The following is a 122636-nucleotide window of genomic DNA, read 5'->3' on the forward strand; positions in this document are numbered from 1 at the left end:
ACTACGTATACGTTGGGCTGAGAAGCGTTATTTTGAGTTTTCTTAGGAAAATCTACTTGATCTTTTCTTGTAGTAACTTTCATAATTGATTTGTTAGTGTTGATGTTTTTTTTTTGTTGATGTTTTCTGCTACATGATCATTCCTCGTAAGATATTCCACTGTAAAATCGTATTCCTCTTGGTGAAAGATCTTGATGCATATTTGTGTTCCATTATGATATTGTGTTAGAAGTGCTTCACATGCTTGTTTACTTACATCTGATTTTATTGTATACAAAATTGCTTCACAAAATCGGGATACTGTAATAACGTTGGTTTCATTAACTGATCTTTCCATTCGTATTTTACATTCCTTTTACATAATCTTGCTATGTGGCGTGAATAATAGGAAAATTTTATTATGAATCTTCGGTAATGCAAAATGCAATTCTAGCGCTGTCTGTGTCTGTTGGGACTGGGTATTTTTCTATGACATCATACTTCTTATTGTTTGGTAAAATATCTTTATCAGTACACTTGTGTCCCAGAAAGGTAACTTCGTGTCTGAAGAATGAGCACTATTCTGGGTGCAACTTAAGATTGTTCTTTCTACATAAGTCAAAAACATTTGTAGGGTTTTGGATCATGTGTTTTTCTGAACATCCAATGACAATTAGGTCATCCATATACAAGAATGCCTGGGAAGGTTCGATACCTGAAAATGCAGTTGTCATCATTCTTTGAAAAGGACTTGGCGCTATTTTTAAACCGTATGGAAACGCGTGAAGTGTTAAAAGCCATGGCTGGTTGAAAAAGACGTTGTTTCTGGAATTTTCTTCGAGTTCTATTTGACGAAACCCTGACATTAAATCTAAACAAGAGAAGTTTTAGCTCTTCCTAATTAGTCAAGAATAATGAAAATATATCGGAAAAGATATTATTATTGATTTGACGATAGTCAATTACTAACCGCCATCTTTTATCAGTACAATTTGATAAATATATTCAGAGACGGATTGTTATATTTTTTTGTCTATTATCAATTTGCTTACTAGTTGTGTACTTCTTCTTTTTGACTATGTGGGATTCGGTTGTTTTTTATATATTACATTATCCTTTTATTCATATTTTGTGTTCGGTTTCAATTCCGAATATATCTAAGTTAAGTGAATTAACCGGACCGATCGTCCGCCCAGAAGCTCCGGTCAAATTGCTGACCAAGCATTTGGCCGGAAGCCCTCGCATAGCCGGCAAAAGCTCTGCACATTTGCAGAGGCCGGTATAAAGCTTTTTATATGTTAGCTTTAAGTCAGTTTAAAGACAGCACTTCATGAATAAAGATCACTGCTACGGCACTTGCCGTTAAATATATTTGTTTAACTTAACAATCTCGCTGAGCCTCAGGCCAGCGATCGACAAAGGCTAAGTCACGCCCTCCACCATAACCTTCAATTGGATATACCACCCTCTGCCTCTGTGCGCGGAATAACACCGGGCATTCCTAGTGATTCGTCCACCAGCCAACCGGCTAATTTACCAGTGACTGCAGCGAGGAACCCCCTGCAGCCCACACCTTTTAATTAATTTCTACGTACTTTGTGTATATTTCGTTCACAATTCCTTCGAATTGTGTTGAAAAATTCTTGTTTAGTTTATTTCAAATTTCCATATGACTTACTTGTTTTTTAGTTTTAATTATTTCGTAATCTTCTAACGGTTTAAATTTTTATCTAATTTAAGTCGATGAATACTTTTTTATTTCTTGTGTTAAGAATTCGGACGAAAGTATTTTTGGAATGTACATTACATTAGGCTTCACCCCGGTTGTTTTCTCTGAAATTTCCATGAACTCCATTGTAGTTATTGTTCTGGTTATTACTTCTGTAGTATCTACTTTTTTGTGAGTAGCCGTTGTTTTAGTAGTTACTACCATTGTTTCCTCTGTCACGATAATTACTTCGATAGTTCTTACCGCGATAGGGCTGACCTCTCCTGGTATAAAGTATTTACTAGGCATTTCTTGTCATTTCATTTCTACGTTGTATACATATATTATGAGACAGCTCATAATTGTTCACAATTTTTAATCATGTGTCAACGTTAATGTCTTCCTTTGTACTGATTTTGTCAGAACGATGCTTTAAGTCGCTATCTTAAGTTTTCTATCTCAGACTGAAGTTTCTCTGCTGATTTTCCTTTTTGAGTTTTTTTTGCTAATTTTTCTTTTATCACGTCTGATGTCTCTACAACGACGACAATTGACCAGTCCTAGTGCAGTAACATTTTGATAATTATTGATTTGATGATATATTTTAAATTAAAACAGCTGGTTTTTTATGGTTATTTAAATCCTATTCCTCTATTTCAGAATTTTCAGTATCAGATCCATTTTCCAGATCAGATCCATGTTATCAAATTTGATTAAAGTCGGATAAAAAGGTTGATACCTTAGACCAATGGGCTTTTCCTTAATTATCTCGCTGCTCATATATACATATGTGTTCTTGCGTTGTTGAAACTGTCTACTAATATTCGGGAATGCTTATTTATGGTGCTCTGTTGAATCTTTCTATTCTGGCTGAGACATTTAAACGACTTGTAAAATGTCGTTTTAGTCTCCTTAAGCTCTTTTATAACGCTCCAATAAGGGCCAATAGGATTGTTGTTTCTCCGAGATAAATATTATCCTCAGTGATTTCTATATTAGTCACGTCAGGTAATATGGACAAGTATATATAGCTTTATTCCGGTTTCGGAAAATGGAGTAGAGGGCTTCTCAGGGTATCGAACTTGTCGAAACATGCTCCTTAAAATTCTTTCACGCTTATAGACGTACAAAACTGGGTGAGTACTTGTATTGCTCTCTCTATCTAACGTTTCCTCAATTATCTTTGACATCATATGAGAGTTAAATTCGGTATCATAAATTTGATTTATAACCCTCATTATTCCCATTACTCGTATAGTGAAAGGGTGTATACATACTCGTTGAAAAGTATGTAACAGGCAAAAGGTAGAGTCCGACCATATAAAGTATATATATTCTTGATCAGAATTAATAGCCGAGTCGATCTATCCATGTCTGTCTTCCCGTCTAACCGTCTGTCCGTATGAACGTCGAGATCTCAGGAACGCCCTAAAATCGCCCAAAACTACCACACCCACATTTTTGAACCATTTTTCGATATTTTTTATTATTTTATTAGTCTTGTAAATTTCTATCGTTTAAAACAATTTTTAAATTTTATCTCATTTTATTCCCTAATATCTGTCGATATCCCAGAAAAATGATGGAATTTCTGGTTTATATTCACACTAGCTGAGTAGCGGGTATCTGCTAATCGGGGAACTCGACTATAGCGTTCTCTCTTGGTTTTAATTCCATCTGCTTCTGTTGAAGAAGCTGCAACTGATTTCTGTTTCATAGTACTTCAACATATCAAGCAAGATTCGAATATTTTAAAAAGAAAACCCGTAGTACTTTTTCTGTCTGTCTCACATCCAGTAACAATATTTTCATAATTCATGTTTTTGACAAAACTCAACTTTAAATTAATAGTACTTCTTAAATACCTTAGACCTCTTTAAAGGCATTGCCATAGTTCTTTATTATTATTCGTTCACTTCTTCTAATTTCTTTATTCTCTATTTCTGAATTTTGTAGTTTGTCTTATGACCATTCCGGCGGTGTGTATTCAAGACAAGAATACACTTAATCGATTTCTCATGGAATTTGCGTTTCCTCACTTTATTCCGTACATAGTCTGTTGATCCGAATATCTTTAGATATTTCAAAACTGGATTCTTGTCATGCTACATTTCATACGACATTTTCTTTATATTTTGCAATGCTCTCCACTTGGGCATCTGTTTATCAAATAAGTTGCTGTTAAAACAGCTTCACCCAAAGAACTTTTATTCAATTTTGCCCCTGTAAGCATTTTACAAGCTTTCTCAGTTGTCGTTCTAATCATACGCTCAGAAACGCTATTCAATTGTGTGGTGTGAGGAACAGTTAAATGATAGCTGATGTCCTTAGCTGCATTTCATTTGATAAATATTCCCTACCATTATCTATGTAAAGATAAAGATATGAGCTTTGCCTTTGGCAACGAAATCTAAATACGTTACACAGTAATTACACAGTTTTCAGTCAATGGAAACAACATAGTAATTTTTATCATCAATTGTTTATGGTTTAATTTGACCACAGATATCTGAATGTACTCCAAATAATGGTATTTTAATAAAGTCTTTAATTTAATTGAAATTTAATAATTCAATCCACCATCGTGGAAACACCTGTAAAGATTTCAGTTGTCAAGCGTAATGAATGACCTGCTACAGGAGTAGTACATTTCAGCAGCTCTGGAAATCAAATTACATTAAAGGATGTGCTCTTCAGCAAGGACATACCTCACAATCTCTTGTCAATGATCAATGATTTTAATTCAGGAGGTGTCACCAAAAATGGTCGTTTGGTATTTGACGGTCAAATAACTGAGTCAACATATGAAAAATATTTTCCTTCTAGTTTCGTACCGCTTGGTAAATAGCCTCATAATTAACATTAACATTAATAACATTAACATAACATTATAGCATTATAACATTAATCTACTGATCTAATCTGATCTACACTACTCGCCAATTTTTCAACTTCGGTTTGGTCAGCATATGCTGGTCTATACGCGATCTTATATTGTATTATCAAGAACATAATTTGTTCGTAATGATCCTTTTTAAAGTAGTCATGATCGACTACTCTAATCTTCATTAAATTCGTATCATCAAATTGTTTCATAAACTAATGTGTTAAGCACGAAAGTTCTTCCAATGCCTTACTCGTTGTTTTTATATTTACCGCCCCTTTTATTAGGGCGATATTTTTATTAGACATTTTGATTTATATATGTCGAAGAGTCATCAGGATGCCCTTCTTCCTCTTCACTACTCTCGTTATGGTTCGCGCGACGTTTTCTGGCGCTTGAGCGAGGCATGTCTGTTATGCGTAACGATCGAAAACTGACTGACTGATCTCTTCTTCACAAAATCACGTTCACGTTCACAAAAATACGTTCGGCAGAAACTCTAACGGCTGTCTGCCGCGCATCAGAAAAATAAAAAGAGGCGTCTGCATGGCGCGTGCCAAGCAGAAACACGAAATTTCGTTTCATTTAAATGATCTGCGACATATACAATATACATATATAAGAACTAATTTATCTAAAATTTTAACTTATATGATGACCCAGATGAAGTAGCGTTTGGACCCTCTTAAATTTGATAGATAGATTGGTTTACAGTTGTTGTTCTTGCTAGCTGCACTCGATTTTTAACATTTTATTTTTAAGAGCCATCGTTGTATTTTTTAGAACTTTTCTTTATTTTTTTCAATGGTCACAATATGTATTTTGTTTTCACTTTTTCGATGTTAAGGCCTCGTATACGCACAATTTTTATTTTGTTTTTCATTAGAGTACTCCTTTTTTTGATTTTCTTAACATAAACATTTTTTTTTGTTGATTACACAATTTAAATTTCACAATATTATTTATTTTGGATCACTGAAATGTTTAATTTTTTAAACAAAAAAGATTCTTTTGTATCTTTATGCTAAAAAATTATAATCTGATCCTTACCTTTGGTAGGGGAAAAAAAGAATTTCTTGTTTTGCAGCCTGTAAATTTTTAGAAACGAGAGAGAATGGGCGTTTTTATAGGTGAAAGAAATTGACGATACAATCAATAAAAGAAAGAAAAATCAAAACATCTTTCAGAAGTGCGGGTGTAGCAGTTTTGGGCGGGCCTGGCAAAAAGTGTTTTTGCAAATCGATAGAAATTTACCAGACCCATAAATATCAAAACATTTTCTGGGAGGTTTGTGGTCGTTTCGTTAGTGTGGGCATGTCAAAATGCGCTGCAGTCGCGATCGAACACTCGACGAGTGCAGACGTGCCTGCGGATCGACAGCAAATTGTTCACAGTTTTAAGTCCCGTTACTTGTGCCCAGCCACTTCGCGTCGCGTGATCTTGTCGCGCGTTTTGATTGGCCCAGCCAACGTACCTAACGGTAGTTCGCACTAACACCATCGCACACCCGAGTGTGCGTGTTATCAGCGCAAAAAACCCAGTGCTCGAAGCAGCGGTAAATTTGCAAAGCAGCAGCCACGTGCTGCCTGGCTCACCGGCTTACGGTGCCCAGCTTCCCCCCCCTCCTCACTCCTTATCAACTTTGGAGAAGATGGACTGGCAGACCCCCCCGCGCACCCACAAGCTTGGAACAACACCACGCAAAAAGGCCCTGAGAACACGCAAGAGCAGCTCCAGCAGCGAGGAAAGCACCTCGCATACAGAGCCGAGCGAGATAAAGCGAAAACCGGCAAAGAAAGCACAGGGAGAGGAGCTGGAAGAGAAGCCAAGCACTAGCGCAGCTCTGCGCAAGAAGCTCGCCAACAACGCCTTCGCTTTACTCTCGAGCGAAGAAGACGAGGACGACCAAGAGAGCTCTGATGACGAACCCGGACCTAAAGACGATTCCAAGCCCAAGACCCCCGAGAAACCAAAGCCCACCCCGAAGACCATCAAGCCACCTCCGATTTTTATCCCCGATGTGACCAACATCTCGGCACTCGTCAAGATGATCACGACTCTTGTAGGCCCGAAGAACAATTTTACCTACAAGACCGTGAATGGCAACAACGTACGTGTCATGATGCCGGACAAAGAGTCCTATACAGCTCTGCGTCTCCAACTTGTGGCCCAAAACAAGAGGCATCGGACTTTCCAGCCGAAAGATGAACGTGCATACAAGGTTGTCATCAAAGGACTCCACCACTCCACCGATCGTGAGGAAATCATTGAAGACCTTCGCAGACAAGGGCACGCTGTTAGAGATCTGCACAATCCCATTGGCAGAAGAACTAAAGAACCGCTGGGAATATTCTTCGCCAACCTGGAGCCTTCCAGCAACAACAAAGACGTCTACCAAGTCAAGCGGATCTGCAGGTCGGTAGTAACCATTGAACCGCCGCAGAAGTTCAACGACGTGCCTCAATGCTTCAGGTGCCAAGGATTCGGTCATACACAGCGTTACTGCTTCCTGGAATACCGATGTGTAAAGTGTGGAGGCCCTCACGAATCGAGGGCATGTGAGAAGAGGGAGGACGACAAAGCGTGCTGCTTCCACTGCCAGGCGGACCATCCTGCGTCTTTCAAGGGATGCCCTGCATACAAAAGGGCCAAAGCACTCGCTGCTCCGAAAACAAGGCCCGTCGCTAATGCTAACAAGGCGCCGCCCGTGGCATCACCAAACGTCACCTCTGGCAGGAGCTACCGAGACGCCCTCAACGGAGTGCACGCAGCACCGCAGAATCCCACAACCCCAGTCCAAACCCAAACTGAAACCCCACACTCCGGTCAGATAGAAGCGATGTTCGCTCGCATGGAAGGAATGATGGAAAGGATGATGGAGCGCATGTTCACCCAGATGACACAGCTGGTGGCCACCATTCTCAACAGCAAGTCATGCAATTAAAGCTCCACCTAGTCGTCTGGAATGCGAACGGAGACACCCTCTCGATCTTCCACAACAATAGACAACACATATAAAACCCGCCACAAATACATGTACAATAGTATCCCTTAAGCTAATGTTCCCCCGCAAAACCATTTAATTATTGTCCACTAGGACAGATTTTAAATAAATAAACGCACGCAAAAAAAAAAAAAAAAAAAAAAAAAATGCGCTGCGTCTGTGTCTCTTAAATCTGCCTTATCTCAACCTTCTACTTTTTATAGTTCCTGAAATATCGACGGTCATATCTTTTTAAATGGTCAAAGCGAACGGTCGTGTTTTTATTTTGTGTTTGTCTTCTTTAATTATCATATATTGTAAACATAATTTTTAAAGATCCGTTCGCTTCGCGAGCGATTCTTTTGTGATTTGTGCAGTAGTTTAAACAAATATACAAAGTATTTTGCATTTTTCGTCTTTGTGTTTTGTTTACTCTCCCTTTTGTGCGTTGTTTGCAGGGCTGTTTGGTGTTGTTTTTTGCGTGCACATAAACTGCATTTTTCGCTCTCAACTTTTTGTTTCTTTCGCTCTCCCACACAAAATCTAAATTTCTCAGCGTGCAGACTGCTCTCGTGCGGTTCTTTTAACAGCTCGCTTGAAAGTTTTGATCTTGTGTTTTCGTGCACAGTGGTCTGATGTCAGATAAACATGGAAACCGTTTATGTTGTCTGCTTTTATAAAAATTGTTGCCAGGTTATAAAACCTGAGCAGCCAAAAATGACTTGTTGGCTATGTGATAAAATGGTGCGTACTAAGTGCGCTGGTTTTAATGGCCGAACAAGTGATGACCTAGCAAAGGGTAAAAATCTAAATTACTTTTGTGATGCTTGCCTTGTGGTTGCGAACGAGATGAAATCGTTTATGCGCCAAACTAAAGGTCGCTTGAAAGAACTGATCAACAATTTTGGCGTAGCTAGAGATAGTTTTCGTCGAGCAGATGATCTTCTTTCCGCGCTTAATTCACAGTTTAATGGCCTTAAGCTATTAGATCAATCTCCAAAGCGCAAATAAGCCGCTGGTGGTAGGCTGTAAAGGCCCCGCAACCACGGGCAAAAGATCAACAGGACTCCCAAAAGGATCAGCTGTCAATCGCAGCACAGCCGTATATGTTTCTTAGATCGGCAGCTAAAAAAGATTCGGAGCAATCCGACCAATCCGCTGTGGAGGGACCCCACCCTGTGATTGCTAAAAATTCCGAATTTTCTGCACTGGTTTCTCAACCAGTGATTCCACCTGTCTTGATTAGTTTACCACCACAAGGGAACATTGAGTCCGGACTACCGGCACAAGTTGGCACTTCAGAAATACAATCTGCAGGGCCAAAACCCCTCGCGGTGGTTCCACTAAAGAAACAAATTTTCGTTTCTCGGCTTTCCCCTGATCAAACATCGTCTGATGCATTGTCTTATATACAAGACAAAACAAAAGCCGATAATATAAAAGTGGAAAAATTTTACTTCTCTTACGCTAGGGACATATCATCTTTCAAGATACCTGTCCCTTATGAGCTTTTTTCGACCATATGTTCGGGTGATTTTTGGCCGGATATGGTGGTAAAAGAGTTGGACGCTAAGATCAAAAATAGGAAAAGGGGGCCCGTGGGAATTAAACTTCCCTCACGTGGCCAGACCACTGCGCCATCTGCCTCTTCATCTTATTCCTCTTCAAAAAACTTACAACGAATCTTACTATCTCCTATCAAAATGTTAGAGGCTTGCGTACCAAATTAAGCAAATTGTATTGTGATAGTTTTTCATTTGCATCCCATATAATAGTGCTCACAGAGACTTGGTTAAAGCCGGAGATACTTCCGAAGTCTTCCCAGGTATGTACACTATATATAGGTTTGACCGTCCCTCCAGACGGGGAGGTGGAGTCTTAATTGCGGTTAGATCTACCCTCGCGTCGGAGGAGTTACATTTGGAAGAATCCCGTAACATGGAATTCTTATGTGTAAAGCTGTATTTTTCCGACAGATCAGTTTATATTACGTGCTCTTATATTCCGCCATCTTCTGAATTCCCAGAATATCAGAATCATCTGTCCGCTGTCCAGTCCATCTTGCTCGACTTATCGTTGTCGCAAGTTAATTATATTCGAAACTCTCTTGGTCGACTGTTGGATCTATGTTTTGTAACAAGTCCAGAAAGTGTGTTTCTGTCCAGGGTAGCACCTCTTACTCAACCTGAAGATCCATATCATCCTACTTTCGAGGTGGCAATCGACATAGGTACTGTATTAAAAGTAAATTCAGAGAAGTCAACAAAGCGAATTCCCTGTTTTCGCAAGGCAAATTTTCGAAGGCTAAACAATTTTATAGCTGGCTATAATTGGTCCGATCCTTACTCCTGCAACATAATGGCGGATGCGATTAATATGTTTTATACCGTAATTAAATCATTTTTTGACTCTTGTGTTCCGATGTACTATCCGTCAATCTCTAAACCCCCTTGGTTTAATAAAGAGTTGACACACCTTAGAAATGTAAAGTCCAGACTCTATATAAAATTCAAAAATACCGGTTCTCAGTCCATCCTTTGTAAATATTTAAGCGCTCGGTTAAACTTTACCGTGCTTAACGCTCAGTGCTACAAAAATTATTTAAACTGTTGTAAGTTCCAGTTTGCACAGGATCCGAAACAGTTTTAATTTCGTTGGCACTAAGCGAAAAACAAGTTCTTACCCTTCCTCGCTGTTTTTTTGAAAACACTACGGTAACATGGGATCAGGCAATAGCCGATCTATTCGCCAAGTTTTTTCAAACAACATATTTACCTTTACCTCATTCCGAACAGCCATACTCTTATGCGGCATCTAAGTCGAATCTAATATTTTGCCCCACTATAAACGAAAGCTCACTGCTTAACGATCTTCAGCGTGTTAAACCGGTCTATTCGCCAGGTCCCGATGGAATCCCTGGCTGTGTGCTCAGATTCTGTGCGGAAGCCTTGTGCAAGCATCTACTGAAACTGCTCACCTTATCTCTGGAATCTTCACAATTCCCTCATATATGGAAGGATTCCTTTGTGATTCCTCTTCATAAAAAAGGTAGCAAACTGGATGCAAGCAATTACAGAGGAATCTCTAAATTGTCGGCTATCCCAAAACCTTTTTGAAAATGTTATCAGTCCTCATTTGCAGCACCTTTGTAGATCAATCATATCACCGTGTCAACACGGTTTTATGAAACGCAGATCAACAACCACTAACCTCTTGGAGCTAACTTCTTTCGTAATACAGGGTTTCAAAAATAATCTTCAAACAGATGTCATCTACACTGATTTTAATAAAGCATTTGACTCTGTCAATCATTACCTACTAATAAGACAACTTCATCTTTTAGGTTTCCCTGTTAATCTTCTAAATTTCAAGCTGTCTGAATGGCAGGACACAACAAGTCCTCTTTAAAAATTCTTTATCTCGTATTCTCCGAGTCACATCCGGTGTCCCACAAGGTAGCCATCTTGGTCCGCTTCGTTTTACCTTATTCAATAACGACCTCCCCTTAATAATAAAACATTCACGTGTACTTATGTACGCAGACGATGTTAAATTATGCCGCCCAGCACAAGGACATATCTCGCCATTTGGGTGTTACAATTCTTGTCCGACTTAAAGTGGGCGTTAAAGACGGGTGGCAACATGGGTCACTTGCAATATGCGCTGCGTCGTTGTCCCTAGAATCTGTATAATGAATCTGAACATTCTAGCGTTTAAAGTTCCTGAGATCCCGACGTTCATACCGACAGGCGAACTTTGCCAGAACTTGTACTCTAGAAGTAATGGGAGTAATTAACAAACATGTGCTTACATCTATTTATTTAATAATCATTAACAACACATGAACATTTAATTGTTGCACTACGTTCCAATGTTCATGTGTACTGGGAGCATCGACTTGGATTCCTCCAACATAATGGTATAATCAGCGCTGGTCAAGTGCTGACTATTAACACTCCTCCTCGTATCTCTATGCGATTTCTATTGTCCGGCTCGATGTGCTTTCAAGAGTTCGTAGTTGAGTGAGCCAAAAAAAGAATGTGGCTGAAGTCACTGTGTTTAGTTGGAGTTAAAATTGTTAAAAAAAAACTGAGATATACGTAGACAGGTGAAAGACGCCATATTTCACTCCGATGCAAGTGACCGCAAATGAGGGGCCGACCGCGACATGTGGGACACTTATCATATTTCATGATGGATACGGTTGTGCCAGTATCCTGACGTACGTCAGGACTAGTTTGTACGAATGTGCTAGCTAGTAGTAGTTACTAGAACCTGCATACTAGATCATGACTATAAGTCAAACCAGATGGTTATGACCAGATCGACTCGCCTAGTGATCACGATCAAGATAATACTTTATATGTTACATACATACCTAATATTGTATATAGTACCTTATAATATGCGAGGTATGTTGAGCTAATAACCCTTTTTATTAGCTGTTTTAGCTTTATTGGTTTAACAAACAGGAATTAAATCTATCCGATATGTGCAATGATACGAAAGTGAATGGTAATAAGCGACTGAATTTCAGAGAGAGAGAGTACAAGAGAAAGAGCGAGAGAACAGATGTTCACGCAGCTGATCTGCATAGATAACGATGATAGCTGAGTGCAGTAAAGTTGAACTGAGTCTCCAAAGTTAGCATGTAAGCAAATAACAATATAAGCAATTTCTGGAGTCTGCGTGAGCTGACAAGGTATAACTAATTTAATTTTGGTTTTAATTGATCAAACCAACTACAGTTTTTTGCCAGCATATAATAATACGAGTTACTCGGTAAGGGTAACAGGCAGAAGGAAGCATTTCGGAACATATAAAGTGTACATATATTATCCATCCTCTCGCCACTTACCCTTCACGCCACTCTATAAAGCGCTGACCACGGACTTTACATACCCCGTCCCCTGGCTTGTCGATCGCACACCGTCAGCGAACGACAGCCCCGCGCTCTGCAAATGCCACGACAGCCGGACGTTGCGCAAGCGACGAACTAGAGTTGCCTACTCGGCGCAATGGGCAAAACAGCAGATATCGTATTTTATAGATTCTTTATCAGGGAAGGAAGCGTTTTCGCCCATATAAAGTAAATATATCCTTGATCAGGATCAATAGTCGAGTCGAGCTGGCCCTGTCCGACTGTCCGTCCGAATGAACGTCAAAAATCAAATATGAATTAATGTGCATTCATTTAATGGCTGATGTGTTGTGAATGAAACAATAATATACATACATATGTAAATTTACCTTCCCCACCCGCAGCTTAGAAAAAAGTGTGTGAGTGCTTTTGAAATGGAATAAAACCGCCGAACTTCCAGTTTATGTTTTCCCAACGATAAAAAGCCGAATAGAATTTTTTAAATAACAGAACTGCGATATAAAGACCCTTTCAATGGGTTTTTTGTTGCCGCTTAAATTAGATGTTTAAATATGTTAATTAATTAAATAATAATAAAATAAATTAAATAAAATACAAGATGCATTTGACGTTCTTATAACATATGCTTCGCGCATGCGATTAGATTTAATGGGAATTCTCAATTTATATATATAATGAATGCAGAAACTCAGAACTTTTAATTTTTTATAAGTCATATATAAGCTCTTTAGAATTATATTTATTGCCTAATTCTAAAAACAATCCATGTATTTTTTATATATATGTATGTATGTATGTTGCCTAACAGTAAGTTGAAAGACGGCAATTCACTACTGAGAGAAACGCACTCATCTGGCATGCCTTAGATGAATTTATTCAAGTGCAAACCATTTTTTTTGTTGCAATGTTTGTAATTGTTTTGGCATGCCTTCCTAATAGTGAAATATAACAACACAAATAAATCAATAACTTATGTGCTATACACAAAATACTTTTGTATTTACAAAATATTTGGTGGAGGAAATAAAGTTCCAGAGAGAAGAGAGCGAAAATCTTCCATGGGGCTGGAACGGAATGGGGAGGATTCCAAGTGTTCCTTTATCTAGTTTCAACCGACAATTCAATGGTTTGATAATCAATTCGCGACTCCATGACAAAATTCTATATTTAATGATGTAACAATTACACGTTTCTGTGTATAAATAATTAAATTGTATGTTGCTTATCCTGAGTATTGTGCAATGCGGACGGTACATTTAATAATTCGCTTACGTGATAAATAAGTGGCATGAAAAATATTTGCAAGCAATAATACATTGCCATTTTAGGCTTAGTCCGCTACCTAACTGAAAGTGTTATTGACCAAAATAAGAATAGGAATACATAGTTCTAAAAAGGCACTTCGTATATTAAAAATTATACATTCTTCACAAACTATTGGTCGCTAAAGGTCTGTATGCTACAAAAGTAATGGAATATTTTTAAATGCAAAGAACATATGTATATGTATTAGAGGGTATTGTTGTTTTTTATTTGCAGCGTTAATCGGACTAATAATATACCGTTAAAAGTGTTCAGTGCTCTTGATTAGTGATACCTATTTAGTATACATAAAAAGAAACGCTAAAGGCATGTGAACTCTTACTAAATAAACTAGGTATAGATGGCGCTATTTTTAATGTAATGCACCTCTATTGCCTAACTATTAGATTTTGAAACAACCATCCAACTGTAAGACTTTTCGGCATACCTACAGGTATTAAAAAAAATGTAATGACGGTTTGTTTCCAAAGTCGAGTCGATCTGACCCTGTCCGTCTGTATGAACGTCGAGAGCACAAGAACTATAAAATCGACAAGGTTGAGATTACGCCCTAAAGCCGCACAATACTGCCACCCCCACATTTTCCAATTTTTTTACGATATTATTTCATATTTTTATTAGTTTTGTAAGTTTCTATCGATTTACCAAAAAACTTTTTCCCACGCTCTCTCAAAACTGCCACGTCCACACTTTTGAAAAATTTTTAAATTATTATCGAGTTCGCATTTACACCAGCTGAGTAACGGGTAACTATTGTAATAATCGGGGAAATTGACTGTAGCATTCTCTCTTGGTTTTACTATTAATGCTCTTCGCTACAAACAAAATTTTCAATAAAAGTTTATATTATGTAATGTTGCCCAACCAAGAAGACAGGGTTTCAGATTAAATTAGCTTTATTATGAGACCACTCTAGAATGGACTCCTACAGTCCCCGACGTCTGCTGCGAGGACTTGCTCCTTCATAGTCCATCCTTTGTTGCCCCGCATCGTCCTTGACAGCGGACCCTGTGCCGGCTAGAATGGCACTTAGGATGTTATGGTGGCGGAGCCGCAAGGTGTATCGTCCGTTAGATTAAGCCAAAGCCTTTCCCAGAACCACCTTTGTCGACCAAAGGCCTTGTCGTTGAAAAATTTTAAAATGTTCGCTTTATTGTTTGTATTGTATTGTAATTTTTAAAGGTATACCAAAAACACTGTGCCACGTACCACCCTGATGATCTTAGTGATCTAATAGACCCAAAACTACTACCAAATTTTCAGGTCAGGCGTGTAGGTAGTCTGTCCGATTCCTGAGTATGGATCACATCTGTTTGGAGTCCTCAATACGTAGTAGGTTTAATACGCAGAAGATCGCTAAGCAGTGAGCTTTCGTTTATAGTGTGGCCAAATATTAGATTCGACTTAAATACAGCATAAGAGTATGGGTATTCGGAATGAGGTAAAGTAGAATATGTTGCTTGAACAAAATTGGCTATAGATCGGCTATGGCCTGATCCGATGTTACCGTAGTATTTTCAAAAAAGCGAGGAAGGGTAAGAAATTGTTTTTCGCTTAGTGTTAACGAAATTACAAAACTGTTTCGGATCCTGTGCGAACTGAAACTTACAAAGGTTTAAATAATTCCTGAAGCACTGAGCATTAAGCACGGTAAAGTTTAACCGAGCGCTTAAATATTTAGTAAGGATGGACTGAGAACCAGTATTTTTAAATTTTGTATAAAGTCTGGACTTTATATTTGTTAGGTTTGTCAACTCTTTATTAGAGATTGACGGATAGTACATCGAAACACAAGAGGCGGATGGTACAGTGGTCTGGCCACGTGAGGGAAGTTTAATTCCTATTTTAAATCTTTGCTTCGAACTTTTTACCACCATATTATCCGGCCAAAAATCACCCGAACATATGGTCGAAAAAAGCTCATTAGGGACAGGTATCTTGAAAGGTTATATGTCCCTTGAGAAACCAGTGCAGACAATTTGGAATTTTAAGCAATCCCAGGGTGGGCTCCCTCCACAGGGGATTGATCGGATTGCCCCGAATCTTTTTTAGCTGCCGATCTTCGCAACATTTGCGGATTTGCTGCGATTTACACCTGATCAGTTGTGGAGTCCTGTTGATCACTTACCCGTGGTTGCGGGGCGTACGCCTTAGGCAGCCAACCACCATCGGCAAGCATCACAAAAGTAATTTAGATTTTTACCCTTTGCTAGGTCATCACTTGTTCGGCCACTAAAACCAGCGTACTTTGTATGCACCATTCTATCAAAGAATATTCTAGGGCCTTTGGTGATAGCGTGTACATCAACATAGCTAATTATTCAATCAGTGATTGCAATTACTAGTGCCTAGACTCTGGAACAACGTTACACATGTGCTCACAGCAGAATATGTTCGAGATCCTGGAGCCTGCAGAAGTTTTGAGCGGTTTGAGAGCTTAATCGTGATGATGGAAAAAAGCATTTTGATAGAAATGCTATACAAATTAACAAGAGTAATACAAATATGATAAGATATCAAAACATATTGAAAAAGTGTGAGCGTGGCAGTTGCGGGCGGTTTGTGGTCGCAAGAGTTGGCGGGCAAAAAGTTTTTGACAGATCGATAGAAATTTGCAAGCTTAATAAAAATATGTAAAAATATCACAATATTTTGCAAAAGTGTTGGCGTGGTAGTTTAGAGCGGTTTAGAGGCCTGAGAGTGCTTTGCAAGAATCGATAGAAATTTTAAATACCAAAAAAAAAATATAAAAAAATACCATGTGCGTTTTTTCATAGCGATGATATTTACAAGACTATTAATAATTCCGGAAAATATAAAAATACTTTTCAAAAGTTTTGGGTGGTTTGTGGGCGTTAGAGTGGGTGTGGCAAGATGGGACAACAAACTTGCGCTGGTCTATATCTCTAGATTCTGTATGCTTAATTTCAACCTTCGACTCAGATCCACTCAACGATTGATCCTGATCAAGAATATATATATTTTATATGGTCGGAAACGCTTCATTCTGCCTGTTACATACTTCTCAACTAATCTAGTCTACCTTTTTATTCTATTAGGTTGCCCAAAAAATAATTGCGGATTTTTTAAAGGAAAGTTAATGCATTTTTAATAAAACAGAATCAAATCGAATTAGGATTGAATTCATTGCGTTTCAGGTTGATTCGGTGTGTTAAATGAATTTCTTTCAATACATGTGGTACCCAAATATCAAGCTTTTTCACCAGTTCAAGACTTTTTATCTGATAATGAACGGTTGATTTTGGTATATTTAACTTCTCTCCTATCTCACGCTCAGTTACATGACGATCCAATTCGATCAATGCTTTGATTTGGTCATCATCAACTTCATTTGGCCGACCTGAACGTGGCTCATCTTTAAGTGAAAAATTTCCAAAACGGAATTTGCGAAACCAATTTTGACACTGTCTTCCTTTTAAGGCTTCATCACCATACACATCTCGTAACTTTTTAGCAACCCGCTCCGCGTTTTTTCCTTTACGGAAATAATAAAGTAAAATATGACGAAAATGCTCCTTTGTGGGCTCAATATTAAAATTGACGCCAAACAAACAAATGTTACCAAAGCATGCTAAAAGTAACAGCTGATAACTGACAGAAAAAAGAATGCAATTACAATGTCACAAGCAGTTAAAAAAATTTGTTAACGCCGACTATATGAAAAATCCGCAATTTCTTTTTGGGCAACCCAATAGTAACGGGTATAAAAATGGCCACATCCACTTAAAAGCTTGAATATTACAATTACAATTACAACAATTGTAACCAACACAAGGTTGCGCTATTGAAAATGTCTTTCACACTAGCTGAGAAACGGGAATCTAGTTTTTCAAAATATATTGTTTGATATAATAAAATAAATTAACGTTAATTAAGATTTCGATTTTCTACAATAAAACTGGTTATTAAATTAATATTTGGCTTATTTCTGTTTTTAGGACATCCTAAATAAGACGATAAACTATACGTATTTTAAGCAAGGAATTAAAGTTGGAGACCACAGCACAATGAAGTTTTTATTTGAAATATTAAGACTTTTTATTAAAAAGCCGTCTTCGGGCGGAACCCTCAGAGCTTGGATACTTTCCGCACTCATGGTACATGGAGCAGTGGCTGGAAACCCGGACGCAAAACGGTTATATGATGATCTTTTAAGCAACTACAACAAATTAGTTAGACCTGTTGTTAATACGACAGATGTTCTAAAAGTTTGCATTAAATTAAAACTTTCACAGCTTATAGATGTGGTAAGTAAAAATATTAGCACGAACCTTAAAAGTAAAGACTATTAAATGATTTTTTTAAATTATTATTTAATAATTGAAGAATCCGTACATCATAATATTGTATCTTAACATCACAGGGTGGAGAAATATTCTTAGGAATTACCAAACACTATATTGAAATAAGTGAAGTAGGAACATGAGTGAAGAGTTTTTACTGTTGCCCAATTGTCTTGGCGAAGCCTTGCCGTTTGAATCGTCTCAGAGGTCGAGCGGGGATAAGACGTCTTGCAAGAAGACTGATATGGCTAAGTAATCTGTCACTATATCGACTTGTATGTCTCCCAATTTGTGTCTCAACTGTGTGTATATTGAGGTCTTTATGGAGTGTGGAGTTACGTACATATCAGGGACAGTTGGTTATTTGTCGTAGTGCGCGATTTTGCATCACCTGGATAAGTTTATAATTAGATTTGGCTGCAATTCCCCAAATCTGGATCCCGTATAACCACATCGGTACGATACAGTGCGCATACACAGCTCTTTTGCACCTCAGCGAAAGAGTGCTCCTTCTCTCATGAGCCATCTCAACTGTTGTGATCTGTGACCACATTTCTTTACTGTGTTTTTGAGATGCGGCCCAAAAGTGAGCCGTTTATCCAGGGTGATACCTAGATATGTTGCTTGCAGCGGCTGATTCATCCTTCTAGCCGTATTTGAGGGGTGTTCAGGAGAAGCATTTTTAATGTGAAGCATGGATTTGTTGTTTTCAGTGGGTTTATTTTTAGGTTTCACCGTTTACACCAGGCTGCCAGAGCATTAATATATTCTTGTAGTCCGTTTGCTGCCTCTCCGCTGTCCCTAGAGTTATATACAACTGCGATGTCATCTGCATAGGTTGCAATAAGAGTCCTGTTCGGTGCTTCCATGTGTTCGAAACTCGGGCAAGGGATATCAGTGTGTACAAGGAATAAGTAGCGGTCCGAGAACACTGCCCTGTGGGACTCCAGCTCTCATTGGGTACATAGAGGAGTAGCTATTTCTCACCGTGATTTTAAATTGTCGTTCTTTCAGATATGACTTTAAAATACAGAAGTAGGGTGCAGGTAGAAGGGTTTTTATCTTGCATAATAATCCAACATGCCATACTTTGTCGAAGGCTTGCATATCTATAAAGACAGCGTTGGAGTACTCGCAGTCGTCAAAAGCCTGTAATATGTGTTTCACCAGTCTGTGGACCTGTTCAATAGTTTCGTGTCCCTTTCGAAATCCAAATTGATGATCCGGCACGATATTGCCTTGTCTTATAATGTCGTTGATCAGATTGGCAAAAAGTCTCTTCCATAATTTAGAAAGGGAGGGTAAGAGGCTTATAGGCCGATACGACTCAGGATCATCTTCTGGTTTTCCAGGCTTGTGGATCATCAAAATAACAGCCATTTTCCACTGTCTTGGGAACACTTGGATCCTTAAAATAGCATTAAAGATTAGTGCTATATAGATTATCGCTTAATCCAATTATTTCAGATCTAAATCATTTCAGACATTTCTTCTATCCTTATTGGCTTAATAGGACAAGACATCTGTGGTCGAATTCCTGACATCGTATGCATTGAGCAATTTCCGATGATTTACGCATTCTTTCTATTCGCACTTTCTGTCGGCATAGTATGTTAATATCGTATATGTCATTAATTTAATTTATCATGTGTGTCATTTTAATTAATTGCACATGTCTTTATATTAATGAAGAATATATTAAGTTTTTCTTCTCTTCTGTTAAATTTTCTAGGCTAGTGACCTCCGTAATAAGCTCAAAGAGATCATTAAGGTTGGTAAGGCTCAGTACTATTTGCGGTGGTTTTAATTGTTTATCTGTATACTGTCATCACACAGTCATCATTAGGAATATTCGGAGCGGCCGATGCACACAAGGTGGCAGCGGCATCATTACAAACTTGTGGAGTTTCTATACCATCACTGGTTTCGTCCAATTCCATGTCTAGCATGGCAAACCTATTGTTTGACTTTGCCTTACTATTTGTTGCTGAATATGGCTCCAGCTTCTCGTTTCTGACAGCTCGTTTAGACCTATGGTTGAGTATGAATTCTGTCTTCCTCTTCCTCTCTTTCGTCAGAAGTATTTGCGCATCAGACAATCTAGCAGCAGATTTTTCTCTAGAGCTCGGCCTACTGATTGCTGCAGTTGTTGTAGATGTAGTATTGCAAGTAGTACTTGTAAATGTTATCGTCGTATTTATTGTGCTTAGGTTAACAGATTCAGTGCATAAAAGGCGTTGATTCAATAACTGCATCCTGATATACAGTGGAGATTTACCAGCTACTTGCCGCATTTCTTCATAATCAATCGACTTGTTTCTAAGCTGAGAGTTAGAAGTTTCGCTGTTCGTATCCATTTTACAATTACTAATCCGGTCTTTTTTCTTATTCGGAAAAGCCTGTTGCTTGTTGCCTCCCTTGTGCGGCTGCCACGTAGTGAGGGGCCCAATAGGCACAGAATGCAAGCTTATCGATCCTTATCCACTGTTGTTTGTTGTTGTCCATGTGCCGACTCTGCAAGGCAGAGTCCAAAGTTTAGAATGCGTGCTGTTTTGCACAGCAACGAATGCGGGTTTGCGAAGTAAAATTCACGGACAAATACTATAAACAACCGCGCAGTGTGACGAGCTCTCGTTTTTTTTTTTTTTTTTATGTAAGAACAGTTTTAATTAGAGCGGGACTCCTGAATTAAAATATAATAAATTTTCAAATGTTTTGAAAATAAATTTTTAGCCTTTTTACATTAAGAGTTTATTTTATAAGCTGCCAAATATCAAAATGACAATTGATCAGCTGGAGAAAATTGAATCCCAACTTTAATCCAAATTTTATTTCTCCATTCCCACTAGCTGAGTAACGGGGAACTCGACTATAGCATTCTCGCTTGTTTTGCTTTATTGATAATGTTTTTTGGAGCTGAGTGAGTGGTGGTATTGGTATTTATTTATTTGATTTGTAAGATTTATAAGATAGTCGAGCTCAGTTTGCAATTTTTGGACGGTCGACCATGCTAGCGCTGGAGTTTTAGTGAGTGTTCTCTTTTTTGCTTTATTCCTTACTCGTCATCGTTTTTTGCCCTTGCAGACACTCTACTCACTCAGTTATTGTTGCCTTATTTTTCGGAAGTTATCGTTGCATTATGTTTCGATGTGACGATCGCCATATAGTGGTAAACGTCGCTTTTGTGTTGTCGGGAGGATTGGACGTCAGTCCACGTCATCTATTCTATGTTCAATGAAAATAGCTTACATTTCTAAGGGTTATCAAGCTATGCGGAGTAGCCGCCAGAGCTTAAATAAATGTACATACATGCATAAATCGCTTGAACGGCGGATCGGCATTCTTGCCTGATCGTATTTCGTTTCCCATAAGCGTTGCAACAAAGTGTTAAAAGTGTTTAAAAAAAAAGGTTCAGTGAATCTTCTCTAGTAGTTCAAAATGCAACGAATCGTTTAGCTTCGTAATCTGGTCATCTGGTAGTACACCTCTATCAGTACATTTGTGACCTAAATTAGTAACGTCTTTCAGATAGAATCTACAGTAGTTTAGTGCTGTCTACAATTATGTATATTTCTTTCTCATTTTGTCCAATTCCATTTGATGGAATCCAGACATCTGCTAGGACAAATATTTTGCTCATCCTAATGGATCAACAATATCTTCTATTCTTGGAAGAGGGATTTTACCTGCTAGCAGTTTCTTGTTGATTTGGCAATAGTCAACTACTATTATTTCTTATTATTTATATAATTTCTTGCTTTGGACTTGCAGTTCTCCCTGTGGATCTTAATGAATGCATGCAGGTGACCTTCATCCTTGTTCACTGATATCCATCTAGCTTTTGTTCGATCTAAAATATGGCCTGGGAGGCTAATGACCTCGGGAACCATTATCGGCATGGATGTCGTATGCTTTTCCGTCATGAATCGTTGGAGTCGTTACATGTTTTTTACATTGCAGAAGACAGCGGCGAGTACAATGTTCTAAGGCGCTTATAAATGTGTGCCACTGGTATTTTTGAGAGCTCCAAACTCGCTTTTTCGAGCTCGACTTCTGCTATGTTGTTTTGGTCAAGAAGTTTCCTGCAATTTGAGGCGGTACCAGCTGGTCTTCCGTTTCATTGCGGGTGGGAATCTACAGTTTGACTTGACTTGTGCGGCTGAACCATGCGTTAAATTGTCTACCCCAATAGTATTGTTGCACGGAGTATGCTCGCCAGAAGGGCAATCTCAACCCTTTACATTTTTATCGCTATCCACATGTACACATCCAAAGTGGTACCAAGTCTTACATGTATCACATTGTACCCAAATAATGTCTGTATCGGTGCGATCTTATTGTAGTCTCGGGAAAACATCTTTGTTTCATATATATTTTGTCGATTTTATTGTTATAAATTGGCTGCGTTTTTTGTAGCAACGCGCTAACTAATACTCGGATGAGTTTTCAGAATAACTGTTTCATTGTTATGGTATGTCTGATTATGTTGGATGGCTTGACTTCGCGTAGCAATGTAGTGTATTTAAGAACAAGGTTTTTTTTACGGCTGTGTGCCGGAGTGAGCTGTGGTTTATTGAGCAGCTTTGTAAGAACTAAAAGTACAGACAATATTCTTTGCTTAGTTTACCCTACGCGACAATGCATCGCGCCACCAACACATCGCGCCACCGGCTCAGCATTCCTTGTGGCGCAGCGCAACACTCCATATATATATTTTTTTTTTATAACGAATCGACTATATGATTTTACTAAACGCCTAACGAGTATCATTGCCTTGAAAACTAACATCAGCATTTTTGATTCATATATATATATTAAGTTATAATTTCTGTACATTAATGCTTACCTTTCTTAAATTTTTTTTAGAACCTAAAAAATCAAATTATGACCACCAATCTTTGGGTCGAGCAGGTACGTAATTACACATTGTAAAATGTTTAACAAATAATAATGGCATAATTTATTGATAGACATAAGTAGAAATTGTACTAAGGCAAAGATGTCTGCTTAAATAAAATGAATAAAAACTAAAAAATTGTTCAAAAGTGTGCGCGTGACCGGGTTGGGCGTTTTGTAGATGAAAGGAGTGGCATGCCCTCAGTGTTTCTGGTATACAGAAAAAGCTAAAAATTTTTCAAAGGTTTGGACTTGGCAGCTTGGGATGTTTTGTGAGCGTGGCAAAAAGTTTTTGAGAAATTTAGAGGACTAATACAAATAAGGAAAAATATCAATACATTTTGCAAAAATGTGGGCGTGGCAATATGGGTCAGCAAACTTGCACTGCGCCTATGTCTATAGAATCTGCAGGCTTAGTCTTAACCGCTTTTAAAGTTCCTGAGATCTCGACGTTCAGACGCACAGGGTCATGTGACTCGGCTACTGATCCTGATCAAGATTATAAATTAAGCTTAAAGCTTGGTAGTAAGAGCGGCATCGAATGAGTTGATGATTGGAAAGCCTCGGTTCTTCCTTCTAATTATCGATTGGGCTTGGTATACAATATCAACGATTTTACTTTAAGACCCGTTACTCAGCTAGTAAAAATGTAAAATTTCATAATTTACAAGGTGTGTGGGCGTGAGAGTGGGCGTGGCAAGAGTTTTTTGCCAGAACATTTTAAAAAGGTCTGGGCGTGGCAGTTTTGGGCTGTTTGTGTTCGTTAGAATGGGCGTGGCTACGTGAATCAATAAACTTGTGCTGCGTCTATGTCTACTACCCGACGTCGGCTGAGGCTCAAGATGCTGGCCACAAGATGCTAATGCTCACGTGCGCTTGTTTGCAAGCAACGCAATCGCTTTTAAATTAATAAAAAAGGGAACAAAGAAAAGTTTTTATTAAACTGTTATTGAGTGTTGTAAATAGCGCTTTTAGGTGTATTAGCTAAAACAAAAACTTATGTTTCATTGCAATGATAATGACTAGACATTAAAAGGTAGTCCATCAATATAATGTACCTCATGTTGTAGCTTATTTAATTATTGTTTAAATATTTATACTTACAAAATGCAATTTTTGCGATTTTGGGAGAAATTTTAGTTTTTTGGACCTAACCTTTTCAACCATTTAGAGTATTTTCAGCTAAAAGTGAAACAAACAAGGCTGTTGCTAAATTGTTTTATTAATTTTTTATTACTTTTGTGGTTATTATTTGTAAAATAATTTCATTTGCAATCACTATCACGAAATCAGTTGTTTCTTGCTTGGACTAGAAAAAATTTGGGGAAATCCCTATATGATAATTAGTTAATTAAAAAATATAATGTTGTTAAAGATATGTTCTAGTGTTTATCAATGCATAAAAAGAAAATTCTTTTCTCCGTTTTCAATTTAAAAACTAAAAAAAATTTAAGGGGAGATGCCACTCCCACAATTTCTGGTATTATAAAAGATAAGGGCCCAATACAAAAAACACTAACTAAGTATCTCTCTTCGTTGTGAAGCTATTAATTTGGCCACAAAAAAGTATCTTGCAGCCTCACTCTTGTAGCCAGGGGTATTTGGTCGGTGTTAACTTATATATATTTACTCTATATGTTTGGAAACGCTTCCTTCTACCTTTTAAATAGTTTTCAACGATAATATATAGTTAATATTAATATTTGTAGTCTTGCGGCTTTCTAATTAAAGCATAAGTTTTCATTGCTGGAAATCACTAACCCATGATTGATTTTTGAGTATGAATCGAATCTGGCATCCTAATTACGGGTTCCTATTGGGCTGCGCACGGCAGAGGTAATGTTGCTATGAACAGAGAACATTAATTGTGAATGAATTTTGAATGAATTTTCAATTTCGGACTCAGACTCTCCTAGTTTCAATTTTATCTTTATATACTAGTAGAGTGTCTAACTGTTTTTAGACCGATTGCCTGCTAGGAGTCCACGACCGAGGGTGGTTCAGAGCACAAACGCTCAATAAGTTGTGAGCTAGCATAATCGAATTCGATGGCCTCTCGTTAGTTTATGGCGCGTTTTTTGTGGTCAACCGAACATTAACCGTCTTTTCGGGGTTAGGACAAAAAGGTCGAAGCATCATTCTCCGTAAGCTCTGAGTGAACCGCCAGACTCGCACTGAGAAACTGACAGCGCCCGTCCTTTTGATTTATCTTTCGCTAGGGCAATTCAAGCTCTCCGTCGTTGCTTTTGTTCATATTCTTGCTCTCTTTTTCCTGTATTCGGGTACCGAATAGAGGCGTTAGAGACGTAGACGCGGCGCAAGTTTGTTGACCCATTTTGTCACGCTCAAACGCCCACAAGCCGCACAAAACTGTCAAAAAATTTTAAAATTGTTATGATCTTGTTATGGTTGGGGAGTTAGCGTTGATTAGGACTTTTGTATAGATTCTTCCAGAGAATCTACATGTGCTTCCTGTAGGTATTTTCGGCTGGAGTTGTTCTGAAAGCACCAAAAGCGATCCTGATCATTAATTTTAGCTTTCTTAGTGTTGATTTTACCGAAAAACCATAGATGATAACCGCCGTTGCTTTTGCGATGATAACGATAACGAGTGTGGAGGTATTGCTATTAAATTTTGGGCTAGGAAGGCATTTTATTATGGTAATTATTTTTTTCAGCACATGCTTATCATGTTGTCACGCCCACTCTAACGTTAAAACTGCCACGCCCACACTTTGGAAAAATGTTTAGATTTTACTTCGTTTTATTGTTTGTTTTTATCGATATAAAGCACTGTGTCCACGCTCCTCCTTTCACCTAGAAAACGCTAAGAACGGTAACACCAACACTTATAAGCAATTTTTCTTATTTTATTTCCCAATACTATCGATATCCTAGAAAGATGATGAAATTTCACAATTCCCACTAGCTGAGTATCGGGTATCTGATAGTCGGGAACTAGAGTATAGCATTCTCTCTTGCTTTACTCTCAATTTGCCATTCCAACTAATGAGAGGAAAAATTAATAGCTGATGCCATGTATTAAGGGCATTAAGACTTTTGCTCCACCGCACAGGTTATTTTTTAGTGTCTATTCAAGTAACTCTTTTTGATTAGTGGGGTAGGTTTTAGTGAGAAAACGTTCTGAAGCAGAACGAAATGGATCTGTCATCATGCCATATTATTGAGGCTTATTTTTACGTTTCGTCAGAATCCCGCGTAGGCCCCTCTGTGCTAACACTTCATATTTTTCAGAGGTGGAATCATTTGTAAGGTTTGCGAAAATCGATGAACATCATATATTTTTATTGACATTCTTCCTTTTTATTGGCATTGAGGTATTCTTATAATTAGCATTGTGCAAAGACATAAGAATGTGCAGAGTGGCAAAAACCACACAATCCACATCAACTCATTGTATACAATCAATATTTCTAGAGAGCGATCTCGCTCCCGAAATTATATAAACGAATGGGCGCAATAAGTGACATATTCACTTATTCAGCACGTTCGGAAGAATTACAGAGTGGCAAATTTCACGCAATGCATACAATCCACATCCGCTAGCTGTAACATTTGTCACTAACATTTAGTCTTCAGCATAGATCAAAAAAATAAAGACGTGAAAGCTATTTCTCCAATCATTTTTATTCTTAGCGTTGTTCTTAGTCAACTGACGGGACATTAGTTCGACTCAATAAAATACAAAGAATTTACCATATATGTGAAGAAGCTGGGCACACTGGAACAGCGCTGTTGAGCTGTTGAGCTTAAAGCTCCAACTATCCCAAGGTTCTAGTCAGGACCCTGGTGATTTGATGCATACTTCCAGGCTTAATCTAAAATCGAAAGATAGAGACAGTTTTTTTTTTTTAATTAATTTATTTATTAAGACATACGGGGAAATCTTGGAGCCCCTTTGTGTCCTTCGTTTCTATTATTTCTGCCCCTTTGGGTGCGCCGGCTAACTATAGTTAGCTTTTTCTAGTTTACAATAATAATACAGTACATAACAAACACATATAACAAATAGGTTTTTTGATAAGCGTCAGCTTCTGCTGACCCTTGTCAAAGGAGATCGGGAAATGAGATCCCTCGGTTGCCTTCTGTTGAGCCTCCTTGGTGGGCGAGATCTGTTAGGATTGGCGAGGCGCTTAGAAAAGCCGTCAATCAACCTGTGGCGATGAACGGCGCAGCCGAGACTACCGCGACTGCGACTCCGTCTACTGGCCCATTTTCGAACGCCAATGGATCCAGAGCTGGGCTTCACACCCGCAACCTAAGCTCTGCTTCAGGCGAAGCAGTAGTGCAGCTCTTCCAGACTGTAAAGCGCAAGATAATACCAGGCGCTTCTCCAAATCTTGAGAGGAAGAAACTAAACCCTGGCAAGAAGGATGATATCTCCCAAGCTAGCTACAATGGCCGATCTAATCCTTTTGGGCTCCTCGCGGACACGCCAGCTAACATGGAATCTGTACTTGGAAGTGACGAGCAGCCCAGCACTAGCCGCCAAGCTGCTATAGCTGCGCAGGAGAGGGCGGCTACTGGCAAAACACAACCAAAGCCACCACCAATTGTGCTTGAAGGCGTCAACAACGACAACTTGCTGATGTTGGGAATAAAAAGAGAGGCTGATATTAGCAAGGTCGAAGCTAGAGTATCACTGGGTGGTGTCATGCGACTTTACGCTGCTGATGCAAGCACGTTTCAAAGAATCGGCAGCTGGCTTGAGGACTAGCAATAGAGTTTCATTGCTACCAGCTGAAGGAAGACAGACCGTATAGAGTCTGCGTAAAAGGTCTGCACCACAGCATGCTGTCCAGCCAGATCAAGGAGGAGATTGAAAAAGCTGGTCACAAGGTACTTGATGTACATACGCCCCTAAAGCGAAGCGAGCCTGGCACTCCCACATCAAAGCCAGTCAATATATTCTTTATCAATATTGCCGCTGCGGCCAATAACAATAACAAGTCGCAAGCGCACTGCTGTCGTGCAATGTCACCGATGCCAGCAGTTTGGTCAGACGGCCAAATACTGCCGCAAAGCTCACATATGTGTGAAGTGCGGTGGAGAGCATCCTGCCAATGAGTGCACTCGACCACGTAATGAGGAATGTACTCGCTACAGCACCCAGCCAACTATTCGGGCTTCACTAAGTACCAGGAGTATCTGCAACGCTCGATGCCGAAGAGTGGACTTGGAAGCAAAACCGAAGGTACGGGTAGAAGTTTGCCACGCTACACCACCGGAAGTAGGGCAACTGCTACCCTTCAAGGCGGAGCCCCATAATGATCCTAGTGTGGAACGTCGACGGCGTATCCACGAAGTTGCCCGAAGTGGAGTGCTTCGTGCGACGTCACGAAATCGATGTGTTACTGCTCAGTGAAACACACTGCAAGGGGACAGAGACGCCTAAGCTATTCGACTTTGTAGCTTACACTGCTAATGATCCGAGTGGTGGCAACGCCAAAGGCGGGCAGCTATATTGATCAAATCTAGCCTTGCCCACTACCCGCTAACACCAATAGCCACTGACAAGGTGCAACTTGCGCCGGCGGCTATTGAAACGGCACTTGGTCCTATAAGTTTTGGAGCGGTATACTGCCCACCGAGATTTGCATGGACTACGGATGAGTTTAAGGACATTTTGGAAGAGTTCCAGACGAAATTCATCGTTGCGGGCGATTGGAACGCGTCCCACTGGCTCTGGGGTGCGGGAAGGAGCAACCAAAGAGGTATTGCACTAGCAATCGTCCTAAACTCGGAGGTGGACTCGCTAGCAACAGGAGGACCAACAAGATACCCGTACGGCAGTAGAGGCTCACCAGGGTACATTGATTTTGCACTGACAAAGGGTGTGCTGGGCATCCACGCTAACATAAGTGCGGTTGTTGAGCTTAGCTCCGACCACCTGCCTCTGGTAATTACGCTGGATGCGGGGGCAATATGCTACCCTAAGATGGAGCGGCTGATCACTAGGCGTACTAACTTGGAGGTATTTCAATCGCAACTGGAGTCCACACTGCCCATCAACACTGCCTTAAACTCTGGGCAGGACGTTGATGATGCTATTAAACTGCTCACCAACAATATCAAGTCAGCAGCTAGATTGGCAATTCGCAGCATATCTCGGCAGCCCGCGGCTGATCGAATCCCAATAACCAGGGAGATCCTGCTGCTTATAGCTGAGAAGAGGCGCTTACGTACTAGGTGGATGAGATCTCGTCACCCGCTGGACAAGACGGAATGGAATCGAGCGCTGAGTAGGCTCCGATGCGCGTTGGTGCTGCACAAATCCGCATGGTTCGAAGAAAGGCTTGCCAATACTAGAGTCGAAAGCGAAGCGACGCATTCGCTGTGGAGGGCCACGCGCGCAATCAAAAGGCGTTGCACGAGGAAGGCGCCCTTAGTCGATAGCAACGGGACATGGTGTCGGACCGACTTGGGACAAGCGGAGGTTTTCGCTGTGCACCTCGCCGAGCGATTTCAACCATTCAAGCTTGCCAGCCTGCAACAGGTTGAAGAAACTCAGGACCAGTTGAACCAAGCGCTTCAAATGGATCTACCAATCACGCCGTTTGAACCCTGCGAGGTAGCCGAAGTCATTGTGCGACAGAGTAGCAACAAAGCACCAGGACATGACGTCATCTGCAACGCCACATTGAAGGCCCTGCCCAGTCAAGCGATCCTCTACATAACGTTGGTTTTCAACGCTATTGTGGGGTTGCAATACTTCCCTTATCAGTGGAAGCTCGGGATAATCTCCATGATGCACAAACCTGGCAAGCCGGAAAGGGAGCCCGCCTCCTACCGGCCGATCAGTCTCCTCCCTTCAATTTCGAAGGTGTTTGAGAGACTGATTCCTGTCCGGATTGTAAGGATTATGGAAGCCCAGGGGATTACCCCTGAGCACCAGTTCGGTTTTCGTGCTGGCCACTGTACTGTCGAGCAGCTCCATCGGGTCGTCGAGCAAATTCTGACTGCCTACGACAATAAGGAATATTGTAACAGCCTCTTCTTGGACATTCGAGAAGCGTTTGATCGAGTGTGGCACATTGGACTTCATGTAAAAATCAAGCAGACGCTGCCTGCTCCATATTTTGGGTTGCTAAAATCGTACCTGGAAGGAAGGAGGTTCGCTGTGCGCTTTCATTCAGCAATTTCCACTGAGCACAATGTGGCAGCTGGTGTTCCACAAGGTAGTGTCCTCGGCCCCCTGCTCTACTGCCTGTATAGCCACGACATGCCGCAGCCGGATGTAAGCCTTTACGAGAAATCAATGCTGGCCACATTTGCCGATGACGTGTGCGTCACCTACAGTTCTCGATGCGAGCATGACGCAGCCGATGGTATCCAGGACTTTGCAGATCGGTTCTCGGAATGGGCAAGACGTTGGAATATTGGCATCAATAGCAGTAAATCCAACAACGTCTGCTATACTTTAAAGCGGAGAACGCCACCGCCCGTCTACATCGAGGAAGCCCCCGTACCACAGCCGAACGCAGCAAAGTACCTTCTGGATCGCAGACTCACATTTGCCAAGCATGTGACTGACATCAGAAGCACGCCTACGTGCTAAGGTGGCGAAGCACTACTGGCTACTTTGTTCGCGCAGTAAATTGTCGCTATCCAACAAGCTGACAATTTACAAACAGATATAAGCACCAAACTGGAAGTATGGGTGCCAAATCAGGGACTTGGCATGCGACAGCCAAATAAAAAGGATCCAGGCTATTCAAAATAAGGTAGCAAGACTCATCACCGGCTGCGAGTGGTTTGTGCGAAACACCACCCTGCACAAAGACCTAAAACTCGCAACGGTATTTGACGAGATAAACCAGCACTCGAGCAGGTACCATGACAGGCTGGAGCGCCACAGAAATCGGCTGGCCAGCGCTCTTAACAGATCTCGCCCACCAAGGAGGCTCAACAGAAGGCAACCGAGGGATCTCATTTCCCGATCTCCTTTGACAAGGGTCAGCAGAAGCTGACGCTTATCAAAAAACCTATTTGTTATATGTGTTTGTTATGTACTGTATTATTATTGTAAACTAGAAAAAGCTAACTATAGTTAGCCGGCGCGCCCAAATGGGCAGTAATAATAGAAAAGAAGGACACAAAGGGGCTCCAAGATTTCCCCGTATGCCTTAATAAATAAATAAATAAAAAAAATAAATAAAAAAAAAACTATATATGTATGTATGATCTGACTAAGTGAAAGCTTGGTTCAAAATATAAGCCAATAGGATTGTTGGCTTGATAGCATTGGTCTTCAGTTTCAAATATACCCCAGTTCATAAAAGGTGTGGTTTTGCTGCGATCGGACGAGGTGGAGAAAATCGTCGTGGATGGCGGTTTTTAATGGATATTTGTGGCTCCATCTGTGCCACTAATTCCAAGAGCTGCATTACGCTTGATTACAAAAGTTGGGTTGATTAAACATTTTTCGTGGAGGATAAAGCGGTTAGATGGTATTTTGAAAAAAATACCACAGGTCTAGAAACATATCACTGAAAATTTCGTACTCTGACTTACCCTTACTCTGTGTCTTTGGTAGGAGTTTATAAGGCAAAGGTACGACTAAATGTTTTGATAAAAATCTTATACACTAGTTTTGGTTCAGTTGAGGATAATCTCTCTCCTTATCGAACGATTTTGATTTGAGATTTTTCGATCCCGAAATATACCCAAGATAGAATTGGCTCAGATCGAACCATTCTCAGGTTGCAAATGATTATCGATATTTTGATGGATTTTGAGAACCCGTTATTGAGAGGACCGGATCTCAGTTAAGAAAAGATCCGAGCTCAGTATTAAGAAAAACCAATCTCGCTGTTAAGGAGAACCGAGCTTTTATTGGTCTGCTCAATACGAGATATGTGCGGCTAGCTCAGAAGATTTCGTGTATTGGTACCACCAAATTTATATAATTTAAACTTTAGTTCGATTCTCTGTCCCGCCAGCGGACCCGCCAGCGTCAATTCAGTTCCTACAGACGCATGACGCCTAAAGAAAGACGGACGTTCCACCCTAACCCTTTTCTCAAGCTGGTGCGGACTAACCTGAACGAACTTGCTGTCCTGCCGCTCTCGTTATCCTGTACAATGCGTGGTACGCTGCTGGGTGTTAGATAATTGGGCTGGAAATCGCTTTCGTACGCGGACTCACGATAGCCAACGACTGCTCTTCCAAGCTATCGCCAGGCGAAACGACAACGCGTCAACCCCACGCCTGCTCAGTTCTTTAGCACGCCCCAAGCGACCGCCTGGTTTACGTTGCGCGATCACGGAAACAGTCAAACGGGTCTTCACCACAATTCCGCCACGCACGCGGGTCTTTGCTAGGATTGCGACCGCCTGCCCAAGCACCAACGGACTCGCCTGGCCAACGCCAGGGTCTTGTCTGGATTTGTGGTGCAGCAAGGCGACTCAACCTAGCCGTGCTTGTTCCTTGTCCCAAACGTTTCGATGTAGCGATATTGCTTCCTGTAGTTTCCTTGCTGTTTCGTAGCTTTGCGTTGTTGACTCGTATTTTCGTTCTCCTTGACTCTCGGCCTGCTTATATAGTCCTCCCTAAACCGTTATTTGATATATCAGTCTCCAGAACCAAAGTCCACGGTTTTACCATTAGTCTAGTCGAAAGTCCATAAAACTTAATCGTTTAAAATCAATTCATATAAATCCACTTTTAATTTCTAATAGATAATACATATAACCAAGAGAGAATGCTATAACCGAGTTCACGACTATCAGATACCCGTTACTCAGCTAATGTGAATGCAAACTCGAAATTTCATCATTATTCTGGGATTTCGTTAGATATTGAAGAATAAAATGAAACAAATTTAAAAATGTGTGGGCGTGACCGTTTTGGCGGCTTTGAGGCCTTAGAGTGGAGTGTGCGTGGCAGAAAGCTTTTTGGCAAATATAGAAATTTACGTGGCGTGGCAGTTTTTGGCGGCTTTAGGGCGTTACAGTGGGCGTGGCAAAAAATTTATCTTCTAAATCTATAGAAATTAACAAGACAAGAGATTCTGAAAATATCGAAAAATGGTTCAAAAATGTGCTCGTGGCAGTTTTCGGCGGTTTTGGACGCCAGAGTAAGCGTGGCAAAAAATGAATGGTCAATAGAAATTTACAAGGCTAATAAAAATGTATAAGATATCAATGCATTTCTAAAGTGTGGCCGCGGCAGTTTTGTGCGGTTTGTAGGCGATAGAGTGGACGTGGCTACATGGGTCAACAAGCTTGCGCTACGTCTATGCTTCTGGAATCTGTATGCTGAATCTCAACCTTCTAGCTTTTACCGTTAATAAGATCTCGACGTTCATACGGACAGTCGGACATGGCTGTATCGACTCGGCTATTGATCCTAATTAAGAATATACATACTTTATATGGTTGGAAACGCTTCCTTCTGCCTGTTGCATACTTTTCAACGAATAAAGTATACCCTTTTACTTCACGAAGAACGGGTATAAAACGCTTATTAGCTTAATAAATGTTTTATATAATTTTTATTGTTTAATACATCTAACTAACATTTAACTAATACTGAATACTCTGTACGAAAAAAGCTTTGCTCTCATTTGTCTCTCTCTCTCGATATCGATCCATATTGGGGAATAATCTGAGGAAAAATGTATAAATTGCTTAAAAGTGTGGGCAAGACAGTTTTTTCGGCGTTTTGTTGTTGAACGAACAAAAGGGCGTGTCAGTTTTATGCGGTTTTAGCGTTAGAGGTCTTAGAGTGGGCGTGGCAAAAAGTTGCATGCAAGTCGATAGAAATTTACAAGACTAATCATATTATGATAACAAACAAGCATTTTTCTAAAATGTGGCAGTTTTGTGCAGTATTAAGCGTCAGAGTGGGCGAGGCAAAAAATTGTTTGGCAAATCAATAGAAATTTACAAAACTAATAAAAATATGAAAAAATATCAAAAAATGTGCCATCTTGGATGGGGTTGGTGGGCGTGGCAACATGGGTCAACAAACTTGCGCTGCGTCTGTGTCTCTGGAAACAGTATACTTAATCTTAACTCTCTAGCTTCTTTAGTCTCGGAGACCTCGACATCCATTCGCACGGACGGACGAACATGGCCAGATCGTTTTAGATACTTTATATAATCCTTCTGCCTGTTACATACCTTTCAACGTACATAGTATACCCTTTTACTTTACGAGTAATGAGTATAATTAGACATAGAGATAGTGTTTGTCTCGAAATCAATAAGGTTTCGTCTCATTGGAATGATTCATGTCACTGAGCTTGTTTTACAAAAACCTATTTTCCCCGCTACATAATCTAGAAATAATTTGCGTGCTTTGTAATTTCTTTTTGACAGTCGTGGTATGATTACAAACTTCGTTGGGAACCTAAAGAATATGGTGGAGTTCATATGCTGCATGTTCCTTCAGATCATATATGGAGACCGGATATTGTCCTTTATAATAAGTGAGTAACTGAATACCTTTTTAAAATTAAAATATTTTGAATAAGTCTCATTACGTCTCAAAATGATCAGAGTTGTAAGTCAGGTTAATAATTTATAATAGCTTATTACTAGTCTTAAACTGAATACAAATAGATCTTAAGATTGGTTATTATAACAATACATGAACATCTTTTGTTAAATTCTTAAAATGTATTTAAGAGTAACACTGAAATTCCTAAATTAAAACTAGTTTTTTTTTGTGTTAAAGAAAAAATTGGAGGATTGAGGCTTAAAAATGTTTGAGCAAACATCACGTTCTTGTATATGTAGTAGTATAAAATTGTTTTCAAGCCAATATCCAAAATAAAGCGCCAAGCAATCGCACACGATAGTAGAAAGCAAATAGTCATTTCCGCCAGGAGCAGAGCATAAAGTAAATTGCGATCATTACATTTTACAAAATATAACTCAGCCTCGTCAATCTATAAACATTTTAGAATAAGATTCCAAAAAAAATTTCCTGTATTTCAATTCATTTAATGTTTTATTTTGTAGAGAAGGGGGGTATCTCAGACAAATCCATGAAAAAAATATGACTCTTACTGATATTACGGGCTATTGGCCTAACTTTACATTCACGTTACCTCAACCTCATGCAATCTCAAAACTTTGAACTAGTATTTTTCTTCCGCCAACTGCACGAAAAGGTATTAAAAGTGCACTGATTAACCGCTTTCCATTTTGCATGAACAAACCAAGTTTCAAGCTGGGTCTTGTACATATTACTAACATCATACCTATATTTATCTAGCAAAACAGAGGTATTGATGATACCCGTTGCTCGAAGTCTGAAAGGGTATACTAGATACGCCTGAAGTATAAGTGTACAGAGTTTTATATTCTTGATCAGAATCATTATCCGAAAAGACTGATCATGTCCGTTTACCCGTATACTTGGGAGCTACAATAATTATAAAATGAAGATTAGGATATAGCACACTTAAACTTCCGATTTTTCGAGTAAACCTATACCATGAGTTCAAACAGGTCAGCAACGCTATTCATACCCAAAAATGTTTAATATCCAGCTGAAATCAGCAGTCTCAAACAATAACTTGACTTGTATAAATACAATGATTGCTACATAAAATTCGTTCGCACAGCCGTTGGTAGACATTATTACTAAGGGAAGATATAATATGACGGTCGAAGTGAAATGTTTGGTAAATATGTAATACTTCAAATAAGACAGTCTTAAAGCAAACTAACTGCTCCAAGCCTTGAATAAAAGGTTCAAAGTAGTGTCCAAAGAAACAGAAAAACTCGTTGTTAAGCCCATAAGCGAGAGTACAAGAGAAGGAGCTCGCGAGAGAGGGAATGAAAGATAATGTCAGCTGTGCCATTATCTTTCCTTTCCTCGCTCGCGGTGCCTCTCAATTGTGACTCCAATGTTAGCATGTCAACAAATAACAATACTAGGAATTGCTGGTGGCTGCGCGGCCCAACATACTCCCTCGTTGGAATCGTGGGTTTCTACAGAAGGCCGACACACAGCAGTTCGTAAAAGATACTGGCGCCAATCAGTAAATCAATGCGTTGAGAAAGATAATGTTCCAGCTGCAAATGCTAATATTCAAGGACGTATGACTTTTAATTATATTGGAGACCCTAACAGCAGTGATGTTGGTCGAGAATTAAGTCGTTCGAGATCGCATTGAAATGTTTACTGACAAAACAACTGTCTCAAAATTAGAATCTCCTATTCCGGTGCCACAAGCTGCCGATTTCGTCCTTTTAGGTTGAAGCTTATTTGCGAATCGGGATGTTATGAGGTGCAGTTGAGATCCAGATTCGAGCAGAGCACGGCAAGGAACGAAGATTCCTGAACGGTTCCTCACTAATACGCTTTGAAGTCTCCACAAAAACTGAGGATTTAAGCGCTACGAGAACATCATCAAACTTCTCCCTCAAATGGCTTCCAATTTCATCCAAATCGTGCTCTCTCAGGATTTTCCGAAATGGTTTTTGCAGCTTATCGATTGGCTCCAACCTCACTGAAGAACGGAATCCCCAAATGATGTTAACGCAGAACTTGATAAAGAATCTGCTAATCGTTCCACTTAAATATATATTGTAGCCGCCTTGCTCCTCAAAAATGTCAACCGGTTTGCATCAGCGGTAACGTTTCCAGAATTTTCAGGAGCCATGAAAACAGCAACAAAAGGCAGAAACAGCGACTCGAAGTTCAGTTCAAGCGGGAAGATAAGCGCAAAGAAGAATTAACGGCAGATTCTGTTATTTCGCTATGTACGCGCAGAAATAACTAAGTTTATGCAATCATGGGATCCCAACGGAGTTACAACGCACTTAGCAACAATAGCGAATTAATTGATTGTGTTAAAGCTTTAAAAAGCTTTGCAAGATTTGCGCTATTTATGGTTTATGTACTAATCAAGTCGGGGTCACCAAATGTTGGGCTTATAAGCTTTTTTATTAGCTGTTGTCGAATAATATGTTTTTATTGATTGTAGCGAACAATATTTTGCATCGATGCGATATGTATATTTAACGAAAAGCGTATAGTTTTGAGCGACTTAATTACAGGTCGATTAGCAGAACGCTAAACCTTAAGTGGAGGTGCGAGGGTACAAGAGAAAGACTCCCGAAAGAGGGTTCTTTAGATAAGAATATATAATGGCACAGCGGAGGGGCCAGTAAATTGTTTCTCTAAGGTTAGCATGTAAAAAATCAACAAAACTAGGAATTGCTGGCACTGAGTGTCCCAACACTCTTATTAGCAATAATGTGAGTATTTTTCTATATCTAACATAGGAAAAAGTAAAGAAATAAAAAAAACTAGATAAGTATTCCCCAATGTTCAAATTATCCCAACTGCTTATACAATTAATAAGAAATTTGTCTTGACACTAGCGACGGTAACGAATATACCTCCTCTGCCAAGCACATTAGGTAATTGGTATTCTTTGCATAACGCAAATGGGGTAAAGTAAAGGTTAGGTATAAAAGGATGTTTGTTGTTTGCTTAAGTTGCCTTCTACTCGTCCCTAAATGTTTCCGGGACTTTTAAGGTCGCTGCTCGAATTCCGAATCAGAAAGTCTACAACAATCAATAGTCCTGATCCCTTCGCAAAACACATTCTGCGACCGGCGACGGAGTTAATTGGGTTGTAAGAAATAGTCCAAGAACTCTCGACAAGATACTGACCAAGTGGTTACCTGAAGTTGGCTGAAACTCGGCACACATCCCCTCATGACTGGTATCGACTTCGCATCATGTCTCCTTAATAGATGTTCAGGGAAGCGCATGGGTTAGGTAAATGTTTAAGTGATATTTCTCTAAATCTTAGGTAAGTCATAGAAAATAGCTACCCAAAACAGCTTTAGTCATTTTTTAGTGTGAAATGTTTGCCAAAAAATGTTGTTGAAAGGGTTTTTTGCCTGGATAGCTGCAAATTCTTGTTCTGTTGTGTTTCTATCCCTTTTTCTCTTGGTGGATGACCTTGATACAACTGCTACTGGTAGTTGCGCACCGTTGTGTTCTTAAGGTAATAATGCACCAAACCCAACTTTACTTGCGTACGAAGTTGCGCAAAATTCTTTGCTAAAATATTGCCAAGAATAGAATGTAAGAATAGAAATTGGCAAGAGGAACAATAAATAAAGAAAAATCAATACATTTTGCATTTGGAGAGGTTTGTGGGCGTAAGAGTGGGCGTGGCAACACGAATTTACAAACGTGCGATGCGTCTGTGTCTCCGGAAACTGTATGCTTAAGCTCTCTCAAGCTTCTATAGCTCCTGAGACCTCAACATGCATACGGACGGACAGGCGGACAGACAGACGGACGTGGCGAGATCGACTAGGCTATTGATCCTGATCAAGAATATATATATTTTATATGGTCGGAAACTAATCCTTCTGCCTGTTACATACTTTTCAACGTACTCGTGAAGGGTATAAAATTGTTTATGTTTGCTCTGGACGGTAAAGGCGTGTGAAATGTTTACAACTAGGGTGCCGTCGATCGCGAGAGAGATGTAGGTCGCTTAAGGAGCTTATGTCGTATTCATTTGAATAACTGCACAGTAGTTAACGTACTTATGTTGTTGACAAATAGCATAAAGGGTATTTCGGAATATACAGGTAGTTGAGTATTTGCGTTTACTTCACTCGCACCTCCTTTAGAAGATTCAACATCCTCGTTGTATTTGACATAAATGTCAGTTTTGTTTGCTTTGCGCCTTTAGGTGAATATGATGTGAGTGGCAATGCTCAAAATTATAACGATAAATAAAATGAACTAATAAATTGAATCTTGTTTTTAGTAATGGGCAATAGATTTGTTTAGTTTTAAGAATCGTATTGGTTACATCGTATAAAGTTACATTCGTGCTGGACAATATAATTTTATATTTTGTAATGCAAGTTTTATATTTTTTATTTATAATTTATAATTTATAATTATTATTTATAATGTCCATTGCTTTAATTTTATTAAATTGTTGCCGTGTATCGATCTGTGAAATATTTCACAATATTGTTAAATTTGGGTTAAATTATATGTGACATTAATATTACGCTCAATGTATTTAATGTATTTATTTTCCGATACAAATGTTTATTGGCAATTCGCTAATTTGATTAGTAAGTATTTGACAGATGCATACATTTGCTAATGAATTTGGTGAATTTTCCAAATAAAATACTATCTTTTCAATATTTATAAAATATTAATAATCATCGGACTATATATTGGACTCCCTATGTTATTCATTATCATTGTGCTTCTTTAAATTAAGTGGGTATATGCGTATATGTGGGTATGTCTGCTTAACCAAGCTGAAGTTTTGATTGATAATACATTTTCTTCATTTATATTTTCTAATTTTTCATGTTCTAATATTTTGGGATTATTGTAAACTCATTTACGAATCTTCAATATATTCAAGAAATAAGCTTAATGAATATCTCAAAAAGTTTAAAGCTTCTTTTCCCATTTAATTAGTCTTTTTCTATCTTTGGACTTTTCGTTTAATATTTTAATTATTTCATTAAGTTCCGTTGACTTAATGTTTTATTTGAAGTAGTGCTAAAGCAATTTTCATGTTTTATTAAAGCTTGGTGAGTTTTATATATTTTTGTTTGATTTATTATTGTCATATTATGTTCATAGTTTAGAGCTATTGTTATATTCCCTGTGTCCAGAAGTAAATAGCTGTTATTCAAAAATATGGGCGTAAAACTAATTTTTTGTGCTGTTGTCAATGGTATTTTCGTCCATGTCAGAATAAGAGTCTAACGAAAGATTTTTAATTTAAGCTCTTTTTAATTTGCTTGTGTGTTTTATTAGTTTATGCCTTTTTTGTTTTTTGTCGTCTTTTTGTTCTAAAGCTCTTTAAATGGACATACAAGTTTAGCTTTATGTTTCATTTTTTAACCTTAGTATATTAAAGATCTATTTCATGATATGTAATTGTGGTTTTTCTTTATATGATCTCTCTTATGTTATTTTTGTATTTTGTATTGCTGGAGTTTTACCTGTGACATCATGGCTTATTTCATAATTATAAACGTATACGGAATTGTATTAATAATTATCTATTTTCCGTTAATTTTTTTATGGACCCTTTCTATATCAGCTCTTCCATTTTTGGTGGTGGTAACTTTAATATTAACACTCTCTTTTTGTAACCAATTTTGTAATGATTTAGATACTATCTTTTACATTTTATTACCATACGTTAATAGGTCGTTAGATAATTTGTATAAAATATCAATTATATTCCTGTGCACTGTGCACCGTTTCTGCTTTTGTATCTATATCCTCTTCATTTTGGAATACTTCCTCAATATTATCGTCTTTAGATATTTTTGTAATTTTTGACAACGCGTCCTTTCATGTACCTTTTATTTTTTAACGGTGGTATTTCATATTGTATATTGAAATATTGAATATTTCATATTCATATGTTATGTAGCAAACAAGGTTTATGGTCGGTCAAATCATAATTTGAGACTTCTTCCAAAGAGATAAGGGCGGATATATGTATTTAGTCAGCTGGTTTTACAAATTACAAATTCGGAGCGCAGAAGAAAAAGGCATTAGTTATCAAAATCCCTTTTAAGGCAAGTCAAAGCCATTGCATAATAGCTCTCGGTAACTGGATTAGTTAAGCCAACATAAAGCCAAAGGGAACTATAAATTAGGATAATCATTTTTTGGATAAGTGGAATTTTAAATCAAGTAAGTCCAAAATAATATTGATGAATATTTTAACAAACAACTTATATTATATTTATATTATATACAGTTTGTCAAGAAATTTTTTATAGGGTTCTTATAAAAACCGACTTTTTTGGCGCTAGATGTCAGATTGCATTTCAAAATGTTTAAATATTGTTCTGCATTCATTGTATTCCCTATGAATGCCAAATCTCCAGCTCCTCGACTAGATATGCATTCCCAAATCATAACCGACAGTTTGCCAAATTTGACTGGCGGTATGATGTTGCGGTTCCCCAGCGCAGTTAGCGCCTTGCGCCACACTCTGTTGGGTCCATCGTTGTAATACATCATCTTGGTTTCGTCGCAGAAAATTACGTTATTCCATTTATCTTCTGGCTGATGTTGCATTTTGATAGCGAAAGTAAGCCGTTTTTCGATGCTAATTGGCGACAGCATCGGTTTCTTTCTTGCCGGAGTAGTATGGCTTGGCGCACTGTTTCGTATGACACATCCAGATCGCACTCCTCCTTAAGCTCTTTAGCAACAGTTCTTAAGGATATTTGCGGATTTTCATAAATTATTTATAATAAATTTCATGTTTGCGTCCTGCTCAACATTTTAAATCCAATCTGCCCTCGTTTTTTGCGCGATTAATAACATTATAGATTGTTCTCCGCGATGCAGAAAACATTTCTGACAATTCCAGATTTTTCCAAATGGTGATTATAAAAAATCAGTTGAACTACTTCAAACTCAATATTTTGCCAGGCATTTTTAAATTTTACAAAACTAACTGGAACAATGATCACTTTGGCAAATTTCACAATCAAATGCATATAAATCGGCCACCCACACAACGCATAAAGCGTAAATGACGACTATGTACCGTTTGATTATCGAAATTCCCCAGAATAGGAGCGAAATAAAAAACAAAAGAGAAGTGTGCAAACAATTTCTTGACAGTGTCAAATCTGTGAAAGCTTGAAGTTTTTTTTTCTCTTTCATTGTTAATAGTTTTGTTATTATTTTTTTACACATTGATAAAAACATATAAACAAATAGATGTAATTAAAAAAATACATAGAGGTAAACAAAAAGGCCTTAATTTTCCATTGAAAGGCAGAAAATACAATTTATTTTCATTGTGCAAACCATTTCTTGACAAACTGAGTGATTATCTCTTATCCTAAACACGCAGTTGAATTTTATACTGATAGTGGGGCAATTTTCTGGCAATTTAATTTCGTATTGAGTACTATTGAGCTAATATGCCTTTTTATTAGCATGTTCTCCAAAATAGAAGAAGATTTTTATGATGGCGATTTCAAGCGATTTATTTTATTTTCTTTCGAGAAATTTGGAAGCGATGCGCATGTTTGGGATACGAAAGGAGAGTGTGTATATTCTTGGCAGTGCGCCACTTCGATCGCTGCTGCAATAAGGTTAAATACTCTTCTTTCCATCGGGACCAGAAAATCTGGTGTAGGTAGGCGACGCGCTGCCAGCTATACAAGCGATTAAAGTTAAAGTTTGTCACAACTGGCTCGATGAACGATAAAGGCGGGCCACCATTCAAAAAATGTGCTGGAGTTAAAACATCAAGATTGGCAAAGTTTTCTGAAATTGATACTAAAGTTCGATAATAATATACCGCAGATATGTGGCAAAGAAGGGTTCTCAACTCATCGAAGTTCAAAAAGGAAGAGCCCACAACACGGTAAAAGTGATGCTTTGATGTCTTCACTGCAGCTTACCAAAGACAATCTTTCAGCTCCGCAAAGCTCAAGTTTTGGCGCGGTTAGAGTTTTTAATGGAGCCGCTCGAGACCTTGAGCACAGTAAGTGGCCCCCTAGGAACGACATATAAGTAAATAATTACAGTTTATTGATTTTTATTTTGTAGATCGCAAGCGACCGTTTATTGTAATTGTTCATTTGAAACTAAAGCTAAGATACAAAATATTTCCCTAAGTCCCTAGCAATCAAGTGTGGGCGTCGGCAGCGTCGCAGCAGGCGTCGGCAACGAATCAGTGGTCGTCAGCGGCTACGCGGCGGAGAAGTTCAGATGATCGCACTTTTAGCTGGTCGTTGACAGCAGAAAGAATGCAGACCTTTGGTCAGCATTTTGGGCACTTGTATTTACCCAGAAATGAGGTTGAAATATAAGATGTGGGACAATAACTTATAGGGCAATAACTTATACACAGGCTCCATGAGATTCAATGCTGGCATCGCAAAACCTATTAATCTCTAATACAGAGCTTGGAGACAGGGTCAATCGTGGGACTGAGGCATGCCAAATTTGCGCAAAACTACAGAATATATCTTGCCATACCGAATCTTGTGCCAATCTTGTGCTTCAACTTTTCCTTGCAGCTGAAGAAAAATTTTGGACTTCGTGATTACTGGGCCAATTAAACCAAGAAGATCGTACAACCGAGAGATTGCGGATAAAATAGAACTCCGGCAACGCCTTGATGTTTATCGAAGGGTTGAAAATGAGAAAAACGGAAGATCAAACACCGGATCCCAGGCGAGTCCTAGTGTTTTTGTAAAAGCGCCTCCATAGTCAAATTTCAAGAAGGATTCCCTTTCATCTTCCGAAACTCCTTACAAAACAGCCGGTACATTCGAACACCACTTCCTTAGTTTAAAAATGCCTCTGGACAAGAGCGCGGGCGTCTGCTGAATTATGTTGATGGCTTCTTCTTTCGCGCCAGATATCAAATCATTGAAGTAAAATAACGCCGAAGAATCTCACCAACCGCTGGAAATGCCACATTCACATCCCTAGACAACTGCTTTGTGTCATTCGTTACAGTTTCCAGCTTAAACAAGCACAGCTCATCTTTATGAGCATCTCCCCACACAATGCACTAGAAGGCATCAGGCATAACCGTGGCATACCGGTACATTTTACAGATGTCTCCTGTGATTGCTGATGCGATTAAAGAAGAATCTGGTATAGTTTCGGCTGAATCACTGGAAAAGACATCACAACATCGTTTATGGAGTATCCTGAAAAGTTGACGCCGATCCATCAAAAACAACGCGAAGCTCGGTGGTGGTGCTGTCTTCTTTCATGACACAGTTATGAGGTAAAAATACCGACATTAATTAGATTATTTTGCCAAAACTTCTGACATATGTCCCATCTGCAAGTACTCCTTAATGAAAGCCTTGTATAGTTTTCTTTCAAGAGATAAGAAACTTTGCAGAGCTTGCTGGTAGGACTCCCCCAACAGATCTAAAATAAACTAGGCTGGCAATCGAACAAAATAATCCCCAGGCGACAAGCGAGGAAAGTGTTTAACGAACTGCACTTCACAGTCAAGCTCTTCCTTCGTAGCTCGGCGCAGCTCTCCACCTATCAAAAACGCCAAAGCGCAACCTCAAGACGATCCAGTTGGGTTTCCTCATTGGGCGGAACAACCGCGCATGAGAAAATTAAAGCATTGCCATTGGGGCGACTACAGGCTCTGGAAACAACCCAGCCCAAACGAGTCTTTTGAATTAGAGGCAATCCTTACAAAATCCTGACTTGGCCAAAGCAAAACAGGTTGTAAATTAGACTGGCGTCTATCAACAAATTAACGCGCTGGGGGCGATTGACCTATCGATCCGCGAGCTTCAGGATTTGGGGTGTGTTCTAATTACAAATGCTGATGTTTGGTTATATTGGAAGCATTGACAGTAATGATGGAAGTCAAGTACTCGGAGGCTTGAGACTGCATTGTTAAGCTAACTGACAAACCATTGTCTCAATCTAGAGTCAGCTTCTTCGGTTACACTAGCAGACGACTTTGTTTTTCTAAGCTGAGTACATCACAGAATGGTTTTTTACCTACACATTGGCATTGGCTAGGAGTACCTCATCTTTGCCTAAGTCGTGCGCCATAGGAGCTGAAGATGAGCCAGGTACTGCAGATCGTTCTGTAGCATGATTAACTGCTTCTAAGGACACCGTTTCAGTAAGCTAAGATCTTTCGTGTAACGAAGACGAGGCTAAGGCTCCCAGGTCGGAGTTGCATTGTTTCAATTGATGGCTACTCTTAGGGCACTTTATACAAAGAGTCAGTCTTTTTGCTTCTCGAAATCGACTTGATGGATTCAGGTTCTTAAAGCTCAGCCAATACTGAATTGAGTTCACCGAAGCATTACAGAAAGCACATGTCAATGCACCTCTATTTTGCCTGACTCGCTGGATCCAGCTTTTAGACAAGCACTTGATGCTCACATTGAAACGGAACCGCTCTGCACTGCCCTTAGCCCCATGATCTCAGTGACATGCGCCTGAAAGTGCAATGATTGCACTATATATTGTTTATGCACAAATCACTCAGCAGTAACAGCGAATAGTTGAATCCTTAAATAGCTTTGTATAATTTGCACTATGTATTGTTTTTGCATATATCATCGGGTCACCAAAATGTTGAGCTAATAAGCCTTTTTATTAGCCTTTTGCAAAATAAGAGACGATTCTTATGACAGCGAATTCAATCGATTTACTTCATTCTCTTTCGAGAAATTTGGCAGAGCATGTGTATATTGTAGAGCGAACAGCAGAACGCAGCGACAAAAGTGCAGGCGAGAGTACAAGAGTGCGCGAGAGAGCGGAGCTTAGGTGCTCACGCAGCTGACCTGAATAGATAAAGCTGAGGTGCCGTGGACTGATAGCAATTCGTATAACTTAGGAGCTACTGACGGCTGCGAGATCCGACAAGTACAGAAAGGGGGAGCAAATATCTCATGCAACAAGATATTTAAAAACTTTCATATCGATATATATTTACATATACAGGACACATATTTAAAAAAAATATATGCAAACAAAATTGTGAAATATACGCTTCATATAAAATACGGAATTTAAATAAAACTCCTGATAAAATGTAGTTAACTTTGAATTATGTGTATTATTTGTATGTATTACTGCTATCCAAGCTATTATTTCAAATACTTAGACATATATTCTTAAGAAATTTCCAATTTTTAACAATATTAAATCTTTCCAAGTATTAAAAGTAATTATAATTTGTACCGATACTGAAAATATCATGTAGTGCTGATGGTAACTTCGAAGTGACTCTTGCAACTAAAGCCACAATTTACTCAGAAGGATTAGTTGAATGGAAGCCACCAGCAATATACAAATCATCCTGTGAAATAGATGTAGAATATTTCCCATTTGATGAACAGACCTGTGTTCTAAAATTTGGCAGTTGGACTTATGATGGGTTTAAGGTAGGTCATTAAAAATCTTTGCTAATTGTTGTATAAATCTAACACACAAATTCCTTTCGAAAGTTTCAAATATCATTTTTATTTTGTTCGATATGTTTAATTCATTTTACCATAGAGTCACAAAAAAAAAAAAACAAATTTCATTTAAATTTATTTTATAATTTTTTTAATAAGTGATAGTAGTTAATTACTTTTGAATTTGTAATAAGCCATCGTGATTAATTTACATTTTTATTGTAAATATATACACTGATAATGCATTTATATAACAGAAAAGTACATTTTTTTAAAATTATGGATAACATTCAGCACAGTCAAAATTGTACCCAGTGAAGTAAAAATTATTTATTCATAAAAATGCTATGAGTAAATTTTAGGACTTGCATGTTTATGTTTCCTATCACTCTTCCCTGTGGAACAGCTTTTGTGAGATTTTACCTACACCTTATATTGTTGCATACTGCAAATATGCCAGGTTCATCAAATAACTCAGAAGATGCATTATTATTCTTTTAATGATAACGTAATACCCAATGTCTGTCCTTATAAATATTTCAGAGAATAAAGTTGTTTATATGTTTAGCATAACAGGGCCTTAAAATATATTTTAATAGATTTACATATGTATTATGTAATTTATTAAAGAAAAAATAATTTTCACCTATATAAAGTATTAACTTTTACAGCTTAAATGCTGGGATTCCATCGACGCCAAGTCAAATTCTCACACCCAGATTCTTGAAAAATATTTAGATTAATAAATTAAGATTTTTAAACGACCTTTACAATAAGATTAAAAAAATTATATAATTAATTTAAGGAATCGAGAAATTTATTTAAAAGCAAAAAAAGGGGGTGATTGAGATGTGTAAGAAAAGTGCTGCATCGAAATCGAACGGGATTAGCATTCAGAGAGGACGGCTCTTTTAATTTAAGTGTGAACTATTTCTGGTATGATAGACCCTACGAAATATTTTTTCTCATTTACGAATATCATATGTACGCGCGGACATACTCTATCAAAAAATTATAATTATATTATTATATAAATTAAGCCTATATTTGAAGCTCGTGGGGAATGCATTACAACTCACGGGTATTTGATAGTTAAGCTACCATTCAATGCCGTTTCTTTTATTGAGTTGCCTGTTGAGTTACTAAGTAATGACAGTATCGGTTAGAGTGTAGATCTCTTTGTTATTAGGTAAAGGATCTAATTTATTCTTCCTAAAGATATAAAGCGTTCGTCTAGGAAACGAACATTAACATCAGCTTTGATGAATAACTGTCAAAGTTTGTAAAATTAAATAGAAAAACTTATCTCTGTTGGCTTGATTAAAAAAGCGGGTTTCGAATCAATGCATCGCTTTCTTTAGCCCAAGCTCGGGTATTTGGAGTTGGTAAAAGCTCCCCAGTTAATTTGTGAAGATATCGACACCAATAAGATCCTTTCAGAAAAATCGATTTTATCTTAAACGGCAGATAAGAGTTGCCACGTTGTCCGCACTATTGCAGGTTCCGTTGATAATGACAACCCACAACCTAATACAGTTTAACGAACTTAAGTGGTTCCTATACAGATGGGGTGCCGTTACATCTGTTCCACAGTTCTTGAGTTATAATAGACAGTAGTTTCAGGCTCATTGTATTTATTGTAGGTTTAGGAATATATAAAATATAAATATAAACCAGTAGGTACTTCTTAGTACTTCTATGGCACCTATATGATATTGCTCCGATCCGGTTGTTTCGACCTGCTAAAGAAAGAAGACTTTGGAAAAGTTTTATTTAGAAATATGTATATTAGACCAATAGGGAAGTTGATGTCGATTCGGCTGTTGAACTAATCGTAAATGTATTCTTTACTGCATTGCATAGTATTAAAGTCAGGGATTAGTAAATTACGTATTCAGATCCATATTTCATAGTTATATTACCTAGCATTTATAAATATATGAGCAATTACACAAATACAAGGCACATAAGACTTCCTTTTGTGTGCGTAAGTGTTGTAATACGGAATGCGCATGCCAAAGCTACCAGATCTTTTACAGTGGTCAGGTTACAGTGCATCAGCTTTATAAAATCACAATGTTCTGACTGCCCCAAATTTGTCGGAAGCCAAAGATGAGCTTTAATTCTACTCTGGAGACTTGCTACTGCGTTATCAAGATAGAATCGATATGAATCTAACTTAAACGAAAACAATTGTATTTAATATATGTAAAAATGAAAGAAGTCCAGCTTGATGTGTTTTTTTTTTCCACTCGAGCCGGCAGGTGATCGATTATCATCGATAAGACAATCGTAAAAGTGAACTATCGCCTATATATGCCGCCGCAATTATGGGTCCAGTATTAAGCCATCCTTGCTGATGGTGCCTGAATAGAAGGAAGTGTTTGCGATAATCGTGCGTGTGCCCTACTTTTTTTTTAACAACTTCAGTATGTTTGGGACATACCAGTCTGAATGGTAGCTACCAGAACCGTGGCAGAAGCCTGGTGCATCTCAGTGATGCGTCCTAGTCTCTCTGAAAATCTTCCCAAAGTCCTATGAATTTCGGACTGTGGTGAGGATTGTGAAGTACCCCTGAATCTGCCACTTCGTGAGTTCTGGAATCATCAAGTCATTGACTTCTTGACGGAAATCAGTACCGCAGTCGCTGCACACGTGTTGAACCAGATTATAGGAAGAAAATGACTATAAACGAATTGGAAGGGGACAAGTGCCCAATTTGAGCATTGCAGTTAATTGTTTTTCTACCACATTTGTCCTGGGGCCACTGGTCGTCGGATTAGTTTAGCCAATTTGGCCGGTTTCACCACAGCTTGTGCTGCGACTGCTGTGCTGGGGTTAAGCCACGTGTTTCACAATCGGAATGATTATCCTGGGTAGGAACAAAGACACTAGAATAACAAGATGCGTAACGCCATACGATTTTTTGGCACACGATTTTTTCGCCGTGGCTCTAGAGGTGGCTCCAGGCTCTCTCGAATTTTTGTTAGAGAGCGGAGAGCGCTACAGCGAACAGCTCTTTTCAACGCACAAAGTGATAGCAGACAACTGTATGTGTGCACACGTATGCTCATGCATTGTAAATTTGACAAAATATGACCTTCAGAAGTTCTTAGACTTTAAATCTATATTATTTTTGATCAATTGGCACCATGCGAAAAATTCTTGTTTTGCATTGCCTTAACGTTATTATTATTTGAAAATAGATTAGAAATAGCCAAATCTATGTACATATTATCACAAAAATAAATTTCAAAAATGACTTTATATAAGAATATTTGTCATTAGAGTATTCAGCTTGCGGCGTGTGAAAAATTAATAAGGCAATGATTGTTGAGTGCTTGTGTCCGCACTTCGTGCCTCAAGATATGACCAAAGAATGACCAATAGAATAATTCTAGTGTCTTTCATACGACTTTTGCAATAAACAGTTATCATATTTTTTGAAATTTATGAAATTACAGTAGTTATAATAATTTCTATTGTACTTCCTTTAATTATTTAGTATATTTATTAAGTCATTTAACATTAAAAGTGTTTCACAAAAATATTTCGCTTTTAACAAATTTTCAGATGAGAGACAAATTAGAATTAAACATAAATATAAATGTGTAAACGGTAGCTAATTCGAGCGGCGATTTTAACAAACAAATTTTAAAAGCTTTAAAATTATAATAGTCAGGGCGTGAATTTTTAAAAATTATTTTATTTTATCATATTGCTACGATATTGGCAAAAACTACCCTAATATGTATAATTTAAATTCGTTTCTTCGATCAGAATTGATTTCGGCCCGAAAATCGTCTTCTAGCACAACACGCACACATTTACGCGTTCTCGTCTCTTGTTTTCACTCACACAAGCAAGCAAATTCTATTTTTAGATTTCTTACGCTCTCAGCGTGAGCGAGCGGAAAGAGAGCAATTTTGGCCGTCACTAAAAAAGTAGCTGCATAGTGCAAAACCAATGTACGGCCGTTACGCATCTTGTTATTCTAGTGTCTTTGGTAGGAACATGTCGACACTGTGGGACTAACTTCGTGAAATGTGCATCTGGGCTGCCAGTATATGCCAAGTGTGTTGACTGTGTCCTTGTTGTGCATTTCGAAGATCAATGTGTTGCAGGAATGTGACTTAGAACCGCTGGGTGGTTTTCTCTCTATATCCTTCATGCCAGCTGACTTGAGGGCACCTATGTCATTGTTTCGTATTTTAAGCGCCTCGCTCATGTCCACTTTGGACATCATCTATGTAAATCTCCCGTGTTTTGATGGAGAATAATTAATTTGTTTCACGTCCACTTTGGACATCATTAAAGTAAATCTTCCGCTGTAAGGCGTGTTTTGCAAGAGGATAATTAATTTGTTCGCTATCGCTATATAGTGGATCACGCAGATGGCAGTATACGGAGCTGATGGGATTCCGAACGCCACTTTAGTGAAACAAAACTCTTAGGTTGCAAACTTGATCGCACCACTAAATCCGCTTATATTGAGAGTCGTTAGGGCGCATCTGAACATCCTTTGGATGTCCGCTAACAAAAACAACCTATAAAGCGCCAATTTAGAATGACTCCGCCCAGATCATTCTGTGTTGCTGGGCCAGTGTACAAAATGGCGCTTAATGATCTTCCATTCGAACGTTTGCAGGAGGTGTCATAAACTACACGTTTGAGTCAATCTGTATGTGGAAGTGATTTGTCTAGTCTACAGCGCACTGCGATTGTGTGGGCCCTCGATCTCGTAAAATCTCGTGATCTGGATCTTTCTATGTGCCTCTTCTAGAAGCAGCAGGTGTGTAATAAGATCCAAAACCAAAAGGACGTCAAAACGTCCTTATCCTGTAAAGCTGGCATCGGCTAATTGCAATCATTGGAGGTGCTGATGTGTGGAATATTCAATGTCAAGTATGCGTAATTGGATACAGAGCAGGAACTGATCATAAAAATCTGTGCTGTGGCGACACTTGTGTTGAGAGAAGCCGCCGATACCTGTTATTTCTCATAATATAGGCCGACGAGACATAGATTTTGTACCAGTCTTTCCGTGACAAGAGTGCCTTTGGAACCATAATCAATTTATGCCCTCGCTAAACATGATTGCCCGGTGTTGAGGTTGGTAATTCGGACTACTGCTGTGAAAGAACTTTGTGTGGCAACTGCGCTGAGAAGTCTCAGGAGAAACAAATGATCTGTAAGCTGCACTATGTTGGTTGCGCGCTATGGCAGCTCTCTGACGTGATTCTGTAATGTCCGAAACAATTGCGAGAACTCGTGCAATGGCTAAGCCCGTGGGCCGCGCTGAGACACTTAAGACATGTCTTGATCGTCTTGCGAGCAAGGCAGTCCTTTGCAAGACAGTCAGGACCGACGAAGAATATGGTTATCTTCACAGAATTAACACCATGATGTGCTAGTTTCGGTGATGGTAGCGAAACCTACTTAAGGTTCCTAAAAGAGGATATGCTATATTTTCGGAACACTATGTTGATATATTATTCATAAAGATTATAAATTCGTTATCGTACATCCTTTTTAAACTAGCCAGTGCCTTTTCGTAATTGCTCTCGGTGACTCGGTAAACTTTAAATGTTCCTTAAGCCTTAGAAAACTTTTTTGTTATCAATTATTTTGCAACGAAAACTTGAAATTCTACATAAGAAATCAGTATATATATCCATGGCGAGCTTAGCGAAAATTGAATGCTATATCATATAGCTGCTATAGGAATAATCAGTCGAAAATCGTGATTTTGTTTTTTTTTTTTTGTAAAATTGCAAAAGGGCACTTGTCGGCGCTTGAATTAAACGTTTTCTTAATTTAAAATGTTAATAGACAATGCACAAAAAGAATTATTAAGTTTAGTGGAAATGTACATAACGAAAACTCCAACGAAAGATAGCAAACATAAACAAAGAACTTCTGCAACGATATACTAAGCACAACACTAATTTATGCAAAAGACAGAACGTCGTACATATAAGTCTTGTTTTAAAAATATACTAAATACCATTATTTATTATACGGAATGCCTTCCATTGCAAGGTAATGTCGATTTATAAGGTTTTTTATTGACTTAACGGACAGCTTCACTTGCAAGTTGCTCACGCTGCAATAATCGATTGATATCATGCTGTCTCTTTCGATGCTTTTCTTGAAGCGGACAGTTAGAGCAAAACAAAAACATGAATAAATTTGAATAGCTAGACCAATATGAAAATGTAATGATACATTTAATGTCAAAATTTGGACCTTGATTTTTTTATTTTTGGCCTTATTTTGGGAACCACTGTGCACTGCTTATATATTAGAATTGACTATTGTTCAAGATGCTAAAGTATAAAATCGAATTAGAAGTGCCAGCATATAATGAAATACAATCGACCTCTGCACTTTTTCATCCGAACGGAGCGAACGGTGGCATCACATGATCGAAGAAACGCTAACCTGTCTGTATATGTACTCTCCGGAAAGTTTCAAAAAGATTAAAAAATTGGGTCTATGAAGGGTCTTACCCTGAGCTCAGTTTACAATTAATGTAAAGACCGACACGCCTCATAATGAATTAGATATAACCCACATCTTTCAACAAACCACAGTCCAATTACAATACTCAGTAAATAATTTGCTAACGCTCTGCGCGTATAGTACCAGAAACAAACGGATATCCAACGATTCCCTATCACTTTTCGAACACAACCCAATAAGAAATCGAAATCACCTGATTCAACTCCATAAAAAATGTCTTTATAAAGAATTTTCCATTTGAAATTTAATCAGAATTCCTTTAAGCACAGTTTCGCAGTCTCTACATAAGATGAAAATTGACGTTATAATAGCTTAAGAAATTTTTCTACAAAGCAAGAAACATTTTTACATTGACGACTATTATTTGTATGACTCTATTAATGCGAGGATATGCCAACACAATCGGACGCTTTAATCGATTTTCCTTGAATATCCTAACTCAGCTAAAGAGAGTGCGAATTATGTAAGAATATACCGAGAAAATTTCTGCCACTTTATCCAAAGGTTTTTTGTAATTTGTGATTGAGAGTTTTGCCATGACAGTTTTGGGCGGATTGTGATCGTAAGAGGAGGGGACTCATTTGTAACAAGCTTTCAGAATGTTTCAGAATGTAGGCGTCTAAGATATGTATGCTTAAAATAAACTTTCAAGCTCGTATAGTTCCCGATAGCTTGATCTTGATCAATAATACTTATGGTGGGGAATGCTTCTATTTATCTTCTGTGACATACTTTTTAGCGAATCTTATAAACCTTTTCACTCTACACGTAAAGATAAAAATTATATAACAATAAAATTGGGAAAGAAAATACAAATAAATTTTAGGTTACCAATAAGTTGCATTTTTTTTTTCAAAATAAAATTCTACCCTAATTTTTACCGATGTGTATTATCTCTTCATAACGGAGTACGGACTTCGAAGAGGGTAAGCCACAGCGAACGATATGGAGATATCTGCCCCTGCCCCCTGAAGGGGCTTGAAATGTATCACAATTTTGTGGAGTAGCTTAGCTTATTCCTTTCAACAAGGAACGATCATAGTAAACAACCCTAAAAATAAATTTGATGGCATAATGCTTTTGATCAAATTAAAAATTTTTGAATTTAATCACCTATCCGAAAAAATTTGTTTCACAGTGTTTATCAATCCAGAGGAGAGGTTATGAACCCTTTGTAAGTGAGAGATACTTAACATTTTCATATGATGTGCAATGTAAGTACGCACTCATATCTGTTTAACTATAAATTTTAAACAAATAAGAAAATATTTTAAATACTTAAATATTTTTCAAAGTAGATTAGATGCAATAAGCTTCTAAATAAGTTATTATTAAAACAATATTATTGTCATGTACTTAAATGTCATTATTCCTTAAATACTGTGCCCAAAAATTTATTGGCTTGTCAAATATGGTAATAGGAGTTATGTTAAAATGTATATTTTTCAGTGCTGATGGTCATTATGAAGTGACACTTATGACAAAAGCAATAGTCTATAATAATGGATTGGTCATATGGCAACCTCCTGCCGTCTATAAATCCTCTTGTTCAATCGATGTTGAATATTTTCCGTATGACGTACAAACCTGCATCTTAAAATTAGGAAGTTGGACCTATGATGGTTTTAAGGTGCTACTCAAACTGTATTTCACTTTAAGACGTTTGGACCTATATTGTTTTACATTTTTTAGTCGACTTAGAAAATAGATCGCATGCTGAAAAAAAAAGTAATTGTTTTATGCTTGCGTATTTCGGTCCAATTTATTGATGTTCCTAAAAAGTTTACATTCAATTAATTGCCTGACCATTTTTGTATTGTTCGACAAAAATACCAATGATAATAATCTTTTTTTAGGAAAATATTTTTTATCGAATTAAAATATTCTATTTTAAATAGAGCATGATTTTTATACCGTTAAAATAACACTAGTATCTTACATAAAGAGAACATGATATGGGCACGAATATTGTTGAATATTGTTTATATATTTAAATTTTGTTTTTCATTTTCTTTGCTTAATACCTGTTAAAACGACAGCTATCGAAAATTGCATCTTTAGTGAGTACAAGAATGGTGAATGGTGAACATGAATTTTTCCATACAGACAAATTAATATACGAATGTTTTTTTTATGAATTCCAGCGATTTATTTGTACAGTCGCATGAAAACTTTTGATATTTTAATGCTATGAATACACTAAACAATTTTAATAACATTTGTAATTTTGTATGAATTAAAACGGAAACTAACACTGAATTCGCTTATTAAGCATCTAGTTATTTTCTACAGACAAGAAAAACGATTTAAGCATGTGAATTTTATTCCAATTATTTACGATGAAAAAGTTACCAAAAATATATGTATATATACCAATAAATATTTGCGAAAAAATGTCTTGCCTATATTTTTGAAATGTTCTAATTATTTTGTTATATCCGTAACTCGTTAAGTAAAGGGAAAAATTACATTCGTGGAAAGGAAGCCTGAGATTCAGCATAAAGATTATAGAGATATAGACGCAGCGCAAGCTTGTTTTTTCATGCTGCCACGCCCACTCTAACACTCACAAGCCGGTCAAAACTTTCACACCCACATTTCTGCAAAATGTTTTGTTTTTTTTTTTATATTTTTATTAGTCTTGTAAATTGCCATCGATCTGCCAAAAAACTCTTGCCACGCCCACAAAGCGCCCAATTATTCTCATTATATTCTTACTTGCACTAGCTAAGTTACGGGTATCTAAAAGTCGGGTTCCCCGACTATAGCATTCTCTCGTGTCTTGTCTTTCGAAATGTAAACTAAAAACATTTAAAATCATAAGCACGATAATATAATTAAAATATATTAGCTATGAATGTTGCTTGTTACCTGTCGCTTACATTATATGCTACGATTAAATTATTAGATTTGTTAAAGTACAGATATTAGATAAATAAATCAGCCGTCAACTTTAGGTAGTTTGTTATGATGTATAATGAATATGTTATTTATCTAAAAACATTCTGTTAAGTTCAATTTAATAAGTCATATAATTGTGCTTGTTAACATCACAAAATAATAATCCCCATATCGTAGAACTTGTGAATCGTTGCTTATATGCGAGAGCGCGAAACACGACCGCGGATGTTAAATCCATTAATTTTGTTTTCCCAAAAAACGACGAACTGAATACATTTTAAAGGACCTCGTTGAAGATTCCATGTATAACTGAGGAGTGGATTCCTGAAATATAATTTCGGGAGTCGGTACCTCATTCGAATCGTATTAGGGTAGGGTACAGGTTAAATATTATATTTTTTCAACTACTTAAATAAGGAATTCACCGTGCACTACTTTACAAGCAAACGCATTCGAATAACAAGATGCATAACGGCCATACATTGCTTTTGTACTATGCAGCTACTTTTGAACATACATTTTAAGAAATATATTTCATTAAAAATACTACGAACATACATAGTTAAAAAACCCTACTCTACTGAATACTCTAATGACAATTAATCCAATACAAAGTTATTTATAAAATACATCATGTGATATTATGTACATAGATTCGGCTTATAATGTATGCTATATTAAAATACATAATTATCACATTAAGGCAATGCAAAACAAGAATTTTGTACATCCTAATCGGTAATTCGGAAGGTGTCGCGGTAAAGTGGAAGTACTCTTGGAAGGCCTGTCGGAATTAGTATGTATGTATGTATGTATTTGTCGAGTTGAAGTGCTGCCACAAGAAGGAAAGTTACCAAACATTTTTGCCGGGCGTGAGACTCTTCGTCATAATACCCCGAAATGCTTCTGCGTTTGTTCCCTAAAATGCTTCTGGGTTCATTCCCTAAAATGTCTATGTAAGAATTCCCTGAAAGGCTTCTGCATGTAATATATATGTACATATGTACATATGTATGTATGTAAATGTAATGTAAAATTTATATCTAAAGTGGAGAAAGTGTTCCTAAAAAATATACATATGTATGTAACAAAGTCTCGGTTTTAGTAATATTTCATTTTTTATTTATAATAAATTAAATTATTTTATTTTATTTATTTTTAAATCCTGGTAGAAGCAATCAATCATCTGCAAGACAATACTGTATTGGGAATAATTACTAATAATAACAACATAATGATATAATAATTAAATACAATGATGCAAATATTTATATACATACATACATACCCGTCAATGCTGTTAAAATTAAATAAGGGAGAAAAGGATAAATAATGGAAAAGACACGACACAAATTAAATTCAAATGAAATATTTATAAACATTATTAGTTATGTGCAACTTACTTGCATAATACAAACCTGAAAGCCGTCACTAAATTTCTAAGAAAACACATACGATCTTGACGATTTAAAATTGAAGGAGAAACTAAACAGAAACGCAAATAGAACAATTGAAATACTTTGCACTTCTATGTCGTGATATGCTTTTCGTAAATACCGTTGTTTAAATTCTGCTTGCCCTTCTTTTGTTCGTACATATGTATGTATATTGAAAAATTTTTATGTATGTATTTTAAAAAATGTGTATTTTCATATTCATAATTTTAAAATGAGATTGTTGTAAAATAAAAATAATACTGAAAATATGCTAGTAATTCTGCAGAGACTGTGTGTTGACAAAACAGGGTTCGGCTTGCACCCGAATGTGCACGATCTTAAAAATATAAGCAATCGGAGAACTACGGATTCTTATTTTTCTTAACATATTAAAAAGAGTACATCAAAATGCTTTAAAGTGGCGCACTCTAGGAAACCTTCCATGGAATGCTTCTGCCAAGCTTCTCCAACGGAAATGGAAACAATAAATTTTTCGTTGTTCTGCGGAAAAAGAAGCGCATTATAATAATTCTTTCCCTCGACACTTTTGACTGGGATTGCTATAGAGGTCTTCGAGAGAGCCGTGTGCAAAATATCGAAGGGCGTTACCCATCTTGTTATTCGAATGGTACAAGTCAGTGCATGTACAGATACCAATATACTAAAAATATATGTATGTACATATACATAAACTACTTTTATGCACGTGTGATAATAACATTAATTTTCTTGCAATAGAACTGATTCATATTATTATAACTGGGTGCTGACGGTGCACGGATACGTGAACCAAATATAAGCATCCTTCTGACGCCTGCCTAATGCATAGACGGATGAACTTCGTGGTAGTAATTTCGGTGTACGTAGCCGACAATATCTAGGAGTTTAACAAAGAATTTATCGATTAATCGAAGTTAATGGAAGTAGTGGAGATTGTCTGACAAATATTATGATTGATTGCGAGGGAATACGACCTCTAGGCTGACGAAAAATGATATCCAAAATTTTTAAATTCTTATTTTTAACCAATGTTTTGAATTTAAATGGTGCATATAATAACCCGGAACTTGTACACACACATTTTATTCAACCTATAAGTAAGCAGTACCTTTGATAAAATGGATATAGTTGATTGTATATATGTAAAAAGAATGTATATATTTTAGATTAGGAGATTTAGGCAAGTCGATCGAACGTCTACAAGATGACCAAATCTGTCACGCCAAGACTTAAAAAAAAATATTAAATTTTTTTTATTACTTCTTATGCCTCTTTCTATTGATTTGTCAAATGAATTTTCAGATAAAGCGTAGTTAGGCGACTAGAAACAATATCAACAATATATGGGAAAAATCGAATATGTTCTGGCTTTTGAGATGGTGGGACTGTTGTTTCAAGATTTTTGGCCGGCGCCGCCATCGTTGTCGTCGTCTTAATCAATTGTTCATTGTTATGTACCTTATCAATCGATCGCTGCTCGCCCATTGAGTTTTCTTAAACCACGTGGTTTTGTCGAAGGTTTCCAAGAAGGTAAAATTCATATTTTCCGTTCTTACAGATCCGCCATGTTTGTTTTTTGGCTGACCCTGCTTCTCCATGGATCACTTTGCTGTAAACTATCGTGGACTTTAAGTCATTTGTGAAAACCACTACACCAAAACTTCTTGCATCGCAGCAGTCCAAAAGTAAGAGGACTTTTTTAAGAATATTTTTGGGGAATGCCATCGGTTCTTCACGGCATAAACTTCGATTCTTGAAAATCACATCGAGGTCATTTTCTTGGCAGAACACCAACAAATATTAATTTCAAATACAGAACCGATCAGCCAGGTGGTAAAGTCCACGACAGAAAAGATATTTTTATTAGAATCAAACACCGCTTTCACCAAAGGCTTGCAACAAATCATCTGCAAACCACATTGCTTGGCAATCACCGAACAACTTTGAAAACGCTTTGTAGGAGCGGGGGATTACAACGCCGGGTAAACGTACTGGGGATCCCACCGTTATAACGGGCGCCTGAAATAGTTCAAAAACCTACCGCAACAGCAATCCTAACAATAGAAGCTGGTCTAAGACTCGCCAAAGCTTTAAGCTATAATGAAGACAAATAACAATGCAAGTACGCAAAAGCCCAATCCTATAAAAATGTGAATATTACAAAATTACCGATTTTAGTTTATTAGTTATAGTGCTTTTATGATTTTGTTACGATATTAATTAAGGTTTGCAAAATACTAACATGGTCAGACCTACTCCACCTATCGACCTTGATCAAGAATATTTATACTTTATATTGTCCGAAACACTTTGTTCCATCTGTTAAATACTATGCAAACTAATACACCAGGAGCATGGGATAGAAAAATATATTCCAGTTGGATACAGAAACTCTATCGATTCAATTTCAATGCATTTCCAGAGCACCGAGCTCTAGACTGACTTCAAAAAAAAACTTCAATGTTGCAAAACTTACTTTTATGTAAAGATGCTGTGAACCCCATTCAGTTAAGTAATAGTATATCCAATACACAAATTGAACTTTTTGCACTTATAACATATCAATCTGTATGCAGGTATTGAGAGCTTAAAGCTGAAAGTTTATGGCAGAATTTTTACGAAAAAGGAAAATTCTCAAAAAATAATGTTATAAATTTTTATTCCGCTGTTCTTTTTTTTACATATAGAATGTAAGCGAAAATTTTGAGTCGGTTGGCTATATTTCGCTTTTTATACCCATTATTCGTAGAGTAAAAGGGTATACTAGATTCGTTGAAAAGTATGTAACAATCACAAGGAAGCGTTTTCGTCCATATAAAATATATATTTTTGTTCAGAATCAATATCCGAGTCGAACTGGCAATGACTGTCTTTCCGTCCGTATGAACGTCGATATCTTAGGAACTATAGAAGCTAGAGCGGTCAGATTAAGCATACAGTTTCTACAGACACAGACGTGTCGCAAGTTTGTTGATTTACTCTAACGGTCACCAATCGCACAAAAGTGTCACGGTCACTCTTTTGAAAAATGATTTGATATTTTTATTAGTCTTGTAAATTTCTATCGATTTGCAAAGAACCTGATTGTTGCTTGTATAGCTGAAAGCTTAATGGACATGCCTGGAACGTTTTTTGGGTCGCAGTTGCAGAAGCAGCTGATGTTGATGGCAGTTCCGTATTATGACAGTTTGTTTATGCGAAATCAGATAATCAGGTTATTTGCGCTAGCTACAAAATATAAATATTTATGCGAAGGGATTCCTAAGTTTTTAGTTCTTTTTAGGCATTACTTGTAGCTTAACGGCTGCGTCAATTAGGTTATTTGGATAAAATACAAGAGCGATTTTTATTTTAGTTTACAGTTTAGTTTTTATTGGTTACGTTTTTTATAGTAAGTCCCCAATGTTAAACTGATTTTACAAAATACATTATTCTTATGACCAAGCTTTTTAGCGGAGACACGTCACAAACAGAAGAAGTGGAATTATTCTGGAAATTATTCCTTTACAATTCGTTTTCGAGTGGAGGTGGTTCCACTCGTAGGAAAGTTATTGTTCTCTTTTGCCAATCGAGGGACTTTCTTTCATAATTCCCCTGTAACGCATCTGTAAGCTACTGAATGCATTCCATGAAATGCTGTAAGAAGTGCCTTAAAGACTTGTGCATGTATTCTCAGGCAAGTATACGAGTATATTTACATTGCATTCCATTGCTTCTGTAAGCATTCCCTAAATATATTTCGATACAAGAATTTGAAAATATTGTAACGCTTCGTCGGTCTAGGGAGTATGCGACATTCACTACAAGAGAAAGGGTGTCGACGGCCCCACTCTGCTTGCTTGGTGCTGGATGTCGATGTCGTACTGCTGGAGTGGTTCAATTCATCTAATTCTAATTGGCCTTCCGGTTCTCGAAATTTAAACGTCAATCGTAGTGAATCGAGTAATCGGTGCGCAGCATGAATTTTCTTACGAAATAGGTAGTGATGAATATGTTTCGATGATAGGACCACTTCTAGCAGTTCTTGCCGAGATACTCAGCAGTTGCGCACTAAATGATTTTCTGTAATATTACCCATGCCCGCTCTTGGCCGAGTTTATTCAGCACTGCGCCTGCACCATAATTGGACGTGTCTATGTCAAGGAAGAATAACCCCTCCGAGGAGTGGAGAGTTAGGCTGTTGGCAGAGTGCGAAGAAGCGAAGCGATAATATTTAAGTGCAGTCGCTCGAAAGATGTCAGAGTGAGAGCGAAGCGAGTTGGGAGCTCAAGCGGTAAAGCGAGAGAACAGTTTGCAACTTGCTTTATTGCTTCAATTCTAATTTCTTCTACTTTTTCAAAAAAAATATAATCAAAAGTCGAAATAGACATCCACGCATAGTTAAAGAACCTTTCTGCGTGGTTTGGTAAGTCCGTTGGTGACCATAGCTTCCGTTACCTCATGCAGTGGACGCGCTATAGTGGCGAAGTCCAAATGCAATTGCGGTAATACGAACAGAGTCCTACGAAGGATCACACTTCTCTTTTGTTTTGTGGAGCGGGTGGCGAGTCGACAACTTTGTTGCTAACTAAATGACCCAGGTAACTAACCTCCGTTCGAAAAAAGTTACATGTTCGGGGACTCAGCTTCAGTCCGACGTTTTGCAATCTACGAAAGACGCTCCCCAGATGATCCAGATGGTCTTCGAGAGTGCACTATGATGTCGTGAAGCCAATTATTGTGTTGGCCAGGAACGGCCCTACAGGTGTACGTAGCTTTGGCGGGCAGAGGCTGCTTTCCGCTATCGTCATCCTCCACGGCGTTTCCAATTGTCTCCACCGTTGCATCTCGGATGAAACCTGCTGGAACTGGGACGGACGGCGTTTCGTAGGCGGGATCTGTATCCTGTATGATTTATCCTTGTTGCTGCAAACTCGGTTTGAGGCTGCTTGGAGTTCTCTTTGGAAGGCGACTCTGTAGGCAAGGGGCCAGGAGGACTTCGGTTGTCTATACAACTTCCTGCACTTCTTCCTTTCGGACCACTGACATGGCCAGGGACATGTTCAATCGTAGGTCGAAAGCAATTCTGCATCCGACACTTCCAGGATCCCCCAATGTAAGGAAAGGTCACCACTCGTACGTTGGAAGCTCGTTGGTTTCTTTCACTAGACGTTGCGTGCTAGCGGAATGTTCATCACATTTCGCTTGGTTTGCGCCCTGATCGTCGCGGGGCTACCTCCGATAGCCCCCGCACGGTCGCCCAGAAAAGTCCGTCCGAAATTCGACCACATTCGCTCGAACTTCTGTTTAAATTTTAGGTTAGGCACCTGATCCAAAGCAACCATTTTTTGTTCGATTATTCGGAACGCATCTGTCGACTCAGACGGTGTCTTACGGCAAAGACGGGCTGAATTCCCGAGAATTTATGTTTTCGTCGACCTAGGAAGTACCGACTGCGGTACGGAAAGCCGAGCGGTGTTGTTCACATTCCCGTCAATACCCTACCCCTCGACAGCACTTAAAGCCGACACACGCGCTAAAATAGTTAGTTATTTTACAATATTTATATTGAAATAATTTCGTAAACATTACTCAGGATTGTTTCGGGATACTTTCCAAGTTATATTATTATTTGGGAATAATTATGATAATTGTATGGGAATAATTAATAATAATAGAAATTCAAAGAAGCGTAATGCAATTAAACTAAAAAAATAGGAGGAAAAGAAAAAATAGTGGAAAAGAAATGAAAAGAAAAACGCATAAATAAATTTAAATAAAATATTTATAAATATTTTTATTTATGTGCTACTTTGTGAGTTGTGATAAATATCTAAGAAAACACTGAAGATCCCAATCCCTACTTTTTTTATATATTTTTTATTCCACATAATTGTACGATGCATGTATGTTAGAAAAAAAGAAAGAAGCAATGTATATTAAAAAAATTCAAGGAAACTGTTTCTCTGTTCTGTGGCAAATGAAGCACTCTTTAATACCTCTTTTTCTCGACGCGTTCCCAAACTTTTGAAATTTTGTTTGTTTAATGCATGCTGGTGTTTATAATAGTCTATTAATACGTACACTGCACGGACATTTTTGAACACGAACACTACAACTACAATCTATATTTTATTCTTTTTATATGAATAATATTAATGCTGATTATTAAAAAAAAAAATTACAAAATCACAAAATGAATTTTTATAATTGTGTTACATTCAAAGGCTATACCAGATCTTAATTCGGATCAATCTTCAGTTTGTACCTCGCCCACACAAAACCTCAACAAATAAAAAAAAAACCCTAGCCAAGATCTTGGTGCCATGTCAAGATATCTATCAATTTATCTATCTACCTACCTATCGTTCTATGACTCAAAAAAAAAACTTCTAATAAATACATCTTTGATGGAAGGAAGTATGTAGAGTAAATTACCGTTGCCACTACAAAAGTAATGTTACTTTTGCTTCAATCTGAGACTATCGCTTTTCCCTAAGTAATGGAAGCGTGTTCTGGTCGTCATGATACCCAAAGTCGGCTAACCTCTAACATAGATAGACTTATACCGCCCAATAAGTTTGCTTTCAACCTTATCAAAGATTTTTGAACAAACGTATAAATGCCCAATAAAGAACGGAAATCAGAAAATGCGTACTCAATACAACAACGATCCATAGTATTACAGATTCAAACTTTCACTTGTTACTGGCACGCTGCTGACCACGTCTGAACAGATAACGCCTTTATGACAGGTATTTTTTATGTTATTTAAGAATTGGCACTAATGGCATTGCAGGACGTCATTCTTTTTGTGTGGAAGTTCGACGTGAATCTTCGAGCTTCGTTTTGTCGGCTTCTGGGTCTATTAATATTCCCCACTGTGTCGCGAACTGAAGCCAGGATCGACAAGACTGTTCACCCAGCAAAACAATACTCGTACATATATATCTAATATGGCCAGAATCGCTTACATCTACTTGTTGCATACTTTTCAACGAACCAGTGTACTTTTTATTTTACGAGTAACGGTTATAAACTTAGCTGCTCTACGAGTTCGACGAACCTTGTGTACCTTTTACTTTATGAGTACCGGGTATAAAAGTCGAGTTCCCCGACGGTCACTTACCGATGGAAAAAGTTATAGAAAACAAACGTGAATGTTTTTTTAATGGTGTTGTCAACTAAAAAAATGAATATAGAAATTCTTGTTAAAATACGCATCGTGTGATATATCACTGCTAAAAATGAATTTTATTTAAAAAGCCCTTGTAGTCTTTAAATGTTGACTTCGAAAATTGAGATCACGTCGGGGTCACCTAATATTTATGCCTAATAACCTAATAATATGCCACATACATATTACATATTGGCATAAATATTAGGTGACCCCGACGTGATCTCAATTTTCGAGTTAAAATTAAAATTTAAAAAATTTGAGTTAATTTTAGTTAAAATGTATAAGAACGCACAAATAGCTTATATTATTGTAAATGTATGTTCTGTTTTATTCGGAGATATAGACCCGACTGAGCGAAAGCTTGTTCTCAAAACATTAACCTATAGATATATGCTTACAAAACTTTGCAAGGTTGAAATTTGAAAATTATAAATCTACAAACATAGTCCGATTTGTATGAGCGTTTCCAATCGCAATTTAGGGGTCTTGAGAAAATGAAATCATGTAAAGTAGCTCGATCTTAAAGAATTTAAGAACATAAGTTCTTTTGAAAAGCCCTCAATATTAAACGTGCATTTTATACTGAACTGAACCGAAGTTTGATATTTGTACAACTTGTCATTAGAATGGTATTTTCTAATGATTTGGGGTACTTGTGTGACTACGTGCAGTTGTCCGGCTCCCGAAAAAAGTTTAAGTTTGACTTGTCCGATAGCTACGGTCAACGGCTGTCTTTCTACTCCATACTATTTACTTTCGTTTAGATGTATATAGGCTTAATACAATACTTAATTTTGATTACAGCTGTTTAACTAGGCCGCGGTTTCTACTCCAAGCGGCTTGAGATTTTTTACCAGCGCCTAACGCTATCAAATTCTTTATTTTGGTAAACATTTTCTTCTTCAACGGTTTCGCCTGATATCTGTTTCGTCTATTATCTAATAAATAAAGCTTATATTTGCTGCGTAGAGATTTTTGTGAACATGATCAGGCAGACAATTCGGATCGTACTCTTATTATCTCTTCTACTATAATAGAAGATACTGCAAGAATCGAGGTGTATTCGTTTAAAAAGTCTACAATTTTATTGCGTTGTCCCCGATGCAAGGCAGTTTAATATTATACTGGAAACTGGAAACACTCCTTAACTGAATTACATTCAAAAGTTCTTTAGGAAATAATCCGGGCAGGGAGATCAGTGGGTGCGTCCTCTGTAGACGTCAATGCGTTTGGGTGTGTTGCCAGCCTGCCTGCGTACCGGATGCTGTGAATGTTGATCTGATCACCAATCAGAGTTATCCGGAGCTCCCTTAGGATAGCGTAATTGATGACGTACCAAGGAAGTCCGCATGCATGCCGAGGAGCACGTGTGTGAACAGTTCTCAGCCTCTTCAGTTGGTGTTTGGAGGCCGCTCCCCATACTAGGATTTATTATAGCTTTGAAGAGGGGGACTTTCGTTGAAAGGTAAAGTTTGCTTGACAGCAGGAGCCTGTCCAGCTTTTGTAGCTTCTTAAGGCCCTATGCCTTTACAGCTGTGATATGGGCCCTCCAAAAGTTTTCGATCCAGGTGGACTCCCAGGAAACTTTAAATTTCATTCCACCATTGTAAGTTAGTGCGAATGTCACACAAGCGGACTTAGCAGTTTATAGCTGTATCCCACTTGGCTGCCCAGATTTTAATGTCGTTCAGACATTCCTGTACTGCGTTCGTGGCTGTTTGCAGCGACTTGTGGGATGGAAGCATAGCTTTGACTTCAGCGTATGTAGCCAAAAGTACCTTGGCCGAGGGAGCACTGGGGACGGAACCGGCATATCTACTGTGTAGAGGATGTACAGGAAAGTGTGCAATGGGGTGCTGAAAGAATAGCCTTAATTTTGTACAAAAACCCCTCGTGAAATACCTTGTTTTTTAAAGTCCAGAAAGACTCCCACCATTTTGGAACTTGGACCGAAAGCTGTGTATTACGTGATTAACAAGGCTGTGAAATTGTTCCAGCAGCCATGTAATGTCTAATGTCTAATATGGGGTATGTCGAAAGGTTTGCGACTTTCGCTCGGTGGCAGTCTTCCGTCAGTTGGAAGGGGGTGAAGGTGGAGAACAAATGCTCAGCAAATGGGTACGTTTTGTCACCATCTGTTTTCGGGCATATGCTGTATGTGTTCCTGTACGGGCGATTGGCAGAGCGACTGCCCCTTTATTCCTCTCGTTAACTAACAGACCGAAAAGTCGCTGCTGTTGTCAGGGCCACCTTCTTTTACAAGGGTGTCGAGGTTTTCCTGTGGTTTTTGGCAAGCATCCGACGAAGTCTGTTTGTGACACTGAGAGGGACTGCTTAGTTGCAGGATCCCCTTTCGCTATGAACTGACTCCTGAGGCTCCTTTTGAGGTTCAAAAGAGCTCTTGCCTCAGGATTTAGTATGGGTCTTCTAATAGTTTTTGGACCTTCTTGGCGCGGTGGTTGCGTAGCCGGCAGTTCACCGAACGACGGCAGCCTCGGCGTGTGTTTAAAAAATAGCATCATTTGCATGCAAATGCAGCACAAATTCACTGAAGGGATATGGTTAGACGAAAGCTCAGTCAGATCTCTTACTTATATCTGTTGGTGTCTGAAGCCCTTTGAGAGGCAAAAACCAATGGCGCTGGGAGTGGCACTCTTACAGAAGGGGTAGCAGGTAGCTTCGCCAGTAGCTACAATTTCGATGCCCTTGTCCGCTAGAAAAAAAGACAAATCATACCTCTGCCACACATTTTGTGGTTGTCCCACCATCTATGCTTGGCGTATTTTCTGCCGAAGTAACAAAATGTTTGCCTCCGCTAACCTGTAGGCTGGAAGGAGACTGCTCATTCGAGAGAGTTGATGGGAGTATATTGTAGACCTTATAAGGGTTTGCCCATTTCCGTAATTCTACAAATGTATTGCGAACAGCTGAGGAAAAGCAATATCTCGTCGACTTTCCAGGAGGCGCCGTTCGCATTCCAGGCAGCAATTGTGTGAGAAGGTGAGGGGAAGGTGCGTCAGATGGATCGCTTGCATGAGCGACTCTATAATCAACATCATCCTGTCGAGTCTCGTGAAGAGCTGTTCCCACTAAGCATCCAGAGTTGTTCTGCTTTGATCGTCCGTGTTATTAGCTCTGGCAAAAGTTTGCTTGCTAAAGGTAGGTGTAATACTTGAAGGAGGCATTGGAATAATCTTCTGTTGCTGCCTATTTTTCTTGTTGAATTGAATATATTTTCTGCAACCTTGAAAATTGGCTTCTTGAGAGTTGCCTTAGTGATAGCAGCATTTAGAAACGTCCGGTCCGAAATTACAGTCCGAGGTTGGGTGATTCTAACCGCGTGCCTAAGTAAGCCTTAGTGCCCATATTGACTGATTGCTTGGCTTTGCCCAGATAGCTTTATGTCTGCAGACAACAGAGATGTTTTTTATAAGCTTGTTTCTTTCATTCAGTTTTAAATCGACGAATCTCATGTTAAGTTGGAGTTGCGTTAATTTGTTTGGTGAGGTGTATATGCAAGACCGTTGTGCCCTTCTTTCTGCAGGCATTCGACGCATTACAATGCGGAAGGTCGTGAAAGTGTGTATCTCTTCGCGGAAGTAGGACCACAGTTCTGTAGTCGCCGGAGGATGTAGTCACCCGATGTTCGAATTCGAGTTTTGGAAAGCAATATCAACTTGTATCCAATATAAAAAGAAGAGAGAATGCTATTGTATATTCGAGTTCCCCGACTATCAGATACTCGTTACTCATAAAAATTTGCAAGACAAACAATGAGACGACAAAAAATCTAAACATTTTTAAAAAATGTGGGCGTGGAAGTTTTGCGCGGTTGTAGGGCGTTGGAGTGGTCGTGGCAAATAGTGCTTGGTAATTTGATAGAAATTTACAAGACTAATAAAATTATTTAAAACAAATTTACAAAATTTATTGTTTAAATGTGGGCGTGGCAGTTTTGGGCGGTCTTGGAGCATTATAGTGGGCGTGGCAAAAAGTTTTTTTCCAAATCGATAGAAATTTACAAAAGTTATAAAAATATAAAAAAATATCAACAGATTTGTAATTGCATAACAGTTACAGCTCACACATGAACATGACTTAAATACAAGATAATATATTTTGCCTCACACCGTAAGATTAAAAATAACAATTTTAATATGTAACACCAAAATATCTATACCTTTGAAAATAGAAACGGAGTACCGGATATATTAGAATATAATAGTTTTAAGCCGTTTGCTTCACTGGGTTGAACAGGTCAAATATTCAATATGTAAATTTTCGCGCATTCCCTTCTATTTCTCCGGATTTTCTGCAATAAAAAACAACAGATTTTCCCGACTATCAGATACCCGTTACTCAGGAAGTGTTAATGCGAACGCGAAATTTCATAATTTTTCTGGGATATCAATTGCGGAATAAAATGAAAAACAATACAGAAATTGTTTAAAAGTGTGGGCATGACGGTTTTGTCCTTCCGGTTTTGTCCGGATGGGCGTGGCCACAGTGTTTTTGGTATACAGAGCGGTTTGTGGGCGTTAGAGTGAATGAGTCAACAAACTTGCGCTGCGTTTGTGTCTCTGAAAACTGTATACCTACCTAATCCTAACTCTAGCTTCTATAGTCCCTGAGATCTTGACGTTCATACGGATGGATGAACGGACGGACGGACATGGCCAGATCGACCGGCTCAGATCCTCATCACGAATAAATATACTTTATATTGTCGGAAACGCTTTCTTCTGCCTGTTACGTTTTTTCAAAGAATTTCTTATCAACGTTTAGTGGGTGTGTAAATCTGCCAGAGCAAATTTGCGCTGCGTCTACATCTCTAAAACTGGTATGCCTTTGTAGACGTTATGGTTCCCGAGATCACAGCGTTCATTAAGACATTCATGACAAGATCGATATGCTACAAATAAATTGGGGCCACTCTTTTCGGTATTCTAACAAAATGTTGAAATTCCGTACTAGCACACCTCCAAGCGACGTAGTGGGAGAGAAAATCGACTATTGCGCCTTCTCTCGTTTTCGTTTAATATTTCCTTAATTGATGGTTGAAGTGCTATATCAAACGCAAATAAGATATACATATAATATTTACACTAGATCAACTAGGCTTATTATATTATTAGGTCATGCAGCTGTTTGTTGTAGCATTTTTTGAATATAAGGAGCATTGGTAACAATTGCCAGCCATTTGATATTTTAAAATACGCAAAACTCCACCATTTTCAAACCACATTTCTACTTAAACTCGACTTATTTCACGATACTCAACTAAACTATGTTTCTGTTTCGCTTTTATTACGTTTTATGTCAGCTACGTTTACTAAGTGCAATTTAAACAATTGAATAAATTATTAACTTAACCGTAATTTTTATGTTAATATAAACACTTAATTTTAACAAAAACGAGCAATATAAGCAATACAAATTCTTACAACTTCCCTGAATAAGGTTTTGTTGCATGTGTTGTAAATTAACGTATAACGTAAATGAACGTATATATATTTTTTTTAGATATTTTTACATTAAAAATATACACTAATAAATATAAAATTTTTATTTTATTACTGAGCATAGAAATACATTTGTAAAATAAATGCATATACATACATTAATATTAAAAATTATGCTATAACTTATTGCAGGTTGATCTGAGGCACATGGATGAACAACAGGGCAGCAACGTTGTTGCTGTGGGTGTGGACCTATCTGAATTTTATATGTCTGTGGAATGGGACATTCTCGAAGTTCCAGCTGTTAGGTAAATAATTTTATTAACTTATTATGTTGCCCGTTAACCAAACCAATATTTTATTTGTGCATTTGATCATATTACGCATTCCAAATCTTTAATAATCCCATATTTAATCTAGATAGTCCCCCAACAACTATACTTCTATACTACTACTAGAACAAGAAAAAATCGTTTAAAGAATAAATTCTCGCTGTTGGACCATCTTTGAGCGCCTTTTAGCATGGGTTGAGGAAGAGGATCTCAGTGAAGATTCGTAAATTCGTAAAAATTTTACGCTTTCGATTTGAAATCGAACAATCGGAGCTCCGGTTTTCGTATTCTTAAAATTTTTCGATTTGTAAAACGGTCACTTTTGTCTGGCCGAAATTCCTTTTTTATATCAAATATCGAGAAATATCAAATATCAAATTGTCGAGACCCGACAATATGTCTTACCGACAAACTAGACTTTTCTTTGTTCTATTGTAGGCGTTTATTGGTCATATACAGTATACATTTGTAGATGTCACATATCTGAATGCCAATGGAAAATTCAAAAATAAATGGAAAACAAGAGGATGCTATAGTCGACTTCACCGACTTTTAGATTCCCGTTAAAGTGGGTGTAGCAAAAAGCTTTTGGGCAAGTCGATAGAAATTTACATGACTTATTAAATTATAAAAATATATCCAAAAATTGTTCAAAAATGTGGGCTTGGCAGTTTTGAACGGTTTTAGAGCGTAACAGTGGGCGTGTGCAAAAAGTATTTTTGCAAATCAATAGAAATCAAAACTAAAAAAAAATTTCAACACATTTTTCAAAACTGTGGGTGTGGCAGTTTTGTGCGGCTTGCGGGCGTGGCAACATGGGTAAACAATTATGCCCTGCGTCTTTGTCTATATCAATAGCTATTAATAAAATGTTAAATTTTAGAAAAGAAACCATAGCTAAAAATAAACAAGAAGAACATAATTAGTAAAATACAAAATAACATTTTGCAGGAATGAAAAGTTTTATACTTGTTGCGACGAACCATACTTGGACATCACATTTAATATAACAATGAGAAGGAAGACGCTTTTTTATACTGTTAATATAATAATACCGTGCATGGGAATATCATTTTTAACTGTATTAACATTTTACCTTCCATCGGATAGTGGAGAAAAGGTAATTTAAAATGTATTCACATATAACTTTTTAAAATTAAAATACATATATAAATTGTCGTTACAGGTCACACTATCTATCTCCATTCTTATTAGTCTTCACGTGTTCTTTCTTTTGGTGGTTGAAATTATACCACCAACGTCATTGGTTGTTCCTTTGCTGGGAAAATACCTAATATTTGCCATGATACTTGTGTCTATCAGGTAATATTGAATTATATTATAAATAAAATTAAACATAACATTTTTTATAGTATCTGCGTGACGGTTGTTGTTTTGAACGTTCATTTTCGTTCACCTCAAACTCATAAAATGGCACCCTGGGTTAAGCGCGTCTTTATTGACTTTTTGCCAGCGTTTTTATTCATTAAAAGGCCGACGTACAACTTTGAAACGAGGTAAGAAATTTTATAAATATATTATATTTAAAATATTGTCAGTGAATATACAACTTTGTTCATTCGTTTTTTTTTTTTAATTAAATGCATTCTTATTTTCTAACTGAATCCTTTTGGCTGATGGTCAATACTACTCTTTCTTCATCCAGCTGTTTTACTGCAAGCTTGTTTATCAATTCGTTGCAGACGGTAATTAGCATATCATTTCATGTTGAAAGCTTAAACGGCGTGATCTCGTGCTTCTTGGTTCAGTATTATTATTGATTTGCTGAATTCTTCTAACGTATTTATACCAAACAATAGGGCTGTCATAGCTCAACTTCGGGAGCCTTGGTACGACGATCTTGTGAACTTGTTCGACTAGTACGACAAAGATGTAAAAGCAGTGCATCTATTAGGTACTGTACGGCGAAGATTCCCGAAATTAACTGCTTGCTTCTCGAAGCAGGTTAACACTTCATCGACACCTGTGCTACGAGTTGGGTAGAGCCAAAAACCATCACCTTCGACAAGGCGCTTGGAAATCGTCTCCATGGAACCGACGTGATCCATGTTGTACATAACCTAACCCATCTTATTCGCCTAAGCATTAACAATAATGATTCTCCACGATTCGCTCTGTTTAGTCTTTTACCTTGGGAATGAAGTATGATCCTTGTTCTTCCGGGTATAGAAATGTCTTAGAAAGTGTGTGGCGTAAATGTATCGCTTATATATCGATAAATATTGAAAGACAAATAATAAAGTCAAAACCCATTTTTAAAAGTGTGGGTAGTTTTGTCCGGTTTGTAGGCGTAACAAAATTTTTTTTTTTGCAAATCGATAGAAATGCACAAGACAATAAAAAAAAATTAAGAAAATCGAAACATTAAAACTTCAAAGCGGGTTGTCTCGCAACTTTTTAGTTCTCATATATATAGAAAGACATGTCCAGTTTGACTCGCATCAGGATCCGATCAAAAATATATATGTATGTTAGGATTTTGCGTTGAGTATTAGTTTTATTTAAGAATTAAGGTGATTTTGGTTTTACACATTATGAAGGAAGGTACAGAACTTCTATATTACACTTATGCGAAAATAATGAACCCGATATATATCGGGGTTAACGATATGTGTCGTAAAGATCAACGTGCTGTCATTGTGCTTAGAATACTTTCCCTCAATTGGTGTGTTGATCGACTGGACGTATACCCAAGTCAATATGACTGCTGGCATCTTGGTGTAGTGGTGGATGAAATAAGATAGCGAGCAAGTTGACCAGCTCCTCGGTTGTCGTTCTGGATGACAGTCGTCTTCGGTTTCCCCAAAAATTCTTCTTGAATGCTTCTTAGATGAACCGCTTCACTGAGGAGTCAGACAGAGCCATGCATTTGCTTTCGACTCTCCCAAAATATAAAACCTGTGAAAAATCTGCGATCTGCGTCAATTTTTGGGACCAAGTCAGAATCTGCGTAGCCTACTAGGTCTTCACCACTTTGGTTATAAAGCAATCAATGGATTTGAGTGGATTTAAAATAGCGTAGTTCTTTTTTTGCCAATCTAATTTTGTAATAATTATAATTTTGGGTTGAGTTTGAAATAATTTGGTGCGTGCCACAAATGCTGGTTGTTAGGCATCTGCAGTGTATAGGTGGGTCTAAATGATTGCATGTATTGATTGGGTTGGGAGGATTGAGAATATTGTGGAAAACCTGGTCGATATTGAATTTGGGTATCTGTATTGAATTTGTTTAATTTTGAATTCAGGTAAGGATTTGAGTTTTTTATACGGATTTCCGAAATTTTATTCAATTCAAAATTAGTATGTTCTTTATAAATACGCTCACTTTATGCAACAGTAATTAACGATCTTAAGTCTGTAATATCATGATGACCCACAATAGTAGGTAATTGTATTGGTAGTTTTCTAATCAGTATTTTAATGGAATCTTTGATTGCTTGAATACAAATAAGAAATTCAGTTTGGTTATCTTCCAGGTGAAATTTCGAAATCAAGATTTGACGTCGCCTTTTCGCGGAATGCTCTCAGATTTCCTTTATAATGTGTCTCCCTGAAGGTCTGCAGTAGCTTGCAGTTTAGTGCTTGAAGCTTGAATTTTGCAATTAGTTTCTCTTCAATGGTAGACCAATCTTCGACATTCCGAAGTCCCAAGGATTGCGTTACGTGTCCGTCCAAGTTCACTTTAATAGCTCCAAGTAGAATCCTCTGTTGTCGCACATCGTTAGTTTGGTAGAGTAAAATCACGTAGTCCTCTCTGCTTATGAAGATGTAAAGGGTTTCTGGATCATCCCCAATTTATGTTCTTCATGTCTTACGGGCAACGGACAGGTTGTTATAGTTCAGAGCCACGATTTGAAGTGCGGCAATAGTTGGTTCTGCAGTTGTAATTGTAGATTTTTAATTTTTAGTGTTAGAAAATATCTTTTTTTAAATGTTGTTTTTTTTTTTTTTTTTGATTTTGATTTGATTTCACTTAAAAGTGTGCTTTACTTAACTTTCGTAGGATTTTATATGTTGGTTTGGACTTTATGTTTTATGTTTGTTTTTAGTTTTCTAGTTCTACTTCCACTTTTTGAGTTAGACATCTAAATTGGAATTGTAGTCCAATTCAAAGAGTTTTTCCGTATTTGTGTTAAGAATTGAATCGGTCTAAAAAAACTTCTTACTTTTTGCCTTTCGGCGCCTAAATCGGGATGCAAACCGTATATTACCCCATTATTCCAGTAGACTACTTTTAATTAATTTACCGTCCCTAGCTAGCCGTAGAAGTATGCTTGGAACAGTCTTTATTTTTAAGCTTATTCGTGGTGCAGTTGAGAGTCCCGACTTGATTAGTCGGCTTAACTTCTCGGTTCCAAGTAGTTTCATTAGAAACTATATACCCCTTATCTATAATCATTGTCTGACTATAATAGACTTTATCCTATTATCTGTAATCTTAACTCTCTGCCGCTCTTAAAGCAATCGATTTTAACTTTTTTATTACATAATTAGATCCTACTAACAGTAATATTTAATATAGGTTTTTTACATTATATTCATTTTCTCGTTCCTGTTCTCTTTTTTATATCACGTCTATATCTTCTCGCGAATCGAGCCGTACGATACCCGGCAGCGCCCCTCGGTCGGTTGAGCGGGAGGTGTAGCCGTGGGACCCGTGCGATTCATTAAAAAAAAAATATTTAAGAGAACTAGTTTAAAATATTCCACTTTCACTTTTTGTGTTGGAAAAACGAATTGGAATTATAATCCAAGTTGAAGGGTGTTCGCGTCTTTGCGTTCAGGAATTTTCCAAAAAACTGGAACTGATTATAAAATTTAATTTATTTTCTACTTAAGTTTATTTTTTCGGATAATTTTTATGTTCTACCGACTGCGCCAGTCAAATGTTTGCATTTTATTGTTGACTAAGGACAACGCTAAGAAATAAGTTTTCACGTTTTTATTCATTTGATCTCAGCTTAAGACTTAAGACTCTGTAATTCTTCCGAAAGTGTTGATTATGTGAATATACCACCGAGATCGCCCGCTTGGGATATTGATTGAATACAATGAGTCAATGTGATTTGTGTGGTTTTTGCGACTCTTTTGACAGTGCTAATCACGCGAATACTGTGGGAATATTAGTTAAAAACTAAATGTTATATCGCCCGCTTGGGATATTGATTGTAGTGGATGTGGATTGTGAATAACAAATTTTCGCTTAAAATAACATTTCCAATCTTAACTTTATATTTTTTTATTCTTATTATTTTGCTTCAATTTATTTTTATATCGCCATTTAGTTCCTGACAATTTTAAGAGATTGAAGTTCCAGTTAGATTCCAAGTAAATATTATATTTGTTTTGGATTCTTACGCATAATTATATTTTTAACTCATTCATTGTTAACATCTTTTTTGTCGTGATTATAAATTATATTCAAAATATAATTGTTGATCTGAATAGTCCAACTGATACCCATCATGTTCAGGATAGCGAATTATTTTAATGGTGTTATCTTATTATCTTGTTATCTTGTTAATAGGGATATGTAAAATGAGTAAAAATTCGTTATATTTGTTGTCAATCCAAGTTGATGATTTGATGAAAAGTATATTTTGGTTGTTAATGCTTTCTAACTTGTAATTGAGTAAATTCGGATTAAAAGCCCAGGATGTGAAAGTTGCATGCCCATTTCTATGTCTTTAATAAATTGCATAAGTTGTACACAAGGTTCCTGTGGAAGCTTAACGGTATTAGTTATCTTTTGTTTCTTAAATTGTGTTTTGTAGTATTTAGTGTTTATTTTTTAATCTAAAATTGGATGCCCAGCGTATAAGAATAATTTGGGTTTACCTATCTGAACAAAAATGCACATTATTGTGTTCCTGCATTATATTTAGTCCTTGTTTTAATTTGCTCAAGTGTACCGAATTTGGAATAACTGTCAATGCAACTGATGAATAAATATCTACCACAAACTTGTATCGGCAATGTTCAGGATTAGGAGTGCTTTTATAAGGCATTTTGGTGTTTCTATATTCTATCGATAGAAATCAATAGAAATTTACAAAAGTTATAAAAAAAAAAAAATATATCAACAGATTTGTAATTGCATAACAGTTACAGCTCACACATGAACATGACTTAAATACAAGATAATATATTTTGCCTCACACCGTAAGATTAAAAATAACAATTTTAATATGTAACACCAAAATATCTATACTTTTGAAAATAGAAACGGAGTACCGGATATATTAGAATATAATAGTTTTAAGCCGTTTGCTTCACTGGGTTGAACAGGTCATTTTTTAAATGTATGGGGGTGGCAGTTTTGGCGGGTTTTAGGGCGTTAGATTGGGCATGGCCCACTCGACGTTCATACGGACAGACGGACAAGGCTAGATCGACTCGGCTATTGATCCCGATCAAGAATATATATAATTTATAGTATCGGAAACGCTTCCTTCTGCCTGTTACATACTTTTTACTCTACGACTAACGGGTATAATAATGTCAAATTCTACAATAATTAAATTTTTTTTTTCAGTAAATTACTTTTAAAGGACACACATGCTTGCTTTTATCCTTATTATTCTGCAACAAATATCGATCGACTCGTGTCTTCAGGATACAACAATAGTCTGCCAAAAGAAGATTTATCGCAAAGGAAAGTATTACTTATTTGCTATTTTTATTACAGTTTCGCTATTAATAACTTGTGGCATATGAAACGACATGTGTTGGGGGAGGTGGGTACATTATATAAATTGATTTTAGTTTTCCAAGCCCTAAAATGACTTTCGAAAGAACATATTAATGTTCGATGTTCATATCGATCAATGACCGGCAGAAACCTCTCTTTAAATTTTCTTAACCCTTTATTACATCTCTCTGCACTTCGTAATATAGCAAATATGTTCCTCTACTTCTTCTATTGGTTGGCCATGTCTTGCCACCCTGTGCCTTGAGCAATATAAACTGTAAAACTGACGCCTCAGGCTACAATTCTAAAGCTTGCTTGCTTATGTAGGTGGACCTTAGAACTTGTCCAAACATGTCTGCAACTCCGAATTCGAGAAACACTTCACTTTATGAAGCTCCTCAACTTTTCCAGCGTTATCTTAAAATAGTTACGACCCCTAGTATTAGGTCAATAAGCCGCGAATGTTTTGATAACAATGCAGTCAGAGAGAATTAGTTTGCCTTAATGTATGAGATGTAAATCTTAATGTAACCTCGTGTGCAGCTACGAAGTAAGTTTTCAAAAGACATTCGTTATCTCGCATTTTCGTGACATACGTAATACCGGTAATGTTTGCGGCCAAGAAATCTGCATTTTATCTTTGTGGAAGCTCCACACTGACAGCTAATCCTAAACCCGCATCATCGATCTGTGAATGCTAGAACTTTTGCTAATCTCAGTATTCCTTAAACAAATATGAAGTGATCGCCGCACAGTCTTATAGGATCCGAAATGGACTTCCAAAAAAAGAAAACGCGAATACATACATACATACAATGCGCGTCATCAGATTAGCGACCCCAGCTGTATGCCTCCGTTTCATCTTATGTTCTCTATTTTTCCATTGCACGTAAATCTATCAATGTTATTATTTTTTGTTCACTGATATTCCCTCTCTCTTTGAGGAAAAAATAAGGTCCTGAGAAGAACTGTTATCTTTTTAATTCTGCTTTGTTTTACTTTCGGCGAAAAATTGGACAAGTATTGCATCATCAGATTAGCGCCCCCGAATGCAGTTTTAAATATCTTCCATAATTTGAATGGTAGGACAACAAAATTTGTTATGCTGTTCAATTGAAAAGTTTGCTTTAATTTTGCGAAAAAAAATTGGAAGAGGAACGCTTTTATCCTTGCAGGAAAAATCCGATATCATAGCTTTCTATGAATGCGGGCTGTCTTTTTATAAAATTGCAGAAAAAACGGCAGACATCGCAAAACTATAGCCAATTTTATTAAAAACAAGTAAACTTCTTGCAATACCTTGCAATTCCCACGACCCCTCCGCCAAAATTCGAGAAAAAAGTGGTGAAAACCCGAGCAAATCGTTGATTCAAAGTTGATTAAGAAAGCTAAACATTTAAATATATATATATATATATATATATATATATAAGGTATATATATATAAGGTATATATACCTTATACGGTTACATACTTTACAAAGAATCTGGTACCAATATTATTTTACTCTACGAGTATAACAAATAAAAAGAATTTGACTTGAATTGGAGTTAAAGTAAGAACAACGCCTTTATTGATTTAAATCCAATTAGCAACAAAACTACCTAAATGTTGGTTGAACTGATCCAGTCTTCTTAGAATCACAAGTGCTGGGTAGAAGTGGAAGCGATTGGCAAACGGATTAGAATAGTTCTGCTGGGCAGCTCTGCGCGTGCAGCAAAGCTTAGCTTGCATATTGGCATATTGTGTATTTGGGGCTTATTCAAAATGTTAATATTATTGTTGTTAACACTTTTCCCTCTACTTTTTGCTTGTCGTCAAGCGGTCACTAGAAGTAGGGAATCTTGTTGAACTGAGGTAGCTGATGTAGTCATTTAATAAAAGATTGCTCGGAAGTTCATGATGCCATGTGTATACAGCCTGCAATGGCAATTGCGTTGCCACTTGGCGCTATTTAAAATTTACCCACTTTTTCTGGCCAAAACCCATTTTCTGAAAGTAGGTCGAATAATATAATATTAAATGCATGCATTCGTAATTGACCCATATTTAGTGTAAATATAAAATATAAATAAATAATAAATAAATAATAAAATATAAAATAAATTTAGATGGCACCACACTTAGAAATCAGCTGTTCTGCGCACAAAAAAGTTGTAGTATCTTTGTAACCAAAGCGTTAATTCACATTCTATAAATGTGTAGTAGGCTAGAGGTACACATACATAAGTTCAGTTCATAATAGCAACATAGTATATAAACATTAAGTACTTGTTCGCTTTCGGGTGGCATTCTCTCTGTTTCGCAACATCGGCCCTGTAGCAACAAGCATAGAGGCAGATCGCAAACGGAGAGGGAGTCAGTCGAATGCTAAAGCTGAACACGGAAAGTAACAAATAAATCAAAGAGTCCAACTCCTGCCTTTGTGTGTTTTAGTTAATTAAGAGGATATATAATACCCCTACAATATCAGAAGTGGGCCGATCACGAGCCAAAGAGAAAAAAAAAATGAATATAAGCAATGCATCGACGGCGCAATTGAAAGGATGGTTGGGTGAAGTAAAAGAACCAACCACGGGAACAAAAAGAGAATTGATTTTGCGTTTGAATAATTTAACAAACGAAAAGCGAAATCAATTGAAATTATTATTAAAAAACGAGGAAGAAGATTTCGACGGAAGAAGCAATAATAATGTTCAAAAAGGAAAAAGAAATAACGGAAAAGACGACGAAAGTGACAGCGAAGCTGGAGATAGCAACGAAGACGGCGATGAGAAGAGCACTGTGCGCAACGACAAAAGTAACGGCGAATATGACGACAAAAGCGGGATACGCAGTTACAAGAACAACAGTGCAGACGGCGCCCGCAACAACAACAGCGGCGACGGGAATAGCGACGAAAACGAAGTTTGCGACAGCGAAGACGGCGGCGGTGAGAAAATGAACAAAGAATGTGGCAAGAATAAACGAAATACAGTGGGACAAGCTGTGCAAAATATGGATTTATTATTGCGTATGGCAACCGAGGCAGTAAATGAATTTTCGGGAGATACATGTACGCGCAAATGGATCTTACAGGTGAAAAACATAGCCAGCGTTTATGGAATAAAGGAACCGTATATAAAGATGTTGATTGTAAGATAAAAGGAAAAGCATGCATGTGGTTGCATGCAGATCCAGAACGTGTATTGCTACCAACGGAGCAGTTGGCGGCTGAGCTAATATCAATGTTTGGTGAGAGGAAGTCGAAGTTAGAAACAAGGCGAAAATTTGAGGAACGAAAGTGGACAGCGAGCGAAAGCTTTGTTGCTTATGCAGACGATAAGGTGATGCTTGCACATGGAATAAACATGGATAAGGAAGAATTGGTGGCGCTCCTCATTGAAGGTATTCCGAATCAAATGCTACGTAACCAAGCCCGTATCCAATGCTTTGAAGATATCCAGCACATAAAGAAGGCATTTGCGGAAGTGAAACTACCGAAAGTGGATGAAGCAGACAAGAAGGTGGCATCGGTGAACAATAATAGCAGCACACTCTTGCGTTGTTTCAATTGTAATTCGAAGGGACACTGGGCCAAAGAGTGCAGGAAGCCAAAGCGCGAAAAAGGGTCATGCTATGCCTGTGGTGAGATGGGGCACTTTGCAGCAAAGTGCCTAAAAAACAAGAATGGGGATGAAAACAATTACGTAAGATATTTTGAAATTAATTTTATGAACAATGCTAAATCAAAATTTATTACAGCATGCCTCATAGACACGGGAAGCCCCATTTCGTTCATAAAAATTAGTAAAGTACCCAAAGATGTTATTGGAGTACCAGTTTTAAGTTCATTTTACGGATTAAACAAAAGTAAACAAAAGTTGAATAAAATACACTTTAATTTAATAATGGTGGCAAACGAGTCTATGAATCATGATGTAGTATTGGGAAGAGATTTTATGGAAGCATGTAATTTAATCTTGAATCTGGACACCTTGAAAATTATTACAGTGGATAAAATTGAAAGTCGATGTAACAAGAAAAGCGATAAAATGTTAAAGGAAGAAAATATGTACAACAATAATAAAACAGTTAGCGATAGTGTTAGTCAAGGTAGTAGTAAAAGTCAAATGAGTAGTGACACGGTTAAAAATAAATTAGAGAAAGCTGTCAATGCTGAAATAAGCAAAGTGGAGAGGGAAATGTTTGAAATTAATGTAATAGACGACTCAATTGATTACAAAATAGGTGATCAGGTGGATTATGGTATAAAATGTCAATTTATTGACTTTGTAGAAAACTGTTATGTTAATAAAGAAAGACCGAATGAACCGGAGATTCGGTGCGAAATACAATTAAGATTAAATGACCTAAAACCGTTTAGTTGTTCTCCTAGAAGATTAGCATATACTGAAAAAGAAAAGCTGCAGATTATCTTAGATGAGTATCTAAAAAACGGAATTATTAAACCGAGTGATTCAGAGTATGCATCTCCGATAGTGTTAGTGAAAAAGAAAACAGGAGACCTAAGGATATGTGTTGATTACAGAAAACTTAACAAAACAATGGTCAAAAATAATTATCCTTTACCATTGATTGATGATCTGTTGGATAGATTAGTAAATAAAACGATATTCTCGAACTTAGATCTTAAACATGGCTACTTTCATGTTTTTGTAAATAAGGAATCAATGAAATATACATCTTTTATGACGCCTTTAGGACAGTTTGAATTTTTAAGGATGCCAATGGGGCTGAAAAATGCACCGGCGGTCTTTCAGAGATTTATTAATAGAATTTTCGAGGATATGATAAGGCAGGATAAAGTTAATATATATATGGATGACATTATGATAGCTAGCAAAGGAATTAAGGAACATATGGAAGTACTTAGGGAAGTTTTTGACAGGTTGACGAGGAACAAATTAGAGCTGAGAATGGATAAATGTGAGTTTCTGCAATCGAGTGTACAATATTTAGGATTTTTAATAACAAGTAAGGGAATACAGGCCAATGACAAGGGAATAGAAGCAATTAGAGATTTTCTAGTACCAGATAAGGAGCATGGTGTCAGAAGCTTTTTAGGATTGTGTTCATATTTTAGAAGATTTATTAAGGGTTTTTCAACGATTGCAAAACCTTTATATGACTTATTAAAGAAAGACAAAGAATTTTCGTTTGAAGAAAAAGAGTTAGAATGTTTTGAGACACTTAAGAAAAAGTTAGTGGAAGCTCCAGTGTTAGGGTTATATTGTTATAAGGATGAAATAGAGTTACATACAGATGCAAGTGCACAAGGTTTTGGTGCAGTGTTATTGCAAAAGAAATAGGATATGAAATGGCACCCTATATTTTATTACTCGAAAGCCACAACAAAGGATGAGGCCAAATATCATAGTTTTGAACTTGAAACATTGGCCATCGTGTATGCATTAAGAAGATTTAGAATCTATGTACAGGGAAAGAGATTTAAAATTGTTACGGATTGCAACGCATTAAGTCTAGCGTTAAATAAAGTAGAATTAAACCCTAGGATTGCGAGGTGGGCATTAGAACTATTAGAGTACGATTTCGAGGTAGTTCATAAAGCAGGAAAGCATATGCAACATGTGGATGCATTGAGCAGAAATATGAACATATTAGTGATAGAAACTAATACTTTTGAAGATAATTTAATTATTTGTCAAGCAAGAGATGAAAAGTTGAAAGATATTAGGAAAAAGTTAGAGAAAACGGAAGATAAAATTTTTGAAATGAGAAATGGTGTACTTTATAGGAAGGCAAACGGTGGAAGATTGTTGTTTTGTGTACCAGAAGAAATGGTAGAAAAAATTTTATATAAATATCACAATGAATTAGGTCACTTAGGGAGAGATAAGGTTATAGATGCTATTGGTAAGATTTATTGGTTTTCGAATATGAAAGAAAAAGTTGTTAGGCATATAGGAAATTGTTTGAGATGTGTGGCATTTTCACCGAAGTCGGGAAAAGAAGAAGGAAAGCTGCATAGCATCCCAAAAAGAAATGTGCCGTTTGAGATAATACACATCGATCATTACGGACCAGTAGATAACGGTAGAATAAAGAAACATCTGTTTGTAATAATAGATGGATTCACTAAATATGTTAGGTTATACGCAACAAAAACAACGAACACAAAGGAAGTGATTCTAGCGTTAAAGGATTATTTTAGATCATATAGCAGGCCGAAATTTATAGTATCAGATAGGGGGACCTGCTTTACATCCGAAGATTTTGCAAAATTTATGGGAGAGTATAATATTAAACACATACAGATAGCGACAGGTTCACCCCAGGCCAATGAACAGGTGGAAAGAGTCAATAGAATAGTAGGTCCTATGATAGCTAAATTAACAGACATTGAAAAGGGATTGCATTGGGATGCAGTTATTGAAGACGTAGAATTTTCTCTGAATAATACCAAACAAAGAAGTGTAGCGCAATCTCCCAGCAAGATGTTGTTTGGAATTGAACAAAAGAGAAAAGTTGTTGATGAATTAAGACAAAAATTAGAAGAGTTAGATAATGTTAGTGAAATTAGAGACTTGAAAGAAATTAGAAGAAAAGGATCGGAATCGCAATTAAAAGCACAGAGGGATAATGAAAAAAGATATAATAATAAGAAAAAAGAAAGTACGCAGTACAAAGTAGGAGATTACATTATGGTTAAGAATTTCGATAGTACAGGAGGAGTTGCTAGAAAGCTAATACCTAAACATAAGGGTCCATATGAAATAGAGAAGGTATTGAAAAATGATAGGTTTTTAATTAAAGATGTTGAAGGTTTTCAATTGGCGCGAAATCCATATCAAGGTGTCTGGAGTAGTCAAAATATTAAACATTGGATAGGGAGTAGAAAGTAAATTTGTATAATTAAAGATAAGAAAAGTAAAAAAATGTAACAAATAGCGGCTAAGAACAATGTAATAGTTATAAGTTGGAAATTTCGACAAGATCAGGTGATCTTAAATGTCAGGATGGTCGAATTGTAGTAGGCTAGAGGTACACATACATAAGTTCAGTTCATAATAGCAACATAGTATATAAACATTAAGTACTTGTTCGCTTTCGGGTGGCATTCTCTCTGTTTCGCAACATCGGCCCTGTAGCAACAAGCATAGAGGCAGATCGCAAACGGAGAGGGAGTCAGTCGAATGCTAAAGCTGAACACGGAAAGTAACAAATAAATCAAAGAGTCCAACTCCTGCCTTTGTGTGTTTTAGTTAATTAAGAGGATATATAATACCCCTACAAATGGTACTTTAATCAGTGGGGCTTTTATTAAAGCAAAAAAAAAACCGTGTTGTACCAAAAATTTACTAGAAAAATGAGTTGCATTAGAAAAATAATTTTTGATAATGACTAAACTTTCATACGGAATTTAAAGTCTAGACCGTCAATTAAATGTACCTCATGTTGTAGCTTATTTAATTCTTGCTTAGATAATTGTAATTTCAAATGAATTTTAGCTTTTAGGACCTAACCCTACCATTTCATATTCAGAGTAATCTTATGCTAAAAGGCGGTTGCTATATTTTTTTTATTATTTTTATTATTATTTTGTTGTTATTATTTGAAAATATATATTATTATATATATTATTATCAATATACAATAACTAAATGATTTTTTTACTTAATATAATAGAATATTGGAATAGAAGAAGCATGCGAAATTATAGAATTCTCTATACGAAAATTACTTAATTAAATATAATGGGCGCCCTCAGTTTTTGGGATTTTCATAGATATGGTCTAGTGTAAGTAAACTAAATATCTTTCTGCGCTCTGGAGTTACCAACTAAAAAATATATAACGATCGGTGCCACGCCCACAATTTTTAGTATCATAAAAGGTATGGTCTAGTGTAACCCAATGAACTTCGTTCTGCAGTTATTAATTTAGACCAGAAAAAGTGGGTCAATTTCCTATAGTCACGTGCCAGTTCCGGCTCTATCTGTGGTCGGTAGATGAAATTATTAAGCTTTATTTAGGTGTAGTGTTTAAATTTTCGTATCATACAATTTAATTAACTTCAATTCGTATAATCATGACTACTGTTAATATTAATAATAACAATGGTAAATATGTGGTGAAAAATATATTTATAATTTTAATGGGTATATTTTATATTTTGTTTTTCTAAGTGAGTCCATTTAAATATTCTAAGAAACTTTTACTTACTATCGCATATTTTATTGATTTCATTTGTACAATTTCTTGTCTTGTTAGCTCATTTATTTAATATTAGATTATTATTATTATTAGAGTATTCGAGAATTAAATGATTTTCTGTCTGTCCGTCCGTATGAATGTCGAGGTCTCAGAAACTTTAAAAGATAGAGCAAACAATTCTAGAGACATAGACGCAGACGCAACTGCCACGCCCACACTTTTCAAAAATGTTTTGAAATTTGTTCATTTTTGTGGTACATAAGAAATTTTGAATTTCTCGTATTTCTTTTGAATTTCTTTTCAACCATTTTGTGGTTTACACACTTGCTTATTGTTGGAGATGGCTGAGTTTTAATTCCTCAAAATAAAAAAACTAGAAAATTATTTTATTTGGCAAAAATCAATATGTCTATTAATTAATTAAATTTACTTACAGTTCGTATTTTGTATAATGTTATCAAAATATCTTTTACTTTAGCATTACGGCGAATGGACCATTTGGAGGAAGTTGTCAGGTTCATGGCCCAGTGCCGCCACTCACCCATTGTAGTTCAGACGAAATAGCCGCCGTCCCCGATATGGATATCGGACCCTTAGGGATGAAAAGTCCCATTTTAAATAATCCAGCATTTTCCCACTCTAAATGCCTTCCTAAAATTCACAAAAGCTGTTTTTGTGTGCGCTTTATTGCAGAGCATACAAAAATGCAAGAGGACTCAACTAAAGTAAGTTAAACGGTATTATTTGATAAAATGCTTATCAGAAATAAGTAAGTTTTAACTTGTATTTTCCTAGATATGTAAATCCTTACAGAGAGCATACATAAAATAGGCCATTATGGCCATATAAAGTATATACATCAATAGCCTAGTGGTTAAAACCACGTCCATGTGTACTCCATCGGTTTCTTCTCTGAAACCCTATTTTCGATGTTCTAGCTAGGTATACTTACGTTTTTTGACAATATTTAACTTCTTATTTACCTTGATCAGAAGTGGTCCACGATTTCATAAAGCTGTTATAGGAATTTTCAACGAAAAACTAGCACATTAATTTAAAAGAAATTAGATATTGGTGCTGAGGCAGAAAACACTTTTGCTTTTATTTCGATTCGAAAGCGTTAAATTGGGCGTGACCGACAAGTTTTTGGATTATTGATAGAATTGTAGGTGATATAGTGGTAGTGGAAATCTTCTAAAACAAACTCTTTTAGTTCCGGAGACAGACGGAAATACATCAGCACGAACATGGCCGCATGGACTCGGATGTTCATACTGATTATTTATAAGATTATACATAGATATATGTATATATTTTATTGCTTTGCTAATTTCTTCTGCTACCCAACGTTATTATAATAAATAAGGGAGAATGCTATAGTGGAGTTCCCCGACTCTTAAATACCCGATATCCAGATTGTGGACATGCGAACGCGAAATTTCATCATTTTTCTGGGATATCGATAGATATCGGGGAATAATAAGAGACATTTTAAAATTTCATTAAAGTGTGAGCGTGACCGTTTCAGGCGTTTTGTTGGTGTAAGGCCACGACCACACTTTAGAAAAATATTTTCATATTTCTACACCCGTTAGCCGTAGTGTTTTTGGAAAACCAGCATAGTTGTTTTAATAATTACTTTTCTAATTATTTTTTTTTAACCATAATTATTAAAACTTTGCGAGTGTAGACTGCTCTCTTGCGGTACTTTAAACAGCTCGTTGGCAAGTTTTAGTATCCCTTTCGTGCGTTGTTCACAGTGCTGTTTGGTGTTGTTTTTGTTTGCACATAAACTGCACTATGCACACACTCTCTTGCAGACTGCTCTTTTGCGGTACTTTTAACAGCTCGTTGGCAAGTTTTGATTTTGTGTTGTGAGGAGTCTTAAAACTCTCCACAAATCCGAGTGCAGGGTGCAACAGCGAAGACGGCTGGAATGCAAGAAAAGTCAAGGACGGTCAGGTCGAACGGTAATTAATGGACCTTGGACACCGGCAAAACGGATAGACCGTGAACAAACGGTACCGCGCTGGACCTTGTATTTGAGCCGTTCAAGGGCACGTAGGTCGAACGGTAGCGGTGCGGACTTTGGACACGCACAAAGAGGACGCACCGTGAACTAACGGGAAATTAGTTGGACGTTGTATCCGAGCTGGCCGTGCGCAATAGGGGAAACAACGGATTCCCCGCGGCCTATAAAGGGACGGCGCAAGTGCAGCATGTGAAGACAAAGACGTTCAGTGGGTTAGAATGCACGGAGAAGGCCACGAGGAGAGCAAGGAGGGACGAGCAATACAAGGACCCGGCTTGGTTGAAAGGGTCAGTGGCAAAGTTGGTCCCAAACCGAGCGTTGCCTTAACCCGTGGTCGATACACCCTGCCCCATAACAACCTATACCCATTCGAGCCGGCACTTGGTCCGTTTTCAAGGACACACAGGAAAGAAAAAGAAGGCTAGGAGGCGCAGGAGCAACAGCGTTCAGCGGACGGCGATCATCGGAGGAATTTGCTGTAAAATACTCCAATAAAGCTACTTTAATCTGAAACTTTGTCTTCTCCTTGGTTAGCTAGCCGCTGCAACTCGTAGCGAGCAGGACCAAGAAAAACAGTTCGTTGCAGTGTACAGTGGTTCGAATTCAAAAAAAAAGAGAATGTTTTAGTCGAGTTCCTCGACTATCAGCTAGTATGAATGGGAACGCAAAATTTCATTATTTTCCTGGGATATCGATAAGTGGTGGGGAATTAAGTGAGAAAATATTAAAAAAATTAAAGTGAGCGTGGCAAAAATTATTTGGTAAATCAATTTAAGCAAATTATAAAATTATCAAAAAATATCCTAAAATTTTTTAAAAACTTGGGTCTGGCAGTTATCGGCGGTTTTATGGCGTCAGAGTGGTCGTGGCAAAAAGTTTTTTGCAAATCGATAAAAATTTACAAGACTATTAAAAATGTGAAAAAATAGCAATACCTTTTTGAAAAGTGCGGCAGTTTTGTGGGCGTGCCAAAAAACTTGTGCTGCTTCTTTGTCTCTAAAATCGTTAATTGGTCCGATCTTTACTTCTGCAACATAATGGCGTAAGCCATAAGTATTTATATACCGCAATCAAATCATTTTTTAACTAATGTGTTCCGATGACTATCAGGCAATCGCTAACAAACCTCCTTGGTTTAATAAAGAGTTCTCACACTTAAGAAATGTTAAGTCCAGACTTTATACAAATTTTGAAGCACAGGTTTTCAGTCTACCCTTTTAAATATTTAAGTGCTCGATTAATTTTTACCGTGTTTAATGTTCAGTGTTACAAGAGCTGCAATATTTAAAACGATTAAAGTTCCAGTTCGAACAGGAATTGAAACAGTTTTATAATTTCGCTAACAGTAAGCGCAAAACAACTTCTTTACCTTTCTCGCTATTTTTTGAAAATACTGCAGTAACATCGGATCTATTTTTCAAACTACGTATTCTATGTTACCTCATTCCAAATCTAATATTTTGTCCCACTCTAAATGGGAGCTCACTGCTTTACAATCTTCAGCCTGCCTATGTCGCCATGTCCCGACGGAATCCCTGGTTGTGTAATCAGATTCCGTGCGGGAGCCTTATTCCTAATGAAACGTTAACCTTATCTCTGGAAACTTTCATATATGGATGATGTCCTTTGTGATTCCTCTTCATAAAGAAGCTAGCGAATAGGATGCAAGCAATTACACAGGAATCTCTGAATTGTCGGCTTTTCCTAAGCTTTTTGAAAATGTAGTCTCTAATTTCACTAAATTGTCGGGTTTTCCTAAGCTTTTTGAAAATGTAATCACTCATTGAGCTTTGTAGGTCAACTATATCACCATGTCAGCACGGTTTTATGAGACGCAGATCAACAACCACTCACGTTTTGGAGCTAACTTCCTTCGCAATGCAGGGTTTCAAAAATGATTTTCAAGCAGATGTCAGCTACACTGACTCTAGTAAAGCATTTGAGTCTGTCAGTCATTCTCTTCTAGTAAGGAAACTTGATTTTTAGGTTTCCCTGTTGATCTTCCTAATTGGATTTTAAGTTATCTAAATGGCAGCACGGTACGGGTTCTCATTAAATATTCTCTTTCTTGTATTCTTGAAGTTACATTCGGTGTCCCACAAGGGAGCCTCTTCGGTCCGCTCCCTTTTAACTTATTTATTAACGATCTCCGCTAGTAGTAAAACATTTGCGTGCACGCAAAAAATGTTTAATTATGTATCCAGAAGATGGAAATTTCCTGCCATTTGGACTTACAATCCAATCTTAATAGCTTTCAAATATGGTGCCGTGATAGCGTACTAAACTTAACCCTTTCGCGCCCAACGTTGCATTTGAGCAATTTAAATAAACTGTTATGAGGTCAAACTTAGTTAATAGTAAACAACAAGTAAATAATTTTCTAAGTTGTTTGTGAGCAACCGTGGGTATTCGTGGTAATAAACTTGATTGCATTTAGACATGATACCAAAAGTGAACGGTTTGTCAAGCGAACAAATTAAACGGGCTTTTAACTTCTATTGAATATTTCTAATGACGAAGGATGTGGTGATGAGATGGAAAACATTTCTACGGTACTGGCCTTCTGGAAAATACAGTGATTGAAGTATGAGCCCTGACTCTTGCGTTGTTGTTGACAATTGCCTTGAGAAAATTAAAATTAGCCATAATGGTGTGTATGTAAAATGGTTTGACAATAAGCCTGTTCAACTAATATCACCCTGTTGGAATGTGGAAACGTTTGAGCCCAAAAGATAAAGCATATACATATGTACATTGATATTTCAGGGCCAGCTATTGTTGCTTTATACAATAAAGGTATGTGTGGAGTAGATTTGGCAGATATGATGATGGAGCTCTACAAAATTAACAACCGATCAACATTTTTTATTGTTGCTTGGGAATATTCCCTACAAAAGCTTCGCTACCGTATAGGAAACAATTCAAGTTGATAACCCCAAAACAAAAACATATTCTCCTTATCAAATTTCAATCGGAAATTGCCCATGAACTTTTACATTCCACTGGCACTACTCCATTTGAAAAAAGAGACGTCGAAAAACAAATAAAGAACGAGAAAGCTCAGTAGTATAATTGGAATCCCCAAGCAGTGTTTATTCGCATCAATCAAAGAAGTACAAATTTTCGATAAATCCTACGGTGTCACAACGTTATGATAAAGGTGAACGTTGCAGACTGTGCAAAACTGCAACACAACTGCGATGACCAAATGCCTTAAATGCTAAATCTATCTGTGCTGCAATAAAGATAAAAACTGTTTTTTGTCTTACCACACCTAAATTGTCATTATAAAGAAAAATGTTTCATATACTGTGAATTAAAAAAATTACAATCCTTACTACTGTCCAACGTTGCTCACAGGCCACTTTCGGTACCACCCAAACTAATGGACGTGGCATAATAAAATTTCTAAATTTTTTTAAAAATTAAATGAAAACATTAATGATTAAAATCTTTTATTTCACGGTGTAAAAATTGGGGTAGAAAGGGCTTATTGGCTTTAATGGTTACACGACCAAAACCTTATTCATTTCGCAAGTCCGTCCGATTCTAGAGTATGGATCACCTGTTTGGAGTCCTCAATACGAAGTTCACTCGGACCGCATTGAATCGGTCCAAAAAACTTCTTGAAGTTTGAAGTTCTTGAACTTCTTTGCCTTGAAGCGCCTAAATTGGAAAGCAAACCTTACATTACCTCCATATACCAGTAGACTACTTTTAATTAATTTACCTTAGACATAACTATGAGTTGCACGACCCTTACAAACTTTTATGTTCGGACTATAATAGACTTTATCCTATTATCTGTTATTTGTCAAAGATTCAATTTCAGCGTTGGTCTTTGTCTATTAAATGGCACAAAAATAAAAAAAGTAACTATATATAAATTACATTTATTGTAAAATCTTAAATATGTCATTAAATACTTTACTAAATAATTGTTTTGTATTTTAATTTAAAAAGGTTAAAGAGGATTGGAAATACGTTGCTATGGTATTGGATAGACTTTTTTTGTGGATATTCACGTTGGCAGTTGTGGTTGGGACCGCCGGAATAATTTTACAAGCTCCTACGTTATATGACGACCGCATCCCGATTATTGAGCAAAAGGATTTGGACTTTTCAGGAACATCAGCCGGTCGCTGTAGACCTCCACAATAACATTATTATATTAAAAGAATTTAATTTTAAACTGAGGTGTATCAGATTATTATTACAAAATGAACTTTAACTAATATTTTCTGCAGGAAAAAATGTTAAAAATTACATATGTGTGTATTGAAGGCTTTAAGTAACAAATTACCTATTTTTTATTTTTGACCACATTTAGATATTCCAAAGTAATTTGGTATTCTTAGGCACTTCAAACCACGACATTTTTTTTATTTATCCTTGTCAACGAACTTAAAGAATAAAATTTTAACATTTTAATCTTAAACCAGAAATGCAGAAATGTTGATTACGATCTTACATATTCGAAAGAGCACACAAAACAACAAATCCATAAAGTGTTCAGCTTTTCAAATATACATTTACAAGAAAAACGGTTTAGTGTGAAAATAGCTTCGAAGAAGTGCAATCATCCGTTACTCGTAGAAAAAAAGGGTACACTAGATTCGATGAAGGAAAAGGCTTAATCGCATAAGGAGTATTAATTCGATGCAATGTCCGTCGGTTAGTCTGTATAAATGTCAAGATGTCTCAGCTTAAGTTTGTTTAAGATTGTTGCCATGCCCGCATTAACGAATAAAACCCGCTCAAAACTGTCACCCAAATAATTTTCAGCTCTACGACGCATATTAAAAAAAGATGTCTTGTACATTTTTTTTAGAGCAAAGGCTATTGAGGCATTCACCAGTCGCATGTCGACTACCCCATGCAAATAAATGAAACTGTAAACTTGTTGTGCAGATTCTACCGTACTTTTTTTTCAGTCGGAGAATACCGACTGGCTACGCTTCATGAGGATACAAATTTTTATGAGATGATTAGTATTTATTTCATATTTAATTAGTAATAGCATCATTTAAAAATTAATATCTTTGTGAGTTCGATGTAGTTGAGTTTCCCAACTATTAGATACCTGTTACTCAACTAGTAGAAGTGCGAACAAGAAATTTTAAAAACTTTATTGCATATGGATAAAAATTGGGAAAAAATAAAATGAAGAAAACAAATTTTTTAATTTTTCAAAAGAATGGGCGATATAGTTCTGGACGGTTTGTTTGTCTTCGAAAAGGCGTGGCCAAAATGTTATAAAACAAAAAATTGGCAGGACAAATAATAAACGAAAAAACACCAAAACATTTGTCAGAATGTTGGGCGAGGCAGTCTTACCTGGATCGTGGGCGTATAAAGATCAACTTAAAAATTAACTTTCTAGCTATCATGGCCACATCGAGTCGGATATTGAGAAAAATACTTAACAGGGTCTGAGACGATTCCAACTACTTGATACCTACTTTATATCGAATCTAGTACACTCCTTTATTCAAAGGGTATTAAAATTCCGAAATAGGCAAATTATTTCAATATGTCAATAGACAGTTTACAAAAACTCTTATATATAATATACAATGTATGGTATTGTTTTCAACTTGCATTTTCAATCACTTATTCGTACACTTAAGTTCACTTATGTGCGTACAATTTTTTTCCAGGACAATATTAATTGACATAGCATAACATTTTGGAGGCGTTACACATGTCGTGAGCATTAAGTATTTCCGGCGGTTCTATTTATTTTGTTTATGACAATATTCAATTTTAATTTTAAACACGAATGGATATATATTTTCTAGCCATATCCGTTTGCTCGAAAGCTTGTCTGCTGCTCTTTTTTCCGCCCGAAAGAATCTTGAGAGGTTACGAACTTTACATTTCGGCAAGACGATTATTATATATCCTTGAATGGGTGTGCCGAAAATAAACAGTTTTTATGTTGAATATCTTCAAATAATTATTCGACGGTTCATATGACAGCTACATAAGTATTCGAAATAGTTTTGAGATTATAATTGAAATAAACCCGAAATGTTCAAATAGCTGGTATATACCGAACTGAAGCCTATCATGATCAGAAACAACGAAGCTTAGATTTCATTCCCATTATTTATTTTATATAGTGGTCGTCTTTAACCCATATTGAAGCAAAAATAATTAATGACAAAACGCAGAACAAAACAAATTATGATCAAAACAAAGGAAGAACCTTTTATTTTCTTACGATTATTCTTATTCCAGCTATTTTATGAGTGGTCCGATCCAGCCCCTTCCGACTTTTTTATAATAAAAAGAGACTTGTTCACAAATTGTATGCAGATAATTTGCGTAGAAAATGACAGACAGACGGATCTACGGTCATAGCTATATCGACTCGGCTGTTAACTCTTGATACTGATGACCGAAATCAATATGCAACGGTATAAAAATAACATTATTACATTTACATTAACATTTACATTATAAGAAATATGAGATCACATCTCAGACAAATAGTCTAACCCTACGAGGCACGTAAACTTTCCGTCGTACTGAAGTCTTAAACTCTGCAAAGTCCTGTCACCCTACCCTTGTACGGGTGGTTGTAAATCAATCGTATAACTTTGTTTCTTCTCCCGCCCACTTAGCGAACCGAAACCGCCAACAACGCTCAGTGCAGTCGCCCACACTTCTTTTATGTTTGACGCACACGAACCGCCCAAAACTCCAACGCCCACACTTATAAACATTTCATTTATTTTTGTCATTTTAATCCACAATATCTATCGATATGACAGAAAAACTATGAAATTTCGCGTTGGCAATTCCGCTAGCTGAGTAACGGGTATCTGCAAGTCAAGCATTAGCATTAGTCGTTCTCTCTTGCAAACAATCTAATTTTCCTTTTCCATGCCCCAAGGAATTACAATAAATGAAACCCCTCGAATTGCCAATCTCGAAAAAATTAGTTTTTTCTGCCGTTTTTGAATATCTGCACTTCCTTCGTAATCCCACTGGGTATCTCGCATATGATGGTCAAAGAAATTTACTGTTTTTTTGATTTGTTTTAGAAATACTATTTTAAATTTGTCTCCCTGCCTTTGTTGTTTTAAATAAATGGATGGAGAAGGCAAAAGAGCCGACGAGCCATGGTATTTATACATTTTAAATTGATCCAAAAAGTAAAATAAAAGTAGTTTGCTATATCTAGATGGCGTTGAATATTACTGTCCAACTAACCAAAGTTCACTTGTCTCAGATTTTAACTTAATTTGGAGCTTTATACAGTATACAGAAGATTTTATTTCACCACCTATCATAATTCAAATTAAAATTGTTTTTGAAATAGTAAAGCGGTAAATTAAAAACTATATGTCTATGAAAATCTGTCTATAAAAATATGTATAATTTGATTAAATTAATTTTTCATTTGTAAGAATTACTATAATTATTTAAAATTTAAAAACTCTTGTACGGCTTTTTGACTCAAAATCTTTGCTTACAAAAAAGATTTGTCCCCGCATAAGTCAACACGGTGTTGACATGGTGTTCTCATGGTACTCAAAAATAATTAAGTATGTATCAAAGTATTAGTGCGAAAAAATGTGAAATAGAAAGTTAACATTTTAGCATATAGGAATACAACTATTAAAATGAATTTAAATGTATGAATTTGTTACAAAATAAAGTTAATTTATAAACAGCAAATGATCTTTTAATTTTGGTGTTGTTAGGAATTGTGATTATATTCTATTATTATTATATTATATTTATTCTATCAGCTGGGTAAGTAAAACAAATGTGGATATTGGTCAGCTCGAATGAGGCTTTTTGTGTTGTCGAATGAACATGTGCATTGATAGCGTTTTGGACTTCATCAACGAAGATATACATTAAATTAAGTAAATTCAATTGTACATGTATGTACAATTCAGTTGTATTGTCTGCAGAAAGTTTACTAATGATGGACAGGAGAACTCGCTTAACTCGCTCTATCTGGTATGCTTCATGTACCCCTGAGGTGAAAGTCACGAACCTAGCAGGAAATCCAAAAATGTTTGACAATTCCTCCAGATATTTGATACCTTCATCGGCCCCTATAGATCTTGTAAAGAAAAACGACACAAACTTCAAAAATCCATTCACCATTGCCAAAATATATTTTTAATGTTTTGCCTTAGAATCCACTGGGACTAGGTGATCCAAATGTAGCTTCTGTAACTGTTGAACTCCTGTGTCGATACAATTCAGGTAACCCTCCTGCTTAACAATCTTCTTATGGGTCATTATGTATTTTTTGCATGTGGCAATAATCAGTGACACCTTTCGTTCAATGTCCATCTGCTTGGGCTTGGGTACAATGAGAAGATAACGACAGTCAACATGTTTGTAAAACACATCTCCCTTTAGCTTGTATCATGCGATCAGCGCTATGCTTCACTGCAAACGAATAATCCTGCACAGACAATATCCGATGCGCAACCTCGCGAGGAACACCCATCTTTACAATCCAGGTAATAAAAGATGCGCGGTCAGTTACTAATATAAAGTTTATGTCCAGCAAGTAGTTTCTAAGCTTACGAATCCCAAGTGTACAATGCAAGGATGGCTGTCTTCTCGAGTGGTGGAGTGTTTTTATGAAACTAAACTAAATGAACAATAGTTTTCACCAACTTCGCGTGCGCTTCTTTTCACGTGCCTTTTCAAACTCTTCTCTTCTGTATCGATCATCATACTGCTTAGGTATCGATTACAAACTATTGGTTTCTGCTTAAATTATTCCTGGACAACAAACCGTGGCAACATGGGTTAACAAACTTGCACTGCGTCCAAGTCTCTAGAACCTGTATGCCTAATCTCAACTTCCTAGCTTTTATGGATTCTAAGATCTCGACGTTCATACTAGTGAACAGGTGGACTTGGCCAATTCGATATATACTTTATAAAAGTTGTGGGCGTTGCAACTTGGAAGCTGCACGCTTAATCTCAACATTCTGGCTTTTATGACTAACCGCTTTATTATTTTACAATTAAATATAAATGGTATTTTCAAAATTATTAACGAAACCACTCTCACCTAACAATTTCAAGGAGTTTACATACATACATGCCTCCCTCCCAAGGCTTTAATGCAAATTAACGAGATTCTCAACTAGATAATATAATATATAATAGGGGACTTCAACTCATGGAGCCCTCTTGGAACGCGCCATCGCGCAAAGGAAGGAAGGAAGTTTGGTACTACTCAACAATGCTTCAGAAACCCACCTTGAATTCTGGCTCCATTGCTATTCCCATAACCAAGCCTAACAAAGTGGTGCCTAATGAAATAAATGGTCTCCATCCGATTTTTCTTCCGTATTGTTTAAGTGAAACAATAGAAACAAGAGAGAATGCTACAGTCGAGTTCCCCCGACTATGAAAGCGAACGCGATAGATATGTGAGGAAAATATGAGAACAAAATTAAAAATTGTTTAAAAGTGTGGCCGTGACCGGTTTGGCGTCTTTAGGGCGTTAGAGTGGACGTGGCAAAAAATATTTTGGCAAATAGATAGAAATTGAAGCGAGTAATAAAATGAAATGAATATGACAAATTTTCCAACAATTTTTCAAAAATGACTAATAAAACTATGCAAAAATATCGAAAAGTTTTTCAAAAATGTGGGCGTGGCAGTTTTGGCGGTTTAAGGGCGTTAGATTGACGGACATGGCTAGAACGACTCGGTTATTAATCCTGATCAAGAATATACACACTTTATATAGTCGGAAACGCTTCCTTCTTCTTTTTCGTCAATAAATCACATTTCCAACATGCAGTGGAGTGCCATGCAGTGCTTTCTAGACTCAAGCTCTAAGCTTCATCAGGGTTCTAAACAACAACATCACCAAATCCAAATCCTAACACTACCATTAATGCGTTGCCCACCTCTCCCACTCGATGCTGGGAGATGCTTCCCAGCGTATCTGATCGCACCATGCATCTTCTTCCAAAACTATTTACCACACCTCACACTCGTCTGAAAAATGATTTCAGCGGCATATTTAAGCAGAAACGCAAATACAAATGCCTCTCTACGCCCAGGCGCAATGCCAGCTACTGCACTCAGCTCGGCCTGCAGCCTCTTAGACCACATCAGGCTATAGCTTCGCCGCCTTACTGGTCCTCAAACAAACAAATGTAGCGAATTCTACAAAGAACAAAACTACAAGTGCCGAGTTTCTCAGCCGTTTTCTGTTTGAAAAAGAAACGATCGACAACAGTATCTGGCTGTACACTGATGGGCGAAGCACATTATTATTGCTGGAGGGCACCAATCCTTATATAACTCAGTCTTCACCTGACAAGCCTGTCAGTTCTCAGCTTCAAATAGAGTTCATACTGGCAATCAAGAACTATTGCCTCTGCAAATCAGAAGAAAATAACTATTTTCTGGGTCCCCAGCCACCAAGGGATTCCTGGTAACGAAGATGCTGAAAAAGGTCTGCCCCAACGACCTATCTATGTCATAAATGCCAAGGACATCAATAATTTATTTCACGCCTTTTGCTCTGTTCCGACTATATGGCCGCGCGTCCGGGATAAGATCGTATTATGTAGACATCCAGCGACACATCGAGCGACCACTCCAGAGTTTTGCCTATTCAGCACTTTCTCCCCGACAATTGCAATAGAGTCGGCATGTGGCAGATGTGATAAAAATCTAACTCAGCATTTTTGGGCAACAGCAGCGGTCTTCTTCAGAATAAGTTAGCTAAGTGAGTTCAGCTTAAGTACAATAGTCCTTGGACCATCACGCCAACTCACCGCACTCACAATCGCACCAGCTGCTGAGGTTCGTGTCTAACAATACGCACCTGACAAAGTGGATTAAGTGAAATTAGTTTTCGCGGTAATAAACTTATGGACAAGACCAGAATACTGGCACACATAGCAAATAGTGACCCCCCAAGTCACTAACAGTGAAATAATAGTGAAACGAAAACATTTTCATTCAAAAATACAAAGTTAAGTTTCTCGAACTGGGGCTCCGCTGCCCAGCTGCCACGCGATCGCACAAACAGCTGTTTGCGAGCTTAAAGCTTTCTATCCCAGGGTTCAAGTTTTGGCTAGAACCCTGGTGATTTGGTGCACACTTCAATATGAACACTTCAAATGAAACCGCTGCGGCTGATGAATCGTTGGATACTGCGTTTCTCTCGAGCCCCCAATGTGCTGCCCCGCAGCGCTTTCAAAAAATAAAGCGAAAGTCTCGTGCTTCTCCGGAGACTGAAAGGAAAAAACCCAAATCAACCATCGGCAAACAAGGGGAAAACCCTTCGGCTACAGAACCTAGATATGGCGGCAATTCAAACCGATTTGGTTTACTTGCGCATCTCACAGCTGACAAACAAGTAGGCAATGAAATTGGCGATCTGTATGACCAGCCCAGTACCAGTCATCAAGCTGCAATTGCTGCCGCTAAGCGGGATGCAGCCTCCGCTGGTACCACTAGCTCAGCCAAAAAGGCGCAGTCCAAACCACCTCCTATAGTAATGGAGGGAGTGGACGACGTATACCTGATGATGCAGAGCATCGAAAATATAGTGGACCTAGAAAAGATTGAGGCTAGGGCGTCAATGAGCGGTGTCCTAAGGCTTTACGCGGCTGACGCTAATACATTTCGCACCATAGTGAACTGGCTCGAGATCGAAGAGTATGAGTTCCACTGCTACCAGCTTAAAGAGGACAGGCCTTACAGGGTATGCGTGAAAGGCCTGCACCACAGTACGCTACATCACCAAATCAAGGATGAGCTGGAAAAGATCGGGCACAAGGTTCTCGATATTCACACACCGCTTAGGCGAAACGAACCGGGTACCTCAAAAGCGTCGCCAGTCAATATGTTCTTCCTAAATATTGCTGCTGCGGCAAACAATAAGGAGATCCTGGCGGTAAAGGCACTATGCCATATGAGAGTAGTTATTGAGCCTCTCCGCAAGCGTAACGCTATTGTCCAGTGCCATCGTTGTCAGCAGTTTGGCCACACAGCCAAATACTGCCGTAAGGCCCACATTTGTGTGAAATGTGCCGGCGAACACCCAGCCAAGGACTGTACCAGGCCACGCATCGAGCTGTGCACTTGCTACAACTGTGGCGGCCAGCATCCTGCAAACTATAAAGGTTGCAGCAAGCTACAAGCGTTCCTGCAGCGATCCAGACCCAGAAGTGGAGTGGCTGGAAGAACAGAAGTAAGCGAGCGACCAACTCCACGGGGCTTAGCTGGAGGTAAGGAGATCCCCTCTTCTCGAGGCGGAATATCTTATGCAGATGTGGCTAGAGGGTCCATTCACCGCAAGCAACCAATGAGCCTGACGCACCAGCAACAGAAGCAACAGCAACAGCCCTATGATGGAAGCCCCAGTCGTCAAAGGAGCCGCAGCCGGACAAGGGCGTCTAGGGGTACACTCCAGCGCTCGACGGATGCTAGCAGCAGCATTGAAGCCATCCTGCAGACGCTAAATGAGAACATTAATTCTTTGCGCTCGATTCAAGAGAAGCAAATGGAATTAATGATGATGATGATGAAGCAACAGCAACAACAGTCACATCAGCAGGGGCAGATTATCAATCTGCTCACTGCTCTCCAAGCGCGTCAAGCGCCATAATGATGCCGCTGCGCATCCTAGTGTGGAACGCCGACGGCGTATCCACGAAGTTGCCTGAAGTAGAGTGCTTCGTGCGACGTCACGAAATCGATGTATTACTGCTCAGCGAGACACACTGCAAGGGGGCAGAGACGCCTAAGCTATTCGGATTTGTAGCCTACACTGCCAATGATCCGAGTGGTGGCAACGCCAAAGGCGGAGCAGCTATCTTAATCAAAAATAGCCTTGCCCACTTTCCGCTAACACCAATAGCCACTGCCAAGGTGCAACTTGCGCCGGCGGTTATTGAAACGGCACTTGGTCCTATAAGCTTTGGAGCGGTCTACTGCCCACCGAGATTTGCATGGACTACGGACGAGTTTAAGGACATTTTGGAAGAGTTCCAGACGAAGTTCATTGTTGCAGGCGATTGGAACGCGTCCCACTGGCTCTGGGGTGCGGGAAGGAGCAACCAAAGAGGCATTGCATTAGCGAATCTCGTCCTAAATTCGGAGGTGGACTCGCTAGCAACAGGAGGACCAACAAGATACCCGTACGGCTGTAGAGGCTCACCAGGGTACATCGATTTTGCACTGACAAAGGGTGTGCTGGGCATTCACGCTAACATAAGTGCGGTTGTTGAGCTTAGCTCCGACCACCTGCCTCTGGTAATTACGCTGGATGCGGGGGCAATATCCTACCCTAAGATGGAGCGGCTTATCACTAGGCGTACTAACCTGGAGGTATTCCAATCGCAACTGGAGTCCACACTGCCCCTCAACACTGCCATAAACTCTGGACAGGACGTTGATGATGCTATCGAACTGCTCACCAACAATATCAAGTCAGCAGCTAGATTGGCAACTCGCAGCATATCTCGGCAGCCCGCGGCAGATCGAATCCCAATACCCAGGGAGATCCTGCTGCTTATAGCTGAGAAGAGGCGCTTACGCACTAGGTGGATGAGGTCTCGGCACCCGTCGGACAAAACGGAATGGAACCGAGCTCTGAGTAGGCTCCGATGCGCGTTGGTGCTGCACAAAGCCGCATGGTTCGACGAAAGGCTTGCCAATACCGGAGTCGAAAGCGAAGCGACGCATTCGCTGTGGAAGGCCACGCGCGCAATCAAAAGGCGTTGCACGAGGAAGGCGCCTCTAGTCGATAGCAACGGGACATGGTGTCGGACCGACTTGGGACAAGCGGAGGTATTCGCTGCGCACCTCGCCGAGCGATTTCAACCATTCAAGCTTGCCAGCCTGCAACAGGTTGAAGAAACTCAGGACCAGCTGAACCAAGCGCTTCAAATGGATATGCCAATCACGCCGTTTGAACCCTGCGAGGTAGCCGAAGTCATTGTGCGCCAGAGTAACAACAAAGCACCTGGACATGACGTCATCTGCAACGCCACATTGAAGGCCCTGCCCAGACAAGCGATCCTCTACATAACGTTGGTTTTCAACGCTATTGTGAGGTTGCAATACTTCCCTTATCAGTGGAAGCTCGGGATAATCTCCATGATCCACAAACCTGGCAAGCCGGAAAGGGAGCCCGCCTCCTACCGGCCGATCAGTCTCCTCCCTTCAATTTCGAAGGTGTTTGAGAGACTGATTGCTGTCCGGATTGTAAGGATTATGGAAGCCCAGGGGATTACCCCTGAGCACCAGTTCGGTTTTCGTGCTGGCCACTGTACTGTCGAGCAGCTCCATCGGGTCGTCGAGCAAATTCTGACTGCCTACGACAGTAAGGAATATTGTAACAGCCTCTTCTTGGACATTCGAGAAGCGTTTGATCGAGTGTGGCACATTGGACTCCAACTGAAAATCAAGCAGACGCTGCCTGCTCCATATTTTGGGTTGCTGAAATCGTACCTGGAAGGAAGGAGGTTCGCTGTGCGCTTTCATTCAGCAATTTCCACCGAGCACAACGTGGCAGCTGGTGTTCCACAAGGTAGTGTCCTCGGCCCCCTGCTCTAGTGCCTGTATAGCCACGACATGCCGCAGCCAGATGTAAGCCTTTACGGGAAATCTATGTTGGCCACATTTGCCGATGACGTGTGCGTCACCTACAGGTCCCGATGCGAGCACGACGCAGCCGATGGTATCCAGGACTTTGCATACCGGTTCTCGGAATGGGCAAGACGATGGAATATTGGCATCAATAGCAGTAAATCCAACAACGTCTGCTTCACTTTAAAGCGGAGAACGCCACCGCCCGTCTACATCGAGGAAGTCCCCGTACCACAGCCGAACGCAGCAAAGTACCTTGGAGTGCTTCTGGATCGCAGACTCACATTTTCCAAGCATGTGACCGACATCAGAACGCGCCTACGTGCTAAGGTGGCGAAGCACTACTGGCTACTTTCTTCGCGCAGTAAATTGTCGCTATCCAACAAGCTGACAATTTACAAACAGATCCTAGCACCAAACTGGAAGTATGGGTGCCAAATCTGGGGCTTAGCCTGCGACAGCCACATCAAAAGGATCCAGGCTATTCAAAATAAGGTAGCAAGACTCATCACCGGCTGCGAGTGGTTTGTTCGAAACACCACCCTGCACAGAGACCTGAAACTCGCAACGGTATTTGACGAAATAAACAAGCACTCGAGCAGATACCATGACAGGCTGGAGCGCCACAGAAATCGGCTGGCCAGCGCTTTAAACAGATCTCGCCCACCAAGGAGGCTCAATAGAAGGCAACCGAGGGATCTCATTACCCGATCTCCTTTGACAAGGGTCCGCAGAAGCTGACGCTTATCTTAAATCCTATTTGTTATATGTGATTGTTATGTAATTGTAGTTAAATTACTGTAAATTTGAAAAAGCTAACTATAGTTAGCCGGCGAGCCCAAATGGGCTGAATTAATAGATAAGAAGGACACAAAGGGGCTTCAAGACTTCCCCGTATGCCTTAATAAATAAATTATAAAAAAAAAAAGTCCTTGGACCAAGAACGTTTCGCTCAACATTAAATATACACTTACAGCATTAAAAATAGTCGTTGTAAGAAATATCTCTGGAATAACAGTTACAACTATTAACTGGCGTAGTCGTCTACGAACCAAAATGCTCCTTTCGCCTTTTCTGTGAGTGGAGTCTATAGAGTGCGCCAATAAGTAATTTTTCCCAAATGAATGTAAAGATGGAAAATTTTTTGTTTGGTTAAACACCTTAATACATTTTTTTTCTAACACCGTCGGTCTTTATCATGAGTCCAGCACGTTGGAATAAGCCAATTTCGATCAAGTTGATAGTCCGTGTGTTGTTAAGTTGTTTAGTTTCATGGCGACCAAAACCTTAAAACGTGGAAGTGTCCCTAAGGCAAGCATGTTAAGTGTCCGATTATCTTCGAACTGTCGTGTACCGCAACTTATCGAGTGTGAGTTTGTTTCAAACACGTTCGAGTCCGGAAGGTTGTTATACATGTGTGGAAGAAGATCGTTTAAAAAAATTATTCCACCCCACTCACACTTTTGAGTTACACAGCAACAGGATTACATTCCGAAGAACAAAATTTTTACATAGAATATATCTTTTAAGAAATCTCTATATTATTGTCATAAGAGAAGTTCAGTTGAAAAACATTGTCAATCTTGAAATTAAGATTACAACATTATTTAACATAAGTTAACCAATCCACTAATGTCCAAATTGCACAGTTCAATAATTTTTTTTCTTTGTTTATTTATACTTTTCGAAGGCATACGGGGTAGCTGAAAACACCTTTGTCACCTTGGTCTCTATTAATTCAGCCCTTGCAGGCGCACCGGCTAACAAGAGTTAGCTGTACAAAACAATAATACAAATATAACAATTAACATTATAACAATTATGAGATCATCATCATTCCCTGGTTCTCATGAAGGGGCACCGTATGATGAGGTTGTTCGGCTGTCTCTTGTGGAGCCTTCTTGGTGGGCAAGCTCTGGACAGTGCCTTGGCTAGACGATTTCTGTAGCGCTCTAGCCTGTCGTGGTACCGGCTGGAGTGCATGTTTATTGCCTCAAAGACAGTGGCTAGCTTGAGGTCTTTGTGCAGGGTTGTGTTCCTTACTTACCATTCGCCTGGCGGTAATCGTCCTGGCGATTTTGATTTGGGCAGCGTGAATGCGGCAAATTTGGCTGTCGCAAGCCAAGCCCCAAATCTGACAACCATACCTCCATATTGGCGCTATAATTTGCTTCTAAATTGTCACCTTGTTGGAGAGTGACACTTTACTTCGCGAATTAATTAGCCAGAAGTGCTTTGAGGCTGCTGCACGTATACGCACTCTTATCGCACTCTTTTGCTTCGAGAAGTTTAGTCTCCGATCCAATATTACATCAAGATATTTGGCTGAACTGGACTGTGGGATAGGGGAGCCATCGATGAGTAAAGCTGGTGATGTTTTCCTTTTCAGCGTGTAGCACACATTCGCAGATTTGTCACCATTGATGCCAATGTTCCAGCGTTTTGCCCATTCCGCAAATGTTAATGAGAAGTCCTGGACGTCAGCAGCATCCTGTTCGCAGCAGGACCTGTAGGTGACACACAAGCCACACAAATGTGGCCAACATTAACGTCGCGGGTAGGCTAACGTCTGACCTCCATATTGGCGCTATAATTTGCTTCTAAATTGTCACCTTGTTGGAGAGTGACACTTTACTTCGCGAATTAATTAGCCAGAAGTGCTTTGAGGCTGCTGCACGTATACGCACTCTTATCGCACTATTTTGCTTCGAGAAGTTTAGTCTCCGATCCAATATTACACCAAGATATTTGGCTGAACTGGACTGTGGGATAAGGGAGCCATCGATGAGTAAAGCCGGTGATGTTTTCCTTTTCAGCGTGTAGCACACATTCGCAGATTTGTCACCATTGATGCCAATGTTCCAGCGTTTTGCCCATTCCGCAAATGTTAATGAGAAGTCCTGGACGTCAGTAGCATGCTGTTCGCAGCAGGACCTGTAGGTGACACACAAGCCACACAAATGTGGCCAACATTGACGTCGCGGGTAGGCCTACGTCTGGCCGAGGCATGTCGTAGCTGTACAGGCAGTAAAGCAGCGGGCCAAGTTCACTTACCTGTGGTACTCCGGCTGCCACATTATGCTCATTTGACAGGGCCGGATGGAATCGTACCGCAAATCTTCTCTTTTCGAGATACGACCTCAGGAGGCCGAAATATGGTGCAGGCAACGTATTCTTACGTACAGGCAACGTATTCTTCGAGATCGAAGAGAAGAGGCCACTAGGGCCCAGGGTTCTTTTCAGGCTTTCCAGGTTTGTGAATCATGGAAATAATACCGAGCTTCCACTGTGGAAGGAAGTATTGCAGTCTCACAATAGCCTTGAATAACAACGTAATGTAGAGGATCACACATCTCGGTAGTGTCTTTACGGTGGAGTTGCAGATAGTATAATGACCTGGAGCTTTTTTGGGGTTTTGTTTGGCGATGACGTCAGCAATCTCGCTGGGAGTGATCGGTTGCATCGGCAAGACCATTTGGAGCGCTTGGGACAGCTGGTCGTGAGTCGCGTCAACATCCTGGGGACTGGCGAGGTTCAAAGGCTGGAATAAAAGCTGGATAAAATGGCTAGGTTTCGCTTGAGCGGGAAAGGTACTGCCTCGAGAATGATCTGGTTTCTGAAGCAGCTTAAAGGTTTATCTGTGGTTTCGTGTTGGTCAGGGAGAGCTCGCTGTGCATAGTCGCAGCGTCTGACTGAGGTTCGTTTTGTAAGGCATTACGATTTTGCCTTAAGAGGGCATCTGCCACGAAATTTTCCTCGCCAGGTTTGTAGACAACCTTCGCATTGTGTTGGTTTCCATCCATAGGATTTCCACCTCTTTATTTTAGCGTTCGTGGTCCTGTCGGCAACAGCGAAAGTGAGAGGCTGGTGGTCGGCGAATATATTGATATTCCTACAGCCGTACAGAAAGTTCTGTAGTTTACCTAGGGCCCATACAATGGCCAGCAATTCCCTTCCATTTGTGGCACAATTTTGCTCAGCCTGTTTCAGGATACGGTCCAATCACCATGATGCCTACCCTCTTGTGATAGAACTGAGATCAAAGGGATACTTTAGTATGACATACTCTGATGCAAGAATGTTACGAAGTCTTTGAAATGCGCTGCGTTGAGCTTTATTAAACTCAACACCAATCTTCTTAGACATATGCCTACTCAACGAACCATTTTCCCCTTTCAGTATGTCTGTTATCGGACGAGCTATAGCTGCGAAGTCTTTGATGAAGACTCTGTAGTAGTTGGCTAAACCAAGGAAATATCTAGACACTGTAGACGCTTTTGTGTTCAGGGTTTCATTCCTGAATGACCTTTACCTTTTCTGGATCGGACTTAGTTCCATCCTTGCTTACTATGAAGCCGAGGATGTTCTTTCTTTGAAGAACATAGATTTTTCCTGGCTCACCCTCATTTTCGCCTCGATTAGTCATTTCAGCACAGTATCGATATGGTCGGTTGACTTCATCTACATAGACGTAACATATTTTCCCGATTTGCTATCTCAGCACATCGTCTGAAAAATGCTGCTTGCATTTCTTAAGACGGCATTCACTGCCTGCACTGTGCACCTATTCTCCCGCTCTCACTTTTTCGCTGTCCCACACAAAATCTAAAGTTTCTGAGCGTGCAGACTGCTCTCTTGCGGTTCTTTTAACAGCTCGCTTGAAAGTTTTGATCTTGTGTTTTTTGCAAAAATGGAAATAATAAATGTTGTCTGGTTTTTTTAAAAATTGCTGCCAGGTTATAAAAATTGCTGCCTGGTTATAAAACCTGAGCAGCCAAAAATTATTTGTTGGCTATGAGTCAAATGGTACTAATACTAAGTGCGTTGGTTTTAATGGCCAAACAAGTGATATCTTAGCAAAGGGTCAAAATCTAAATTACTGTTGTGATGCTTGCCGCTGGTGATAGGCTGCCTAAGGCGAACGCCCCGCAACCACGGGTAAATGATCAACAGGACTCCACAACTAATCAGCTGTCAATCGCAGCAAATCCGCAAATGTTGCTAAGATCGGCAGCTAAAAAGGATTTGGAGCAATCCGATCAATCCACTGTGGAGAGAGCTCACCCTGGGATTGCTAAAGATTCCGAATTATCTGCACTGGTTTCTCAACCTGTCCCGATTAGTTTACCACCACAAAGGAACATTGAGTCCGGACTACCGGCACTTTCCGATTAGTTTACCACCACAAGGGAACATTGAGTCCGGACTACCGGCACAAGTTGGCACTTCAGAAGTACAATCTGCAGGGCCAAAACCCCTAGCGGTGGTTCCACTAAAGAAAAAAATTTTCGTTTCTCGGCTTTCCCTTGATCAAACATCATCTGATGTATCTTGTATATAAGAACAAGACAAAACAAAAGCCGATAATATAAAAGTGGAAAAATTTAACTTCTCTTACGCTAGGGACATATCATCTTTCAAGATAACTGTCCCTAACGAGCTTTTTTCGGCCATATGTTCGGGTGATTTTTGGCCGGATATGGTGGTAAAAGAGTTCGACTCTAAGATCAAAAATAGAAAAAAGGGGCCGTGGGAATTAAACTTCCCTCACGTGGCCAAACCACTGCGCCACCTGCCTCTTCATCTTCTTCCTCTTCAAAAAACTAACAACGAATCTTACTATCTCCTATCAAAATGTTAGAGGCTTGCGTACCAAATTAAGCAAATTGTATTGTGATAGTTTTTCATTTGCATCCCATATAATAGTGCTCACAGAGACTTGGTTAAAGCCGGAGATACTTAACTCCGAAGTCTTCCCAGGTATGTAGACTATATATAGGCGAGGCAACGCTCGGCCTGGGACCACCTTTGCTGGCCACTGACTCCACTGACCATTTCTGACACGCCACATCCTTCTCCTCCACTCCCAGGATCTCTACTCGCTTGTGGTGATCGTCCTTCCGTGTCCTTCGGTCTTCTTGCCGCCCGATGCTTCCGCTGTTTCTTTCCTTCTGACTTGACCGCGCGTTCTCACTCCCGAATTCCTTCTGTTAACGCTCCGATGCACTATCCTCAATCTTCTTTCCAGCTCCGCCTTCTTATGTATCTCCCTTCATGCTCCGGGGTGGCTGTCCCTGGCCCCGAGCGCCCCGGAGGCCCGCTTGCATCTGCAACGGCCCTCCCCTGCGTCCCGCGCCTGCAGCAGCCCCGCGTGGATGCCGGATAACACCCGCAACCATTTTTTTGCCCGTTTATTAAAAAACCCGGACATACCTTGTTTCCTGCCGTCCGCTGTTTTTTATTCTGATATTGCGACTTTTACTTCTCCGCCCCTCCGCACATTGAGGCGGTAGCGCTGCCCGCCAAACTCGAACAACTTGGCCTAGTGCACCTGGAGAGGCCAGCCTTCCACCGGCACTTCCTTCTATCGCTGATTGTCCAGCGACGCCTGGCATTGGCATGGCCGCGGCGGCGGTTGACGCGCTTCCGGAGACGACGTTTGCCGCGGCAGCTTTGGTGGTAGCGGCGACTCACCCGCGCGGACCAGCCCCACTCCCTCTTATCCCGGTTCGCTTCTCCCTTGCTCTCCTCCCTCGGGTTCGCCTCCTTCGCGGTCTCCTCCTCCGGCCTATTACCTTTTGGTCGGTCGCGTCACTCATGGCCCGCCGTCCTCCAGTCGAACGCTTCCGCCTCCTCCCAAACACGGCGGCGGCGTCATGTGCAACTGCGGCTGTGTTGGCGCCGGCTGCTCCGTTGTTGGTGCCCACAATGCTTCCTCTTCCTCCTGCAGCCGAGCCAACCGCTCCTGCCATGCGGTCTTGGCGTCGGCGACCTTTCGCGCATCCACCATCTGCTGGAACCACCGCAGGGTTTCGACTCGCGCCTCCATGAATCTCCTCATGTCCACCGGATCCTCGGTCGGCGGCGCGACTCTGAGGCCTATCCGCCCCTGGTCCTGCGTAGCCCGCCGCACGCTTCTGTAAGCCATCCGCGCCTTGGCCATCCGCGCGGTCTCATCCTCGGCCGATGACACCTCCGGAGTAACCGTCTCGCCTTCGTCATCGTCGTCCTCACTCTCTGAAGAGAGGGTGATGACCTCGACCGCACCCTCCGTATCCGCTATCGGTTGCTCGTAATCCAGTTCAATATCCGGAATCTCCTCCGGGTCCTCCTGGGATGGAGATCGCGACACCAGGGGTGATGCCAGGAGCTGGAGATAGGAATCGGAATCCCTACTCCATATCGCCCCGGGCTGTTCCCCGACGCCGGTCTCTCGTACCCCCCGTGCGTGAATAATGTGTGCTGCCATGACGATCTGGAATTTAAGAAGACGGACTCGGTTTTTTTTCTGCTCCCTGTGCCGTTATTCCGTGGGCCCGTACCGGTAACGGAGCTTTTTCCGTCCGCATACTCGCCTCCCACGGAATTCACAGCTGTGTGTCAACCGTTAACGGTTGTTGGCTGCGTACCCTCCCTGTCCCACTCTCGCGCTCCAACGGGTTTTTTTTTTTTTTTATTATTTATTTTATTATTATTATTTTTTTTTTTGACTTACGGTAGGAAAATTAAAATCTTCTAAAGATACCACCTACCGTCCGTAGGTGGCATGCACGATTCATATGCCCTATTGGAATTATGCCTACGTACTAAAACAAAAACCTCCGCGTGCTCTTCAGTCCTTGCTCGCTCACCGGGACTGCCAATCAAGGTATGACTTCGATGAGCAAGATGTGAGGCAAGGTCGCACTCCCTCCCTTCAGTGTAGTCCATGGGGGCTCCTCCTTCCACCCTTTATACGCCTTTTACGACGAGCCGGGAACGCTGAGGAAGAATTCTTAAACCGCCACCACACGGGACGACTGTTTGTGCTTGGCCACCCACTTTGTTGGCCATCTCGTTTGATTGGACTCGCTTCATCATCTTAATGATAAGGCTGTGACCCAGCTCCCATGCCTCGCTGTTCGCCAGCATAGCCACAAGCCACTAAGGCTGAACGGGGTACCTGACAGCGTCTTTAGCTGCTCTCTCTCCGCCGTGAACCTGGAGCAGTGCATTAGCACATGTTCTGCTGTTTCTTCAGCGTCGACGCAGAACAAGCATTGGGCTGACTCTACGTGACGGAACCGGAGTAGATAGGCCCGGAAGCAGCCATGGTCCGTGAGGAACTTGGTTACGTGGTAGTCCAAGCATTTGTGTTGGCACTCTGCCCAAACCGTCATCTCTGGGATGAGCTGATAGGTCCACCTCCCCCGTCGCGACGTTGCCATCTGCTCTGCCATTCACCTAATAGCCACTCGTGTGCCTCTTGCCTGGAAGCGCCACTCCGCATAAGGCTGAGAGCCTTGATCTCCAGATCAATCGGCGGCAGGCCTGCCAGCGCTAGCGCCGCGTCTTCGGATATTTTCCTGAATCCTCTAATGAGCCTGAGGGCCATTGACCGTAGCACCGAACGAGCTCCTTTCAGGTATGAGACCCTGTAAGTGGCGTTGCTCCAGACTGGTGTAGCGTATAGCATCGAAGCCTTTGCTACTGACACCAGCAGTTTCCTGGCCGGGTGTCTTGGGCCTCCGACGTTGGGCATAAGCCTCGCCAACGAAGAGGATGTGACTACTGCCTTCTTGCTGGCGTAGCTCGCGTGGTCCTTGAACGATAGTCTGCGATCTATCATTACCCCCTGGTACTTTAGTGACTCTTGAGAGGTCACCTGAGTACCCTGTGCGCACAAAGGCCAAGTCATTGAGCGCCGCTTCCAGATCGCTCTTAAACTTGGGAACGCTTTCCGAAGCTTTCCCCTCTACCTCAAGCAACAGCTCACCTTTCTGCGTTCTCCGGATTTTTCGCACGTGACTGCCCAGTTCGCTAAGGCTCGGGTCCGATCTTAGCTTCCGAAGCATCTCTGCGTACGAAGCCTCTCCTGTCTTTTTTTAGGCTTCACCTTGGTCCACTCTGCACCCGTGCTAGCATTCTTGGCGACAGATGCGTAGCTGCCTGGCTTGGACTCATTAGGTATGGATGTCGCCTTTTCTTCACCGTTGCCACCCAACGTATGGTTGCTCGGCTGGGTCGCCTGGACTTTTGGCACTTGCACCTTGGGTACCTGCGCATTTTGTGGAGCCTTTTTGGTAGGCTTTTGTGTCTCCGTCTGAGTAGCGCTGCTCTTCAAGCGGTGCTCGCTAGTAGTACCTTCGTACAGCTCTATCGCCCTGTTGTTAAGGGCTGAGAGTTCGGAAGCTATGCCCTTTGTCTCTCGTGTCACGTGCCGTTGGGCCTCGAATGCAGATAGCAGGGTGCTGATCTTGCCATTCATAAGTATGCCCCTCAGGTCGTCGTTCTGGAGAGCAGTGGTCAAGTCCGAAGACCGATGAGGGGAACCAGCTGGGGACTTCCCTCCCGTCTTTTGCGATGGCACGGCGATGTGGTCCATCGTCTTCTGACTTGTCGCGGTCGAAGATGCTGTAGGAGCCAATTTCTCCACCTCTACAGCATCGCTGCAGTCGCTAGTCAACGGCTGCGGGGGGCCTGCGTGCTCACCCCTTGCCACCGACGGGACCGAGATTCCGTCACCATGGGTCGGGTTACCGACTCCTCTTGTGGGGGATCTCGAAAGTCGGGAGCTCTTCCTTAACGGGTCGTTGCGATCAGAGGGACTGCCCCCCACTGCGCTGTCCATCAACTGAAGGATGGCCTAAGGTTACCTAGGCGAAGCACCAGCCTTAGAAAGGGGCTCCCACGTAGGCCACGGATTTCCCCCTGGCTTTTACGGATGGAGGTTTGTACCGCCTCGACTCGGACACCAGAGCCTCTGCTTAGGCACCAGCACGGTGAGAGGATGATATTTGGTCTGTCCGCGACCTTTGTGCCTTTTCCCCTTTCTTAAAGACTTGTGCCAGTAACCAGAATCAAAATTAAATTAAATTAAATTTAAACGGTTTAATTTTAAATTTAATTTTGAATTTAGCGCCCTACTGTCGCAACACAACACTGATCACACGGCTGATCTGGCAACGCCTCCCTCTCCAGATCGCCCGCTGCGCCAAGTTGGCAGCGCTATCAGCTGTTTTATCCGCTGCAACAATCGCAAGATAATAAATTACCTATTTACCTGAAACAGGCGCACAATTAACTCGCGTGATTGCAGCGCAAAACTATGGCGCGACTACACCGTGTGGTTTTGCCAGTTTGCCGCACACACCGGCCGACACAACTTCTATGGTTTCGAGTATTTTGCGCAGTTAATTTAAGACGTCCGTCTTCACGGCGATGTAGACTTGGTCTCCAACGGGTCTGTGTGTGTGTGTTGGCAACTTCTGTTTCGTATCGATACCCTGTATCGTCTTCCCCCCTTCCTCACCAACGTATTGTTATTTTTTTTTCGTTTATTCCTCGAAGTCTCCTGGCCCGCCGGCGCCCGCACTTCCCGGCTTCAGATCGCTGATGTGTGTCGTCTTTTCTTTCCTGGTTGCGTTGTGTTCTAGGACGTATATTACTAGGGCCGATTTTGCCGCAAAACCTTCGGCTGCCTTTGACAGGTGGGGCTTTTTGACCCATACTGTGTCCCCGACCTTGGGTTTCCACGGCCGTCTTCGGAGTAATAGTGGCGCTCCTAAACCTGCACCGCCCTCTCCATATTTCTCCGCACCAGCTCGAAGATTTTCTTCAATTTCTCCGCGTTTTCCGCCGGTGTCTGCGTGCACTTGCCAGTCTCGGTCGTCTTTTCGTCGAACAACGCGTTGGGCAGCCTCGTCTCTCTTCCCTGCGTTATGAATGCCGGCGAGTATCCTGTGGTCTCCTCCACACTTGTGTTAACCGAAAGCTGCAGCTCCGGCCAGTGCTCGTCCCATGTCCTCTGATCGGCACCTGTGAAATGAGCGATCATTGTTTTGACGGTCCTGTTTGCCCTTTCCGTAGGGTTCTCTTGCGGCGTATATAGAACCGTGAGCTGGTGTCGCACGCCCAGCTGCTCCAGAAACCTCCTGAACGCCCTACTTGTGATCCGCACCCCGTTGTCTGTGAACCAACATCATCGAATTTCCGTTTTTGGACCGCGGTCAGGGGCACACGAAATCTGCGCACACGGTTGCCCATGGTTCTTCCGGCACCTGTGTTAACATTTTTCCGGGCGCCGGTAGCTGGCTGGGATTGTACTTCATACAGCTCTCGCAGTTTAGCACGTACTTTCTTATGTCTCGATGCATTCCCGGCCTACGATAATGAACTGCAATCCTGGCAATCGTCTTGCGACTTCCCAAGTGTCCCGCAGTTGGCATGTCGTGGTTTTCGATCATGACGCGCTGCCTCTGCCGGATCGGTACACACATCTTCCACGATGCCACATCCTCGTTGCCCGCCCGATGCGGAAAGTGTCGTAACAGCTTGCCGTCCTCTTTCAAATAGTCCCAAAATTTCTGCGGCTGCTGTTTTACTTCTTCGCATCTCCTCCATCTACCTGCATCCCTGCTGCTCTCTCGATTGTTCGTCGTCCTCCACTCTCACTCTTCGGCTCGCCTCCTGCAGAGGTTGTCTTGAAAGCGCGTCCGCGACGATGTTCAACTGGCCCTATTGCTTTTACGTTGCAGAAAAGTTCCTCTCCGCTGCGTTCACCGTTCTACTGGAGTAGGAGATTACTCGCTCGCCTCGATCGGAATGCTGTGTATTCAGAGCCATACGGTCCGTGATGACCTTGAAGTGGTAGCCCTCCAGCCCTCTATACTATTGCTAAATATTGCTTTTCCGTTGCAGAAAAGTTTCTCTCCGCTGCGTTCAGCGCTCTACTGGAGTAGGAGATTACTCGTTCGCCTCGATCGGAATGCTGTGTAAGGATTGCGCCCAGCCCATAAACGCTGGCATCCGTCTGGAACACAGGCGTCATCGTAAAGTTGGGGCAAGCCAGAATCGGGTCGGCGACCAGCCTGGCTTTGACGGCCTCGAATGCGACTTGATGGGCGTCTTCCCATTCCCATTTTGCCTGCTTCTTTAAGAGGGCTGTACCAGCGTCGCAAAATCGGCCATGAAGCGTCTGAACCGCGACGCAACTCCCAAGTATTGCCTCAGCTCCTTCACGTTTCCTGGCGGCTTCAGCTGCGCTACCTTCTCAGGATCCGTTCCAATACCTTGATTCGTCACGCGGTGACCCAAGTATTATAGCTTCTTCCTAATGAACTTGCACTTATCCGCATTTACTTTCAGGTTCGCCGCCCGTATCCTCATGTGTTCCTGCTGAGTCCGTCCGATCACTATAATATAATCCTGCTATGCGAAAGCGTGCGGCATCATTTCGGGCCCTATTACTTGGTCCAATGCCCGTTGAAACGTTGCCGAGGCTCAGTGCAGTTCGAATGGCAACTTTCCATTGGAACAGGGCCTTTCCTGGCGCCGTAAACGCCGTATACTGCCGGCTCCCTTCTTCCAACGGAATTTGCCAGTATCCGTCCCTTAAGTCTAGACTGCTTATATACTTCGCCTCCCCCTACTGGTCCAGGATGTAATTTATCATCGGCATAGGGTACGCGCCCTTCACGGACCTTGCGTTTATCTGCCGGAAATCCACGCATAACCTCCATTGCCCTGTTTTCTTTCTCACTATCACTATCGGTGAGCTGTACGGGCTTCTAGACGGCTCGATACATCGTTTTTCTAATAGCTCGTCGACCTTGGCATTGATCTCCACCTGCATCTGAGGGTTTTTCGGGTAGTACCGCTGCTTGGCTGGTTGATCGTCCTTCATTGTTATTCGGTGCACTGCTACGGTTAACGTTCCTTGTATGTTTTCTAAACTGGTCAACTCCGACCTCAGGAATTCGTCCACATCCTCCTCCGAGAAGTCCGCAGCCCTCTCCAGGATTGCCACTAAAAGCTTCTCCCTTGGCCTGCTTTGTCTCGCTGAGCAAACTGGCATTGTTACGCTCAGTCCGGCGCATTCCATACGTGCTCCCACTCTCGTTAGGAAATCCCGACCCAATACCAGTGCGTCGACTATGTTGTGTAAGATCAGCAGTTGCATCCGGACGGTCCTCTCGTCGAGTCTTATGTTGACTTCGATCAGCGATGTGACTTCTTCGTACCGTCCATCTGCCATTCTTACTTCTCTCCTCGTAGGTAAGACCACTCCTGCCGCCTGCAACCTGTCCGTCAGCTCCTCGCTAATAAAGCTGGCCGTGGCTCCAGTGTCCACCGTGGCCTATCTCTACTCCGTCTATGAGCACTGTGGCGGTGCTTCTATTTTGAGGGGCTGGAGCTTGGGAACCCTGGTTGCCCCTCTGAGGCTGGGGTCGGAAGGTGTTTCCCGATCTGTGGCAGCATTCCGCATTCCTTGAACCGCAGGTCCAGCAAAAATTGATTTCTCTGGCCACCGCATCTGTGGCAGGCTTGTGCTGGGTTCGGCACAAAAACGCGCCGCATAGGGTCCGGTTCTCTTCTGTTGTTGTTGTTCCTCGACGGGCTTGCGGTGCCATCCTGGCACCTCCTGCGGTAATTCTCGCTGGTGGCGGGCCCTATGATTCCGCTCTAGATAAAACCGTTCCCTTTGGGTGTCCAGCTCTTCGAACTCGTCGGCTAGGGCCATCAGGGCAACCAAGTTTTTTTTTTTTAATTATATACGGCAGGAAAATGAAATCTTCTAAAGATACCATCTAACCTCCTTGGATGGCATGCACGATTCATAACCCTCAGCTGAAGGCTTATGCCTACGTACTAAACAAAAACCTCCGCTCTCTCTCCTGTCCTTGTCAAGCTCACCGGGACTGCCAGTGAAAGTATTTCATCGGTGAGCAGGATGTGATGCCAAGTTGCACAACATCTTCTTTTGCGATGCACAGCAGCGCCTTTTTACGACCAACTGAGCGTACAGTCGTAGAGTTCTTGCCCCGCCAACATACAGGAGTACTCCTTATCTATAGTACCGATTGGCCAACTCGTCCTTACGGACACGCTTCATCATGGTGACGATGATCACGTGAGCCCCGTCCCAAACGATTTTTTCCGCCATCATAGCGGCAACCAGGCCTCTCGGGCTGAAAGATGACCCAGCGAGCGCCACGAGTTGCGCCCTCTCCTCGACGAACCTGGAGCAGTGCAGTATGATGTGCTCTGCGGTTTCCACTGCGTCTGTGCAGTAACGCAGCTCTGTGGTGGTAACGCAGCTCCAGATAGGGGCAGAGTAAAGCAGCGTTGCCTTTGAAACCGCCACTAACAGTCTCCTAGCCGGCAATCTGGGTACTCCCACTTTGGGCATGATTCTCGCCAATGCTGCTGTAGTCAGTGCCGCTTTTTTGCTGGCATACCTTGCGTGAGCCTTGAACGAGAGCCTTCGGTCTATTAGAACACCAAGGTATTTCAGCGTTTCTGCTGAGGCAATTTCAACTCCATTGACTTCCACACACATGCACTCAACGGACTTTCTGCTGCTCGGCAGGACTACTTCGGTCTTATGCGCAGCTATTCTACGTCCGACTTTCTCGAGCCATTTTATGACTGCCCTGATTGCCACGTTACTTTTGTCGTGGAGCTCCGGTATTGTCTTGGCAACAGCTGTTACCGGTATTTAGTGATTAGCTCAATGCGCGCGTACAGTATGCGCTCAAAGAGCCTGCCAACAATGTCCAACAGATACCACGGTCGGTAACTGCGAGGTGCATTTGCGGGCTCCTTGCCTTTCGGCAAAAGGACCAGCTTCATCTTTTTCCAGCGCTTGGGGAAGACTCCGTCCAGCAGACACTGTTGGAATGTATCCCTAGAGACCTCTGGTTTTGCGGTGGCGGTTGCTTTGATGATCACGCCCGGGATACCATCAATGCCCGGAGCTTTGTTCGATCTGATCCTCTTTGCTGCTTCGACGACTTCGCATGTCGTGATGCATGGGAAGTCAGAGGCAGGGGGTCAAACGCGGGTTGCCATAACGTGTGTTGGCTTGGAAATAGTTCCGACACGATGTTAGCCAGGGCGGCTGGGTCCTGCGGAGATCCTGCACCAGCGGAATTCAGTTTTTTCCTTACGACTTTGTAGGCGAGACCCCAGAGGTTGTCGTCTACGCTAGCAATCAGGTCCTGAAATGCATTCGCTTTTGCTGCTGATATGCCATTCTGAAGCTTAGTTCGCTTCGCTTTATATAACTCAATGCACTGGGCGTGGTGCGGTTGCCTTCTATATCTCTGCGCTTGCCTCCTCGCCTTGAGGCATTCCGTCCGAAGCTGGTGCAATGAGTCACTCCACCAGTAGACAGGGGGCTTTCGTTTCGTGTTCATGTTCATTTTCTTCGGCATCACCGCATCACACGTTGCTCTGAGCCTATCCATGAGCGCTGACACCATGGTCTCCGCGTGTCCAATTATGGACTCCATGCCCTCGATCTGGTATGCCAGCATGTCTTCATCCAGTTTCCTAATGTCCCATACCGGTCCTAGCGCACATCTTCGCTGTTTGGGTATCGGCCTCATTGTTTGGGCACCGAACTTGATCAGGTTATTGTCGCTCAGCGTTATGTCCTCATGGACCATAGATTCCAAGTAGCCACTAGAACTCTGCTAACAAAGGTGACATCAATGAAAGACGTACCTCTGTCATTATTAAACGTCGGTTTGAGTCCGTCGTGTAGCAATACGAGATCTAGCAGGTTCCCATGAACATCGATCACTGCTCGTCCTCTTGTGTTAGAAATTCGACTGCCCCATTCTGTAGCCCAGTCATTGAGGTCACCTCCGATGACTGTTGGTCTGCGCCCACTTGCATGGTTAACCAGCTTTTCGAACATTTCCTTGTTCCGGACTGTCGCTAGGTGGAGCATAGCAGCTGTAGAAGTGAATTCCTCTAATGTTGGCGTATGCTATGCCGCGCATTGGTACGGTTTCCCACTCCTCTACCAATAAACTGGATGTACATTTAATGGCCGCCTTGCCTGTCTCATCGAGTAGCACTCCTGAGTTACCCACACCAGGAAGGTATGGTTCACTTAGAAGCACTACGTCCGCATTGCGCTCCTTCGCTGTTTGAGTCAGAAGGTTCTGTGCAGCTGCGCAATGGCTAACGTTGAGGTTAATGATGTTAATTTGTTCTAGCATCATTATGACGGCTATTAGCTCATTTGGTGTTAGCTTTGTAGGTGGGGCATGCACCCGTCGCATGGTTCTTGTCCACGTCGCTGCTGCAAATCAGGCATCTTGATGGGGCTACGCAGCCCTTTGCCTTATGCCCATGCTCACCACACCGTAGGCAGCAGTCAGAGCGATCGAATAACTTGCAGTTGGGTTATGCGGCAACGTGACCATCCCACGGTTACAACGCCCCGGTTGATGACCTGCGGAGGCCTCTTACATCCTCTGGTTCTAGGCGGATGCCCTGAAATTGGGAGACCAGGGAATTATGAAGATCCTGAGCCGTCGTAGCCTCGTCTAGTCCCGTTTTTTTTTCAGGATTAGCGCCTCAGGTTTTTTGTGCAGGCGCTTGGGCTTCACTTTAGCCCATTCTTCGTCCTTGTTAGCGTCCTTGGCGACAGACGCATACCTTTCCGGCTTGGAGACAGCCTTCGTGGGTACCGCCTTACCGGTGGATTTCGAGGCAGATGTCTGGTTGTCCGTTTTGGGGACCTGCACATTCGGTAATGCCTGTCTGGGTGGCGCCACCTGGCTGCGCTTAGTTTTTCCTGCCACAGTCTGTGTGGCAGTACTCCTTGGCGGGGGCTTCTTGTTGATACCCTCCTTGCTTGCTTGCTTGCTCACCTCCCGCTCCCTGGATTGGGGTTCCGACTCCTCTTATAGGGGACCTCGATAGCCTACCACTCCTCCTGAACGGGTCGTTGGGGTCGGGGGCACTGCCACCCCTGTTCTGTTTATCTGATATAATAGGGTGACTACGGCTTGTTGGTCACCAGCGCTCCGTGGGAATCAGAACTAGTTGCAGTTGATTTAGATTTCAAATTTTAGTTCAAATTAATTAATTCAAACCTAAATTTGAATTCGAATTTCGCGCCCAAATGATGATCGCACCGCTGATCTGGCAACGAAAGACTTACCAGCTCGTCCACTGCGAAAGGTTGGCAATGCTATCAGCTGTCTTATCTGATGCAGCTGATCTGATTAATTGCCAATTTACTGGATCACTCGTGAATTCCGAAACGACGATGTGACGCTCAGAACCGCGACACAAACCCCAGTGTGGATTTGCAGGTTTTGTAGCAGTTTAAGGCTGACCGGACTCGTATATGTCGAAATTCCCGCAGCGCAGCAAAAAGACGTGCGTATTACGCGGGAACTCGAACGCTTCTCCAGGGCATCCAGGGGTCGGCACTCATACGGGCGTATAAACATGCGTAAGGATGGCGTGCTGTTTTCCCTTATTCTTGCCCGCGTCTCGTTCTGCGACATTCCTAAGGGCCGCATCAGGGTCTGCATGGCCGCCATGTAGTCCTTAAAGTTCTCGCCGTGTCGCAGGAAAAATTACTGGAAGCTTTTCATGAACTCGGCCCTTGCCTCCCAGAACTTGTTGTTGGCAATGAACCACTTCAAGGCCCTGCCCGTTAGTAATTCCCGCATCGCTCTTGGGATCTGGTTGATGTCGAGTCCATATATCATTGCTGACCATTCCACCTGTTCCAGGAACTCTAGTAGCTTCTCGTTCCCGTCGTAACGAAAACTCCACTCTCGCACCTGTTTCACCACCATTACGTAGTTCTGCGCTGCTGCCCTTCCCGCCGCTCCCTTCCTTCGCGGCTGCAATCTCGGCGTTCCTGTCCGATTTCTTTCCTTTCGGACCTGCGTCCGCTGGCCTCCGCCATGCTAGCGAAGTCGAGGCTCCTCACCAGGCCTTCTACGCCGGTGACTTTCACTTCTACGACCGGTCTCCTTCCATATTCCTTTTCCAGCGCTTCTAGAATTGCGACAGATTCCGGCTCATCTGTGGTCTGGTCGATGAACTCGGACAATATCTTCCGCATCTCCTCGACCCAACCTTCCAGCTTGATCCCGAATGCACTTGCTATGGCTGGAAAGTCATCTTTCTGTAAGCTGTACAGCCACAACTTCCCCATCTTGCTCTATTTTCCTTTTGCCGGGACAATCACGCTTGCGCGACAGATCTAACGTACTGATTTTCTTATTTTCGCTACGGTACGGATTGCAGCGGCTAGCTCAGAGAGTTTGTGCGTTTGTCCCACCAAATTTATGATTTGTGTGATTGCTCGACCAAGGAAAAGCAAAGGGTTCTTAATACAGTCGTTTATTCTACAGTCTTATGGATAACTCCTCCAGCGATCTCGCTGCTCCTGCGGCGTTTCTCCTGCAACGCCCTGCCTCCGTTGTACTGTTTGCTCCTAGACACGGACGACAAGTCGGCCCGGCCGGGATTAGGATGTTATGGTGCAGGGTGTATCGTCAACGGGCGAGGCAACGCTCGTCCTGGGACCACCTTTGCTGGCCACTGACTCCACTGACCATTTCTGACACGCCACATCCTTCTCCTCCACTCCCAGGATCTCTACTCGCTTGTGGTGATCGTCATTCCGTGTCCTTCGGGCCTCTTGCCGCCCGATGCTTCCACTGTTTCTTTCCTTCTGACTTGACCGCCCGTTCGACCTCTTCGCCCTTGACCCGCTGGAGTCCAAGGTCCAGAGCGGTACGGTTAGTTCACGGTGCGTTTTCTTTGTGCACGCACCGTTGCCGTTCGACCTGTTCGCCCTTGACCAGCTGGAGTCCAAGGTCCAGTGCGGTACCGTTAATTTACAGTTAATTTACTGTTGCTAGGCCACTCCCCTACACGAGATTTGAGGGGAGTTTTAAGACTCCTCACACATCTAATCCATCTCAAATAAACTGTCTGACAGGGACAAATTGGTAGTTCTAGGTGATTTTAATATACACAACATGGTCCCCAGAAGAAAAATCGAATATCCTTCCGATTTACTATCCGTTAATCTCTAAACCTCATTGGCTTAATAATGAGTTGACAAACCTAAGAAATGTAAAGTCCAGACTTTATACAAAATTTAAAAATACTGGTTCTCAGTCCATCCTTACTAAATATTTAAGCGCTCGGTTAAACTTTACCGTGCTTAATGCTCAGTGATTCAGGAATTATTTAAACCTTCGTAAGTTCCACAGTTCGCACAGGATCCGAAACAGTTTTATAATTTCGTTAGCACTAAGCGAAAAACAAGTTCTTACCCTTCCTCTCTATTTTTTTAAAACACTACGGTAACATCGGATCAGACAATAGCCGATCTATCGCCAAGCTTTTTCAAACAACATATTCTACTTTACCTCATTCCGAACACCCATACTCTTATGCTGTATTTAAGTCGAATCTAATATTTTGACCCTCTATAAACGAAAGCCCACTATAATCGAAAGCGTGTTAAACCTGTCTATTCGTGTAGCTGTGTGCTCAGATTATGCAAGCCTGTACTGAATCTGTTTACCTTAACTCTGGGACCTTCACAGTTCCCTAACATATGGAAGGAGTCCTTTGTGATTCCTCTTCATAAAAAAGGTAGCAAACTGGATGCAAGCAATTACAGAGGAATCTATATTGTCGGCTATCCCAAAACTTTTTGAAAATGTTATCACTCCTCATTTGCAGCACCTTTGTAGATCAATTATATCACCATGTCAGCACGGTTTTATGAAACGCAGATCAAAAACCACTTACCTCTTGGAGCTAACTTCTTTCGTAATACAGAGCTTCAAAAATAATCTGCCAACAGATGTCATTCACACTGACTTTAGTAAAGCATTTGACTCTATTAACCATTACCTTCTAGTAAGGCAACTTGATCAATTAGGTTTCCATGTTGATCTTCTAAGTTAGATTTCAAGCTATCTGAATGGCAGGACGCAACAAGTCCTCTTTAAAAATTCTCTATGTTGTATTCTCTGAGTCAAATCCGGTGTCCCACAAGGGAGCCATCTTGGTCCGCTTCTTTTTAGCTTATTCATAACCGACCTCCCTTTAATAATAAAACATTCGCGTGAACAAGGACATTTCGCGCCATTTGGACTTACAATCCGATCGAGACAGCTTTCAAATATGGTGCCGTGATAATTTAATAGACTTAAATGGCTCCAAACGTAAAGTTATGACCTTTTGTCGTGTCAACCCAATACGCACAACGTTGATGATCTTGGTGTTCTTCTGGACCCTTAACTAAACTTTTCTGACCATATTTCGACTATTGTCAATAAGGACAGGGGTGTGCTGGGTTTTATAAAAAGGTGGTCTAAGGAATTTGATGATCCTTACATGACTATAACCTTATTTATTTCGTTAGTACGTCCGATTCTTGAGTATGGATCACTTGTTTGGAGTCCACAATACGTAGTCCACTCGGACTGCATTGAATCGGTCAAAAAAACTTCTTACTTTTTGCCTTGCGGCGCCTAAATTGGGATGCAAACCGTATATTACCTCCTTATTCCAGTAGACTACTTTTAATTAATTTACCGTCCCTAGCTAACCGTAGAACTAAGCTTGGAACAGTCTTTATTTTTAAGCTTATTCGTGGTGCAGTTGAGAGTCCCGACTTGATTAGTCGTCTTAACTTCTCGGTTCCAAGTAGATTCACTGGAAACTATATACCCCTTATCCTAAATCATTGTAGACCTAACTATGAGGTGCATTACAGAGTATTATCTTCTGACCATAATAGACTTTATCCTATTATCTGTAATCTTGACTCTCTGCCGCTCTTAAAGCAATCAATTTTGACTTTTTAGTTAGATCCTACTAACACAAATATTTATTAGAGTTATTTTTATAACATTATATTCATTTTGTCGTTCTCTTTTCTATATCGCGTCCATCTTCTCGCAAATCGAGCCGTACGTCAGCGCCACTCGGTCGGTTGAGTGGGAGGTGTGGCCGCGGGACCCATGCGAAAAAAAATTAAAATAACCTAAACTTAGCATGGCATTAAATATTTTCACAACGCAAGCACTCCTTTGCGTGGTAGAAATTTTGCAGTTCGGTTGTCTATGCCATCGTAACCAGTTTAATTTTTTTGGTTGCAAAGCCCTTAGTTGCATCAGTGCTTCCTTTTACTCTACGAGTAACGGGTATAAAAAATATTTAATTAAAATCAAACGGAGTTTCTGTTTCTTTAAAACAACTTTCGGCTTTTCTATACTCTTGCAGCTGTCTCTGCTGAATTTTACTCACGGAAGTCCCCCATGTCTGTTTTTTCTTACAGCTGGTGGAAGTATAAGATGCTCTGGCGCTCCCGATCGGTGAGACCCTTGATGGCACTTTGAGCTTGAAGCAGTTTCTCCAGTCTCTCCGTGAGAGTTCTGGTCATCGTTCACGAAGCTTTCGAACTTGGAACTCGAGCCTTCTCCACATTGGTTTGCAGCAGGTTCTCGGTCTTTATGATGCAATGCTGTTCGCGGCACACCTTCTGAAATTTGTCCCGCAGCAGCACAGTCTTGTTGAGATTCCGCTGGACCTGCTCCTTCTCCGTCTGCTGTCAGC

The 122636-nt window shown here is 39.8% G+C and overlaps 1 protein-coding gene and 1 long non-coding RNA gene across 9 annotated transcripts, besides 72 other annotated features; one reads left to right on the forward strand and one right to left on the reverse strand.

Moving 5' to 3' along the window:
* Nucleotides 1-1084: part of a mobile genetic element that runs on past the window's edge.
* A 55-nt stretch (nucleotides 1085-1139) lies between these two features.
* Nucleotides 1140-1561: a mobile genetic element.
* Nucleotides 1562-2964: 1403 nt separating this feature from the next.
* Nucleotides 2965-3350: a mobile genetic element.
* Nucleotides 3351-4235: a mobile genetic element.
* Nucleotides 4236-4891: 656 nt separating this feature from the next.
* Nucleotides 4892-5173: a mobile genetic element.
* Nucleotides 5174-5560: 387 nt separating this feature from the next.
* Nucleotides 5561-5654: a mobile genetic element.
* Nucleotides 5655-5734: 80 nt separating this feature from the next.
* Nucleotides 5735-7801: a mobile genetic element.
* Nucleotides 5902-7704: a mobile genetic element.
* Nucleotides 7802-7814: 13 nt separating the features above from the next.
* Nucleotides 7815-15093: a mobile genetic element.
* Nucleotides 11219-11906: a mobile genetic element.
* Nucleotides 12614-14551: a mobile genetic element.
* nAChRalpha4 (nicotinic Acetylcholine Receptor alpha4) lies at nucleotides 13536-94315 on the forward strand. 6 transcript variants are annotated; one of them, NM_001104199.5, is given in 12 exon segments: nucleotides 13536-13886; nucleotides 17719-18027; nucleotides 22930-22974; nucleotides 34305-34414; nucleotides 45704-45884; nucleotides 69575-69690; nucleotides 70666-70834; nucleotides 70901-71037; nucleotides 71088-71231; nucleotides 76271-76390; nucleotides 85083-85329; nucleotides 90600-94315. In NM_001104199.5, coding segments are annotated over 11 exon segments (1620 nt in total). In that variant the 5' UTR covers nucleotides 13536-13886; nucleotides 17719-17874; the 3' UTR covers nucleotides 90798-94315.
* Nucleotides 15095-16027: a mobile genetic element.
* Nucleotides 16292-16798: a mobile genetic element.
* Nucleotides 18077-19514: a mobile genetic element.
* Nucleotides 19590-19775: a mobile genetic element.
* Nucleotides 20901-20949: a mobile genetic element.
* Nucleotides 21034-21164: a mobile genetic element.
* Nucleotides 21467-21791: a mobile genetic element.
* Nucleotides 22543-22767: a mobile genetic element.
* Nucleotides 23220-23463: a mobile genetic element.
* Nucleotides 23585-23625: a mobile genetic element.
* Nucleotides 25655-25939: a mobile genetic element.
* Nucleotides 26548-26664: a mobile genetic element.
* Nucleotides 26719-31131: a mobile genetic element.
* Nucleotides 26825-27112: a mobile genetic element.
* Nucleotides 28252-31131: a mobile genetic element.
* Nucleotides 32676-33441: a mobile genetic element.
* Nucleotides 33660-33837: a mobile genetic element.
* Nucleotides 35290-35394: a mobile genetic element.
* Nucleotides 36120-36907: a mobile genetic element.
* Nucleotides 37766-38023: a mobile genetic element.
* Nucleotides 38158-38374: a mobile genetic element.
* Nucleotides 40750-41810: a mobile genetic element.
* Nucleotides 42048-44279: a mobile genetic element.
* Nucleotides 42503-42838: a mobile genetic element.
* Nucleotides 48783-49905: a mobile genetic element.
* Nucleotides 54972-55201: a mobile genetic element.
* Nucleotides 55769-57389: a mobile genetic element.
* Nucleotides 59523-59840: a mobile genetic element.
* Nucleotides 63217-63350: a mobile genetic element.
* Nucleotides 65164-67271: a mobile genetic element.
* Nucleotides 67614-67979: a mobile genetic element.
* Nucleotides 68251-68690: a mobile genetic element.
* Nucleotides 70231-70305: a mobile genetic element.
* Nucleotides 71947-72070: a mobile genetic element.
* Nucleotides 72800-74704: a mobile genetic element.
* On the reverse strand, nucleotides 73001-86037 carry lncRNA:CR46475 (long non-coding RNA:CR46475). Of its 3 annotated transcripts, none has more exons than NR_167859.1 (2): nucleotides 85588-86037; nucleotides 73001-73610 (listed from the first exon to the last, which is right to left on the reverse strand). It is a non-coding gene; the product is annotated as a long non-coding RNA:CR46475 (long non-coding RNA). The 3 variants fall into 3 exon arrangements; NR_167860.1 differs by lacking the exon at nucleotides 73001-73610 and adding an exon at nucleotides 83096-84386 and having other exon boundaries at nucleotides 85039-86037; NR_167861.1 differs by lacking the exon at nucleotides 73001-73610 and adding an exon at nucleotides 83096-84977 and having other exon boundaries at nucleotides 85039-86037.
* Nucleotides 73874-74398: a mobile genetic element.
* Nucleotides 75446-75762: a mobile genetic element.
* Nucleotides 76092-76230: a mobile genetic element.
* Nucleotides 78628-83683: a mobile genetic element.
* Nucleotides 84725-84820: a mobile genetic element.
* Nucleotides 85968-86073: a mobile genetic element.
* Nucleotides 86289-86334: a mobile genetic element.
* Nucleotides 86335-90444: a mobile genetic element.
* Nucleotides 86480-86828: a mobile genetic element.
* Nucleotides 88926-90125: a mobile genetic element.
* Nucleotides 91693-91815: a mobile genetic element.
* Nucleotides 93367-93475: a mobile genetic element.
* A 343-nt stretch (nucleotides 94316-94658) lies between the features above and the next one.
* Nucleotides 94659-94883: a mobile genetic element.
* A 578-nt stretch (nucleotides 94884-95461) lies between these two features.
* Nucleotides 95462-95549: a mobile genetic element.
* Nucleotides 95550-96002: 453 nt separating this feature from the next.
* Nucleotides 96003-96399: a mobile genetic element.
* Nucleotides 96400-97449: 1050 nt separating this feature from the next.
* Nucleotides 97450-102177: a mobile genetic element.
* A 738-nt stretch (nucleotides 102178-102915) lies between these two features.
* Nucleotides 102916-104797: a mobile genetic element.
* Nucleotides 103825-104427: a mobile genetic element.
* Nucleotides 104798-104815: 18 nt separating the features above from the next.
* Nucleotides 104816-105789: a mobile genetic element.
* Nucleotides 105790-105800: 11 nt separating this feature from the next.
* Nucleotides 105801-122054: a mobile genetic element.
* Nucleotides 107122-107257: a mobile genetic element.
* Nucleotides 107258-108689: a mobile genetic element.
* Nucleotides 108727-111235: a mobile genetic element.
* Nucleotides 111463-119962: a mobile genetic element.
* Nucleotides 114764-118429: a mobile genetic element.
* Nucleotides 122055-122057: 3 nt separating the features above from the next.
* Nucleotides 122058-122205: a mobile genetic element.
* Nucleotides 122206-122636: the final 431 nt, after the last annotated feature.

This window comes from Drosophila melanogaster, chromosome 3L (assembly GCF_000001215.4).
Source record: "Drosophila melanogaster chromosome 3L".
NCBI lineage: Eukaryota > Metazoa > Arthropoda > Insecta > Diptera > Drosophilidae > Drosophila > Drosophila melanogaster.

Bases quoted from the DNA above. Each gene is read 5' to 3' on its own strand.
- nAChRalpha4 (NM_001275305.1), top strand. From the start codon at position 17,875: ATGGTACATGGAGCAGTGGCTGGAAACCCGGACGCAAAACGGTTATAT. The intron at 34,415-45,703 runs GTGAGTAACTGA...AATATCATGTAG, and splicing joins GATATTGTCCTTTATAATAA to TGCTGATGGTAACTTCGAAG. The intron at 71,038-71,087 runs GTAATATTGAAT...CATTTTTTATAG, and splicing joins ATGATACTTGTGTCTATCAG to TATCTGCGTGACGGTTGTTG.